This window comes from Abramis brama, assembly GCF_963993115.1.
Source record: "Abramis brama genome assembly, chromosome: 9".
Lineage (NCBI taxonomy): Eukaryota > Metazoa > Chordata > Actinopteri > Cypriniformes > Leuciscidae > Abramis > Abramis brama.
In genome coordinates this window covers 22,298,623-22,435,287 of record NC_139971.1, presented here as the reverse complement: position 1 = coordinate 22,435,287, position 136,665 = coordinate 22,298,623, and the positions used below count along the sequence as shown (strand labels likewise).

The following is a 136,665-nucleotide window of genomic DNA, read 5'->3' as shown; positions in this document are numbered from 1 at the left end:
CATTCAAACTGCAAAGTGTTAACTTATATTTGTGTACAGTCACAATAAAACACAACATTGTGCTTTTGTAAAATAATTTCAAGCAATCCACCCCCCGAAAGGCGCTAATTTTAAAATTAAACTAAAATGCTCATGGCTGCACGGGCATTCATAATGGTGCGCATCCACGACGAGGAACGAGCAGAACAGAGTGAACGTTTTTCAGTTAATTCCTACTTCCATAGGAATTCATTTGAAACGCCCGCTCAATCACTATCAATGTCAGTGCGGACGAACATATTTTACTTTCGTTTTTAAGTTGGCGATTCAAAAGCCCCCAGCGGTGTCACACGTCGATTAACCGGTGGTAAAATATTCTCACTGTCGCATACCTAGTATATTTTTATGTAGATACAATAGGCCTACCTGATTTTGAACACAAGAGGGCAGTATAGCCCTATGTATGACTTGACTTTTATGGGACTAAATAGTACAATTACTATTTTTAAACTTATAAATAATTATTAAATTGAAAAAAAAAAGAATAAAATGGGTTTGGTTGTGATATTTGAATACTTTTATATAGAAATAAATGGTGTATAATTACATTTTTAGAAGATGAGGCTTTTAGTGTTTAATTTTTGTACATTACTTTAGTCCCTCACTATAGCAAAACGGTTTGAGATGTTTAATATCCGTTCACAATTTAGCATCTTTAATGTATTTTCATCATTTTTAAAAAGTTTGGTGTGAATAAAATAAGCCAGTTTGGAAGAGTAGCTAAAAACTCAGAGTCTGAAATATCCAAAAAAAATCCACATTCAAACCAAAAAATCTGACTTCATGATGGTCAGAGCTAATGACTTTAAATTAGAAAGTTGTCCGGGTCGATGAGATCAATATATGAACTGAGTTTTTTTACTGTAGTTAAAACTAACCCCCCCACTTTTGTCAAAAGCATGTTGAAAGTGACACACTTCCTGCTGACAGTTGGTGGCGCTATAAACTCTGACTCACAATAGTTACATCCATCTGATCGGCCTCTTACCACGAACACACTGATGAAGTTTCATCAAGATCAGTTAATGTATGCAGAAGTTATTCCACTTCGTGTTTCTCTTTTCTCGCCATAAATTCGATTCCTCGCCACGGCCAAACCGTTTGAGATAACAAAAATCCGTCCGCAATTTAGCATCCTCAAAGTCTTGACTTCATGCTGACCGAGTTTGGAGGCGAGTTGATGAATTCTCTAGGAGGAGTACATCAAATTCCACAGCATGCGTTTTTCAAACAACCCATAATAGCAGACTTCCTGTTGGGCGGAGCTAATAACTTAGAGTGCGGAAGTTGTTCGGCCCGATGAGATCTATATGTGTACCGAGTTTCATATTAATTCATGCAAGAGTTTTTGATATATGGACCAAGTTTTCAGACCGTGTTCAAGGGGGTGCTGTTGAGCCCCCCTGCCACGCCCGGGTACCAGCTTCAGCCCGGCCCTGATGACCGTGGGCTCTGACCTGTGTGCAAAGTTTCAAGAGTTTTTGAGCATGTTAAGGGCCCCAAAAGCCCCTGAAACCTTGAAAAACAAAGATTAAATGGAATAGACAAATCCCCCCCACCCCCTCCACACACACACACACAGAGACAGAGAGAGAGAGAGAAAATTCTCCAGAAAATCCACATTCAAACCAAAATATCTGACTTTCTGATGGTCTGAGCTAATAACTGTAAATTAGAAAGTTGTCCGGTTTGATGAGAACAATATACATACCAAGTTTTGTAATTCTATGAAAAACTAAGCCCCCATTTTTGACTAAAGGTGGCACTACTGAGCCATTCCACCACACCCGTTTCTGAAACTTTGCACGTCTACTAGATAATAAATGTGATGTGTCTGTCGAGTTTCATGCATTTTCAAGCATGTGAAGAGTCTCAAAAGCATCTGAAAATAATATTAAAGTTTGATGCGTTGCCACGACAACAGTATCTAAGATATCAATATTCCTTTCACAGGTCTACATCTGCCGTGTGTTTACATTATACACATAAAGTTTTAAGCAAATCGGGTAAAAATAAGAGGGTGATTTCAAAGCATTTTGAAAGTGATTAGCCCTTTCAGGGCTTGGGCCCTAATAATAATAATAATAATAATAATAATAATAATAATAATCCTACCGAAAACAATAGGGCCTTCGCCCTTTCAGGGCTTGGGCCCTAATAAATAATCCTACCGAAAACAATAGGGCCTTCGCCCTTTCAGGGCTTGGGCCCTAATAATAATAATCCTACCGAAAACAATAGGGCCTTCGCCCTTTCAGGGCTTGGGCCCTAATAATCCTAACGAAAACAATAGGGCCTTCGCCCTTTCAGGGCTTGGGCCCTAATAATCCTAACGAAAACAATAGGGCCTTCGCCCTTTCAGGGCTTGGGCCCTAATAATCCTACCGAAAACAATAGGGCCTTCGCCCTTTCAGGGCTTGGGCCCTAATAATAATAAATAATCCTACCGAAAACAATAGGGCCTTCGCCCTTTCAGGGCTTGGGCCCTAATAATAATAGAAAAAAATAATCCTACCGAAAACAATAGGGCCTTCGCCCTTTCAGGGCTTGGGCCCTAATAAATAATCCTACTGAAAACAATAGGGCCTTCGCCCTTTCAGGGCTTGGGCCCTAATAATCTACTATACTATTTCAGTAAAAAAAACAATTTCAATCCTCCTGATGTTCTCTTAGCCTATAACGTTACTTTCTTTATGTGCGCTTTTAGGTCGCTAGCACCTTTATTTGACACTGACACGTACGTGCCAGCTTTGCAGTTCATGCATTCTGCTTTACACGGATCCCGACCGAAACGAAAACACGGGAATTTTCTCTGTAAATCATCTGTGAATTTACATTTGGGCTTTTTTTTATTTTTTTTAATGCTGTTAGCTACTTACATCTTACCTCGCACTTGACCGTAAACTGAAAGCGTAAAGCGTCACGTTGCTAAAATTCTGTGAACGTAAAGTCCGCCTACTTTGATTTGATTGGTCATTTCAAATATTCTGACATGGACAAGCAGTGACAGACCAATGACAATGAGGCTGCAATGAACAGACACACACACACACACAGAGAGGCCTGTATTCTGACGTGCTCTCTGCTTGCTGCTGCAGATTGAAGAACGCGCTGATTATAACAAGACGGGGCGAAGCTGGTTTCATTTGTTTTGTGTGCAAAGGCAAGCGTGTATTTAAAGAACACTCTTAATGGCCCAATGAAAAATAATGAAAACCAGGACATTTTCATCACTTTTTAAAAAACAGACAGGACGGCCAGGACAGGACGTGAAAACAGGACATGTCCTGGGAAAACAGGACGTTTGGTCACCCTAGTGTAACCGTATCTGCGTTCTACCAGGCAGAACTTTGCTCAGTCGCGATGAAGAGTGAAAATAGCTTAAGTGGTCAGGTAAAAACAAGCTGGTCGGAACTTAAATATCTCGTAAAAGGAAGACGATCAGTGTACACACAGTGAAGGGAACGAAAATGCAGAGAAAAACGAAGCTGAAGGTGAAACCTCGGAGTCACTTCAGATAACGTTAACGTTAACACAGACTCACTAGCCTCCCTCATGGAAACCAACGCTCACCATATTTCATATTAACCAAGCTAACGTAATTCAGTTTCTAATTATTCAGCATCAGCATACAGTATGGTAATTAGAAGAATTAGGGGAGGAATAATAATGGAAGAAGGCACAATTTGTTACGAAACTTTAAAAGGAACTTACAAATGATATGGAATTTAAGATATTATTTATGTACAGTAGGCTAGCACTTTGCATTGTTTCAAAGCTTGACTTGACAAATACGTAAAAATAAAGGCTCCAATAAAAAGGCTGTCATAGTAAATGTTACACCAAGAAGGACTTGTTATTCTCTAGTTTTTCAGAAAACCATCTATGATCTGATCATTTAAAGGGATAGTTCACCCAAAAAGGAAAACTTTGTCATAATTTACTCACCCTCATGTTGTTCCAAACCTGTATGAGTTTTTTTTTTTCTGTTGGAACAGAAAATAATATATTTTAAAGAATGTTGGTAACCAGACAGTTGGCAGCACCTATTGACTTCCATAGTATTTTTTATTTTTCCATAGTACTACTTCCATAGTATACGGAAGTCAATGGGTGCCATCAACTGTCTGGTTACCAACATTCTACAAAATATCATCTTTTGTGTTCTAAAAAATAAAATAGCAACTCAAGAACCCCAAACAGTCTAAAATAGTATTTAATAATAAGATTTAAAAATAATAATAATTTAAAAATAAGATGAAATGATTTGTTATATAATTTTTGTAGTATTTTCTCACATTTTTCCTCCTCTGTCATAACACGATAAACCAGCAAACAACAGGAAATGTTTGTTGTATTTTGTACACCCGTACTGTTTTATTGATACTTTATGTTTTATTATCTATCATTTTAGGTGTCTGATGTACAGCTTGAAGAAGTCAAGAAGTTACTCAGGGTTGTCTTAGTTCCCTTTCAGTCGCTCACATTCAACGTAACGTCGATGTGACGACGTAATTGGGATTGCCTTGAGAGACCAATCTACTTCGAGAGTATTAAAATGACCCAATGCACATTGGCATGCGATAATTGCATCAGCTGCTCTGCTTGCAGCGCGAGCATATATCAAGCAGCAAGTTCGTCGCATATTGTCTTTCACTTCGGAGCCGAGTGGTTCTTCTATTCCTGCTCTACAATCTTCTGACAGTGTTAAACTTCAAAAGAAGAAAACGAGTCTGCTTCTTCAGGAGAACGCCTCTTCAAGCTGGTGTTGGTGTTACAGCGCAGACAGCGCTGGCCATGATCTCAGAGAGCAAAACAGCTGTTTTCACAGCTCAGAATGTTGCACCTTCAATGAGAATGTGAGTGCTCACATCAGGCTTGCACTATCGTCCTGTTTGTGTAGCCGCAGTCATCCCTTGGTGCTTCAGCACCAAAGAGAGCAGTTTTTCCTGAAAGAGCATACACGGTTTGACACTGTGTCTTTTTCAAGACGTCATTCAAACCGTGTGTTTCTGGATGCGGTCGTTTCCTATCCTCATGTGACGGCCACGATCACTGTTTCACATGCCTGGACTTAAGTGTGCTGAAACTGTGCTTGTGGGTGGCTTATGTTCTCTCTTAGAGCATGACCACGTCAGCACGTTGTTCGTCTTGCCTTTCTCATTAAGGTTTAAGTGATCAGCGTACCGTGTGCCGTCGAGCTTCCAGCTGACAGTGCGGGTTGTCACGGCAACCCAGCACGAGTCGTTCGGCGCTCTAGATGCGCGGTTGAGACTCAAGTGCCTCAATGAGGTTGTAACATAAACGACTCTGGGTAAATGCGAATTAGCTCAAGGGAATTTTGGAAATATTAATAATCATAACTCATGGTCATAATAATTCAGAAATCGCATGTACATTTACTTTATCAACTAGATGTACCGCATGGCGGTACAAAATATGACCGCCGCTCAGGCCTGCACTGGCTTTCCACAAAAATAAATGACGTGGAGCAATTTGGCTGTATTGCGTGTTTATGTATATACCTAAAAAAAAGTAGTAGTATGTGCATGTCTGTCTGTGTGTGTGTGTGTGTGTGTGTGTGTTTGTGTATGTGTGTGTCTGTGCGTGTATGTATGCGTGCGTACATGTGTGTGCGCGTGTGTTTGTGTGTGTGTGTCTGTGCATGTGGATTTGTATGTGTGTGTGTCTGTGCGTGTGGATGTCAGTGTGTGTGCATGCTTGCGTTTGTTTGTTTGTATTCCTGCATGTGTGTGTGTGACAGTTAGGGTTGCCAACTTCAGAAAAGGAAAATGCGGGACAATCGTGGTTATTTATAGGAAAATGAGGGACACTCAAAATATTTGTAGGCTACTGTATCACACAGTGTACGTCATTTCAGTGTCTGCAGTTAAGTTTGTGTTTAAAAGGTTATCAGACATAAACACATTTGTATTGCTTAACCTATTTATGTATTTAATTCTAAAAATAATTTTAATGTCATACATGAAAAAAGTCACATTACAAACAAACCATAGTTCAAAATAACAGCATTTATCTAAAATAGAAAGCTTTTTTAACATTATACACTATAGGCTTACAGTTCAAAAGTTTGGGGTTAGTAAGATTATTTTTTGGGGAAAAAAATAAAGAAAGTAATTGCCTACTTTTATTCAGCAAGGATGCATTACATTAATCAAAAGTGACAGTTAAGATGTTACAAAAGCTTTCTATGTACTTTCTAAAAGCTTTAAAACATTAATAATAATCAGAAATGTTTTTTGAGCATATTATTCCCTCAGGTAGATTACATGTTTTCTTGCGTGGCTGGATGTTAGACTCATGAACAATAATCACGTTGTTTGCATTCGCCAAAATTGATTAGCCGAAATCAAAACGTGGTCAGTGAAAGGAAATTACTGTTAGCGCGAGACGAGTCCGGCTTGAAGCGGAAGCGACCAGACGGCAGAGGATGTTCGCAAATCAAACAATGATTTGTCTCAAAACAGTGATTAAAAAAAGCTGTGATTGGATGATGACAGGTGTCGGTGATCATTCTCAAGTGTCGTGGTCAGCACTGCTGCTGTTGCTGTTGTATCAGTCAGTGGTTTATCAGCTTGTCAAAAAACGGGACACGGGAGGTCACGCAAGGGACAAATAAATTAGGCCCAAAATGCGGGACGTCCCGCCTAATTCGGGACAGTTGGCAACCTTAGTGACAGTATCATCCTAAACCAGCAACCCTTCGCTCAACACCACCATCTACAGGCCGATGAGTGTACAGTCACTAAATGTGCACATAAATGAATTTATTTTATACCCCCCCATGGATGAAATTCTACGAAACTTAGCATACCCCCAGAGGATGTCAAGTTAATCATACACATGAAATATGGTGCAGTTCTGAACATCTCAACTGAAGATAGGGGCGATTAAAGCAGAATAATATTGCATTTTCATTTTTTATGGGAGGGGCGCAAATCACAAATGAGTGATTATGGGCTAGGTTGATGTGGGCCCTTAAGAGCAACATACCATAAAAATTTCTTCATCCTCGGTGCCACGGTTCAGGTAGTTATTTATGAAAAACTACATTTTTTGGGTTTGGGGGGGCCCAGCGCAGGGGGGGGAGTGGCCCCCGGGGACCAAACAAAATGTTTCCGTAAAAGTCTAGTGGGGCTACATGCCCACCAAATTTCATGTTCCCCCTGTGTTTCGGTGTCCCTGGTATCGTTGACGAAAAAATTCAGTAGATGACGGAAAAAAAAAAAAAAAAAACTTTGACAATCGATTATGGGCTAGGTTGATGTGGGCCCTTAAGACCAACATACCATAAAAATGTCTTCATCCTCGGTGCCACGGTTCAGGTAGTTATTTAGGAAAAACTGCATTTTTTGGGTTTGGGGGGGCCCAGCGCGGGGGGGCCCAGCGCGGGGGGGGGGGGAGTGGCCCCCGGGGACCAAACGAAATTTTTCCGTAAAAGTCTAGTGGGGCTACATGCCCACCAAATTTCATGTTCCCCGGTGTTTCGGTGTCCCTGGTATCGTTGACGAAAAATTCAGTAGATGACGAAAAAAAAAAAAAAAAAACTTTGACAATCCCTATATGACCGCTTTCGCTAGCTATGCTAGCGGCGGTCATAATTATCGAGATTACCTTGTTCCGTAACTGGTCTGGTCATCAGTCATTCGTCCAGCGAATAAATGTAAGATTATCACAGTTAGGAAGGGGTATTTACAAACTCCAAGAAAGTTTATCTTCTGGCCACGAACATCAAACTTTCTGAGTTTATTAATTAAAACTACTCAATGTAGTCTATAATATCGAGCTTGTAGCTTAATTAGATCTTTTAATTTCATTGACTTTATAAGGTGGGTTTTCAAACACAGAGACAGTGAAGAGTATAAATGGATTTTAATAAATGCAAAACTAGAGAGATTATATGAGCTACAAATATAAACGTACGTAAAAATGCAAACAATAAAACAAACAAACATTTAACCAAACAAGAACATACGTGATCAGAATGAATGAAAGAAAGAAAGGAAGAAGGATATAGAGAGAAGGGAAAAGCTAGTAATTATTACATACAGAACCTAATTTCACGAGACACCTGGAATCAGCTTTTAGACAGATATAAATATACTTGCAAGTTTGTTCTCTGTTCGGGTGAGGCTGAGAGGCAGGAAAGTGCGGACGGTGTCCTGTTTCTGCTGCGTCTTCCGGTGTCGCGGGAAGCTTAAAAGGCTCACTGAATGTAACGTTTACCGGAAAATAAGATTCATCTCCCGTGAAGGAAGAGGCAAATATATATAACTTAGTTGCAAAGAACGGCAGCTTCTACATGACGCGAGGGTATGCGTCCCAGAGGAGAAGCCAAGGCAAGGCCTGGTCCAGCTGGTTCCGTTGGGAGGAGAAACGCTGCGCGTGGAGAAGAGGAGGAAGGGTCAGAGAGCGGGGTGAGAGAGCGAGAAGTGGAGGTCTCTTCTTTTTAAAAGACATCTGTTTACGCCCTCTTTTTGGGACAACAGCAAATCAGATCTTCTGATCTGAAGCGGGAAAAAGTTTCTTTGTTTGTGAAGAAACGCCTACCTTGACCATATGTCTTATGAGCGATAGAATTCATATTTCCTCTTAAGATTGTACACACAGAACAATACATTTTACTGTAATCTCCTATGTGTGACTGGTTGAATTAAAACAGGACGGTCAGACAGATACCAAGGATGACAAGTAAAGATAGGAGAAACATAACGTTACATTCATATGCATAATTTCACACAAATAAAGTTTGATTAAACACACAATAAAATTGTCAGTGTTTCCGTTATGGCAAGTGACGACACTTGAGAAACAAAGGAATACATATCAAACATTTTAGGGGTACTTTTCTCTGAAAAGTTCCATGAATGGTGTGTGTGTGTGTGTGTGTGGAGTATCTGGAATGTCTTTGAGGCTTGTCACGTGATTCACAGGCGTGCGTTTTTTTTACAGAGAGGGGGGATTTTAACAACAGGGTTCCCTTTGTTTACGGCAATGTATGACTCAAATGTCTCTCTGGGGAGCCACAAAGATGCAATTTTGACCGTTCAAGCAGACTTAGAGGCACCATGAACAGACTCGTTGTCTTCTTAGACAACGAAGAATGTGTTTGCGAGATCAGGATGCACTAATTTGAACAGCAGCTAACCGGATGTCATTGTCATTGTCGCTACAAGGTGGAGTCCCCTCGCCTATGCCCCGATCTAGTTCTTTTTCTGGTGCTCCAGAAAAGGGCTACTTCTGCGTATAGCCAGGGTAACCGGAGGATTATAGTGTGGGCTTCCCCTCCCAGTAAACAATCCGTCTGGGCCCCTCACTCCTCTATCGCATCGCAAACATGTTGAGACTCTGTTTGTGGGTGGTTATATTCTCTTATGAGAACATGACCACGTCAGCACGTTGTTCGTCTTGCCTTTCTCTTTAAGGTTGGGCGATCAGCATGCTGTGTGCTGTTGAAGTGACGGCCACATTCACTGTCTCGCATGCCTGGCAGCTTCTGGATGGGATGCTGGTCGTTCTCATGATGGACCTAGCATTTAATTCGGGGCTCCAGGGGAGGATTAAACGTTGATCGCTGCATTAGAGAGAGGGCTGTTACGCATCATTAAGATGATGCTGAGCTCACGCTATAATGGTGTGCATGCTCATGCTGAATCAGATTCAGACTTGACAGCCATGCTTTCCCGGGTTACACTGGGGGCGCAGTGCGACACATAATTGCCTTGTCCCGCCCCCGTGCCTTCCCGGATGTGTGTGAAAAACTTTTTGCAGCATTTTGGTGCCAATATGGCAAGCCAAATGTACCAAAAGCTGCAGAAAGTTTTTCCTCTCTCACTACCCTCAATGGTGGGGCGGCAGTGCTACTGCAGTCCGCCTCTTCCCTGCATGTGACAGCCACCCTGCAAAAAAAAAAAAAAAAAAAAAATTGTGAAAGGCCAACAATCATAATGCATGAGGGTAGTTCTGAGTCGGGGTTGAGCTGCTCCTGGTGACTGACCGTGTTAAAGTTACAGCGCTGGCCCTCGGCCAGATGATGTCCACCCTAGTGGTCCAGAAGTGCCCCCTGGCTAAACCTTGCAGAGGTGTGAGACATCGCCAAAGTTCGCTTTCTCGATGCTCCCATCTCACGAGGTGGCCTTTTGGCGACACTGTTGTAGACTGTGCCCAGCGGTTCTCCGCAGTTCAAAAGCAGGCTGAGGTAACCAAAAGCTTGCCACAATGTTCTCCCTGAGTCACTGATGGGCTGACCCTCAGTCTGTTTGTCGGCAAGGGTGTCAGTCCCCTGCGAAAAAATTAAATAAAAATACTGTGACGTTGAGCTTTCGCAGGAAGACGGCACCACCTGTCTCAGCAGCCTGAGACAGGCGACCCAGAGTCAGCTGCTCTTCCCCGGAGGAGGGCTGGGCGGAGAACTTTTGTTGAAATCATACTGTTCCGCCACTGGCGGAAAATCAGTCAAATCATATGCGTATTCTTCCATGACCAGCTCCCTGCGGTGAGCCCGTGTCTTTCCCTTGGCAAAGTCTGCTCTGCCGTCACTGTCCGGTGCTGCCTCCCCCTTCTCAGGCTGGAGCCACCCCTGTGACATTCCATATGTTGCACTGCCCCTTCGGCCAGTCCATATGTGTATTCTCCACATGGTACCTCCCTTCGGGCAGGATGTGGTACCGCAACGTCCCTCTCCCCTGGAAAGACACGCTTTCCCAGCGTTATCCAAGAGTTCCACTGTGTGGGGTATAACGGAACAGCAGTTTGAACTCCTCTATGCATGCCTTCCGCCCCATCAAGTTGGGGGTCTGAGAGTCTTGCGTAGGGCGCTGGATGTGGCAGCAACCATGGGATCACAATTATGTCGTCACGTCAACGTTACGTCGAACGTGAACAACTGAAAGGGAACGTCTCAGTTACTAATGTAACCCTCGTTCCCTGAAGGAGGGAACGGGAGACGTAACGTCCCGTCGCCACGGTTGCTGACCATCGCTGTACAGCGGAACACGCCTCGGCTCCTCAGCATAAAACAATATGCGACGCACCTGCTGCTCGTTATATGCTCGCGCTGCAAGCAGAGCAGCTGATGCAATTATCGCATGCCAATGTGCATTGGCTTGTTTTAATACTCTCGAAGTAGATTGGTCTCTCAAGGCGATCCCAATAACGTCGTCACATCGACGTTACGTCTCCCTTTCCCTCCTTCAGGGAACGAGGGTTACATTAGTAACCGAGACGTTTTCCTGATGATGGTCCTCATTTGGCACTGGAACACTTATGTTCAGTACTTCGTATCTGTAATGGAAGAGTTTCCCCAAGAGTGCTGGGTTGTAAAAGAGAAAATTGAGGTATGTCTCATTTTGTATTGCTTATGCAGGCATTTGTTTGACATGATGTGTTCAACATGTCTTCCTTTTTTTCTGTTACAATTTGCAGAATACCTCGATCGGGGAAAAATACTTCTATGCTTCCTTCAGAGCTTTCTCTCAAATGGTCTGGAGATCAATTGACTCACCAACATGTACGCATTTCTCAAATAATTTTTTGAGAAATGATAATCAATCTGATAATCAGTCTTTGGTGCAGAAAAATGTCTCCAGAAATCACTTTAATCGGTGGCGTTTGCTAAGGACAGCATCACTTTTACGATCAGAATTTGTTTTGTTTTTTTTAAACCTGTGATATGATGTGCTGTTACTTTTAAGTGATCAGACATATGATTTCCATCTGCCAGATGAAAACAAAAAAGGCAATGGCTTAGCCATGCCATGGCACCCTAGCATTGTGGCATAAGGTTTTGCATGAGCAAACACCACTGAAGAACTGTAAAAAAAAAAAAAAAAAGAATTAAAAAAAAGTAGTTGACATTGAACTAAAGTGATTCCCTTTTGTTTGTTTTTTTAGGTGTGGATGAATGGTGGATAGCTATTGTAAGTATGGTGATTGGATATATAATGTGTCTTGCATTTATTTCTTGCATGATCACAGCATTTGGGAGCATATCTGCGACTGGCAATGCATACAAGGTAAAGGTGAATTTTAAGAGTTAAAATTAAAGCTGTTTGTTTATTGTTTGTATTTGTTAAGTTTGTTTATTCAACAAATAAATACTGATGATATTATGCCATGATATATAAATATTTCAGATAAACCAGCTACAATCCTCCACAATGTTCCAAAAGCTGCCCAGAGTGTTGTGCTAACGTACCACTGCCCAGTACAAGTGGCACTGGGATAAGGAGAACATCCTTGACATCGTGTCAAAACAGCTCAGAAAGGTTTCTAATTGATTCATAAATATAAACTTCAGATAACACACAATAAGTTTTTCTGCTGTTCAAACAATCATTTGACTCAAATAGTATTTTTTTATAGAAATAATTTTTAATAGTGCTATGTTTTCTGTTTCAAAGGATATTATGGCAGAAATATGCTCCAACCTGTTAAACAAAGGCATGTTTTTGTCGCTTAAAGAATTCACCGAAGCCATTTTGATATAGCGATTTTTAGATATATTAACATATATATGTTAATATATCTATATTTTATATATATGTTAAAAAATATGCTATTTTTAAGAACAAGAACATTTGGACATCAAAACATGCACACTTAGAGCGGGTGTTTAAACTTTTGCTTTAAATCTGTGCTGTGAAACTCCAATGTGTTTTAAAAAAACAGCCTCATACTCACCATTTTAAGGCCTACTCCACACGGACACGGATATTTTTATATCCGAGTTTTTCCTCCTGCGTTTAAAAAAAAAATCCCGTCTACACATGCTCGGTTTAAAAGAAATCTCTGCCTACATGAAAACGCAAAAACATGCTATCAAGCGCTGTCAAGAGCATGCCACACCAGCAGGCGGCGATATAACCCTAATCGTAAAGCCACGTTGGCCAATCAGAAGCCTGAATCAGAAGCAAAAACCCTGGTTTTACTGTCTACACGACAACACTGCAACCGGCGTTTCTGAAAATCCTCACCCTGGCAGGGGTTTTCAAAAATGTTTGGTTTCAGTGACCTGATACTGCGTTTCCGTGTGGATGAACGGCCGAACCGCGTAAAAAAAGTCACGGTTATAAAAATACCCGTGTCCGTGTGGACAAGGCCTAAGAAGTTTTGTGTTTCTGCAGAGATCAGCTTCCTGTTTGGTGGAAGGCAGTTGGCCACAGTTTCTGCGCTGACCACCTGCAGTCTTTTCATCCTGTCAGTTTCAGGAGATTGAGGAAGAGTTCCCACATGTTGTGAACGAATTGAGGGGAGCAGTTCAACAGTATAAAAATGATCTAGAAAGTAATTCATTATGAGTTGCTTTGTACGGTCATCGGGAGGAGGGGACATGTTCGGTTTACTTAGTTTTGTCGTGGCCATGACACATTAACTTGTGGGAACGTGATAAGTTGTGGCCACGAGATCATTTTGTTGAGGTAACGCATCCTTATTTCATGTAGTAGTGGGAAGTTCGGATCATTTTACTAACTCGGATCTTTGAATCTCGTTCATCAAAATGAACGAATCTTTTTTCGAGTCATTTTGTTCATTTCAGCAGAATGTATTTAAAATGTTACATGTTAGCCAAATTCCCCAAACACATCAAATGTTTATCGCATTTAGAATAAGAAAAAAATTGTCTTCAAGCTATGCAGTCTGTTAGTTTACCTCACCTCCCGAAGCTGTTCGTTCATCCCGTGACATCCTCATAAACTGAGCTTTGCAGTCTGTAGAATTACAGAATTGATTAGTTCATGTTTAGAGTCTATTGACTTCGGGTTTGAGTCATTCATTCATCACGTGACAAAAGACTGACTGAATCAGACTCGAAGACTCGAGAGGTGAACTAATCATTTCTCTTTCCGGTACCGACAGCATAGCCTCTATGGGACTGACACGAAGAACAAAAGACTCGGACCCAAATCCGAAGACTCGAGAGATTAATTAATAATTTCTGTTTCCAGTACAGAACCTATTGGATGTTGCGCATGCGCGGTCAACACAAAATGAGCAAATCACTCTCAGAGACAACTCGGTAGTCCTACACGCGATGCGCGATAAAATGTATCTTTTCCATGTTAACCAAAGTTTTTGTCCTAACCAGCCGCGACGGCTAATCAATTAATTGTCCTAATCGCAGCTGGAACAACAAACGCAAAGTGTGGAAATGATAATCTTAGGTACTGTTTATGTGCTTTATTTAATGCTAAAAGCATGCAATGTGACTTTGAATACCATTTAGTGCTACCAGCTTTGTAGCTGTAAAAGCAACAATGGGTAATTCACCTCGGATCTTGAAATTAAACAAATGGAAACAAGAATGTTCAAACTGTGAACAAACAAGTATATTCTTTGACAAAGATTGTTTTAGTAACTCAGTAGCCTATGTATTTTTAATAATGTTTTAAATAGTGTAATATTTGTGAATTTGATTATGTAGCTACTTATCCATTTTCTTGCGAGTGCCGTCACGATTACTCTGGTGCTGTGCACTTGCCGAGAGCCCGCCCACATGCTATTTTGATTGGCTGTGGGTTTTGATTGATTTTGAGCATCTCGCAGTCGCGTCGCGTCTAGTGTGGACAGACAAATTATTTGTCGCTGGAATTTTATCGCATCGTGTCTGGTTAGGACACGGTGTTAAAGATTCCTTCAAAATGAACGAATCGTTCATGACCAACCCATCACTAATGCCGTGGCCACATAATGTAAAGTCGTGGCCTCGAGATCCTATGTTGAGGGAACGATATATTTTTCTAGTTGCCACAAGTTAAATGCGCAAACAACCTGTGTGACCATAGCAACCTGGAATTATCAGAAATGGATAGGCCTACAATTATTTTTAATTAAGGATGACAAAATAAGGGCGGAATTAAGAAATTATTACATTAACCTATATTATATTATATTGCACTTGATGTTGCCTTTAGACAGCATTCGAATGAAGTTTGTTATTATCAAGAAATGATCAAATAATTTGAACATAAAATAATATAGGCCTAAAAGAAAACATTTTTATCTATCTCATCTCACAGCCTCTTAAATCCATTCACTGATCATGTCTTTATTTATTTATTTATTATTATGGTTGCACAGCTTGTTTATGCATTTAACTCGTGGTCATGAGAAAAATGTTGTTCTCTCAACATAGGATCTCAAGGCCACAACATAAAGATGCCGTTACCTCGACAAATTGATTTTGTGGCCACGACTTACCATGTTCCCATGAGTTAATATGAAGTTCCCACAAATTAATATCTCGCGGCCATGACAAAACTAATGGCGCTTTTCCATTGCATGGTACGGCTTGGTACGGGTTCGCTTAAATAGTACCAAGTCGGTTGAGGATCCAAGTGAGCCGTACCGAAACTAAAATGTGATGTGTAAAACACTGATTGGTCAGAGAGAATCGTCACTACCAGCGTCATTGGATTTGCGACACGAGACACCAAACCCTCTAGAAACAACTTCGTCTTGCAGTGAAAAACATACACATGCCGAGAATCGATATGCTCCATTGCTTCTGTGTTGTGGGTTTATTTGTGTCGAGTTTGCAATGATGTCACGCAACTATAATAATCAGTCTATAATCCCACCCACTTTTGAAGCGGTACTAAACTGCAGACTGGAAAAAGCAAACCGTGCCAAAGTAAAGCTAGACGAGTCGTACTACGCAGTGGAAAAGCACCATATGTGAACCGAACATGTCCCCTCCCGGTCACCGTAGCTTTGATATACACGATAGAATCTTGACTTCTGTAATGTTACATATTTCCTAGTGAAATTACGAAGACTAATAATAATTACTAATAAGAATTATGAAACCTGACAGGTTTTGTTTATAACAATTTGGTGTGGCAAGCTGAATTACTTTTTGGCCATGAACCATTTCACAGACAGGAAAGGGAATGTGAAGTGACCATGTTATGTGCAATTTAGGGATGGTTTTACCTTAAAGAGATAGAGCCACAATATTAGAACAGTAAGAATAAAGTAATAAAATGAAAACCCTTTGGTTGTCAGCTGACCATGGTGTTTGCAATCACAGCATTCTGATTGGTTGTGTTGTTGGAAGCAGCTTGGGATTGGCTGTGTTCTCTAGGGTCGGTGCACTTTCTGATTGGACTTTTTGGATTGCGCTTTTCTTCAGGACTGCGGCTCATATAGATAAAACCGCTTTAGAACCTAATTCTATTCTCAGGATATTTTTATACCCTACAATTTATAATCGTTTAAATATTGATTGCAAAGGATGTAAATCGACCCAAACAATCTATAAAATAGTTTAAATGTGCCTTATCCATCACATTCCGTGGCTGTTATTGGTTCATCATTTACCATCATCAGTAACAAGATTCATATTCTTTATTTATACGTATCAGTTCAGAAGATGCTATATACATTATTATTATTATTATTAATCAAGTAAACAGAATAGATGTTGTTTTAAGCAAAAAGGGGAAAAACAAATTCTGTTCATTTATTCTACTTCTTTCAAAGTACTTCCAGTTTTCTTTGATGGAGGCAGCAGTTGGATAAAGATTGTAAGCGCATTGGCAAACTAAAAACAGAAACTCTTTGTGAGGCAACCAATGTCTTAAGTAAAAGTGCAAAACAAAACCATGGGTAATTTGTGGGTCTGTGCTGCAATTTCAGATTTCATCAGTCAGGCATGTAGATTATCGCTATTTCAACATGAGTCAGCTCACAAGTAATGCATTTCAAAAGGGTGCATATGACAACATCATAATAATAAATAAAATATATTTATTTTCTCAAATAGTTTCAGTATTTGGCACAAAAGACAATGTTTGGCAATGATACAGTGTTACAGGCACTACAGTAAAATAAAGCACTTTGGAAATGATTCTGTAAACTAAACCAAAATGTTCACAGAAGATTAAAAACAAATTCACTTAGAATTATTTTGTTTTGCTTTTGTGAAATTGAGGGACTGAAGAGATGAGATTAGCAGAATCTACTAGCACTTTGCAACCCCTTTTTGAGAAATAAAGTATGAACTTTAACCATAATTTACAGTATAGATGTGGATATTTGATCTAAACAACATTCCAAATCAAATCCCATGATTAAATTAAGTGGCAGTAAAGCTACACGAACCAGTCTAGAAATAATAATAATTAAAAAAAACAACCAACACCTGGTGAATGTCTAAACAAATATACAACATAAATCAACCACTAATCTAAATATGAATAAGATAACATCTAAATACTTATTCTATTTGTCTGACACATCTACAAGACTAGAGATAACATATTAACACATTTAAAAGTGTTCTACAAATTTGAAGGACGTGCAATTCATCATCCGTCCACTAGAGGGGGACAACCAGCACAAGTTATTAAAGGAACAGTTCACCAATAAATGACAATTCTGTCACAATTAATTCACCCTCATTGTTTCAAGTTCATATCATGTTTTTCTTATTTCTCTTGTTGTTGTTTTTTTTTGTTTTTTTTAAGTCAAATGGGTTTCAAATGACGGGCTGAGATAATAATGACAATAATTGTTTAAAGTATATTTTTTAAATGTATTTATATAATTTTGTGAGGTGAGGTTTTCATTTAGAAATCAACACAAACCTCATTTTCTAACAACTGTTTTTACAGTAAATGTGCACTAACAGTGAAACACACACAGTGAGAGAAATCAAGCCCTTGATACACATCTAGTCTGATGTATTAAGGGTTCTGAATTAAGGATTTGGTGTAAAGTGCTCTCAAAACGTGGAGACTGGTAACCAGCCGAAAGCTTGATGACAATGTAGGTGGCTTTAGTCCATTCTGAGAAAAACTAAGTGAGGATGTGGTGACCCCTGGTTTAACACAGCGCAGGGACTCTGATCTTCTACATCCACTGAATTAAACTGAAATGTATACTACTAATGATGAAAAAGATCAGAGAGCCTTCCCTGCATCTGGAAGCAGAGGCCCACAGGGAGGATCATTACATTAGCAGGCACACTTGCTCTGGTCTGTGTTCCGCGGTTCTGCCAGGTCGCTGGTGCTGTGACCGTTGGTGCGAACCGTTCCGTCGGGTATCCAGGATTTGTCCACACATCTCTCCATGCGCTTCATGATCAAATCCAGCAGAACCTCCACAGCATGGCTCACATTTTCACCATTTGCAGCGCTTGTCTCAAAGTACGGGACACTGCAAGTAGAAGAAAAATGAAACCGATTCAAACGGAGTTTGGAACTAGGATGTTGCTAAGCTACTGATGTAGTTCTCAAAGCATACAAATAGATATTGGATAAAACAGTGATTTTTTCATTGATATAGTACATTCAATACACATATCACAATCTAAATGCCGTTCACACCAAGAACGATAACTATAAAAATAACTAACTATGACTATATTAGCATCCACATAATAACTTAGTTTAGTATAAGTACACACTGTAGTTTTGTAGTTTGCCACTTTAAATGCTCAAGTTTTTAAGGCAGAGTGGATTCTGATTGGCTGTCAATGTTTTTATCATTCATAAAGTGGAAAAAATGGTTCTGAAAGTGATTTCAACAATATTGTTTCTATGTGCCATCATCCACTCTGAGCTACTAGTTAAAAATAATATTAATAAAAATAATTATGATGTACTACATTATATATATTTTTTAATATTATAATATAGTAGGCTATAACATAAGATTGTTTTTAAATGTTTTCGAAAGAAGTCTCTTATGCTTACCCGGCTGCATTTATTTGATCAAAAATACAATGAAAACAGTAATATTGTGAAATGTTCTTATAATTTAAATATTTTCTCATATTTTCTGTATGAATACGTTTTAAAATGAATTTAGCTTAATAGTCCCAGCTTAATGTGAACTGGAGGCTTAAAAGATATAATGTCTTTAAACGATAGGGTATATCGCAGCCACCGCACTTGGCAGGAGTTACGTCCTGCTCCTTATGTGGGTGGCTTGCATAGAAGTCGCTACCCTCAGACGTCTTCAACTGAGGGCAGAGCTGCATGGTTCAGACCTGTTGACTTCACTGGGTTTTCAAGTGGGCAACCTACTTCACCGGTGTTTCATCAACTAGCCCACTACACCTCAATGGGGCTTGACAGCAGAACCAGCATCCTGGAACTGCTCCCTCGGTCATTCAGGACTTCACCACTCAGCTCTGACCCCCGCCGTCTCTGCCAGCCTGGTTTAGCCACCGCTCGCTCCTCTTCAACCACAGCCATCTGGATGCTGTCTCTGCCTGCTTTGATATATTGTTCACCAGGTTCTTGCGGGTTGCCCCTCTAACCCCAGGAGTCCCCAATGCTCTGCAAAGTGACCATCCCTTTCCGGTCCTTTGCCCTTGCCTCCTTCCAGCTTGCTCGGGTGATGACTCCCAGGCCCAGCCTCCCCTGGGTCACCATGCCCATGATGTCTGCATGTTGTAAGCGCTCCTCCGCTTCCCTCAGAGCTCCGCTGGCCTTCCACTTCCGTCCCGTCTTCATTACGATGTTGGCCTGTCGCACAACCTGATCATCACTGTCGCACAACATCATGGCCAACCGAACTTTGGCTGTCTTAAATTCCTCCACGACTGATGTAATTGGCAATTGCAGTTTGCTCCCTGAGCTGTATAGCCCTATAGACCAAAAACTTTTGGGGACAGACAGCCACCTCCTGAGAAAGCTGTTAAGTCTCCTTTCCGAAGCCTCCACTGTTGTCAAGGGGACCTCATACACAAGCAGTGGCCACAGTAGCCTTGGAAGGATGCCGTGTTGGTAGCCCCATACCTTGTACTTGCCGGGCAGGCCACTCCTCTCCAGGGCTTTCAGCCATTCTTCTGCTTGGTTGAGCATCTCCTTCACGCTTGCTTTGTCAGTCAGGTCGGCTCTATACCACCTCCCTAAGCTCTTTACTGGTCTCTCTGTGACTGTTGGGATGGTATCTTCAACAATCTTAAACCGGAAGCGGTCCTGCACATGGCCCCGCTTCAGGACCAAGCTTCTCGATTTTGAGGGTTTGAACTCCATCCTAGCTGCTGTGGTGAGCTCTACCAAATCTTCCAAGATCCATCTGCCCTCTGGGACTGACCTCGCTGTTATTGTCAAGTCGTCCATAAAGGCCCTGACCCTGGCCCTGGGACCTGTTGGACTCCACTTGACAGCACAGCTCCCCGTCTAGGCTTCTCCACTGACTTGACGAGGAGGTTCATCGCCGCTGTGAACAGAATCACAGAGATGGTACATCCGGTCACGATTTCAACCTCCAATCTCTGCCAGTTGGTAGTGAAGTCACCAGAGGTGAAGTGCATCTTGAAGTGCCCGAAGTAGTTCCAGAGGAGCAGCTGTACCTTCTGGGGGACGTGATAGGCTCTGAGTGTGTGATCGACCAACTTGTGCGGCACTGTGCCATAAGCATTTGTTAAGCCAAGCCACAGGACTGCTAGATCTCCCTGGTTCCTCTTAGCGTCCTCGATGATCTTGGAGATGTGTTCAGTGCAACCAGGGACTCCTGGTACTCCGCCTTTCTGTACAGAGGTGTCAATATACTTCTTGTTAATCAAAAACAGGGTCAGCCTCTTCACCAAGATTCCGAAGAACACCTTCCCCTCCACATTCAACAGCGAGATTGTGCAGAAGTCTTTCAAACTGGAAGAGTCCTCCTGCTTGGGGATGAAGCAGCCCTCGGCAATAAGAAAACTGTCTGGCAGATGGTTCTTCCTCCACACTACCTTAAGTAGCCTCCAAAGACATCTCCTCAGCCTCTCACAGTTCTTGTAAAGTCTGTACAGAATTCCATTCGGGCCCGGTGCAGATCTTCCCCTTGCCTTTTGGATGAAGTCGTTGACTTCCTGCTATCTGGGCTCTCCGTCATCAAAGGAGATGGTCAGCTCCTCTAGGCTGCACAGCTTTCCTTCCAGGTCGAGCTCTTCCTCTCACCTTGGGTCACTGTGCACTTTACGGAGGTGCTCTTCTACCTCCTCCTTCAGGGTCTTTAGCACTCCTGATCGTTTAACGCCAAGGAGCCCTGACAGGTACTTGAAGGGTTTTTTGTGAACTTGACCCTCTCCTTTTCCCGCCTCCTATCCCTTCGCTGGCACTCTGCTCGGCGCAAGGTTTGTATGCGCTCCCTTAGGTTCTCTCGCATCTCTTTAAGGGCAGGTTTTTCGTCTTCAGGAGCCTGCCGAAAAACCTTCTTCAGTCTTCTCAAATGGCCTCTTGAGTTCTGCAATTTCCCTTGAGTGCCTGTTCTCTCCAGCATGCTGTGGGCCTTTGGTCTGTCTCTGCTCCGTTTCAAAGCGCTATACTCCCATGTTCCAGATGATGGTGGACATTGCCTTTATCTTCCTGCCAATGTCACCCGCGAGGACAGACTCAAGGACTTGGTCTATTTCCCTGTCGAAAGACTCCAGTCTTTCCTGGCTGCTGCTGTTGGCCACAGCACTAGCTTTTTCCTCTTTTCCTCTCCCTCAATGGCCCGAACTTGCTGACCTGTTTCCTGGCTGGCTTGCCTCTCTTGATGTTGCTGGTCGTCTGATACACTGTAGGTATTTGAGGGAATGCTGACTCCTCCGTTGTGTGCATGGAGATTCTGGGTGCATGGAGATTCGTTGCACACAACTGTGTCATAAACAGCCCATCCTACTCTGGTGTATCTTCAGACCCCTATCGCCTTTGCAGACCTTTCCACACCTACAGACTCTAGTTATTCCGTTGTTCTGAAATGATGTCCTTTGATCGTCATCCGTGGTCATATCAGTTGTCTGTCCTGTAGGTCGCTCATCCTCCCCCGCTCTCGCACGACCTTGGTGGTATCTTACAATAAACTTTTCCATAGCATCTTGAGTTGGGTTCCTCCTCACGGAGGAAGTGCTTTGGCTTGCCAAGCCTTGGCACCCCGTTTCTGGTCTTCACCAGATGCCAGCATTCTCTCCACGCTGTCACCACTCTTCCGTGGTTGCCAACTAGTCTTTCCTAGTGGTCACTGGGTCACCAGATGTGGAATGTCTTTAAACGATAGGGTATATTGCAGCCATCGCACTTGGCAGTTGGAAAGGATATAAAGTTCACTAGCTGAAGACATTACTGTAGCCATACCCATTAATAGACACAGTACTTCCTTGAAAATAAATTCCAGCACAGCGCTACAACAACCATAACGAAATGACCCTGACAATAGATAATGCTTTAAAATGAACTCTGTTAGAGAGCTACATATGGCAATTTATCTGTTCAGTAAAATACCTTACTCGCCCGTACAACATTTCAGATCCCTCAGTTCTCGCCATACCTGAAAAGGCAAGGCAATGTTGATTTTTGTTTTATTACGAGCTTTGTCACGTTCTCTTTTTGCCAGCAGACTCTCTCCTCTGTTCTGTTTTTTTTTTATTTTTTTTTATTTTTTTATTATTCCCAGGATGTTCAAGCTTTAGCATACTCCATGTCAACCTTTCTCACCTGTTGGGACAACTAACCTATGTCACTCCCACAACATGCACACAAAGTAGCCGGAGCAACTTTTCTCTATTTATGGATATGACGGGACACGCACCGATATGACGCTAGTAAGCACTTTCCTGTGAAAACCATCCCGTCTGGTCTAAAATATAAATACTTATAATAGGCTTACCACAGTGAATCAGGGTAAGACATAACATGTTTTGGAACAAGAATTAATGATGTATTGACAATTTCTTTTCAAAGGGACACTCTGTTACTTTTTTTGTTCCTAAAAATATAAGTCAAAAGCCCTATTTGGACGGTAATTGTTTCTCATGTAAGGTATTTTCAACATTTACAGGGGTTAGTCAGTGATTTTATTGCCATCCGAATCCAGAATATAAATCTCCCACCACCTGCGTAAAAATCCCCGGCCAAATTACCTTCTGTTTTTTGACAAACACCAAGGTTGTGTGGGGTTTACAAGTACGATGTACACTTCTATTACTGAAATGCTGGAAAATATTTACAAGAACAATACTTCATCACAGCTCCACCTCAGCGAACACAAAGGAGAAAGAGAAAAAGCGTGAAACATTTGAAATGTGTTTCAAATGTGCCAAATGTTATTGTGGCAGCAATATATGATACACTTTTAAAATATGTAGGCTATTATACACAACATTAAAAATACAAATCAAGCAGCTTTATTTTTTACCTTTATTTAGCTTTATTTGGGCGGCAGTGGCTCAGTGGTTCATGTAGGTTGTCTACAAACTGGAAGGTTGGTGGTTGTGCAAGTGTCGAGGTGTCCATGAGCAAGACACCTAACCCCAGCTGCTCCCGACGAGCTGGATGGCGCCTTGCATGGCTGACACCGCCGTCGGTGTATGAATAAGTGAATGAATGGGTGAATGTGAGGCAATATGTAAAGCACTTTGGTGGCCATGGGTCTGTTGAAAGCGCTATATAAATGCAGTCCATTTACCATTTTACCTCAAGTAAATAAGAGGCTGCATTAACTTGTTTCCGCTAATTTCCATATTTTTAAAATTACATCCTTTTGAGATAAAATGCAAGGATATAAGAACCATTTCGAATTTAGGGTACGCGCGTCTAGCTTCCCTTTTTTTAAATAAATAGAACATTATTTTCCTATTATTAAATTAAATATCAATTTATTTGTATTATTCCAAGCATATGACATTTTATTTACAGCAGATAATCATATGACTGACAACATGAGCAGCGTGTTTGCGGGTTAGTGGGATTACAAAACTCATCCACTGTCAATAAATCGCCATCCGAATGCATGAGTTTTATCACTGAGGTGTTTTGCAAATATTTTTTTTTACAGACGTCCACATCAGAAGCAATTACCATCCGAATAGGGCCATAGAGCAAAAAAGATTGAGAACCCCTGCAGTCTTAGATTCAAATGTCTCTATTGAGACCACAACATTCTTTTAAATAGACTCGAAAATTATGTTGGCATTAGTGGAATTGCATTAGCATGGTTTAAATCATACTTATCTGACCGTTATCAGTTTGTAGCAGTAAATGAAGAGATGTCTTATCGATCAAAAGTTCAGTATGGCGTACCACAAGGCTCAGTACTAGGACCGTTGCTGTTCACTCTGTACATGCTACCCTTAGGAGATATCATTAGGAAGCATGGCATTAGTTTTCACTGTTATGCTGATGATACGCAGCTCTATATTCCTTCACGCCCTGACGAAACTTACCAATTCACGAAATTAACAGAATGTATAGCTGATATAAAAAAAAACTGGATGACTAATAATTTCCAACTACTTAATTCTGAAAAAAACAGATTCTAATTTTTGGACAAAAAACGTCCACACGTAATAACCTAGAATACTGTCTAACACTTGATGGCTGCTCTGTCAAGTCTTCGTCGTCGGTTAGGAACCTGGGTGTGCTCTTTGATACCAATCTTTCATTTGAAAGCCACGTTTCTAGTATCTGTAACACCGCATTTTTCTATCTTAAAAATATATCTAAATTATTTAATATGCTCTCATTGACAAATGCGGAACAATTAGTTCATGCGTTCATGACATCAAGGCTAGATTATTGTAATGCTATTATGGGTGGTTGCCCTGCATGCTTAATAAATAAACTACAGCTGGTCCAAAATGCAGAAGCTAGAGTTTTTACCAGAACCAAGAATTATCCCAGTTCTGTCAACACTGCATTGGCTCCCTATTAAACATTATACACATTTTAAAATATTGCTGATTACTTACAAAGCACTAAATGGTTTAGCTCCCCAGTACTTGAGCGAGCTCTTAACAACCCTATTCATTATAGTCCTTCACGTCTATTGCGATCTCAAAATTCTGGCCAGTTGATAATACCTAGAATATCAATATCAACTGCTGGCAGTAGTTCCTTTTCCTATTTAGCACCAAAACTTTGGAACAGTCTTCCTAACATTGTCCGGGAAGCAGACACACTCTGTCAGTTTAAATCTAGATTAAAAACACATCTCTTAAACCTGGCATACACATAGAACAAATGCACAGGAACACTTCCTATAACACCTGATGTACTCACTATATCATAAAAAGAACGGCATCTACGCTAATTTTAGTCTTTCTGTTTATTCCGAGGTTAACTGTAATCAGCCGGACCTGGGCCGTATCCAGATCAGATGGTGGACCTGCGCATAGGCACGACCACAACACATGATGTAGTCAACCGGATCTGGGCCGTATCCAGATCAGATGGAGGACCTGCACCTAGACACGACCACAGCGCATCCCTGAAGTGTCAGCAGAGGTGGTCAACTAGACTCCCCCTGTGAAGGCCTCATCGACATGACAGCCATCAGCACTGATCCTCAACAAACTCATCTCCATAGGCGCATGATGACTTCAACCAGATGGAACTGGATAATATAATGTTCCAATCCAATCTGACTTCTGACCTGTAATGCTGCCTGAATCATAATCATACACTGTTCGTTCGTATGTTGGCCAGAGGAGAACTGAACCCCCGACTGAGCCTGGTTTCTCCCAAGGTTTTTTTCTCCATTCTGCCACCTGATGGAGTTTTGGTTTCTTGCCACTGTCGCCTCTTTCGCCTCTTTCGCCTTTCTTCGCCTTTGTCGCCATTGGCTTTTGGCTTGCTTAGTTGGGGACATTTAATTTTATATTCAACAATATTATTACAACATTATTTTCCTGTTATCTTTCTAAAGCTGCTTTGAAACAATCTGTATTGTAAAAAGCGCTGTATAAATAAAGCTGACTTGACTTGACTATTGTTTGTACAAAGACAAGCCTGGGAGGAGTTTAGATGTGAGGATCAGTCAACACAATCGATGTACACTATGATAACATTTAACAGATGAGTCACTGCAAACTCACTGCACACTGCTGAGAACTAGGGATAAACACATTGTCAACTAGTGCTGCACGATTAATCGTATCGCAATCGCGATGTCAAGCTTACGCGATTATATGACGCAAAATTCTGCGATTTTATATTAAATAAACAAATTAATGTAATTAACGCATCATCTGTTATTTTTTGGCATCCTTTGGCTAGTGTTACATGATCCCGCTCTTATTCATGCAAATGCTTTTAAACCATTCATGCGCGATAAGACAAGAACGCGCTGTCAGTGAATGTCCTCCAGACACAAACACACGTACGTACACACACACACGGCCCACCGATAGACGCGCGCCAGTATCAAGTTCTCTTTCGCGGTAGAACGAACAACACACATGTATGCCAAAATGAACGCGCTGTCAGTGAATGTCCTGACTGTGAAACACAGAAAGACTCGCGCTAATATCGTGCGTGCGCACAAAACAGCATGCCAGAATACAGTTCTCTTTCGAGCTTGAACGAACAATAACACACACAATTATGCCAAAATGTATTTTCGTCGAGTATCTTCATAACATATGAGCAGTCTTATGGACGTGAAGAGTTGTGACTCGTGAGAGAATGAGGCGTGTGTGAGATCCACGTCTCTGTCAACAGCGGCTGGTCTTAAAGGGACAGTACACAGTAGCCACTAATTATATCTGTCGCTAAAGTTAATCAAAGAACAAAGGGAACAGAGAAAAACACTCACTGCTCTTGACTAAAGAACTTTTTTTCTTTAGGCAGATTATCACTAATCTGTGTGTGCATTTATTTTCCTTGTCCAAGCAAGTTGACTCATGAGACCATTTGTTTATTATATCGCAATCGCAATATTGACCTCAATTATCGCAATATGATTTTTTCCCCAAATCGTGCAGCCCTATTGTCAACATTATTGACAACAACAAATTTACACTCTTGAATAGTTGCTTGATCTCACGAGATCTAACATGATGTAACCACTATAGCCTGTCGCAATTAACACTGTGAGACATTATAACTAAAAGCAAGTGCTTTTCTAAACTGAAGACTCCTCACATTAACACAGTAAATATTAGCTTTTCGGTATACCGCCATCTTAAAGTGTCACATTTAACGAGAGATGCCCTCATCTTAGGCAAACACGGTACAGACACGGCCCTTAAAACAAACATCCTTGGAGTTGCCCGCACCCTGTGAACACGTATGAAGACCTACATTGAGATACGACTTGCACACACCAGCATATCATTTCCCATGTCACGTTACTGCATGACTCAGACACACCCGTACAACTTCCCTAGTATTTCATGTAATTTTATCACCACAATCAAATTAGTATGTGATGACCTCATAACTAACTAGCCAGCAGTCCCCTGCTTCATAACTTGATCCAGCACCACTGCATCCGAATACTACGAAACCTAAATACTTTCAATCAACAGATCATTCCACAGGCAAAGTAGTGAAGCATTTCTGTCCTAAAGTCTACAATAAAAAACTATTGCTTTTCGAAGCAGACAAGGTCATGTGTGACAGATACAGGGCAAGTTTCTTCAGGTTTGATGGATCAGGTGAATGGAGCGTCTCACCCATATTTTTCCGCCAGTTCTCGTGCATTGTCCGCTTTCACTGCACGCTGGTCCCCCAGGTCGGATTTGTTTCCACACAAGACAATGTCGGGATTCTCGCAGTACGCATGTGTTTGCAGCTGACCTGCACAAGACAACACAGAAGTTCATTAGTAATTATTATTTGAAAAATGATTTATAATCATAATGATAATAACTAGCAGCTTAGAGTGGTTACTCATCTAATAATAATTATTATTATTAGATGGCTAATCACTAATATATTTTATATATCACATTATATATATATATATATATATATATGTATATATATATATATATATATATATATATATATATATATATATATATATATATACAGTGCTATGCATAAGTTTAGACACCCATGCTAAAGTTGACTAAAAACAGGAATAAAAAATCATCTTTTGGAAATTGAACTTAATGCCTTAATTAAAAAAAATAGGAAAAATCCAACCTTTAAGGACACCAATTTTCTTTGTGAATGAATAATGTATTGTAAATACATAAATGTTCTTCCTTAATCACGTAGCCTTCACCATACCTAGAGATTGGCATGGAGTACTTTCCATAAGATCATCTCTCAATGCAAATCAAACCAGCTATTAGGCTAACTGAAATAAAACCATGCCAATCTCTAGGTATGGTGAAGGCTATGTGATGATGTGGGGCTATTTTAATTCCAAAGGCCAAGGGAACTTTATCAGGATGCATGGTATCCTGGATCCATTAAGTAACTGGCCTTTAAAAATAAAAATCTGCCTGCCTCTATGGGAATTTAACATAGGGGTGTCCAGACTTATGCACCCTGTATTTTAAGGAAGAACATTTATGTATTTACAATACATTATTCATTCACAAAGAAAATTGGTGTCCTTAAAGGTTGGATTTTTCCTAATTTTTTTAATTAAGGCATTAAGTTCAATTTCCAAAAGATGATTTTTTATTCCTCTTTTTAGTCAACTTTAGCATGGGTGTCTAAACTTATGCATAGCACTGTATATATATATTATTGTGTTATTATTTTTTTGTTATTTTATTATAAGAAAATGTGCAACCACTCTAAGCTGATAGTTAATACAGTTCATCAAATTATATTAAATTATTTTTTTTAAATACCTTTTATTATTCTTACAATTAGATGGGCAACCATTCTAAGCTGCTAGATAAAAATAAAAATAATTTTTGGGAAGATAATTTGTAAATTTGTTACAAATAATTTGTTGCAAAAATAAACCATTTATGAAGAAAATGTATGTAGCTACTCTTTAAATGTGGTAAAAGAAAGTAAATGTATTAAAACAAAATAAGGTCTGCCGTGTGTATATGCATGTGTCTCGTGTTTGTTTCAGTGAGTCTGGACTCAGTAAGGTATGAAGGACTTACTCATCCAGTTCCGCACATTAAGGAAGCTCTGCTCGCTCGTGAGGTCAAAGAGCAACAGGAAGCCCATAGCATCCCTGAAGAACGCTGTGGTCAAACTCCGAAATCTGCATGAGCGTTTAGAGGAGAAGACACGAGTCACACAACAGTGAAAAAACAGTCAGAACATTAAATAAAACCTCATAGACAATTTCTTTCTTGAGTGCATGTTAGGAAGTAAAGCACAAGTACTGATCTGCACCTCACCTCTCCTGTCCAGCTGTATCCCACAGCTGAATGTGGATCCTCTGACCTCTCCCGGCTGTGCCATCAGGACCGTTGGATTTGTACACCTTATTAAGAGACTATATTAGTGCTTAATAGTGCTTGAATATCCTTGTCACATAGTTAGGGCTGGGTATCGTTCAAAAAATGTCGATACCAATACCGATACCTTGATTTCGATACCGGTTCCAGAACGATACTTTTTCCGATACCAATTTTATGAAATCCATTTTAACAAGATTACATAACACATTACCTCAGAAACTCTTTGGTTTTATTTTTTCAGTTTGACTCATGCTCCTTAGTCAGTGCACAAAGGAACAAAAAAAGCACAAAGGAACAAAATATTCCTTATACATATACATAAGGTACAAAATGTTTTTTTATAAAGAGCTCATGCTCACCAAAGCTGAATTTGTTTGATCAAAATACAGTAAAACTTGTAATGATGTGGAATAGTATTACAATTTAAAATCTTATTTGAATATATTTCAAAATGTAATTTATTCCTGTGTTGTCAAAGCTGAATTTTCAAAATCATTACTTCAGTGTCACATGATCCTTCAGAAATATGAAAACAGTTTTTGGAAACTATGATACATTTTTTCATGATTCTTTGATGAATAAAAAATTCAAAAGAACAGCATTTATTTGAAACAGAAATCTTTTGTAACATTACACATGTTTTAAGGTCATTTTTGATCACTTTAATGCATCCTTAGGCCTACTGAAATTTTTTTTTTTTGAACGGCAGTGTACATTCAGTAGGTCATTATTGCAATATAAACACTGTCAGAGTAATCAACAAGGTATCTCTTCATTTACCAGTCAAAGACGGAGCAACTTTCTGCTCTCATGTTTACTCCGTGCACTGTCAAGGGCTTCATCATATCTGTCGTGGTACCGTCTTTGCAGCAATTATTTTACCGCAAATACTGCATCGCGCGCGGTTGGCATCGAGCCTGGAGAAATGTAGCCACACTTTTGATCGACTTTTCCACATCTTTAGGGTATTGCGAGTGTGTGTGCTCGCGTCTCATTGAGTATGTGCGCGAGTTTGTGTGTGTGTGCTCGCGTCTCACATGAGAATGTGCGTGGACAGTTTGTGTGCGCGCGCGCGTCTCATATGAGTATGTGCACAGTATGGGGTGAGATTTCGGGCACAATTCTGCGCGCGCAAGATCACATTTTGAGCGTGCAAAAGGGCATTTCGCACGCGCGTGAACTGAGTTTTGCGGAGAAATATTCGTCTCGCAGATAAGAAAATATTGCGAGCGAACGAAAATAAATTTTGCATTTAAAATAAGTATTTGGATGTGCGCGGACGTTCTCTTTCGCGTGTGCAAAGTTTCACTTTCTTGCTCCTTTCATACCAGCCGTGAGCGCTCTCTAAGCGCAGACGGCTCGCTTGCTCAACACAACCCAGCGTTACAATATGCCAGAGCCATAGAGAGAAGTAGTATACTTGTAGTATAACCATCAGGACATCAGTGATGTGTGAACTGAATTTGCCAACAATACAGCGAATTACAGTGCAGTTATTGAATATTTTTCATAAATAATAATCATAAAAAATACGCAACACGATATTTATACAAAATAAGTCTTGTAGTATAACCATCAGGACAGCAGTGATGTGTGAACTGAATTTGCCAACAATACAGTGAATTACAGTGAAGTTTTTGAATATTTTTCATAAATAATAATCATAAAAAATACGCAAAACGATATTTATACAAAATAAGTCTTGTAGTATAACCATCAGGACAGCAGTGATGTGTGAACTGAATTTGATGACACTATAGTGTGTGACAGTGAAGTTATTGACTGTTTTCGTAGTAACGCTTTTCGGGTTTTGCACTTTTCAGACGGTCCCTTCGGATCTGTCTCGCTGCCGCCTGCGCATAGAGATCAATGTATTTTGTCCACTGCGAGGGAAAGCTCGTTTGGAGGAAAATTAGGTTGTAGCTGCTTGTCTACATTACTACGATTAAAAAGAGGTGTTATTTGTGCAGTAACAACGTTTAGCTCACGAGTTATTGACCCGGGAAGTTCGACAACTTTACTCAACTGCACTAGTTCTCTTCCGCAGTCGGTGATGCAGGGAGTCTTGTGATTAGTTTTCAAGCCAGCCAATCAGAATTTAGCAGTCTCATCTCTGATTGGCTTGAATTATGGCATATTGCAGAGCCATAGAGAGAAAGAGTTGCGACACTCTTTGATGTCGCCGCTATGGCTGTCACGTGGTTCATGTAAGCCGCAATAGTTCCAAAACACACGCTGGCTGTCATGTTCTTCTATGGGACAGACAGCAGCGATTGCATTATTGAACGGTAAATATAAAAGTCTCATCTCTGATTGGCTGGAATTATGGCATATTGTAACGCTGGGTTGTGTTGAGCAAGCGAGCCGTCTGCGCTTAGAGAGCGCTCACAGCTGGTATGAAAGGAGCAAGAAAGTGAAACTTTGCACACGCGAAAGAGAACGTCCGCGCACATCCAAATACTTATTTTAAATGCAAAATTTATTTTCGTTCGCTCGCAATATTTTCTTATCTGCGAGACGAACATTTCTCCACAAAACTCAGTTCACGCGCGTGCGAAATGCCCTTTTGCACGCTCAAAATGTGATCTTGCGCGCGCAGAATTGTGACCGAAATCTCACCCCATATACAGAGAGTTCCGCGCGTCTCGTGTGTGTAGAGTTTGCGTGTATGTGCGTGAGCGACTTTAGGCGTGTCGTTGTGCATTCCATATGTATTTGTTTGAGCACTGACGTTGACGAGTTAACCCCTTAGGTATCGAAATCTGGTACCGAAAAACAAGTCATTTTTCGATACTCGATAGTATCGAGGCAATTCGGTCGGTACCTAAAAAGTATCGAACTCGGTACCCAACCCTACAGTTACGACAAAGTAACTATATTCTCTGCAGAAAATGTGAGGTTTGCCTGATGCAAGATGTGCTACCACATTGCTACAGTTGTTGTGGTGGTTACCAGGGTGTTACTATGTGTTTTTTTAGTACATTGGTATGCAGTTCCAGGAAACTTGAATTTACTTTTGACTTAGTTAAACACAACCACGAAATGCACACTTGATGATTCAGTGCTGGAAGTGTCTCATTAGTAGTATGACTCTTGATCGTGTGGCCCTGAATGATCAGCATTTGTTTGATGTCTTAAGTGCTGAAGTGTTTGTTCTTAAGGAGGGATCCCTGCTCTATTATGCCATATGAAAGTGGGAGGATCCCTTTATCATTCTCCTAAAACACACACACAATCTGCTCTACTGAATTCACATTTCCGTATCTATACCAGCCATCCCGATTCAGTTTTCTCAAAGCAAATGTTCAGTCAGTTCTTTTTACCATTGCATGGTTTTGAGTGCAACAGTCTGGATGTAAAAATCCCATTATTTTTTTCAAAGGGAATTGGAAAGGGGGATTTTTCACAATAACTTATAAACCATTAAAGACAGACCTACTGTAAGCTACGAAGTTGTTAAAGGGATAGTTCACCCACAGTTTAAAACTTTGTCATCATGTTGTTCCAAACCTGTATGAGTTTCTTTCTTCTGTTTAGAACAAAAGAAAATATTTTGAAGAATGTTGGTAACCAGACAGTTGACGGTAGCCATTGACTTTCATAGCATTTTTTTCCTACTATGGAAGTCAATGGCTACCATCAACTGTCTGGCTACCAACATTCTTCAAAATATCTTTTGTGTTCAACAGAAGAAAAAAAGCTCATACAGGTTTGGAAAAACTTGAGGGTGAGTAAGTAATGACAAAATGTTCCTTTTTTTGGTGAATTATCCCATTAATCATTGGTATATGCTTTTGTGGAAGTTTTTCAAAATAGTATGTTGAATTAAAAACAAATATCTATTTTGTATAAATATATATTACCATTGTCTGTCTGAATACTCGATTCTGATTGGCTGATTGGCTTAAACTACCGTTTAATGCACAGGTAGTTCCAAGTCAGTTCAATCACAGTTGAACATACACACGTCATTCGCAGACAAAGCGGACATCGCGCTACGCACAGAAACATTCAGGAGCACAGAAACTCATCAACGCTGCCCTGCGACTTTTATTAATAAAATAGTTTAGCTACTGAATCGCTACATTATCTCAGCAACAAGGGATTACAACGCTATACTTAAGTAATTCAACTCACAGCATCAGCATCGTTGTTAATAGAAAGAGAGGCGCTGAACAGACGCAAGTACGAATCTCTCATCTCATTCTCTCTCTCTCTCTCTCGATAATTAATTAAAATAAATGCTATAATTTATTCATTCAAATAAATGTAATCTTAAGCACAACTTTAAAATAATATTTTAAATATTATATAGATTTAAAATAATATTTTGAAAAATACAATTATTTATTCAATCATGTTTAACAGTGCATTCCTGGTGAAAGACATGACGTGATAGTCACACGCTTAAACTACAAAATATACAGTGGGGAGAACAAGTATTTGATACACTGCCGATTTTGCAGGTTTTCCTACTTACAAAGAATGTAGAGGTCTGTAATTTTTATCATAGTTACACTTCAACTGTGAGAGACGGAATCTAAAACAAAAATCCAGAAAATCACATTGTATGATTGTTAAATAATTAATTTGCATTTTATTGCATGACATAAGTATTTGATCACCTACCAACCAGTAAGAATTCTGGCTCTCACAGACCTGTTAGTTTTTCTTTAAGAAGCCCTCCTGTTCTCCACTCATTACCTGTATTAACTGCACCTGTTTGAACTAGTTACCTGTATAAAAGACACCTGTTAACACACTCAATCAAACAGACTCCAACCTCTCCACAATGGCTAAGACCAGAGAGCTGTGTAAGGACATCAGGGATAAAATTGTAGACCTGCACAAGGCTGGGATGGGTTACAGGACAATAGGCAAGCAGCTTGGTGAGAAGGCAACAACTGTTGGCGCAATTATTAGAAAATGGAAGAAGTTAAAGATGACGGTCAATCTCCCACGGTCTGGGGCACCATGCAAGATCTCACCTCGTGGGGCATCAATGATCATGAGGAAGATGAGGGATCAGCCCAGAACTACACGGCAGGACCTGGTCAATGACCTGAAGATAGCTGGGACCACAGTCTCAAAGAAAACCATTAGTAACACACTACGCCGTCATGGATTAAAATCCTGCAGTGCATGCAAGGTCCCCCTGCTCAAGCCAGCACATGTCCAGGCCCGTCTGAAGTTTGCCAATGACCATCTGGATGATCCAGAGGAGGAATGGGAGAAGGTCATGTGGTCTGATGAGACAAAAATAGAGCTTTTTGGTCTAAACTCCACTCGCCGTGTTTGGAGGAAGAAGAAGGATGAGTACAACCCCAAGAACACCATCCCAACCGTGAAGCATGGAGGTGGAAACATCATTCTTTGGGGATGCTTTTCTCAAAGGGGACAGGACGACTGCACCGTATTGAGGGGAGGATGGATGGGGCCATGTATCGTGAGATCTTGGCCAACAACCTCCTTCCCTCAGTAAGAGCATTGAAGATGGGTCTTCCAGCATGACAACGTCCCGAAACACACAGCCAGGGCAACTAAGGAGCATCTCAAGGTCCTGGAGTGGCCTAGCCAGTCTCCAGACCTGAACCCAATAGAAAATCTTTGGAGGGAGCTGAAAGTCCGTATTGCCCAGCGACAGCCCCGAAACCTGAAGGATCTGGAGAAGGTCTGTATGGAGGAGTGGGCCAAAATCCCTGCCGCAGTGTGTGCAAACCTGGTCAAGAACTACAGGAAACGTATGATCTCTGTAATTGCAAACAAAGGTTTCTGTACCAAATATTAAGTTCTGCTTTTCTGATGTATCAAATACTTATGTCATGCAATAAAATGCAAATTAATTAAAAATCATACAATGTGATTTTCTGGATTTTTGTTTTAGATGCCGTCACTCACAGTTGAAGAGTACCTATGATAAAAATGACAGACTTCTACATGCTTCGTAAGTGGGAAAACCTGCAAAATCGGCAGTGTATCAAATACTTGTTCTCCCTGCTGTAACTATAAAGGTAAATATTTGTATGAACAAAAAAAGATACAACAACTGAGACATAAACTGAACAAATTTAACAGACATCTGACAGATTTAAAATAAAAATGAGTCCCTGATCAAAGTGGGGTCAATATCAAAAGTAGCATCAGTCAGTATGCGTTTTCCTGTGTCCCTGTAGCACTGTCTCACATTACAAACATTGCAGTTTATAGCTCTGGCCACATCTGCAGTCCTCAAACCTCCTGCAGCAGGACTATCATGTTCACACAACACTCAGAGACCCTGGGCACCTTTCTCCTGGTGTTTTTCAGAGTCAGTAGAAAGGGCTCTTTAAAGCTAGTTAAGGCAATTTTGTAGAGGCAAGCAATACAAGCTAGCTTTGAAAGCATAACCCAGTTAACAAAGAACGTTCCCCTAACATTAGTTTTTGGTTCCCGTTAGGTTATTTTTTTGGGAACCAAATACTAACATCAGGGGAACATTCTTTTTAGGTTTTATTTTTATGTAACCATAAAATAACATTCCCAGAACATTGCAGGGTGGTTACTTTTAAATAACCTAAAAATAACTTATAAAGAACGTTCCCTAATGGTTATTTTTAAGTTATTTTTTGCAACCATTAAACAACATTCCCAGAACGTTGCTGGAAGGTTATTTTTTGAATAACCTAAAAACAACTTAAAAATAACCATTAGGGAACGTTCTCTATAAGTAATTTTTTTAGCCATCATAAAATAATGTTCCCAGAACGTTGCAGGGTGGTTACTTTTAAATAACCTAAAAAATGAAAATACAATAATAAATTCATGTTTGTATTCTTTGAATGTACGCTCTCCAGCACACACTCTTCTCCAGCAGCACGCACTTCTCCTCACCTCACAAAATGTTTGTTACCCTCATGTCCAGAATTGACTGGAATCAATTGTAAGACTGTAGTACCACATACTGCCCTGTCACTGAACGGCACATCAGGGACCAAACGCTGCATATTAGGCTATATATCTGTATCATGTCTTATAAGGGTACAGAGAGTTATAAAATACTATGAAAATCCGGACAAAATAATACAAATAAAGAAACTGTCATTAAGAGTGGAACTGGAACACCATGTACTCAGTTCACTGAGGAAAAAAATGTTAGGCAATCAGGCACAGTTTTTCAAGGTTTACCATTACATACATACATATTGTTGGGCCATAATCTTTTGGTCAAGAAAAAAACAAAACACTACAATTACACAACAGTGTTGAACAGTTTTATTAAAATAGGAACAAATAGAACAAACCAAAGTTTTCAGGATATTTTATCTGATTATCAAATAATACCTTATGTAAATGTTGCGCAACTTCTACGTGTTTTAATGGGCATGTGCACTGAACATTCGAGTTGCATTTGAACGTGGAGTCTGGAGCGGAGGGCGTTACCATGGAAACGGGGCGGCAGCTCAACTAACACAGAAAGCAACTCCGTCTCTCACTGTTGTTTTCACTACTTTCAGGTAAGTTTAGTCCCCAAAATTACACAAATAATACATACAAATGTTTCTGACACATTCTTTCATGTAAATGACACGTTTCCGTTGAATATTTACTTTATAGAAATGATTTAGTGTCTTCGGGAAAAGTCCGTTAGCATCTCAACCGTAACTAACTAGAGGTAGCTATGGCTCTGCGTTAAACTATAGACTTCAGCTGTAAGTTATTTTAATCACATCTTATGTTAGATGAGAGATTTTGATAGTTTTGTAAAGGTTTTGCTGGCAATTTTTCAATGTGTGAATGGAAGTAAACTAATTTATTTTAATATAAATATATTTCACTGGACGGTTAATTCATAGTTTTCACGTGACGTCACACACCATTATAGGAATGCCCACCTGGAGGGCAAATGAAAGGTGTGTTATAATGCCTTATGCCTAGTATTAACATGAATGTCACACAACCGCTTAATGCACAGGTAGTTCCAAGCCAGTTGAATCACCGTTTTATATTAATGTGCTCTTTTAATTTAAGCGCACAGCTGCGCACACACACACGTTACACACAGAGGCCTAACGTTACTTCAAAAAAATTATTTATTCCTGGACAAGTAACTTTTTTTTGACAAGTGAATGACCGATTTGAAGGACAAGTATAAGACCAGGGTAAATGCCAAGCCCTGGTTTATACATTTTTATTAGGGATGTACCAATATGAAAATTTTGGCCGATAACAGTTACCGATAACCGGTAATTCTTTACATTTGAAAGCCGATAACCGATATATTGGCCGATAAATCTAAATTCAAATTTTGATATACTTTGATAGCCTGAATACAAAAAAAAAGGCTCGCCATTAAAATCCATGTCCCAAACACTTCCAACATAAATCAAACATATACAATACAGTAGCCTAGTTTGAACCAGTGTAAGATTCCTTAACTTTTAAAATTCATTTTATACTCCAACTCTCTTTATTAAAAAATGGTAACACTTTATAATAAGGTTTAATTTTGTTAGCATTAGTTAACATGAACCAACAATTACTGAACAATTACTTCTACAGCATTTATTAATCTTAATGTCTCAACATTTCTAAGACATTTTAAGATCCAAAGTTGCATCTGTTAACATTAGTTAATGCACTGTGAACTAACATGAACACATATTTTATTAACTAACTTTATCAAAGGCTATTGCTCTCTGTTAGTTCATGTTAGTTAATGCATTAACAAATGAGACCTTATTGTAAAGTGTTACCAAAAAATCTACTACCTAACAAAAAAATTAAATAAAATACCTAAATAGTGCAAACAAGTCATTGGATAACATTGGGCTGCATATAAAGAAACAAAATGCATGTGCCATGGATGAATAAAATGGAATCGCCTCCGCACGGACAATAAGGAAACTATTTTAATCAAACCATATTGTTGATGAAAATAATATGAGAACAAAAATGTGCTAGTTATTAATAAAAATAACATTTTTAATATAACAGTAATAGTACAAATCTTAAAATTAGGCATACTGTTTCAAATTACATCAATGCTGTTTGAGCTGCGCGATCTGAACATAATAATAATAATAATAATAATTTGTGTACAGTACAATTGAAGACTTCAGATGCAAAAAAAAACCCCTAAGTCGGTCTGACATTTCTTTTAAAATTAGCATTTTTATCAGGCTCCTATTTAGGTTCAGTCATTTCACTTTAATGGCAATGACTGATTGCTATTTAAGTGACATTACAGAACCTAAACATATATGTTCCTATAGGAGCCTGATAAAAATGTTTTTTTTATTGCTTTTCTCATTTCCTTTTTTGCTTTTCAAGGCCGATAAACAAGAATATAAATTTTTACTTTTCTTTGTTATACTATTACTTTTCTTTGTTACAGATGACTGGTGAAGATGGAAGAGGCTTTCAAGTGCAGAATCTACAATTAGAATCTACATTAGCCTACTCATAAAAGTGTTTAAAAGTAGAGAGTTAAAATAAATTTAAAAGTAGCTATTTTTATTTTATTTTGTTAATTTGTAATATTACACTTTTTTGTGAATGTATTGAATGTGCAAAATCTACAACTAATAGTTAGTGTTAAAAAAATTGTGTTAAATGAAATTAGGTTTGAAGTAGTTAGTTTGTTTATTAATAAAACAATTGTTATAATGTTATTGCACCTTTTGCACATGTTTTGAATGTGATGCATACCTCATGATTGTGTTTTTTTTTTTTTAAATCAACAATTAAACAATGAATCAACAAAAACATGGACTGTAGGCTGATTATTTATATAGATTTACTGTTGTATTTGGTAAGTAAGTAAAAAAAGATGAATTGAGGTTAGTTGAACATAAGAATAACGTTCTGGGAACGTTAAGAAAACTTTACTGGCTAACTAAAAACGAACCATAAAAAAAAAATAACGTTCTGGGAACCAAAAACGTCTCCGGTTACTTTCGTAACCTCGGTTCCCTGAAAGGCAGGAACGAGACATTACGGATGTCGTATATGGGAACTCCTCCCTACTTCACTTCTTCTGAAATCTTATGGCTAACGCCAGCAACAGCTGGCCAATGACGCAAATATGCAAATACTGACGAACTCACTGGCAGTATAAATGCATGTGTCGCGTCATTTCCCGTCAGAATCAACGAAACGCTCGAATCAAGCAACACGGCGGCGAGCGTAATGTCTCGTTCCTGCCTTTCAGGGAACCGAGGTTACGAAAGTAACCGGAGACGTTCCCTATCAAGGCGGAACTTCGACATTACGGATGTCGTATATGGGAACTGTATAGAATCCCGCCGTGGAAGCAAGAACATACCACAGACTGACAGAACCCACGACCAACTCCGCCCCCCCGGAATACACGCGCCTGATAGGTCAAAGCTGGCCAATGGCAAGCTTCTTAATCCTGATAGGTCGAGCTGCACCAATCACCGCTTTACCACACTCTGCGAGATATTTGCATATTCCAAGCAATATAACCGGGGGAAGTTGCACTGACAACATTCAGGGCAACAACAGTTGAGAGAACACTGAGAAATCAGGGCAACAACAGTTGAGAGAACAAGCCAACGCATAGCGGTGGCAGTGCACTAAGCATACACATTACTTACAACAGAACCACTCATGAGCAAAGCGCAGAGTAAATAACTGTTAAGTGATAAGTAAAACTTAACTCACCGAGAGAACTTGAGAAGCTACAGAGGGTATATCCAACTTATAAAACCTGGCGAACATGTTCTGAGAAGACCAGCCAGCCGCAAGGCATAAATCCTGAATAGACATACCCTTGGTCCAGGCCCACGACGAGGCAACCGCCCTGGTCGAATGGGCCTTGATGTTAAGGGGGCATTCCTGCCCCAGGCTATCATAAGCCAAAACAATAGCGTCCACAATCCAGTGAGCGAGCCTCTGCTTCGAGACCCCCCGTCCCTTGTTACATCCGCCAAAGCACACAAACAGCTGGTCCGATTGTCTGAAAGCGGCCGAGCGATTAATGTACGCCCGCAGCGCTCTGACTGGGCAAACGGAACTCTGAGCGTCAGAATCCCGCGAGGCTGACGGCTCAGCAGACAAGGCAGGCAAAGTAACAATCTGCGCCCTAAACGGAGTATTGAGCGACTTAGGGACATAACCCGGCCTCGGTCTGAGAGTAACATTACAGTCTCCCGGTCCAAAACAAATGCAGTCATCGCTTACCGAGAAAGCCTGCAGATCCCCGACTCGCTTCGCCGATGCGAGAGCGAGAAGTAGAGCTGTTTTTATGGAAAGCTCTTTGATGGCGATCAAAGCCAGGGGCTCAAATGGCAGAAGAGACAAAGCCTTCAAAACCCGGGCCAGATCCCACGGCGGAACCGAAGGCGGCCGCACCGGGCATAATCTCCTAGCTCGCCTGAGGAAACCGATTACCGACGCGTGTCTACCAATAGACTGTCCATCAACCGGGGGATGAAACGCGGCAATAGCGGCCACGTAAACCTTCAGAGTGGACGGTAAACTCCCATTGTCCATCCTGTACTGAAGGAAGCGCAGAATATCCGACACGGGACAGCTCCCCGGGTCGATGTCGATATCCTGGCACCATTTAGAGAAAACTCCCCATTTTAAGGCATACAAACGTCTGGTAGACGGGGCTCGCGCCTCTGCAATGGTGTTTAGAGCTCGCGAATGCAGAGCGTCCTGCCCGCTCAGCGACCCTGCAGCGGCCACACATGGAGGTTCCACAACCCGGGGTTGGGATGCCAGATCGTGCCACTTGCCTGAGACAACAGGTCCTTCCTGAGGGGAATCTCCCAAGGCTGTCCCACCAGCAGCTCCCTCATGTCCGCTAAACCAAGGCTGGTTCGGCCAGTTGGGAGCTACAAGGATCACTGACGCTCTCTGCTCCCTGATTTTGCACAAAACTGTGGGCAGAATTTTCACCGGAGGAAAGGCATAAAGGGGGACTCCTGAGCTGAATAACTCCGGGTTTCTCCATGGTGCCAGAGCACGAATGCAGCTGTGGGTAACCATGATACGCTTGTGGCCGGAGGACCACGCTCTCGGGGGGACACGAGCTTTCAGCCAGTGTTGAAGCGGTCTCATATGCAGCAAACCAGGTGACACACCGAGGAAGCCGCCGCCATCCGACCCAATAGTCTCTGAAAATCCTTCAGCGGAACTGGCTTGCCTGGTCTGAAGAGACCCAGAGATGATCTTAGAGCCTCTACTCGCTCCGAGGAGAGACGGGCTCGCATCCTTACTGAGTCCAAACACACCCCCAGGAATGTAGTTGACTGACTCGGTGTGAACACACTCTTCTGGTCGTTTACTCGCATACCAAGCGTCCTCAAGTGGCAAAGCAGAGCTTCCACATGGCCGGTTAGTGTCTCTTTCGAGTGGGCGAAAATCAACCAGTCGTCCAGGTAGTTTAGGATGCGCATTCCGCTCGATCTGAGGGGAGAAAACGCCGCGTCTACACATTTCGAGAACGTGCGGGGGGCTAAGGCCAGACCAAACGGGAGTACCGAGTATTGGTACGCCGCATCCTTGAACGCGAACCTCAGAAACCGTCTGTGACGCTTCACTATCTGAATATGAAAGTACGCGTCCTTTAAGTCCACTGAAGCGAACCAGTCCCCGGGACGAATTTGTGCCAGGATCTGTTTCAGTGTTGTCATCTTGAAAGCGCGCTTGTGAAGCACCCTGTTGACGGGTCTCAGGTCCAGGATTGGGCGGAGACCTCCTCCTTTCTTCGGTACTACAGTAGCGGCTGTAGGAGCCGTTTTCCCGTTCGCTCGGGGGAACCGGTTCTATAGCTCCCTTTTCTAGCAAACTGTACACTTCCTGCCTCAGAATGTGAGCATTTTGGGGCAAAGTTAATGACGGGATCACGCCGCGGAAGCAGGGTGGTCTGCGTTTGAACTGAAGTGTATAACCGTGGTGAATTATGTTTAACCCCCACGGCGAAATGCCCGGAATAGCTTCCCATGCTGCTAGAAAGTGATTCAGTGGGCACGTTTCTAAAGTTGCGGTCATCGCCGCTGAGGTCGCCGGCGCTGCCGGGGGGTTGTGAGAGAGGGGGAATACCTCGCGCCCACGAGGTGAGTTTATAGTTATGAACCGTGATTCTGCGCTGCTTGAGGGCAGGGCGAGTGACACAGTGTGGGGTGCAAGAGGGAGAAAAGGCTCTTTTTGTGAAGAGATAGTTTGCTTTATTGAACAATTTTGAACACAAACAACAACCTTCAAACATTTTGAACACGCGTCGCTCAGGGCAGAACTCTGAGGGACCAAGTGCGTTAGAGCACGACGCTTGGGAGTGGGACCTCCCTGGTGCTCTTTCTCCCTCTTGCCCGGACCATCAGGAGGACTGCTTTGAAGCCGCGGGGTTCGTCGCGGGCTTCCGTTCTCTGCGCGGGCTATTCCTCTGGCCCATCCTCCTCTTCCCGGCGCCTTGCCACTGGCCGGTTCGACCGCCGCGGCCATCCGGTTCAGCGCGGTGGGTTGATGGCTGCCTGGCTGGCGCTTGAGGGCGGCGCATGGCCGACGAAGAGCGGGATCGCTGCTGAGGAGGTGGTGCCCGGCGAGGGATGACGTGACTCATCGCCTTCGCTTTTTTCTGCGTCTCAGAGTAGCGCTCGGTGACTTTATCCACCGCATCTCCGAATAGGCCAGTCGAGGTGATCGGTGCGTTAAGCAGCGTCTTTCTATCGGCGTCCTTCACGTCTGACAGAGTGAGCCAGAGGTGCCTGTGACCTGGACCACCTGGTACCCCATCAAGCGGCCGATAGCCTGAGCCGAGCGCTTGGTGGCCATGAGCGCGAGGTCCGTCGCTGAGCGCAGGTCTCGGATGACGCCAGCATCTACCGAAGCGGCGCCATCCAAAGACTTAAGCAGTTCGCTTGCAGGACTTGGAGGATTGCCATAGCGTGGAGTGCGGACACGGCCTCCCCCGCTGCCCCGTAGGCCTTGTTCGCCTGGTGGGCCGTGAACCTACAGGGTTTGGACGGCAGACTGCGGTCCGAGCCCAGGGCAGGTGTCGAGGTCGGGCAGAGATGGGCGGCGACGGTTTCCTCGACGGAGGGCATGTGTAGGTATCCATGGGCCTCTGCGTCGTCCACGGGGGCAAACATAGCCTGAGTAGAAGCGAGGGTGCGCGCCAACTGGGGTGCAGCCCAAGACTTCACTACCTGATCATGTACGTCAGGAAAAAACGGGGTTCCTCTTTTCGACGCGGCCTGACGGCGGCTCGACTGGAGGAACCACGTGTCGAGCTTACTCTTGGAAGGCTCGTCCGGAGTGTTCCATGAGAGATCTAGCTCGGCAACCGCCATGGTTAGGATTCTAAGGAGCTCTTCCTGGAGGTCCGCCGGGCTCTCCTGTTCCGACTGGGTGTGCTCGGATACCCAGTCTTTCTCCGACGCTGACAGGGACATAGGATCGCCCTCCTCATCTGCCCCGAAGGACAGAAAGTCAGCGACTTCAGGAGGGGGGCGAAAAGTGGCGTCGGGGAAGCTGACTGCTTCCCGTTCCTTGCCACCTCGGCTGGGGGGGAGCTCACCAGCGGCTCTCTGGCGGCGGTGAGCTCAATCCCCGCTGCTGCACGAGCCTCGTTCCGTCTGGCCTTGAGGACTCGCATTGGCAGCTATCGCACGAAATGCCATCCGATAGGGCTGCCTCGGCGTGAGCCAGACCCATACACGCGACGCAGAACAGGTGCGTGTCCGGAGGCACGATGGGGCCTGAGCACAAGTTGCACGTAGTCGCCATCGGATGCTGAAGACAGTAATCCTTCGTATCTTCCTTGCACCTTCGACGACGGCGAGAGTTCTGTAGGATGTAGAATGTAGGTAATATCTCAGAGCACACGATTTGAGCGTGAAGAGAAAGATTCTGACGGGAAATGATGCGACACATGCATTTATACTGCCATTGAGTTTGTCAGTATTTGCATATTTGCGTCATTGGCCAGCTGTTGCTGGCGTTAGCCATAAGATTTCAGCAGAAGTGAAGTAGGGAGGAGTTCCCATATACGACATCCGTAATGTCGAAGTTCCGCCTTGATAGGGAACTAACATTCTGGGAACCAAAATTTGTTAGCTGGGAAGATCCCACCTTCCCTTCAGAGCATCTCCAAAGCCACACTTCCTTCAAAACACAGTCTGCAAAGTGTCACGACACACGAGACGTTCGTTAAATTACCTCAGGTCTCAAAGCACATAACATTACAAATATTATAAACGAAAAATAGTACAAGCGCTGACTTGTACCACCTGACAGCTGCAGATTCATTTTGGCATTTACTGTGTGCCATAGAAACGCATAATTCCAAGGATGTGAACAGCTCCGAGTAGAACGTTACAGTATGCCAACTGTGTGATACTTTTTTTTGCTGATTTTATGTCTTTAAACCAGTAGTTTTATATTTCTACATTGTTTTGAATTTGGTTATATCATTCACAATGGCTTGGAATTGTAGTTCTTTCCCTCACTAAAGCTGTAATACACACTGTCTTGTACCTTTGTTTTTTTGTGCGTAAAATTTTTTTTTGTTGAGCTCCTAAATCAAGGTCTAACTCATGGCTTATAACTTTAAAAATCCCTATGGGAAAAATTAATAGGAAAAATCCAAGGTCATTAAAAATATTGGGCGGCCACTAATGCTTTACAGCTTCTAGATTCAAGTCTTACATATCACGCCACACTCTTTCTTCCCATCTTTTTATCCAATAAAAAAGCTTCTACTTAAATCAATATTTATGCCAATGTATTTGATTTGATAAGTCATGTAATAGGTGGGATGTAGTTTAGTCATCATCATAAAATAAAGCCCTTTAAGAGAATAAACCACTTGTAGTGGAGTTAATTTTACTACAACAATTAGTTGATTAGACATATTATATTACATAATAAATATTATTAATGTGCATATTATTGTATCCTGTATATACTGTGTATCTATCCATACATCCACCCATCCATCCATCCATCTATCTATCTATCTGACATATTTTAAGGTGTTTAGCATGTGAATTATGTGGACTGACTCTTGTCGTAGCGTGTTCCGAACAAATTAAGCAGCCTTAGGCATCGTATTGCATTCAGGAAAAGCATAATTACTCAGAGAACGTCTGTTTGCGTTCGCAGGCGTGCAGTGTTTTGCATGTGTTTTTTCTGCATCTAGTATTCATGACCATGTTCAGACGAACCTGTATATATCTCCCTGCACCTGAGGCTGCGATTTACACATGAATTGCTGTTTGTAACCTCTGGGCAAGATTCCATGTGCAAAGCTGAACAGGACGATGGGATTTCACAGTTCAGTTAACCCCGGGACTCCAAAACACTAAACCTCCATTACAAATCGAGAAGGAAACACCTAAACCAATGAGACCTGATAATGGCATCTTATTTGCATAGAACTATAAATAGGCTATATCACATAGCCGAATACTCAAGCTAAATAAGTTAAAATACTCACCACACGTTTTTCTCTGAAGTCTATTCCCACTGTGGTGATGAATTTGGAGTTGAATTTGCTGTCTGTGTACTGATATAGGAAGCTGGTCTTTCCCACCCCAGAGTCCCCCAGTGCGAGGAACTTGATGAGGTAATCATAGTCCCCATCGGACATACTTAGAGCTGAGTGAGGACCTGCGATGGACAAACACAGAGCAGTGTTATTGTAGTATCATTGATAGACAATGCCATTCAAAGGTTTGGGGTCAGTAAGATTTGTTTTGAAAGAAATTAATACTTTTATTCAGCAAGGAGTATTAAATTGATTAAAAGTGACAGCAAGACATTTATAATGTTACAAAAGTTTATATTTAAAAAAAATGCTGTTCTTTTGAACTTCCCATTCATCAAAGAATCTTGAAAAAATGCATCACAGTTTCCCCAAAAATATGAAGCAACAACTCTTTTCAACATTGATAATAATCAGAAATGTTTCTTGAGCAGCAAATCAGCATATTAGAATGATTCCCGAAAGATCATGTGACACTAAAGACTGGAGTAATGATGCTGAAAATTCAGCTTTGCATCACAGGAATAAGTTACATTTCAAAATATATTACAGTAGACAACGGTTATTTTAAATTGCAAATAATATTTCACAACATTACTGTTTTTACTGTATTTTTGATCAGATAAATGCAGCCTTGATTATGGTTAGGGGTCATTCCATGTCAAATCAACCAAATTTCGTAAACTTCCCCAGCTCAAATTTTTGATTTTGTAAATATTTTTTCTGTACAAAGATAAACAGAAATCGTGATAAAAGCCAAAATATTAAATGTCACAGATGTATTTAATGAGTAATCCACTATTTTGTAGAGGGGGGACAAAATTAAAATTTTCACCTGAGATTTGGAGCCAAATTAGAGGAGTGTACAAATGACTTTAGAAAGAATTTTATTTTATTTTTTTACACAGAGATTGGTAGGTCTATTAGTAAAATCTGTTGACTTTAGTAATCTTTGTTGCATTATATGCCAACAGTGACAGTTCAAGAATGACAAAAAGCACTTGTGTTTTTTTGCCTCAAGTTTGCATGCCTGTAACTCAAAAAAATTAAAGATATCTTAATATCCTTTTAGATTCTGGTTCTTTTCCTTTTGGTATCTTCATTTTAAAGGCCCTCGATGGTTCAATCCCAGAGATTTGGTCATCTCAATGTGGCTCCACAAGTAAATGGGTAAATTGTACACATTTTCAGTGGTCGAAAACCAAATATTCAAGATATCTTAATATCCTTCTAGACTGTCATTCTTAACAAACTTTCCTTTTGAAATCTTCATTTTAAAGGCCATAGATAGTTCAGTCCCATAGATATGGGGATCTCAATGGAGCTCCATGTCCAAATATTTGAATTTTACCCATTTTCTGTGATGGGTTATGTGGGATGGCAAATGTGAGTTACTTTGCACACAGCTGATACTTATTGCATTACTGCCAAATTATTGTCATCAACATTCATGCTGACTTTAGCGAACCCCAAATGAAACCATTAATCAACAAAGTACATCAAGGGACCATTCTTTTTCAAGCATTTCGTTAAGAGGCGAGCGTTTTCATTGATGCAACAGTGCTGATTTAGTAACAGGAAACTAAAAAAAAGAATTTGAGTGCTGCATATCTGTTTAAGAACAGTAAATATGCTTCTTAAACCCATTTTATTTGTTATTGGTCATGAGAGTCCATAAATGCTGAAATCCTGGAGATTAAATTAGGAAACATACTTTGAAAAAGCACCTTCACACCCTTGAATGCATCTACACAACAGCTTTTATTTCCACTCACATTTGTCAACTCAAGTTTCTTTTCACTGTTAATCGAGTGCCTTAGGACTACAATACAGAGACATGATTTTGTTAAAAGTTGTGTTTCATAAACTATGGTGGTATTTATTTAACACTAGAGACAATCATTATCCGTCACTTTAGTCTTTAAAATTGTCATGCTCTATTTTCAAAAAAATATAAAAACAGCACATCAATATATTTTCTCACAAAGTATCAATGAACATTCTTCCTTTGTGAGATGATGTCATGTGTGAGCTTAAATAAAAAGAATGAAGCGGTCTCTCATTTTGAAGACTGCATCCTCAGGAGGCTGCTTCATTTCAGTGAACTAACCACTACATTCCAAAAAAATTACAACAATTTATGCTTCACTAGGAATAATGGCCAATTTTATAAGCTACTGCTCTGTTCTTTATGATGTATGCGGCCGACAAATGAGGAGGACGCAGCCTTCAAAATGAGACACATCTTGAGTGCGTAAAACCTGTTCCTGTTTCAACAGCCCAATGATTTCATAATGTCTTGATGCACATCTTGTCTTGTCATGTCCGCAAACACAACTGAGGAAAGAAAAGCATCCGGAGAATGGCTCAGCTGTAGCTGTGAGAATGTTCAGTGGGGGTTCTTCAGACTGCATTAAAGCGGATCATATGACTCCAGAAAGAACATAAAAACTCGAACAAATGACCACATTATTTCACGAGGCAGGGCTAAAGACCATCCTGACCATAAGCTGCTTAACGTCTGGGGCTGACCCAAGCAATCCGATCCATCCAGCGAGACCACAGAAGACTTTTCTTGGGTTCATCTTTCTGGCTGATCAGAAAACTGCGCAGGTGTTTCTTTGACTTGCTAACTTTTTGGACCATTCATGCAGTCAAACGTGACACTCAACAAACCTAGCCAGGGGTGCGTTTCTCATACAACGATGTAACTTGCTACTTTACTACCATAATACGATGCATTGTTGAATAAATCAACTAGCTAGTCACGACTGTTTCCCGAAACCATATTGTTGCAAATTGGTTGTTCAACCACGATGGTTAATGATGTCACGCAAGTGGTGGAGTAATAACTACTTTTAATTAATCTGTTTGAGATCGAATTAAATGGCAGATGTTTTGCTATATCAGCGTCTCCTCCACTCGCACACATCACACCGGGCCTGCTGTGCTGTATTGTGTAGCTTAAGTGCAACATGGAGCTTGAAGATGTAAAGAAAAAAAAAGAAGAAAAACAGGTGAATTTACTTTGAGCAAGTTTAGGAAAGTCGGAGGTATGGAACCATTTTAAACAAGTCGTGGGCAGTGACAACATATGTGTTGGCTTTGTCGAGTGTTCACGTTTTGTTTTTTTATGTTTCTTCATTCGGATCCATTTGCGATCCATTCCATTCTGAATAAACAAACAATGCAGTTTACATGCTTCATCCTTGTTGCATTATTCATTGAGATAATTCTAAACAGATTTCTGTAGTTCAAACTCGGAATTGTAGTTGAGAACGTCAGTTTTAACGGCCCACGTATTAAAAAATGGTTGGGTTTAAATCGGGCTCGGGCTCATGATTGCAGTTAATGTGTCGGGCCGGGCCGGGCTCGGACACAACGTGCACGTGCAGGGTCGGGCTTGATTTTTTGGGCTCTAACACGCACATGCGCACTCTTCAAAAAAGGTGCTTTAAATCTCTTGACAAACTAAAATACGTAAATTACATTTGTATGTATTCTAAATGTCAGCTTGCTTATTTGGCTAAAGATAAGGATTAACTGAGACCACATGTCATGCAAACAAGAAACTACTGTATGCTTCTAAGTTACCACAAGTTGAGATCTGTCGTTCCAACCACAACTTTGCGATGCTGTTTGCGAATGTTCGTTAGAATTATGATTTTGGGAAACACAGACTCGCTGAACTATGCTGATAACAACGGAACTTTATTTGGCTAACGATGCTTTTGGGAAATGCACCCCTGTTCAGGTATTTCATGTGTTCTAGCTCAAGCACACCTGGAGCAACTAATGAAGCCCTTGATTAGTTGCATCAGGTGTGCTTGAGATCACACCTGTTTTGCAGATTTGTGCTGTTGGGAGGGATTCTATTCGGGGGATTGAATAATTTTGAGACTGCAGAAGTCATTAAAACTTCCATTTTCAGTTGAATTTGGAGAAATCACTTGAAACATTTGTTGTGTTGAGCTATTTCACTTACTTTTGTTTGATTTGTTCATTGCAAACAGCTTAAAGTCTGTAAATTTTGCCAATAAACCTGATTTGGAATGGAGGTTGAATAATTTCGATTACAACTGTATATTAGAGGTGTAAAGGTACACAAACATGACAGTTCGGTATGTACCTCGGTTTTGAAGTCACATTTCACTACAGCAGGGGGGAGAAAACTAAACATAAAATTGCTTTTTTATTAAACTAGATTTTTTTGAACAAATGTGTCTCTGTGTTTAAATACATTCAATTATAATTACAAATTTCTTAAGGGTAAAAAATATATATATCTTAGCTAGTGCTGTAAACTATATAGGGAGCCCATTCTTGCACATTACTATAATATTAAAGGTTACAAATAACAATAGAGCCAGAATTATTACATTTAGTTGCTATTTACTTTTAGATATAATAATCAAAAAATACATGTAAATTGCACATAAGGCAGGTTTTTCATTAACTTCTAAATCTAGGCTAATTATAAAGTTAATTTCCTACTCCAATTAATTTTTTAAATATAATCATTTACAAAGTGGCTGTCATAACTTGTTTTCATGACAAATTTATTTAATCAAGACATTACTAACAGGTTAAGTATAATGAATAGGCTAATATAGTGCATACGAAATGCTTCTCTCTAAAGTTCATTTCTCTAGCGAACTAACCAGCTGTCAACACTAAATGCCTGAGATAAATGTAATGTTATGTGAGATATTATTCTCAAGCTTTTTTGGCTTTTTTACTGGCTGAGAGATGTAAACATCAATCGATCGTCTCGTCTGGTTCTTCTGCGCTTTTTACCGGTAGCAAAATAAGCAAACAGCGTTGCATTACCGCACATGCACCCTTCTGGATTGGAGTTCCATCTGGATTGCCTGTGACTCACTGTATTCATAGTGTGACTGCATGCACCGAACCGTGACATCCGTACCATACAGTTCTGAAAGAATACATGTACATTACAGCCCCAATCATTGCCTGAATTTAATTTCGATAAATGCTGGGGAATTCCCCCTTACATGATTTAACAAATAAATTACAACTTTAAATTACAAAAAAAACAACTTTAGTGACGATGCAACACTGGCCCCACAGGGCAAGTGACAATTCGGTCAACTGTCCTGAAAAAAAAAGTTTTATTTTGCAGCGTGCAATGTGGTATACCCTACTGCTGAATCACTCACACCGTTTGAGAAATTATGCATATATATATATATATATATATATATATATATATATATATATATATATAAACATTAATAATAATAAATGTTTCAATTTAATCATTCATGAAATCATTCAGGAATCATGAAATAATTATAATATGCTGATTTAGCATTGTGTGACACTAAAGAAGACTGGAGTAATGATGCTGAAAATTCAGCTTTGCATCACAGGAATAAATTACATTTTAGAATATATTATTATTGAAAAGAGTTACTTTAATATTTCATCATTCCCTGGGAGTTCATCAGAGTTCGAGTTGAAACCGCTTCCTAAAGCACCTCCGTTTAACCTATATGGGCTTATGAGTTTAAGATTACTAAGGCAAACGATCTTGCAAAAAAAACGGTGTTATCAAAATGCAGTGAAATCATTTTGCCTAAAAGAACAAAGCGTTCAGATGTTTTATGCACCATTTACGCATGGCAAGGAGAAGGTGTAAAAAATGTTTGTACCAACCAACTTTTAAAAAATAAAATAAAAATAATTTAAGACCGGCTTTACAAATTATTTACACAAAAATGAGAACATGTTTCAATGAGACCAAATGTATTAGTTTATCATTACTGTTAACATTGGAAGCTGATGGATAAAAACACAGTCACTTGATTCTACATGATCTTCTTAGCTCCACAGAATCACTATTATGAGGACAAATCTGTTCAGCTTTAAGACTCTTACTTAGAAGGATCATACTAAAATCTGCAACTGTTTTTTACATACTGTAGGTTACAGAAAAACAGACAAATTAGATGGTTAGAGAAAGTTTTCACTGTCTGGAAAGTGCACCGATTTGCAAAAACAACCTTATCTTTATGTGCTATAAGCATGAACACACAAACCCTGTAGAATCTAGACACAAATGGTGAGTGTTTGGCTGCATCTTTTGGCTGACACGTTTGTGATGTTCACTTGACACTACCGTAACTTCTGGAGACCGACAGACGCTTTAATTTCAGTTAGACATAGACACATCTACACAACACAAGTGCTTAAACAATCACTGGCCTTGTGCAACAGCTCAGCTAAATGCCTGAGTTTGAGTTGTGCTTCCCGTCCAACCAAAACAGCCCTGATGAAAGCCTGGATAAAGAACAGGAGAAACAGAGACGGAGGCTTTTATCAAACATTTCCAGCAGAGTACCACCCTGGGCGGCACGCCAGCGCTAGCGGAGAGAGCCGCCAATCCAGGAACAGAAAACTCTTCTGCATTTCACACCAGAGTTTCTTCACTGACAGTCAAGCTCTGACAAGTTGCCTTTTTTTTTATTGTCCACTTCCCTCTTTTCAAGCTGTAGCCTACGTGTGAAAGACAAAATAACTATGCAGATCTGCAGAAGCTCATAATGTTTGACCTGACGCAAGAAATATAACAAGGCGGCATTTTTTTTTTGGCCTGGTAGCCATTCCAAAACAACTACAATCACATTTTAACTATAACCTTTCAGATTTAGAAGATGAATCTTGTGAACTAGCCTACTTGAAGCTAAATCTATAGGATGTTCTAGATGGTTTCTTTCTGTCTGGCAAGAAAAAGGTATTTGTGACCTTCTGGTCTGCGTTGAAGTCATGTCAGAAATATCGTATTTACAAGTCTAAAGCACATGAACAACACCACAAAGTCGGAATTACGAGGAAACTCTGGATTTTCTGAAGTTTCCAAGTTGAAGGCATGTCAGTAAGAGTGCAGCGTCTATTAACAGTTAATTTGATGATTATTATTTATTTTTATTTTTTTTAATTTACAATAAAATTAGTAGCATGTACAAAATATGGGTAAGACTTTACAATAAGGGTCAATTTGTTAACATTAGTTAACATGAACTAACAATGAAAAGTACTTCTAAAGCATTTATTAATCTTTAAATATTAATTTAAGCATTTGATTTATTAAATACAATATTAAAATCAAAAGGCGTATCTGTTCATATTATTTAATGGGCCTTGTATGGTTGACTTACTAATAATGAGTATTTATTATCTTTAACGTTAATGTTAGTTAATGCATTAACTAATGTTAACTAATGGAACCTTGGAGTAAAGCGTTATCAAAATACGATAGTATTGTACAATTACGGTAGAATATAACTTTTCATAAATTGAATAAAAACATAAAAAGCAAAGTTAAAAAGAGAAGAGAGTTCAAAGCTTTTTTTGTAGAAAATGTACACCGCCACCAACTTGCTCCGACCACAGTTATTTGAACACTCATGTCATAATTACTATACTTCCCAATTTGTAAACAACCTTCCCAGGAGGACTTAAATGCGCCATATGGCTCGGGTCCTTCCTTCAATGTGTGTCTGTGGGATTTTTTTCACCTGTTTTATGGTCCAGCAGGTGAAAATGGTGAATTGGATCACTTAGTGAAGTAAAAGCAGTACACTCTCCTCAACAACACGCATGATTTGAGAAATCATTCATGTCTGAAACACAAGTGCTACAGGACAACACACAAGCTCAACTCTAATACTTAGACAAGCAATAGTGATGCAAATTGTACTAATACAATAGAGCTATCTGAAATTACATTACAGGCTTAAATATGTGTCCAATTTGCTGAAAACATCTTCATTAACCAAATAAAGAAATATATCAATTTTGCTATTGGATAGAAGTGTCCCGAGTGATTTTTGCCATGCCTTATATAAAGGCTCTGTTGGGTGTTTTGTGATCTGTAAGTTTTAACATTAGGCTTATCTAATAACCATCAGCTGGTGCTCATGTGCTCTTGGCATCCTGTCATGTGACCCTCGATTCCCAGCCCTGCCAAGACCCCACTTAAAAACACACACGCATACACACAAGCCAATGTTCATTTCATTTGCTTTCTCTAGAAAAGTGAAAAGGAGGGAAAAAACAGAGGGAAAAACAATAAGACAGTTTAAATGATTTGAGCTTTGTGGGAAGTTATTCTGAGGATAGATTACTCTTTTGAGATGCTTAAAGGAATAATTCAACCAAAAATCTCACTTTCATGTTCCACATTACAAATGTTTTTCCATGCTACACAAAACAAAATGTTTAGCAGAATATTCTGACAACATGCAATAAAACTGAACATGCTGTCAAGCTCTAAAAATACAGTAGTCCATACGACTTGTGTTCTATATTCCAAGTCTTCGTAAGTTATATGAGAGATTTGTGTTTGGAACTGACTGATATTTAAGTCTATATTAAATATTTATTGAAAAGTGTCCCTTCTGCTGTAGTTCTCAAATTTGCGAACATTCAAATATGGTGCATTAAGATGTCTCAAGTCTGATGTAAGTGACATCAATGTAATTGGTTCTTGAATATCTCTGGTGGTGACTAAACATTATTGAGGAAAAAAAAAAGGAAGAAAGAAAATAGCAGATTTGGAATGACATCAGGGTGAGAAATGTTAATTTTGGAGGGTGAAATATTCCTTGAAGTCTCAAACTTCAACTTTTACTCTGTGTTACAAATAAAGGGTGTCAAATTCAGAATACCACTGTGATCATGGTAAATCAATCCACACATAATAGATCAATTCTGAGTCACAAACATAATGTCTTACAGTTACTTAAAGTATTTCCAAAGTTAAACAAGGAAGAAAGGAAAATCAATCATTCAGAACAAAAAGTATCCCTAAACCAAACATTTCTGACAGGTAACCTGATATGGGAGTGAAGCAGTGTATTTCCTCAAGTGAGGCAGGTAAATTCCCAGGACAATTCTTCCTCTCTGACCAGATCATAATTTTAGGTCATGTGTGTTTGAGATGACTACATCTGATCCGGGATAGAGCCACATGTGTGTACAGATAACTCAAACCCATGAACGGCAGCTGTTTATCACTAAACACTCATCATTATTATGACTAAAGTAACTAGTCCTAGGACACAACATATGTAAGATGTTTATAAGGTATAAACCTCATCATTAGATATTGCGTGTTTGTTGAGTCTATAAAAAAAAAAAAAAAATTATCAAAAGACCAAATTGTAAGACTTTAAAATAAACGTGTTGACAAGACATTATCAAACTGTTATTATCACCCTTTGAAGAGTTAAAAACGAATATATGTACTTACCAGGACAGTGACCCGAACGTCTGTTGATCTCGTTGGATTTTAAAAGCTCTTTCGAAAATATTAAACCAACGGAGAACAAGTACAAAATGTGTGATACTTTTGCAGCGATGGACACTTTGTTTCCTAAAGTTGCTCCCACACCTACATGAAGCACCAGTGCGTGTGTACGCGGCCGTTCAGTGACGCAATACTTCCCGTGCAGCAGCGCCAATGCGTTTAGCTCATAATTATTAATTAGGTAAGGGCTGACGTTGCTTAGAGACCTTCCTAGAGCGTTGAGCGACCACCCCATCAAATAAAGACATTAATATTATGAGCCCAGCCTCTACCATAAAATCAGCCAATCATGAAGTACTGTCGGACGAACGTTGCGTTCTAAATATTCATAAGCCAATTGCCTTCGCCATAGTAGGATGCGTTCGTTTGCGCCACTTCTTATGTTAAGAACACGAAAAAAAAAAAAAAAAGAAAAAAAAACCCTTTCTAAGCCTTAAATCGATTTAACTAGTGCCAGGCTTTGGTTTTTGCATTTAGAATAATGTTTTAAATACGCACAAATAGTGCAACAGGAGAGTACTCTTTCAGAGCCGTAAGTCTGTGTGTAGCGACATCTGGTGGTATGACGTCAAATGTACCTTCTATCAGTGAATGTTTACACATTTTGTAATAGATGATTCCTCTTTATTTGTTTATTTTATTATCATTATTTTATATATATAAAAAAAATCTTTATTTTTTAAATGAACATTTAGAAAATTCTGCCAGGATGCAAGCTTATGCTCTCAACTGTACAGCAGATGGAAACTTGAGTCTGAGACTCACACTGAAGTTGCATTTAAAGGGATAGTTCACCCCAAAAATTAAAATTATCATCATTTACTACACCTCAGGTTGTTCCATAAATGTATGAATTTCTTTCTTCTGCTGAGCACAAAGGAAGACATTTTGAAGAATGTCGGCAACCAAACAGTTGTTACTCCCATAGTATGAAAAAGAAAAAAACCCTATGCAAGTCAGTGGTCACAACATTCTTCAAAATCTCTTTGACGTTCCACATAACAAAGAAATTCATACATGTTTGGAACAAATTGTGGGTGAGTAAATTTGTCTTACCTCTTATGTAGCACAATATATGTTCAGACAAAAATTTCTGTATTTTAGCATGATTTCCATGTGGAATCATGCACTTGTATTTTTATTTATTTTTTTGATAATGTGAATGTTTTTTTCTTCTTTTTTTCTTGTGTGTGTATTAATATAAGATGCTTTGTTTTTAGGGTGACTTTTTTAACATTTTGTCAAGGGTCTACAGATGAAAAATAGCCTTTTTGGCTAATTTGGGCACATTTACATCTACGTATGTTTATTAATGTGCACTGCCCCTGTAAACAAATTAAAAAGTAAATGATGACAGAATTTTAATTTTGGGTAAACTATCCCTTTAAGCCTAATTATATATTATATTCTAGCTTAACTATTGCATATAAAATACTATTGTATACATGCAACTTATTTGTATTGCAAATGGAAAAAAGCCATTTATCTAAACAAATTTACTGTCAATACAGTATACAGACAGTGCATCCATAAATGAACAGAATGGTGTAGAATTGTTTTTGCTTATTTGCAGTGACAATAAGGCATTTTATTTAGAACCTTTTAGTGGTCATTTACAAAGTATATGAAAATAACAAGCATTTAACATTAAAACTCTCACACAAACTCTTGTTCAACATCAGTCTTTTGTTGCAGATGCATTTGCTTGTACTTCTTGTTGGGTGGCTTCCGCTCTCTGCTCCTCTGAGTCTGGTTTGAGGTCATGATCTGGTGCAGTTGTTGGAGGTTTTCTCGGTGCCTCAAATATAGGCCTGTATATATACACACCTCCCACCACTCCAACCAGAGTAGCAACTGCTATCTGATTAAAGGGAATCCGTCTTCCAAACATGATCTTATGTTATGAAGGCACACAGCCCATTAAAGACACAAAACATCCTACTCCTGAAAAGAAAAAAAGGAAATTCAGTAGTTACTACATATTGTTTATCAGATCTTCTGTTAATAGTATTTTGCATATGCATTAATGATGTATAATTGCACAATCTGTACATTACAGTGCATCAGCGTGTATTGTAGATGACAATATTCACTTAAACATTGAAGCTTACGCAGGAACGCTACGATAACATTATACCACGTCTAAATTTCTAACGTCTAATAATTACTGTTTTGCTTAGGCCTACTCACCCTGATGTTTTCAATATTTTCCAAAATTTAACTGAGTTTTGACAGACGTGAACAGTCAAAACCATAGACTAAAAAAAAAAAAAAGTTAAAACACATGTAAGACAAGGACGAACGAACGACTACGGCAACTCAAGCAGGCCAAATTCAACGTGTACATTTCCGCCTTTTTCCCCCAAAATACATTCATAATAATGTTTCAGAGCCTATTTAATGAGCCACGAAACATATGTAAATTAACCTAAAACTATTATAAACATTACATATTAAGCGTTACAAAACCTGCATTTATGTTCTTACATAATTCATGAGGTACTGTGGGACGGTCGCCATCATAGATATCTATACGTAGATACCACATTACACCGCTTCAGACACGTAGGTGCGCCCGCCATCTTGCAACGGTCAGCGTGCCGTCACTCAGTAAGAATCAATGATGCCACATTATAGCACAGCTTCTGGTTGTGAAACCGTCGAGATTTAAATTCCCGAAGAAATGGGATAACCTTTCACATGTGAGAATGTCTTGGTTTGTGTTTTTATAAGTATTAAAACAATAGTACAATAGTTTTTTGCTGAGGTAACGTTACTTTTAATGTTTCTACTTTAACTATGGTTACTTTTTAATGTCGTGTCAGCTGATGTCTTCGTCTTCTTGTATTTGTGTTAGTTCAGCAAAATCATCTGCTGGAGTCTATTTCATGTATAGATATTAATACATGCGTCTAAGTTAACTACGGTTGCAGACGCTCAGTCGATTGTTCATGGACCGCTCCAATATGGCTTACGAGTATTGATGAAACGGCCGCTAATGAGGCATCTATGTATATATATATATATATATATATATACAGGACACCATGACCCAAACACGGAAATGAATCCAGGTTCCACATTTAGGGCAGAAAACACTCAGTAAAAGCGCCAGAAAATGAACATTTACAGTCGGAGTTAAAATGCTGAACATTGAACCCCATTTGAGGTTAATGTGAAGATCATGGAAAAGATTCGAGAGCGCTTCAAACAGAACAAATCCTCATGTGAATCAGTGAGACTGAGGAAGAGGAGCTCAATTCTGTACAGCACAGATGACAGGAGACCTCAAACACTTGGTGAGAGTCCTGAACCTGGGGTTTAGACTCACTTTACAGCCAAAAGTGTTTTAATGGGAAGAAAATCATATAATAGATAATAACCATTTCATTAAATTAACATAAATTGGCTGGATTCTGGGAACTGTAACATGGATATTGCTTTCTATAAATAGACAGTTTTGCGCACATATCGTTCATTTAATATATATATATATATATATGTGTGTGTGTGTGTGTGTGTGTGTGTGTGTATGTATGTATGTATTACTGCCCGCAATAAATAATAATATTATTAATAATAATAAATATGTAGGCTATTTAAATTGTATTTATCATATATTTATTTAATTGCATTTAAATGGTAAAGTATTTATAATGATAGTATTTCTTGCACTGAATTTATAATGCTATTTTTTAAAAAACTGTAATGAATGTCCAATGAATCTCGCATTAAGAATGAATTAGAAATTGAAGACTACAATTTCATTTTTTTTAATATAATTTCATTATTAAATATATCTGTATATCAATATTTATGTATCAATATTATGTATTCTTTATTAGTATTCATAATCACTTGTATTATCTTATGAAGTTTAAAATGTATGAGTTAGACTATAGATTGCATGGACACATGTGTTTAAGGTTCATATTTTAGACACAGGGAGGGGAGCTGGGAGAGTTATATATTTTGCCTAGGTATGTGTGCAATGCAACGTTCACTGAGCAGAGATATGATACATCAAATGTGTACAGTTGGTCTGTTCTTTACAAGGAAAGGAATATTTTTAAACTGATGCAAATGTACCACGAATGTATACACCGAGGAATAGTTTCTTAATGTGGAAAGTGGATTGTACCATGTGTAAGCATGAGGTATACGTTCCATTTTTAAACATAAGCAACATGTTTTTCTACCTTACAAGGAAGTTGAAAGTCGCTCAGTGGTGTATATAAGCTCAATCCTTACTGTACTGACTCAGAGAAACATAAAGGCATGAGGGGGTGAGAGGGAGGAGAAACACAGAGAAACCATTTACAGCTGGCATGATGGCGTGAGGGATAGAGAAATGGGGAACAGAGAAATCTGGAATGAAGACCACCTCCCATGTAGCCTTATTCTTCTATGCTTGTTTCTCTCCTATGTCTGATACATGTATAAAATAATAAATAGAGATCTCTTGGCAAAATATCTGGTGTAGCTTCCGTGATTCAACAATAATAGGGAAAAGCATGATTTTCAAATCTACAGAATTAGTGCTACAACTAAAGTAAAGTAAAGTAAAACATCCATTATATTAATCAGCATTATATTGGCCATCAGTGACCCTGCTTCTACTATCTGCACCTGCTAACTGTCATTTCTGCAGAATTCTTTGGCATCAGTGTCTCAGTTTTCACTGTCATATTCCGCCTGCTCAACTGCCTCCTTGTTCAGACCAGCTTCGTCCCAGATGAGTACTGGCAGTCCCTTGAGATTTCCCATCGAATTGTCTTCAGATATCCTTGCTTATGGCCTGAACTGCAAAAAAGTAGTTTAGTTTTAATATAATACTTTAGAAACATTCACTGTAAATGAAATCCTTAACCTGTTTCTCACTTATGGCTACGAGACCTGGGAATGGAAGGAAGGCATCCGAGGATACTCTTATCCTCTCCTGTTCGCTCTGATGTATAAACTCCTGGATCTGATGAATTATGACACAGCATATCTATTGGTAAGACTTCAGTGTTTAATATTGACAGCAAGTGTAATGTTTTCTTAACATGTTTACCTGTTTTTGCAGGTGTTTTTGCCACGTGTTTTCCAGGCACTGCTGGCTGCTTATGCCGACGTGAAGCTGTACCACCTCGTCCTGCAGTGGGAAACCCCAGATATAGCCAAATGGACAGTAAGATGATGTTCCCTTGATAATCATTAAGCAGATACACAAACAATGCATTAAGCTTGAATGCTCTGTGTTCGTTCCACTCAGTTCTGCTGTGTTTTCTTAGTGTTTCTGTCAGCTGTGTTCATGGTTCACCTGGTACTGCTGCAGTCGGACTCTGACCAACACCATGGAAACGGTTCTGACCACCCTAGCACTTTGCTTTTACCCGTTACCCGGCTCCAAAATGCACAACAGGTGCATAATTTTGTGTCCTTTCACACACTAGAGCTGCACGATTCTGGATAAATTTAGAATCATGATTTATTTGTTTTATATAGAAATCACGATTCTCCCAAAACAAAATAATAATGTAATTTTCTAGAGGTTTCGATAAAATGTTAATTGCTGCAGTCTATTTTAAAAAAATATTTATTTAATTTGAATGATAAAAAAATATATATATATCTTTTTGAATGAATTATTCAATGAGTCACTCATAGAGACTAGATGAATCAGCGTTTTTGAACGAATCTCTTGAATGGATGATTTAATGACAAATACATTGTTAAGTCACTTGCCGTCACCTACTGGTGTAACGGTGTAATGGATACAATCTTTATTTGAAGCTCTATTTTGATTGCTATCGTAGACATCAGTGTTTATATCTGAACTATAAACCTATATCCCAGTACTTCTGTGATCATTTGAATGTTTGTAACACAGAAATGTTGATACTGTGTGGTTGAAAAGACTATTTGTGAGGCTGTTTCATACCTATATATGACAACTGCTCTCCCTGTCTCAGCAGCAGCCTGTCAAAGATTTAAACGTAGGGTAGGCAATTTTGGAAAGGCTAGCAAGCTAGCTTTGAAAGTCTAAGATCCCACCATCCCTTCAGAGCATCTCCAAAGCCTCGCCTCCTCCAAAACACATGAACACGCACAGCACAAAGCGCTACGAGAAACAGTGTTAAATCAACTCATGTCCCAAAGAACGTAAACAACTTGAAGAGTGCTTACTTGTACCACCTGACTGCTGCAGATTCATTTCAGCGTTTATAGAAATGCATAAATCCGAGTCTGAGAATGGGAAGAGCTCCGGCTAGAACGTCACGGGATGCCATCTCCTAATTACAGTAGTTTTGGCATGAACTTCTTGTTTTGGTTCAGGACGAACTGTAAAAGGCGGCTGCTGTTTGTTTGCAGCGCTCAGTGACTGTCCACAACTCTGCATAGCCTCATGGAACGCGCTGATGACATGTGTTCTCTGCGTGAGCTTTTGGAGATATGCAAATACATACGTTGACAGGCAAGTAGGACATCATATCTTTGCATTCGGACCAAATGCAATGATTGGGCGAACATTGTTTGGTCCTGAGACTTCCACATAAGATATACTGTATGTACATTTTATAATATTTAGATCACTTCTATTATTGTTTGCTATCAGAATGTGAAGAGTTTCAACCAGTAGCGTATAACAAAAAAGTGTTTATGAAAAACATTGCCTACCCTACCTTTAACAGACAGTTGAATCGTTGTCATTTAGGAATAAGATTGCGATCGTTTAACGATTAATCGTGCAGCTCTACTACACACTAGTGATTGCACAAACCTTTCAGACTCATAGATTAAACTTTTTCGTTTTCTCTCCTTTTTAGCTGGAAGTATTTGTGTCTGGTGTCCTTGGCCGTAGTCATCCGTCCCACAGCTCTGATCGTCTGGCTTCCTCTGCTGTTCTATCATTTCTGTGGGGAACAGAACAAGCTGAAGCTCATCACACAGCGATGCATTCCCATTGTGTACATGTTGCATTTGTTTTCACTTGTTATTTGGATACCAGCAATAATCTTTGTTAGGTCATGAATGTTTCCATCATTTGTGCAGGGCTCTTGCACTGGCCATCTCGACACTGATAGACTCTGTGTTCTATGGAAAGGTATTTTTTACTGCTTTTACAGACTTACTGATTGAAAAAATTATGTGTATTTCACTACTGAACAAAAAGCCCAAGACACCAAACGTATTGATTTTTATTTCGAACACTACTGGTTTTGGAGGAATAGACAGTGTTGCTCACAAAGTCCGTAAAGATCATGCTGATGTCATATTTCAAACCCAAATCAAAAGACGTATAATTTTAATATTATAATATAAATAACAAATACTATTTTAGTATTTATTAATATTTTTCATTTTCAATTTCAATTTACTTTTTGCTATTTGCTTTTGTAATTTTTTTATCACTTTCTATTTAACTTAAAAAAATTTCATTTCAGTTTTAGTAATTTTAGCACTTCAGCTAAAACTTAGTTGCATTTAAGTTTTTCATCTATTATTTTGTATTTGATCTTATTTCAGCTTCAATTTTTAATTAACAAAAATGTTTTTAAAATAGTTTAAGAATAACAATGACATGAATAAGGAACTGCATTTTGCATAAAAAATAATAAGTCTGATATTAGTATATATATAAATATAAAATAAATACCGAAACTGAAAACACGAAGTATGAATTGCATGTATCATCAGAATGACCATCATGTGTTTGTATTTCTGAAGTGGATCTTTGTCCATTGGAACTTCCTGAAGTTTAATGTGCTGCACAATGTGGCAGAATTTTATGGAGCTCATCCGTGGCACTGGTACTTCACTCAGGGTCTGCTGGTCGTGATCGGACCTCACTTACCGTTCTTCATGCACGGATGTTCACTGGCCACCAAAAAGCACAGAATCCTGCTAATAACCATCTTATGGACTACAGCCATTTACAGGTGAGAAAATCTGTAACGCTTATCTAGAGACAACATATCATATAGAGTCAGGCCAAGATGCCATAGCATTGTGTCAGCAACTTCTGCATGGACAACCATTTACGTTTGTATTTATGTATTTATCTCATGAAATATGCTTTTTGCAGTTTGCTCGCACACAAGGAGTTCCGGTTTATTTATCCAGTGTTGCCATTCTGTATGATATTTTGCGGTGAGTATTTCTTGCCAAGTATTTAGAAGTTTGTGAAGATTTGAAACGGCTCTGAAAGTCTTTGTGTGCTCTAACTGACAGGTATATCTTTAGCGAAGCTACAAGCGTGGAGGAAAACTGCTGCTGGTGCACTGCTGGTGCTCAATCTGTTTCCTGCCTTGTATACTGGTTTAATTCACCAGCGTGGAACTCTGGATGTCATGCATGACCTGCAACGACTCTGTGACATCAGCGACTCACAGAACTCAACTGAGCTGCTGTTCCTCATGCCCTGTCACTCCACACCACTGTACAGGTAAGCATCTGCATATTCAGAATACAAACATGTTAGAAACAATGTTTCAAGCTTTTATGGCTCATATAGTATGATGTACGTCTTGAAATATTACTAGCAATATAAAAGTTATTATCTTTAGTTTATGAGAATCAGTAAAGATTTCACAGCAAAAAAATAAATAAATAAATAAACAAAACAGCAGCACGTGAACCACGACCTGGAATGTATATGGTTTTGCAATTATACTAAAAGGCCTTTTACTTGCTAAAAAAGCAATCAATCACATGATAGAAGGCATGTGGTAGATTTTGTACAAAACAGTTTTTTCAGCAAAGTTTTGATCATGTTGATCATTTAGACGCCTTAGAAATTACATATCAAATACGATACAGTAGGCATTATAGGGTTAAAGCAATATGATGATGTGACATCATGGTTCCCCTTGTGTTTTCTAGTCACCTGCATTGTCCCCTCAAACTGCGTTTCCTGGAGTGTTCACCTGATCTTACAGGAAATGAGGAGTATGTGGATGAAGCAGCCGTGTTCTTCTCCAACCCTCTTCACTGGCTCAAAACATCCTTTCCATCTCAGTCGACGTTACCATCACATATAGTGCTGTTTGACTTCCTGGAGAAGGTAAAAGATTGAAAGCAGTTAAATGTAGTCAAATTAAATCACTTGATGTTTACACTTACTGAAGAAACCTGAGGTGGTACTTCTCTGCAAGTCATAAATCCAATTGCTCATGTGATTTGAGGAATCATTTTTGTTTGGACTGCAAATGCTGCAGGACCTACAGTTTAATACTTAATTTTAGAGGTTTGATTAAATACTTCACTTATTTTCTTGAGACTAATTTTGTTTCTTTCTCATTTAGGAGATTGCAGCATTCCTGGAGGAAAACAGATTTACCAAACAAGCTGAACTATTCCACACTCACTTTCCTGAAGGCCGAGTGGGAAAAAACATACTAATATACACCAGAGGATCTGGACTGAAGATTGATTCATTTTTATAGTTTGAAGATGTACAACCGATTGCAAACTTATATAAAGATTTGCTTTTGTTTTGTTACATTGTCTCTAATTTCACACCAGAATCACAAACACTTTTCCAGTGTAAAATCCAGATCTGTTTTTAGCTTAATATGTCAAAGCAGGAAAACAATTACCAATGAAGCATAGAAAGACTTTTATTCTACAGTTTAAGTGCAACATTAAGCAGTTAAGTGCATTTGTGTTCAATTACATTAGAGCAGATGACTAGTGCATCTTACAGCTGTTTCAAAACAAGGAATGTTACTTAGCCGATAACCACACACAAAAAAAGAGGGGGGAAATAGTGAACTAACAACTGATTAGCATGCTCAAATAAAACAGCCAAGTGACAACCAGTCAAACCAGACCACTTCAAAGTTACCTTTATAATGATGTGTAATCTTTTAATTATTATTTTAAATCTGAACATCTGAGCTTTTTTTCAATATCATTTATTTTGATTGTTTATTTGGTCCTAAGCAAACTGGAACATAAGTTTTTTTTTTTTTTTTTTAGAAAACCATAGTAATTAATTATTTAAAATGACACAATACAAAGTACTTTTTGGTTACTAGCCCGAATCAAAATAATTTACCCACTTGTTATGCTTTCAAAACGATTTTCCATCACTGTAGTGCAGAAAGAGAAACACACTAGAATCATTTAACCAGCATTAGAACAGTATTTTACATGTGCAAAAATCCAAAGCATTCTTTAATCTCCTCCAAGATAAAACAAATGCAAAAAAAATGAGCAATACTACAAAGAACTAAAATGTTTCTTTTAATATTTGGGATCGAAGGGCATGGGACCCAGCTCTATTTTGACATCTGTGAACTGCCGATTGGGGTCGCGTTCTGATTGGCTCCATTTCTTCGTTCTCTGAGGCCGAGGTCGTGGCTGCTGGTGCTTCCTCTGTTGCCGTTGACAATGACCCCATGCTTTACCCTTCGACCCTGGCGCTTTGAAGGGACGACTGTAAATTTACAAACAGGAAATTGTTTAGGGTTTACCACAAAGCCTCATGCGTGTCAACATGCAGACTCTACTGTTTCTCAGACCTACAGACAGAGAAGCAACAGAGATGAACATGGTTATGAACATGCTAAATGTAGTACAACATGCTAGTATGTACTAAAAATGATCACAGACAAGAAATCACCCATCACTGGCTCTATTCTGGGTTCAAATGTTCACTTTTTACAATCCAACCCCAACCGACCCTTTGCTAAACACCTCCTCATAAACATTACTGGCCAGTGGCCCATTCTCCCTTAACAACTGTTGCTATCCACCATGTTATCAGACAGGCTTTTGCATTTCTCTAATACAAGTCTATATGGACAATCTGTGTGTTTTGATAGTTTAAAACAGAATTTTACAGATATTTTTATAGTAGTGACACAATGTATCCAGAGAGGACAGTGTTTTTTTTTTTTTTTTTTTTATTAAAATGAAAATATAAAATAAAAGCTAACTCAAAATATTAATAAATACAATTTTATATACGAAGTACATAAAAAGATCTTAAAAATAAATTACACTGGCCTGTGGATTTAACTCTGTTGCCTTCATTCCCAAATAAACAATTATAACATCAGTATAAGAACACCTACATTTGCCAAACTATAGTACTTTTACTACCTTTACATAATTTTATGTACTTATCAGTTTAGATCATTTTTAAGTGCTGATATTTACTAAAAGGTTACCGTAGTTAATGCATTGTAAAAACATTAGAAACAGAGCATAATGAAGAATCCATTCCTGATGGATAAAATGTAGGCTAATGTGCAAAGTAATATGCAAATTATGGAAGTAAAGCAGGCTCATGTTAATAACTCCACTAGCTATATCTCCAAAGTTTAGTAACAAAGAAGATTATTTCAACACCACAAAATGGCTTACCTTGGCCCAAAGTATTTTAAGTACGTATCTCCAAATATGTGCCGGTATATGTAGTCGTCCAGATCCTCAAACACATCATCGCTGAGACTGTGATATTCATCCATTTCCTCAAGGTAATCCTCAACGCCACTAACAAAGTCCGTAAACAGCATCTGGTCGTGGATGAAGAAGCCGTTATGGAAGAAATTATTGATGAAGCTCTCCAGCTCTCTCCAGTGGTGGAAATGGCTGACTTCTTTATGCAAATAACTGCGCAGAAGTTCGTTAAACTCATCCGCACGAATGGGGTCCATGGCCTTATTGAACAGACTCATCGACTCCTGATACGCACAGTCAAAAACACCCGAACAGCCTTTGAGTGGCATTTTCTGACCCATAGTGGTGTAGGCTTTCTGATTACCAGGTTTGCGTGTGTTGCGATCGGTGGGAAAGAAAGAGTCAATGGTTGATTTGCGAGGATGTCGGTGTAAAGGTTTCTGAGGCTGCCAATCTTCGGCACGTTTGTTTCCTTGCTCTTGCTGAAACGTTTGATGCTCGGGTTTCCTGGCTTGAAACCTCTTTTCATGGTTGAACACGTTCGAGGCAGAGTCTTTAAAATGCCTGAACGTGGATTTAACGGAGTCGGAAAATTTCTGGAGATTTTCCTTAACCGCCTCTTTGGCCTTCTTGATCTGCTCCTTTTGATGGTGCACAAACTCTTTGGTGGAATTCTTCACAGCATCAAATGTTTCTTTCACCTTTCCTAGCATCCCATCCTTGGGAATCTTGGTCTTTACATCCCTGTCACCCTTGGCTCTCTCCTCCTTCGACTCCACGTACAGTCTCTCCCAAAGATCAGAGCGCTGCTGCTCAAACTTCAACTTGTTTTCGAGCTCCTGAAGTTGAGCCTGCAGTTCTTCGGTCTCGGGATCCATCTTGCCCTCAACATCCTCCTCTTTCTGACTCATTTCCTCCAGTTCTTCCTTCAGCTTGTCCGTTGCCTTCCGCTCTTTATCGAGCTCTTTCCGCAACACCTGAGCCTCGGCCATGAGTGCTTCCCTTTGGTTCATGAAGTTGCGTAATTTCTGTTTCTCCTCCTGCAAGTAGCCCTTCAGTCGCTGGTTCTCAGACAGGATTGAGTCGGTCCCGGCTCCTCTCTCCTCCAGCTCTTGGATCTGTCCCCGCAGGTACCTCAGTTCCTCCTGCAGGGCCGAGAGAGATGCCTCTTCTCGCTGCAGAGTGATTTTAAGGTCCTGGTTCTCCATGGTCAGATCTTTTTGCCGAGACTCCATCTCACTCTTGGTTTGCGTCAGTTGCTCATATAAATCTTGTCTTTGGGCCTGTGTTTTCAAAAAGGAAGCCAAACTGTTAATGTGTCAAGTCCATTATACAACCAAGTTAACTAAAACTTAAACCATAAGTAACATTTTTGTTACTTTAAATTAAATGAAATATACAAAATATATTTTTTTCAGCTAGTTGTCAAAGCAACATTTCTCATTTGAATTAAGTTTACATTGACGTACTAAAATAACTAAAACTAAAACTGAAATAAAGTTAATAAAAACTATAGACATTTAAAAAAACAATAATTATAGTATCTCAATCATACTAAAATAATACTAACAACAACCAATACAAATTGGTGAAGTTTGTTGCAGCTATACTTTGTTTTTAGTTAAAGCAATATGGAGCTTAAAATATGACAATATGATTTGAATTTGAATTGTGTAAATTTGAATTATTTACAAGTGAAATCTAACAAAATTGAATTTTAGGTGGTAGTTTAAATAGTTCTGAATTAGATTTTTTCTAAACGAATATTGAACATTTGAAATTTAACAAATTGAAATGTTTTTATGGCTGAATTTTATAGACACGTATTTTCAAACAGCTAGTTTTTTTGTTCTGAATTCTTATACTGAAGATATTCAGTTTAAAAAAATACAGATTCAAGTTTTCAAGATGAAGAAATTCGGAATTTTCTAAAATTCAATCTCAAAAATTCAAACTCAAAAATTCAGATCTTACAGAAAGTAGGTCACAGGTCATCCACAGGGAAGAGTAAAGGATCTCAGAAAAGTCGAACAGAGCATTTTGGCTGCACTGCAGTAGTTTTCTGCCGCAAACGCGGTGGTGGTTCAAGAGAATCCGTGTTTCTTTCGCTCAGTCGTTTTTTTAATTTAATATTAAGAGTAGAAAAATGAGAAAACAGCTTGAGTATTAGATTTCTAATATTCTAGTAATAATAGTCCTCCGCTCCTGCAGTTGCACGGAGCTTACAAAACTTAACGCGTTTATTGCAACTAGGCTACATTTAATTTTCTTATCAAACAACTAGACTAACGAATGGCTCGACACAACATAAGAGCCTAGAAAGGGCTTTTTCTCTGTGTAGACCAGCAGTTGGTCTGAATTTGCTATAACCTATACTGTAGACTATTTTTCGGACTGTAAGTCACATTTTATCATGAAACACGCTGTGATTTATTCCAAAGTGACTCAGGCATATATAATGCATTTAACGTTAAATAATCTAAATGTTGACTTTCAAAAGTAGGCGCGCCAAGAAGGCTATTCGCTTTATTTTAGTTAATTTTTGGTGAGCGCCAGAAAGATCTTGAAGGAGACCGAGACGCGCCAAAGCAGCGCATCATGTTGTTTTATTTATTTTTCAATGGCATGATATTTTGTAGTCATTTTGAATGTACACAAATAAAAATATACATTTTACTGTTTTGAATTAAGTCATATTATCTGTATGACTATAAATAACAGAGTATTAAGTTATTTCCCAGCAGTGGAACAAATCCAAGTGATGGCGCTCGCACATCGCGCTCTCACACAACATAGTATCAGTTCTGGCGTTGCTTCATATCGCAAACTGCTCATTATCAAAATAAAACACAGTCAACCAAACATATAAAAAGTTATTCTGCCTAATTTAATTGGTCTGTTGTACAATATAAAGGGCAAGCTGTGCCGCACACAGTCCTACTTGTTATTCCAAACATTTCCCTTGCTGTGAAGACGCTGATTTAGCCTATACGTGTATTTTGGGACTCGACTGAAGTATGAAGCTGCAAAAATTAACTAAAATAAAGCGAATAGCCTTCTTGGCGCACCTACTTTTGAAAGTCAACATTTAGATTATTTAACGTTAAATGCATTATATATGCCTGAGTCACTTTGGAATAAATCACAGCGTGTTTCATGATAAAATGTGACTTACAGTCCGAAAAATTGTCTACAGTATAGGTTATAGCAAATTCAGACCAACTGCTGGTCTACACAGAGAAAAAGCCCTTTCTAGGCTCTTATGTTGTGTCGAGCCATTCGTTAGTCTAGTTGTTTGATAAGAAAATGAAATGTAGCCTAGTTGCAATACACGCGTTAAGTTTTGTAAGCTCCGTGCAACTGCAGGAGCGGAGGACTATTATTACTAGAATATTAGAAATCTAATACTCAAGCTGTTCTCTCATTTTTCTACTCTTAATATTAAATTTTAAAAAAACGACTGATCGAAAGATACACGGATTCTCTTGAACCACCACCGCGTTTGCGGCAGAAAACTACTGCAGTGCAGCCAAAATGCTCTGTTCGACTTTTCTGAGATCCTTTACTCTTCCCTGTGGATGACCTGTGACCTACTTTCTGTAAGATCTGAATTTTTGAGTTTGAATTTTTGAGATTGAATTTTAGAAAACTGAATTTGAAGTTCCGAATTTCTTCATCTTGAAAACTTGAATCTGTATTTTTTAAAACTGAATATTTGCAGTATAAGAATTCAGAACAAAAAAAACTAGCTGTTTGAAAATACGTGTCTATAAAATTCAGCCATAAAAACATTTCAATTTGTTAAATTTCAAATGTTCAATATTCGTTTAGAAAAAATCAAATTCAGAACTATTTAAACTACCACCTAAAATTCAATTTTGTTAGATTTCACTTGTAAATAATTCAAATTTACACAATTCAAATTCAAATCATATTGTCATATTTTAAGCTCCATAAAGCAACCGTTAATGGAGACATGTTACCTGTAGCTCTTCCTGTTTGACTCTGAGATGCTGGTTTTCTTTAGTTATCTTATCCATGATGCTTGTGAGGGACAGCACCATGTCTTGCTTTTCTTCTAGATTTTCTCTTAGATTTTCAACCACTTCCTAAATGCATAGAGACAAGGCCGTGAGAATGGACATCTATTAAATTCTACTCTTCTGTTCAAAACTTTGGGGTCGGTAAGACTGAACATGTTTTAAGGTCTCTTATTCACACCAAGGCTGCATTTATTTGATCAAAAATACAGTTAAAAACAGGAATATTGTAAAATATTATTGACATTTAAAATAACATGTTTTCAATTGTAATATATTTTCAAATGTAATTTATTACTGTGATGCAAAGTTTTCAGCATCATTACTGCAGTCTTCAGTGTCACAAAATCCTTCAGAAATCATTCTAATATGCTAATTTCTGCTCAAGAAATATTAATTATTATTATCAATGTTAAAAACAGCTGTGCTGCTTCATATTATTTTTGTGGAAACTGATATATTTTGTTTTTCAGGATTATTTGATGAATAGAAAGTTAAATATAACAGCATTTATTTGAAATATAAATCTTTGTAACTTTACACGTCTTTACTTTCATCCTTGCTGATTAAGTTAATATCTTATATACTGCTTGTCAAGAGACAAAAAACTAGGTCTGATTTAGAAAAGATCCTTGATAATTAGGAAAAAAATTAAATACATTAAAAAACAGAGCCAGGGAATTTAAAGAAAATATTAAAGACCAATAACAACAATACAGCCAAAGTGGTATAAATGTAGAAGCGGAAGAATAAAGTAGTACAAAATTAAGATAAAGGACACTAAATCTCAGCATACAAAGCTGAATCTGAGAAGAAATTATCAGCAGAAAAGCTACAGGATGATGAAAGCTGAAACAAAGTTCACCAATGAGACAAATAGGAGAAAACAGAAAACATAGAGAGGTGTAATCGATCAGAAAATTGAATCCAAACTAGTAAATAAATTTTGCTCATCACTATGCATAAGCCATGAATGTCAGCTTAAGTCGGCGATGTGTGATGTTATTTTCTTACTTTTACTCTCTGATGGAAGTAAAATAACAACAAACTGCTTGCCTGTGTATAGTATGCTTCATCAATAAGGTGTACACTGACTGAGTTTGGTCTTTTTATATCACTGGTAGTCCAGTAAGCCAGTGTTTAAACATTAAGTTTTTAAAATGTCCTGCAACGGGGGGAATCCTGGAGTGTATGATATGAGGGCAACCCCAGTACTGCAGCACAACGCCACACAAGCATGTTATAACTTAAGGAAACAATGCAAAGGAGAGCAATATATGTCTTTTTCAGATGTAATGTATGTTCTGCGCATCGGGGGGAATAACATTATATCTCCTTTGTGGTGTAGATTGCAGCTTAAATGTACACAGGGAAAAGAGTAAACATGAAGACTTTGAGTTAAGCATACATGCAGCTTTCGTGTCTTAATCAGCTTTTCTGCATATATACTGGCCCTGATAATCATAACTTACCACTTGCTCCATTTCTATGGAGCTAGAATTGTGTCTTTATTACATGCGATAAAATAAATGATCTGAGAGAAAAAAAAAAAGTTTGAGAGAAAAAGTTATCACACTGATAGCAAAAAAGCATTTCATGAGAGAAAAAAGAATATTTGAGAGAAAAAGTTTTCATACCAATAGCAAAAAATAATAATATTTGAGACTAAAAAAAGTTTTGAGAGAAAGTATTTTCTCATAGAACATAAAAAATATAAATTTGAAATTTTTAAAATTATTTCTGAGAAAAAAAATCTCTCTCAAAATACTTTGAAAAAAACTCTCAAATATATATTTTTTGCTATCAGTGTGAAAACATTTTCTCTAAAAAAAAAAACTGTTTCTCTCAAAACGCTTTTCTTTGCTCTCGATGCAATTTCTTGCTCTCGTGTCAGGATTTTGCTTTTGCTGTGAAAATTGTGTCATGGGCGGGGCCACGTTCCTATTGGCCAGTCGGGTGAGCATCGTCTTGTCTTGGGAGTCGAACTGAATCATTACACCATTGTTCGGTTCACCGGCATAGATGCCGCCTCTGCCTTAGTTGAGCATAAATGTTTGGGTAAGATCAGGGGCGTAGGAGCAATTTTGAACCTGGGGGGGACAGTAAATGCTAGGGGGCGTCGGGGGAATATATATATAGCCTATATAAAGCACTTAAATGCTCAAAATATGTTATCAGTATTTATTTCAGTATTTTAACTTCCACGTTTCCTTTCCTACGATACGTCAGTGGCGGATACAGAACGTCATTAATAGGTGGGCCTGGTAAATATACGGAGGGGCAATATCAATATCAGATAGGCTATATGTACAATAGCATTACGATGTCCAGCAATCGATTTAAATAGTAGGCTACATGGGGTTTAAGTTGTCTTTAATGAGATGTAGCCTAATATATGTTGTCAGTGCCAAGAATTTTCGTGTGACTATCTGACGTATACCTTAATGGTCCAGTGGTAGAACTTTCGCCAAGCGTGTCAGAGGTTTTGGGTTCTAATCCGTACTTGTATATTTTTTTTTTTTCTCGTATAGTTTTTTTCTCTCATCAAAACCGATTATGTTCATCAGTGGTTGTATTTCAAGTGGTTGTTCATCCGCAACGGATTGAAGCGCGCGTCCGAGTGAAGACAGTGTGAAAACACTGTATCGCGCCACTGATCGCAGCGGCAGCGAGCACTTTAATCACTTGATTAAGACACATTAACACAAAAAACACATTTCAGCCCTAGATCGTCTCTTATTTAAAAAATAAAAAACCTTACGGCGAAATGACAATATCCTCCACACACTCGTTTGTAAGACAGCCTCCTGTATTTTTGCTAGTCGATTTTATTTCATCCAGTGACATGATGGGTTTTAACTTCATTCAGGAGATTTTGGGTAACTGCACAACTGACAGATGACTTTGAGCGCACCGCCAACGGTGTGTGTGTGTAACCACAGCGACAAAACGACCAACTTTCGGACCCTGCACTTAAGCCTATAATTTCGTTTTTAAAAATTGAATTATGTATTTAAAAGTTGCAGAATGGATTCATTTGGAGACTCCGAAATCGGCAGAGATAGGCAGGCAATGCAAAACAAAATCTTACATTGGGAAATTTGGGGGGGGGGGCAAAACTTTTGATTTTGAAGCTCCTACGCGTATGGGTGAGATGTAAGATGATGACACACACAACTGGATGGGTAGCTGGCTGAGCAAGTTCAGCATCACTCAAAATAGCACTCATATTCATGAATGAATGTTATTATATTGTGTATTATATGCTCAACTAAGGCAGAGGCGGCATCTATGCCGGTGAACCGAACAATGGTGTAATGATTCAGTTCGACTCCCAAGACAAGACGATGCTCACCCGACTGGCCAATAGGAACGTGGCCCCGCCCATGACACAATTTTCACAGCAAAAGCAAAATCCTGACACGAGAGCAAGAAATTGCATCGAGAGCAAAGAAAAGCGTTTTGAGAGAAACACTTTTTTTTTTTTGAGAAAATGTTTTCACACTGATAGCAAAAAATATATATTTGAGGGTTTTTTTCAAAGTATTTTGAGAGAGATTTTTTTTCTCAGAAATAATTTTAAAAATTTCAAATTTATATTTTTTATGTTCTATGAGAAAATACTTTTTTTTAGTCGCAAATATTATTATTTTTTGCTATTGGTATGAAAACTTTTTCTCTCAAATATTCTTTTTTCTCTCATGAAATGCTTTTTTGCTATCAGTGTGATAACTTTTTCTCTCAAACTTTTTTTTTCTCTCAGATCATTTATTTTATCGCATGTAATAAAGACACAATTCTATCTCCATACATTTCTAAATGAGTTTTTGTGAATGAATGAATGAATGGCTCAACCTGTTGCTTTGGTTCTCGTCATCACCCGCTTGCACCACCTGCTGGTTAGGTGACTAAAGGCAGATGGAGATTAAGCATCGGTACTCTACTGCTATTCCTGCAGTTCCCAAATGTGCAAAGTGGAATATTCAGCCTGAATATATATTCATATTCAGAGTGTTGTTTTTAAACAGACTGAATATTTTGGAAATGAAGCTGATGAAACCATGTTGAATTTCAGCCCCCAAAAATGCAAGCCCTGAAAATACATTGCATTGAATTGCAAGCACTGTTAAAGCAATGCATTTTTTTTAATTAGTGCAATTCAACATGTTTTCTTTCAAAGACATTTGTCATTATTTTACTTCCATAATCTCTAGGATAAAACAAGTCTTTGAATCTAAGTAACAGCTTTTAAATCTGCAGTCTTTCTCAGGTTCAGTGAGCGGACTGTGACAGACAGGACTTACTTACAATGGCCAGTTCTCTCTTGGACGGCACTTCCAGCTCATTCACGCGGCTCTTTTCCACAAACCTCTGCCTCTCCTGAACCTGCATCGTGCCTGGAACACACACACACATTCTGATATTAATACTGTCTATAGTGAACGTATATCAGCAACATTTAACTGGTCACAACCTTTTTCCCCACAACCAGGGTTCAGGTTCAGTAGGAAAAATTACAATCTGGACATGCTGTTTTGTATGATATAATCTGTATAATACAAATCTCTTGCAAACTTCATTGCTATATGTTGATTTATAGAACACTGTTAGGACTAACACCAGTTCATCTTCAAAATATTTATCTAAACCAACCTTGTAATGTTTCACACTAGAAACCTTAAAAGTATTATTCGCAATGTTCCTAGAAGAAAAAGCTATTATGGTTGTTCTGATTTTAATTTTGCTGCCCCTACAGACTGGAATAATTTACAAAAATTACTGAAAATCAATACATATTCTGTTTCAACTGTTACGAAATTGGTAATAATGAGTGCTTTGAACAACTTTAACGGTTTGATATCTATATTTACATTTTTATGTATGTATTTTGTGTATCTGTTAATGTAATGTATATACATAAAGGGCCCTATTTTAATGATCTAAGCGCATGGTCTAAAGCTCACGGCGCAAGCACACTTTTGCTAATTTAATGACGGGAAAAATGGCGTGCCTGGCGCATGGTCTAAAATGGTTGTCCCTATTCTCTTAATGAGTAATGGCAGTCTCATCTCACATTCCCTTTAAAAGCCAGTTGTGCTCGCGCCATAGCGAATTCGCTTTTTACATGGCGGAATTTGCAAGCGGAAAAACTGAACGCTTCTCTAGCAAGGAAACGGATCCACGGGACCCACCTATAGGCGCGTATTACTACTGCGCTCTTTAAATAACAAAAAAATAAATTAATTGCGTGGTCTATTTCAGTTGCCTCAAAATAGCAATGTGCCTGAACACACCTCGTTTTCAGACCAGCACGCCCATTGGCGTACAAATGGGTGCAAATGCATTTGCTATTTAAACAACATGGCGTAGGATGTGAAAATGATAACTGCGTCGGGCTGAAAGTAGCAAAAAAAAACTTTGCATTGCGCAGGGTGTATGATAGGGCACCATCACAGGATACTCAATGACGACGGAGTAGAACTGTTTCAGCAGCTCCTATGGCAGGTTGAATTTCCTCAGCTGGCAAAGGAAGTACAACCTCTGCTGGGCCTTTTTCTCTTTTCTTTTATCATTTATTAATAAAAACAAACTTCTTTCGAATGCTGTCTATAGGCAACATCATATGATAATATGATAAGCTATAATATAGGTTACTATAATAATTTCTTAATTTAGCCCTTATTTTGTCATTCTTAATTAAAAATAAATATTATTATAGGCATATCCAGAGCAGTTGATCACGCAGGATTGTTTACGCATTTCACTCGTGGCCATTAGAAATAGGCCAAGATGTCATTACCTCAACAAAATTATCTTGTGGCCATAACTTATTATCACTTTCCCACGAGCTGATATGTAGTCCTCATGACTAAACTAAGGCCTAGTACTAGCCACACGGACACAGGTATTTTTATAACCGGAGTTTTTCCTCCTGCGTTTAAAAAAAAAATCCCGTCCACACATGCTCGGTTTAAAAGAAATCTCCGCCTACATGAAAACGCAAAAACACGCTATCAAGCGCTGTCAAGAGCATGTCACACCAGCAGGCGGCGATATAACCCTAATCGTAAAGCCACGTTGGCCAATCAGAAGCCTGAATCAGAAGCAAAAACCCCAGTTTTACTGTCTACACGACAACACTGCAACCGGCGTTTCTGAAAATCCTCACCCTGGCAGGGGTTTTCAAAAATGTTCGGTTTCAGTGACCTGATACTGCGTTTCCGTGTGGACGAATGGCCGAACCGCGTAAAAAAAGTCACGGTTATAAAAATACCCGTGTCCGTGTGGACAAGGCCTAAGTAAACCAAACATGTCCCGGTCACCGTACTAGATACTTCATTATCCGAATTGTTTCGAATTTTATAATGCTGTTTTATAAGAGAAGTCATGGATAATTGCGCGACAGGTAGGATTTAGTTTACAGCACTACTATTCTCACTTCATTCATTTCTATGGTATCCGCAAATGGTGATTGACTGTTGCACAACTCTGAACGAAATTCAATGACGTCAAGGCTGTAATGTGATTGGTTATCAAGGTACAAGTGATCCAAGTTGGCCATTATGCTTTCTCAAATGGTAGAGCCACGGACCCTTGTATCTCCCAATAACAAAACCATCTCTGCTTCTAATAATCCTGGAGACATTGATTAGCTGGCTCAGGTGTGTGTTTGCCCATCCCTGCTGTAAAAACTCACTGCATTCCACCATGTTTTCACACAAAGCAAAACCTACGATGCATGCTGCACATGTGCGAGACTGCTGCTAACTTTACTTAAGCTGGACAGTATTTACCACCAACAGTCTTTCAATTCAAATAAGGTATTAATGATAATCAAAATATAAAATGGTAATACCATCCCGTCTAGAATTTTATCATGGTTTATCAATAAATTGGTAGCCGTTTCATACAAGGTATTACCATCTGATATCTTCACCGTACTGCCAAACTTTCAACAATTATGAACATATACAGCATGTCTCTTTGTTAAACCTTTTTAAATGGTTCTATATAAAGGAAGCTTTACTTACTTACACAGTAAGTTTTGTAAGGATCCTCATCCTAAAAGTTCCACTTTAAATCATTTAATAAGAAGACTATGTTAATAAGACAGACATCAGGTCCCTGCTCACCATAGAAGTGCCCGAAGCCCATGCTGATGGCGATGAGCAACGCTAACAGGATGCATTTGTTCAGAGTGCTGCTGACATGACCTTGATTTGGCGGAGCAGCGCGGGCATCCGGATGGGCTTGTATGTCCTCAACAACCTGATGTAGAATCAAACATGCATAATTTTAGAACATGGCATGCACAATGTTTTGTTGTTGTTGAGATAGCTGGCTAACATAAATACGGTTTTGTGAAAAATGCAACAACGATTAAAGGAAGTAAAGGTTTCATCAGTTAGAATTATGGGTGTAACGGTTCTCGGTACAAAAATCCAACAGTGCAATTCTCCCACGGTTCGGCACGCATTTGCAATGCAGTTAGTCTTAATCTGTCAACACATCTATTATATGGTTTGGTGAAAAAACAACAACGCATAAAACAGAGTTCAGCTAATGTATGGTTCCCATGGATATGGTCCGCATGTGTTTCATGTGAGAGTATCTGTCCAATCAATTGTTAGTATGTAAATCTGCTGCTGACATCACAGTTCCTCACAAAGAGACAAGCTACTAGATCCATCGCCTGCTATATAAATCTGCTATCTAATACGTTACAGCAGCGATGGTCAAAAAAACGTGGACAAAACAGTCACTGTTTATAAACTTTGTTCAATGCAAGTGCTGTATGCTCAAGGCAATATATCTAATATGACCAGTAATTTCTGCTATCATCACCCGGGTGTTGATAGCGCGCGAGCGTAGGTGAGACCGAAACAGCACACATTTCCTTTGGTGTTTAAACAGGCATTCAGTGCTAATAATAACAAAACAACAACGAAAGCACTGGGGGGTTTTGTTTCCAAAGACATGCAGCCCTTTGTTATTGACGATGTGGGATTTCAGCATATGATTAAGACGCTTGAGCTGCGTTACGAAATCCCTTTGCATGCCCACTTCAGCAGCAAGTTTATTCCTGAACTGTATGATGAAACACAGGGCAAAATTGAGAAAGAATTGGCAAACACTCAATACGTAGCTCTGACAACTGATAGTTGGACCTCCAGGGCAACTGAATGCTACTTGACAGTGATAGTACATTACATTTTGGATTGGAAAATGGAAAGCTCTGTGTTACAAACATGCCCCCTTTTTGAAAGCCACTCAAGTTGTCATTTGGTTGATGCACTGATGAGTGCAGTGACAGAGTGGAAGTTGGAGACCTAACATCACCATTTCAGTCACCACAGATAATGCACAGGACATGGCGAATGCCATCAAAGAAGCAGCTGGACTAGGGACAAAAATTGTATGTTTTTGATACATTCTTAACCTTGCAGCCAAGAAGGCAGTAGCACTTAAACAGATAAGCCATCTGCTGAGTAAGATTAGAAAAGTTGTAACATTTTTCCATAGAAGCATGACAGCAGCTCATGCCCTGAAAGTCAAGCAGGAGGTGCTAGATAATACCTGTTCACAAACTAATACATGAAACCCCAATTTCTGGAGCATCTACTCTGCCCTGATGGACAAAAAATGTTAAGAAGAATGTATATAATATAATATAATATAATATAATATAATATAATATAATATAATATAATATAATATAATATAATATACACTCACCTAAAGGATTATTAGGGACACCTGTTCAATTTCTCATTAATGCAATTATCTAATCAACCAATCACATGGCAGTTGCTTCAATGCATTTAGGGGTGTGGTCCTGGTTAAGACAATCTCCTGAACTCCAAACTGAATGTCAGAATGGGAAAGAAAGGTGATTTAAGCAATTTTGAGCGTGGCATGGTTGTTGGTGCCAGACAGGCCGGTCTGAGTATTTCACAATCTGCTCAGTTACTGGGATTTTCACGCACAACCATTTCTAGGGTTTACAAAGAATGGTGTGAAAAGGGAAAAACATCCAGTATGCGGCAGTCCTGTGGGCGAAAATGCCTTGTTGATGCTAGAGGTCAGAGGAGAATGGGCCGACTGATTCAAGCTGATAGAAGAGCAACTTTGACTGAAATAACCACTCGTTACAACCGAGGTATGCAGCAAAGCTTTTGTGAAGCCACAACACGCACAACCTTGAGGCGGATGGGCTACAACAGCAGAAGACCCCACCGGGTACCACTCATCTCCACTACAAATAGGAAAAAGAGGCTACAATTTGCACGAGCTCACCAAAATTGGACAGTTGAAGACTGGAAAAATGTTGCCTGGTCTGATGAGTCTCGATTTCTGTTGAGACATTCAGATGGTAGAGTCAGAATTTGGCGTAAACAGAATGAGAACATGGATCCATCATGCCTTGTTAGCTGAGATGCACAGTTAGATCAGGATGGCTAGCTGCACTGAAGGAAACAGGGCAGCATTACAGCCTAACACATCCGTGCACGTACATATATCCAGAAACTGTGAATATGCACGGTTAGATTAAGATAGCTATACCACTGTGCAGGCTGGTGGTGGTGGTGTAATGGTGTGGGGGATGTTTTCTTGGCACACTTTAGGCCCCTTAGTGCCAATTGGGCATCGTTTAAATGCCACGGCCTACCTGAGCATTGTTTCTGACCATGTCCATCCCTTTATGACCACCATGTACCCATCCTCTGATGGCTACTTCCAGCAGGATAATGCACCATGTCACAAAGCTCGAATCATTTCAAATTGGTTTCTTGAACATGACAATGAGTTCACTGTACTAAAATGGCCCCCACAGTCACCAGATCTCAACCCAATAGAGCATCTTTGGGATGTGGTGGAACGGGAGCTTCGTGCCCTGGATGTGCATCCCACAAATCTCCATCAACTGCAACATGCTATCCTATCAATATGGGCCAACATTTCTAAAGAATGCTTTCAGCACGTTGTTGAATCAATGCCACGTAGAATTAAGGCAGTTCTGTAGGCGAAAGGGGGTCAAACACAGTATTAGTATGGTGTTCCTAATAATCCTTTAGGTGAGTGTAATATAATATAATATAATATAATATAATATAATATAATATAATATAATATAATATAATATAATATAATATTATAAAATATCTCCTGGAAAAAAAAAGTAGTAGTTAAGTTGTTGAGTATAAGTTATAAGTTGTTAAGAATAACAATTAAACATTTTTTATTTTGTGTAAAATGCATTCTATTGGCAAGTGATGTAACCGGGGTAACACCAACTATCGCAACAGCCAGGCCTAGTACACACTGTGCGATTTTGTCCGTCTGAGACAAATTTTGCAAATCCTAAAAGATTCCTCTGATCCTAGGCTAAAATCGGAAGTTTTTAAACGTTAGTTTGACATGTTCACCAACAGCCGATTAATGACCGCTGCGATAAAATTTTACCTTTGACGTTAGAGATTTCTTTGTAGCCACCCATTCAATCCCTTGTGTAATGCAGCTCACTGTCACTGAATGTGTCATTGATTGATGATCTAAAACTCCAGGTGAGTTTTCTGTCATACAGTTTGACAGTATTGACAACTGAGATCTTACAGTGTGACATGGCTTAAAGCGAGAATCATGTTTGTAGGGTCTGACAAGCTACAATCGTAAAGGACTATTATAAATCGTATAGTGTGCACCCGGCTTAAGCCTCTTCTCATCGACTAACATTTAGTCGACAATTAGGGGGCAGCTCAACATACAAGGCATAAGATTGCATCGAAACAGATGCAGATCCACATGCATGAGAACAAGTATCATCATGTTGCTAAACTTGCAAAACAATACCTGTGTGCCTCTGTGTGACATCAGTGATAAGTGGAGTGGAGACATTGTTACTGCCAGCAGATCTTGACTTGCAACAGAAAATGTAAAAAAAAACCACACTGATCTTCTTGCACAGAAACATGAAGATAGTGGCCTAGAATATAAAAGAGTGACCCAGTGTTCTGAGCTTCCAAATATTATGTTGATTTTGAAATGCACTGTATGTTGATACATTTAGCATAATAATGCAAGTACTCTTAAGTTAAAATTAGATTTTTTTGAAGGGGTGAAAAACTGCTTGTGTTTTAATTTGTTTAAGGATGCCTGTTGTGACCAAAGTGTTAGGTGTTTGTTACCAATAAATAAGAATTTTCTCTTTGAATTTGTACTTTTTTCCCTTAAACATAGCACATACCACACCATAACACAACCATGAGCCTAAAACCATGATACAAACCGAACCATGAGTAATTTGAAACGTTACACCCATAGTTAGAATAGGTTGGTTTCAAACACATCAATAGTGTTCTCTTTCGAATGTGAACTCGCACTGCATCCTAGAATTATGCATTTTCTGGCATCACGTAAATGCAGTATAATTTAACTAGCGATCATGTGCAGTGATGATGCTTCTTAAGTCCGTTTTGGAGCACCATAGGGCAAATATTTCAATCGACAGCTCAAGCATTTTCACACATAAGTTTTAAATATTCTTACCTATTCTACCGCTAACCCGGACGTCAAGGTCACCTCCGTGATTTGGGAAAAGCCCGTAAAAGTTCTGTCAGAAAGCGATGCATTTTTTATTATTTTTTCCGAAGTGTTGACAACTTAGTGTTAACTAATAATTGTTGCAAACTGGTACTACCAACAAAATATTAGTGCATTCCTGGAACTGGGCATCGTTACACTACATCCTTATGCATCGCTTTCTGCCAGGACGTTTACGGGCTTTTCTCAAATCACGGAAGTGACCTCGACATCTGGGTTAGCGGTAGCATAAGCCATCAGGCAAGTGTTATTTAAATAAACTTCTGATGTACTTACAAACTTTCCAATGCCTCGTTTTATGAGTACAGAACCTATTTGTACTACTGTAGAAGTTTTATACCATTCCGGGCATTACCTTGGATCCATTAGCGCCTGCACTAAACCATTCGGCTGATATCTTTAACTTTAATAATGTTCGACCAAGGGAAAAAAAGCTTCTGAGGGGGTGTTTGGCTCGAGGTCATGGTGCAAAGGACCCTAGGTTGAAATTACTCCAAAACATCCCTTTAATTATTTAATGCATGATGCTTTAAATTCCCCCTGTAGTCAATAATTGTATCCCTTGAAACTCATCTTTGATCACCAAAATGACATTAAAAAGTTTTTTTTTTTCTGTGAAAAAAAATGTCTTCATGCCTTAAAATAGCTTAAATGAAACTCTACACTCTTGCTTTATTCACCATCTTAGAGTCAGACAGCTGCCTTCTAACAATCATCAGAAACGCTTTGAACAACTCAGAACGTCAGTGGACAAAGGCATATGGTTCAGCATAACATCTTAATATACATCATACAGACGCTATTTTGCTCAATCTACCCGATTTTTCATATCAACAGAAAACTATACCGGGATAACCTGGCTTCTCTCGCAACTCCAAACAGTTAAAATGACAAATAAATGCATACTCAGAGAACGCTCCACAAGAAATGTTTGATTATATCATCTGGAAGCTCAAAATTTATCATGCTTACAATGCACGTTTTAAATAGCTTATTGTACACGTAAGTTAAACGCCCTTCTGCGCTGCTGCATTGTAAGGCACACACATACAGACAGGAGTTCTCTCATCACGTGCAGATTGCGCGCACACAGAATCATTCAATAGCGCAGAAATGCATACATTCTGGTCATATAGGGGGTTTCGGTACCCAACCCTAGTCGCCGACCAATACAACTGTCGCATTTAGACACCGGTCATGCTGAGGCATTCCCCATTAGCTTCCTAGGACGCAGAGACTCGTTCCCATTCTCAGAGAACCAAGGTTACACTTGTTACCAGAGACGTTTTGCTTTATCGTTTTCCAGCAGAAGCATGTTTATAAATGTATATCCGTCATGTAGTTTATGGTTTCAGCTCACGAAGAAATGTTTCTGACCATATTTCAAAAATGATAAATATAGATGTATAATTTCCAACTACATTTCCAGCTAACTAAAAAATATTTGTTGTATATAAAATATAAAAAGTAAAACTAGTATAATTTATAGTATAAAGTATTATACAGTATTATGGAGTAACAAGCTGTTGTTGTTGTTGTGATCAGTACCTCCTCCTGTCTCCTGTGGGGCTCCTGCAAATCTCCAGGCTCTGAGCCGGTGGTGCTCCTCCTCACTCTGCGTCTCCTCACCACAGGGCTGGCCTTCATCTCATCCTCCTCATCCTCACTGCTGCTGGTACCGCCGTCTTGCTGCACAGGCTGATCCACTGGGAAAACTGTGCACAGATAAAAACACACACAACCCAGAGGAATTAATATCTATTGTTCTTAAATGAAGCCAATTATAATTACCATTGAGTGGTGTGGCATAATGGAATGAATAAAAAAAATAAATGATTACGTCTAATGTACTGTTGATTAAAATGCTAAATTAGGTATGGACTTGGTATTTTTGTGGACTTAAATAGACTTGAACTTGGTCCTGGTCCCCAGTGGGGAGTGAGTCCTGGTCCCCAAAAATATTTATGATTCTGAAGCTAAAAATCCAGAATGATGTTAGACACATGCTTGCACTCTCTGTCACTAATTAGTAATTACATATAAATAATGCCCTTTTTTACTGGTAAAATCAGATATTTGGCATTATCAGGGCCAACCAATATTCCCCCATTGCATTATTATACATTGGGCCCTATTTTAACGATCTAAGCGCGTGTCCGAATCCACTTTTGCTAGTTTAACGACGGGAAAAATGGTTGGCGCGCCAGGCACATGGTCTAAAGGGGCTGTCCTTATTCTAAGTAATGGGTGTGTTTTGGGATTTACATGCGTTAAACCAATCAGAGTCTCATCTCCCATTCCCTTTAAATGCCAGTTGCGCTCGCGCCATGGCAGATTCGCTATTTACATGACGGAATTTGATAGTGGAAAGACCGAAGCGCAAACGGATCTCCAGAGATCTCCAGAGCGCAAACGGAACTGCTCGTGTGCAAGGTAACACACGTGCGCAAGCAGACCATCTACGGGACAAGCCGGATTCCACTATATCTTTATGTACACAATAATAATCTTTTACATTGTAATCCTTTTAATTTTAATATTTGGCATGTTTGTGTGCTGATGTGCATCCCAGTGTGTGTAATAAGCAGAGTGTACGCATGTTGTGGACCCGCCTATAGGCGCACATTACTAATGCGCTCATTAAATAACAAAAAAAATTAAATATTGCGCCATTGACTTTAGACCAGGTTTCAGTTGGTCAATGGCGCAGTCTATTTCTGTTGCCTCAAAATAGCAACGCGCCAACAATGCGCCAGAACACACCTCATTTTCAGACCAGCACGCCCATGGGCACACAAATGCGCGCAAATGCATTTGCTATTTAAACAACATGGCGCAGGACGTGAAAATGATAACTGCATCGGGCTGAAACTAGCAAAAAACACTTGCATTGCGCCAGGTGTCAGATAGGGCCCATTATATTCAACGTTATATATACTGGTTTAATGTAGTACTGCCACTGAAACTCCGTAAACTTAATTTATTTTTCTCATGCAGTTCTCTCGCGCTTTCAATGCAGGCATTCACACAATAATTGCACTAAAATTATAAGAATAAACCATCTAAAACACTTTGAATACCATACAGTTCCGAATTCAAGATGGTGTTTTTTTTCTCTTGGAAATACATCTGAAAAAATGGTGTCGTCTTATATTCAGGGTATAGATTTTTACGTCAATAATACACTCGCAACAATAGGGAGCGCCAAATAAAATGAGTATGTCCCCCAGGACTGATAAACAACAGGGGATACATCAAACAACTCTCATTAAGCAGCCAAGAAATATGTTATAAAATGTATAGTTAGAAGATGGCGAGCCCAAAAAGACAGTCATAAAAATGCTAACAGCTAAAGAAAAGCTTACTGCGGTCCTAAAAACTCGCTTCAAAGAAATTGACAGGCAAGTGTGTCAGTACATAGCCTAAAAAAGAAATGAGGGGCTGCCCATAACCAGAGCTGTCATCCAACTGAAGGCACAGGCTGAACATACCCACCAGCGAGGCCCCTCATTTCTTATTTCGGCTGCATACTGACACACTTGCCTGTCAATTTCTTTGAAGACGCCGCTTTGATGCGGCGTAAGAAGGATGCGGTGTAATGGATTAGCATTACGAGTCTTGCCCAGCGCTTGCCCTCCAACTTCAGGGAGAAACTGATGTCTTTTCAGTGCTATGTGATCAGCCCAAGGAAAAAAACATTCATATCCCCTGGATCAGATAGGTAATTCGGATCAAACACCTTTGTTTCCGACATGCCAACATATGTCACTGTACATAAAAAAGGTGAGAAATCAGTCATTGTGAAATCTACTAGAAATGAGAACTACAGGTTATTTTTATGGTATGTTTCTTTTTAAAAGTGATATAATTGGTATATTTAACCAGGATTTACCATACTTTCAATATAAAAATTAAAATATGAAAAATAAAATCATTTTCTATATAAAAGACAAGATCTGGTCCCCAAAAAGCCTTTTTCTTGGGGTCGTCTTATATTCTGAACAATATGGTAATAATACTACTAAAACTAAATGTGATATGGTGATTTAAATTATGTTTGTGCTTTCACTTTACCCCTAACTAACAGCTAGTTGGTCATACAAGTTCTTAAGACACCGTCTTAACATAATGGCTATGTTTATGCAACTGGCCCCAGGGCGTATGCGCTTCAGATGATCAGTGCAATCAATCACAGTTCTAATCGCAAAGCGTGTCAAAATGACTATTCTCAAACTTTAAAGGGTTAGTTCATCGAAAAATTTTAATACCGTTCTCCATTTACTCACTCTCATGTTGTTCTCACGTGTCGCGCACGCATTTGAATGTCTGCGTTTACTACAGTATGCACGTTGTAAATCTGCTCATCATATAAAGCCATTGTATCCTTCAGAAGACTTTGATTTGGATTAGGCCGCTCGATAGATGCCTTACTGACCCTTTTAGATCTTTCAAGATTAAGGGGAATGGACTTTAAATAGTGCAACATTTCTTTTTTATTTTATTTTATCGACTAAACCAGCACATGACTTATGCTCCAAAAATACAGCTGCTGGCCTAAAGCTGTTGTGAATGTCTCCATTTGTATTTGTCGTTATGCTTAAACAGCTATTGCATCAATATTTAGAGAAATAATTCATACAGAAGAAAGAAATGATTTAAGCATACTGGAAACACACCTAAAGGAACCAAGATTATATAAATACTAATGAATATTAACAACATCTCTCCACAACAACACAATTTGAGGACTCATTCAGGTCTGGAGCACAAATAACCTAGAATACTCTCTAACACTTGATGGCTGCTCTGTCAAGTCTTCGTCTTCAGTTGCTCTTTGATACCAATCTTTCATTTGAAAGCCACATTTCTAGCATCTGTAAAACTGCATTTTTTACCATCTTAAAAATATATCTAAATTATGACACATGCTCCCAATGACACATGCAGAAAAGTTAGTTCATGTATTCATGACCTCAAGGCTAGATTATTGTAATGCTATTATGGGTGGTTGCCCTGCACTTAATAAACATACAGCAGCTAGAGTTCTTACCAGAACCAGGAAGTATGACCATATTAGGCCAGTTCTTTCAACACTGCATTGGCTCCCTATTACACATTGCATAGATTTAAAAATTTTGTTAATTACTCACAAAGCACTAAACAGTTTAGCTCCTCAGTACTTGAGTGAGCTCTTAATGCATTATAGTCCTTCACGTCTATTGCGATCTCAAAATTCTGGCCAGTTGATAAACACTTCCTATAACACCCGGTGTACTTGTTACATCGTAAGAGGAATGGTATCGACGCTAAAATCAGTCTGTCTGTCTTATCCTTATCCCGAGGTCCATATGTAAATCAGATGGTGGACCTGCACCTAGACACGACCAACACACAGCCCAAAACACATTCTTTGCAAAATCTATTTATTAATTGATGATCTTTACAACGTAACTGAATCAACGCTGAAGTGATTCAGCTGAACAACAGCCGAAATGCATATTCCTGTCATCACTGTAAAGCTGCTTTGAAACAATCTGTATTGTATAAAGCGTTATATAAATAAAGATGACTTGAGTTGACAAATTCTGACAAATAATTAGCTCACAGTTTAGTCAACTCAAGACATGGAATTGGGACATATGACAGCAGACAGCAATGTGGGTCAAACAAACACATTACTGTGGCTTTTTCCACACACTTTACACGTGTTATCTCTTCTCGCAGCTATTGGCTGGGCGTTTCATCAGCCAAGTTAATGTGGCTGAACCTATTTTTGCCACATCACTTAACTCACTCACAAACACACTCGCTGTCCTCAGAGCTTTATCAGCATGCTGATCACAACATGCTCACACTCCCATGGCAGAGCACCTGAGAGAGAGAGAGAGCTGTGAAGCTGGCTGCCATATTCCCACAGTGTCCTGGAAAATCCCCATCCACTCCAATGCCAGTCTGCTGCCACTCAGGAGAGAGAGGAACATTTCAACAAGGGCGAATGACATGAAAACAGTTTAAAAAAAAGTGTGGGTCATATTTAACCAGAAAATATTTATATATAGTATATACAGTATATAAAAAGAGCCTGTTTTAGGATCATTACGAAATGTTGCATTATGACGTTATTTTCATTAAAATTAGGAATTATTAAGAATTATATTATTAATAATTAAGAAATTAAGTATTACATTACTTTTATTATTAAGAATTATATGTAGAAATGTATTTATGCAAAAATTGTAACATTTACATTTATGCATTTCAAAATGTAATTTCTGATTTTACCCTTTTTGGTAACACTTTACAATGTTTCATTTGTTAACATTAGTTAACATATTAACTAACATTAACTAACAATGTGCAATACATTAATTACTGTATTTGTTAACCTTAGTTAATAAAAATGCAGTTGTTCATTGTTTGTTCATGTTAGTTCACAGTGCATTAACTAATGTTAACAAATACAACTTTTGATTTTAATAATGTATTAGTAAATGTTGAAATTTACAAACAAAGCTGTAATTAATCCCAACAAAGATTAATAAATGTTGTAGAAGTGCAGTTCATTACTAGTTTATGTTAACTAGTTTAGTTAACCAACCAGTGTTCCCGACTTTTTTATTAGCCTATTTATTTCACAGGAAAGCTATATTTGTTAAGCTCTAAGCTGTTCCTAATCATCTCTAAGAGAAGGAATGAAATATGTTGCACATGTTGCTTGCCAATAAATAAAGAGTAGTCAATTCATGATATACTCTCATCTCTTAAAGGTGCTGTACGTAATTTTTTTGACTGAACTAAAGCATAAATCTACCATAATATGTTAGTAGATATTTAGGAAAAAATGCTGTTCACCTACTTGTTTCTAAGAAAAACAATGCTACAGCCAGTTATTCTACTTTGAAATGTGCGTTCCGTGTTGGAATGTCTGTTTTTGTAGGCTATGTGTTTGTGATTTGTTAGGTCTGTGTTATCCTACCCACTGCCAATTTACTAGTATTTCAACACCCCGGATTGCACAGAGTATCATAGCCATGGAAGTCAGCAAACGAACTGGGTCAGAGATCGCAGATTATACCTAGATTAAGCCTAGATTAAGCCTTGTCATCCACATAAAAAGCTCAATGACCATAGGCATATTAAAACGGGAAAAAATCTACTCAAACTTACAGTTAGAGCTGCACAATTAATCTTTAAAAGATTGCGATCTCGATTCAAACACATTGAAATGCAATGTAAGTCGCTTTGGATAAAAGCGTCTGCCAAATGCATAAATGTAAACACCCATGTGATTTCATTCCTAAATGACAACGATTTGCCTGTCTATTAAACTTTTGACAAAAATTTGAACAAAACCTGTTTCAAATAAGTATTATCACAAAAGTACTGAGATAAAAGTTTATAGTTCATATATAAACACTGATGTCTATAGTAGCGATCAAAATAGAGCAAATCCCCTTTTGAAAGTATCTTGCCACTTCAAATAACAATTTTATCGATTACATTGTTACGCCACTAGGTGGTTAAAAAATGTATTTGCCATTGAATCATTTAAGGAATGGTTCGGTGTAATTTCAACCTAGGGTCGTTTGCACCATGATCTCGAGCCAAACACCCCTGGAAAGTTTGTGAGTACATCAGGAGTTTATTTAAATAACACTTGCCTGATGGCTTATGCTACCGCTAACCCGGACGTCGAGGTCACTTCCGATGCATAAGGATGTAGTGAAACGACTTTTTGACAACTTAGTGTTAACTAATAACTGTTGCAAACTGGTACTACCAACAAAATATTAGTGCATTCCTGGAACAGGGCGTCGTTACACTACATTAGGGCTGTGACCGTGGCAGTTTTTTACAACCGCGGTGGTAATGGATCAACTACCGGCGGTGGCTACTCAGCAACCGCGGTGGTGCGGTTGTCAAGTTTACCGGCACATCCCTACACTACATCCTTATTAGCTTCTGGGGGGGGTGTTTGGCTCGAGGTCATGGTGCAAAGGACCCTAGGTTGAAATTTCTCCGAACCATCTCTTTAATTCGTAAAGTCAGTTATAAAGATAATTCCACTGCTAATTACGGCATTGCAGTGGCATTGATATGCATGTAAACAAGTATTCCAACATGAATTGAAGGCAACATTTTCCACTCACTTGTCTCTGACTCTCTAAAAGTATACTGGCTGCTCGATGAGCTTCCGAGATAGAACTCATCACTTCCTGCTTCCTTTGCCTCCTTGGCAACAGGCTCCTTCCATGCATCAATCTCCGCCTCACAAGAGTCTGGCAGGGTTAGGATGTCAGAGTTCTCACTGGAGGAGCAAAGAATCACATGTTCTTCCCCACCCACATCATCTCCGGCCTGCAAGAAAACATAAATGCCCCTTCTTTAAGCTGGCTTACTTTGTCCAGAACAATAACACATGCCAAGAGGTAATTTTTGGATTTAATCTCACCTTTTGGGCAGGTGCCGCCTCCGTTGTCGTCTCCTCTCTCAGTGTGAGGTCTAAAGAAGTCTCTCCCAAACTCTCCTCACCCCGCTCGTCTGAAAACCTAACATCTACAGAGACAGGCATGATCTTCACTTGCAGTAATAGCAACAGAACATGTCTTACAAAAATTGGGCTCTACAGGCGCTGTAACTCAACAAATGTCTAGAGATCCCAAGGCGCAGATTCCATTGTCTATCGAGACAGAAAGATGCCAATGGAGTAGTGATGTCACAAGCTGATCATAAGATTTGCTTTTAACTGATCAGTATAGGCTATCTCAAGCCCGATCTTTTATTTTACTTCCGCTGTCATGCAGGTGTCTTGCAGTAGGTGGTGGTATGCACTTCAAGTGGGTTTGCCAATCCCCATTAACCCCTTAAGCACTGAGGGCATTTTTAGAGTTGTTTTGTCTGAGTGACATACACAAAACTAAAGACTCATAACTCCAAAACTGTAGCAAGGAGAGTCAAAAGGTAGGTATTGTTTGATAGAAAACTTTTCAATTTTTTTGAAAATAGAAATTACATTACATTTGGACATTGTCCTGCCGAGAAACTGCTGATAAAAGTAATGTGTCTTCTATGTGCGCATTTGGGGGTTAGTGTGTTACAACTCCACAAAGAATATCTTTAGATCTGAGTCATGGATTTCGCTGAGTTTGGGCTCTTTTTAATTGTGCGAGTCCGCTGAAAATAATGATGTACATTTTTCTACGATCTGTGCATGCTTCGTGAAGTTATAAGTGAAAACCAAACGCGAGTGCTTCATGAGTATATACTAGGATAGGCGCATCTGAGGTATTTTTTGTGTTAGAAAGCCATGAGGAAATATCTTTAGATCTTATTGATGGAATATATTGAGTTTGGGCTCTTTTTAATCGTGAGCTCCTGCTGTAAATAACGACATGTCATTTTGCATGATCGATGTATGTTTCATGAAGATACGAGTAAAAAGGCCAAGTCTAAGCTACAATTATGACAATTATGCTTGTTGTATTCTACTCATTGAGACCTTTCAAATGACATATGACACAGGACTATCTGAGCTGTATGATGCATTTGACATATTGCAGTATGTAGTACAAAAAAAGTAGTTTATAAATTATGAAAATATATTTTTTTCTATTTATCAGCAAATAACTCAGCACTACATAGGAGTTTATCAAATTGGCTACATTCATTGTAAATTTCAGACTCTAAGCTTTCAAATGACATCTATTTTAAGTTGATCCAGGTAATATTTTTGAAAAATATTATGATTATTAATTTTGCAGCTAGGTGGCGCCTATGGGGGGGTACACTCGGTTTTAGAGGAATAACTCAGCACTCGTTAGGAGTTAAAAAGCTGAGATTCTAAGCTTTACAATGATACCTATTTTGTGTTGTTCCATTCAGTGGTTGCTTAGTAATTTGATTATGAATTTTTTTCGCGGGGGGGGTGTCCCACCGGTGGGACACTTCGGGTTTAAGGGGTTAAGAGGAAAAGAAAAAGCTCAAATGTGCGTGCCTGATGTGCAAGTGCCATCTGTTCTAGAGCTTCACACACACACATTCAAGCTTCCGTGTTTAGCATATTTGAAGCGCATGTTTGTAACGAATCACTCGAAAGTCAGTTATTTACTGTATATTTTTATCTGCCGTCTGACTGTCTGAGACGTTGTTGCCATAAAGCGTTGCTGTGGGTTGCGTCTCTCTTTGGATTTGCATTCTGACACCACAAACGTCATGCTTTCTAACTTTAAAATCCACTTTTTTTATTTTGTTGCAATTATTCTGCTTATTGTACATATAAAATACAAGAAGTTTATATTAGTAGTCCCATATTCATAATTGTGACCACACACAATCTTATTATAATTTACATACATAGGCCTATAAATATAATTACTGATAGATAAGCATTTTTTACATTTGAGCCCCTGCCCCTAAGAAACTCTCTGCATGGCCCTGTATACATTGGATTATTTTTAATAACTAAAAATTGCACCAAGGCAAGCACCAGGAAACTGCAAGTATCAGATAGGGACTCTGTATTGGTAGATACTCAATATTCAATGACTCGAATCTAAGGCACCAAAATTTGATTGGGCCATTCCTAATAAATAGTTTTGTGTTTATTCATTTTGAATGACACAAAGGGTGACAAACTCACCGTCAGGCATGTCTGGAGCACGGCTAACTGCTCCATCCTCACACTCTCCAGCGTTATCCGGCCCCAGCGTCTCAATGTCCGAACCCTGTAACACACACACACACGCACGCACGCACACACACACCAAGGTTATCACTATGGCTTAACGTTAAAAGCGTCAAACTTTTAAAAATAGAGTTGTTGCTTAGTAAACAAAATAAAAAAGCAGCTGTACTAGCTTCTAAAAGAGGGGAAAAAAGACAGAAGCAGCGATATAAGTGATATAAGTGAAAAACACAATGTTTGTATTATTTTGTATATAATTTGTAATTTAAATTAATTAATTACACATAAAATGTAATTTGTATGTACATAATTTGCATTTACAAAATGTATGTGTGTGTATATATATATATATATATATATATATATATATATATATATATTAACTTGTAAACTGAATAGCCTAATGCATACTGAAAAATGAAGAAATGTCAAAAATGAATACTGTTAAGTTATATGAAGTTATATATGCCAATTATATAGCCTATGTATCAACCAAAAACCAAAAGAGCATCTAATGAGTATCATCAATAAGAAAATGTGGAAATTAAAATAATGCCACAATAATGATAATGGTCCTAAAAATAGGCTATTTTTTCCTTATGCAAAAAATAATTTAATATTTCTATCTTTATATTTTAGAGCAAAATATGGCCTGTATGTGTTCTTGACAGGCTTTGTTTAATTTACCTAGTAAAAGGTCATACAAGGAGATCTCCCCAAAAGCATTTATACTCAGATTAGAGGTAAACCTGATGGGTAGCGAATAGCGATCCAAGCAATAAAACATTAATCACCTCATTACTAATGACTGTCCATCCACAGGACGACTCCGTGTCACTGGAGCTTTCAGACATCTCTCAACCAGCTAGAAAACAAATGTAAACACAACTTATGTTGTTGTCCTCTGTAATGATGTCTACCTGAATGCTCATTTACGGGATAGAAATGTCAGTTTGACCCTGCCACTGGTAAATGATTATTCTGCATTTGCAGAAGCCATGCGAAACAAGAAGAATTGCAGATACAAATAAAGAAGCTTTTTTTTTTTCATTAAATAGGCTATCTGACAGTAAACTGAAATCTGATGCATTCTGGTTTAACTTCATGCAAAATGTTTTTGAACCCTTAAAGGAACACTCCACCCATTTGCATTAGGCTAAGCTTTGCAATGTTAGAAACCCAATCATACTATTGAATGGTCGTGCAACATTTTCTCATTTTCCCCTGAGACGAGATAAATCTGTATTTACCTCTTTACACTTCCTCCTACAATGACGCAAAAATCGTCATTTTGCGTCATTGTAGGAGGAAGTGTAAAGAGGTAAAGACACTTTGAGCGTGGAAGGGTGCCTGCCCTTGTCCAACAGCTCTTGAAGGAAGGAAAGCACCCACGAAACCCCACACGTGCGTGGGTCCAGGCTCTTTTTAGCGCACCATTTGGAGAACACTGACCATTTAGACGCGTAGAGTCTTCTCGTAGAAGGAGCTCTAGACTGTGTGATCGTGTTCACGACCCCTTCTGGCAAGGCAACGGGTATCCGTTGATTATCCACGCATGCAGAGACCAACGCTCTGGATGGGGATGCCAAACCGATCCACCGGCTTGAGAGAGAAGATCTTTCCTCACCGGGATGGGCCACGGGGCTATGTGCGACAGCCTCACCAGCTCTGGGAACCAGGTTTGGTTCTCCCATCGCGGGGCTATGAGGAGTGCTGAGTGGCGTGTTTCCCTGATCCTCTTGATTACCTGTGGTAACAGCGAGATCGGAGGGAAAGCGTACAGCGGGCAGCTGGGCCAGGTTTGGGCCAGCGCGTCCTCGCTCTTCGAGAGGAACCTCGGGCAATGAGCATTGTCTTTTGACGCAAAAGGTCGACTTCCCGCTTCGCCGAAAAGGCGCCACAGTGACTGGACTGTCTGAGAGTGCAGGGACCATTCTCCCGGGGGGATGTTGTCCCTGGACAGTCTGTCTGGGCCGACATTCTTGTGGCCCGGCACATGCGCGGCTCTCAGCGAGCGCAATGAGTGATGAGCCCACACGAGAAGGCGTTCTGTCAGTTTGCAGAGATTCCTGGATCTGACACCGCCCTGGTGGTTCACGTAGGACACCACGGACATGTTGTCCGTGCGGACTAGAACAAGGTGGCCCCGTATGTGTGGGAGGAAACGCTTCAGCGCATTCTCGACCGCTTTCATCTCCAGACAGTTTATATGAAGGCATTTCTCCTGGTCTGACCACAGGCCAAAAATCGGTCTGCCCTCGAAAAGAGCACCCCAACCTAAGTTGGAGGCATCTGTCGAAATAACTTTTCGGTACGAGACAGCTCCCATTGTCACTCCCCACTGGTACCAGTCGGCCGCTGACCAGGGTTTCAGTGCTGAAACGCAGCTCTGAGTCACTCTGATTCGCATGCCGCCGGATGCACAGGCTCGGTGAGGCACTCAAGCGTTCAACCAGCGTTGCAGCGGGCGCATACGCAGTAGACCCAGCTGAAGCACTGCTGCAGCTGATGCCATACAACCCAGCATCCTGTGAAATGTTTTTAGAGGGGTGACGCTGCCTTTCTAGAAAGACGCGTCCAGGCGTTGAACACGGCGCGTGCGCTATGTCGACAGCCGGGCCGTCATTGCCACAGAGTCCAGTTCTATACCCAGAAAAGAGACTGACTGACTGGGCAGTAATGAGCTCTTGATCCAGTTGACCGTGAGACCCAGGCTTTCCAGGTGGCTGAGAAGCACTGTTCTGTGAGAAATAAGTTCTTTTTCTGACTGTGCTAGAATCAGCCAATCGTCCAAATAGTTCAAAATCCGCATGCCTTGACTTCTCAGGGGAGCGAGAGCCGTGTCCATGCACTTTGTGAATGTACGGGGTGCCAAAGACAGGCCGAATGGCAGGATGGTGTATTGATATACCTGACCGTCGAAGGCGAATCTCAAGAATGGCCTGTGACGGGGTATTATCTGAATCTGAAAGTAAGCGTCTTTCAGATCGAGGGAAATAAACCAGTCCCCAGGGCGAATTTGCGCGAGGATCTGTCTGGTTGTGAGCATTTTGAACGGTCTTCTCATGAGAGCTTTGTACAAATATCTCAGATCTAAGATAGGTCTTAGAGCTCCGCCCTTTTGGGTACGAGGAAGTAACGGCTGTAAAAGCCTGACTCGCTCAGAGAAGGAAGTACCGGTTCTATGGCCCTTTTGCACAGCAGTTTCGTTATTTCTGCGCGAAGTAGGTGTGCTACCTCCGTATTCACTGTCGTCTCGGTCCGTGCTTGAAGCGCGGGGGACGCGAGCGAACTGCAGCGAATAGCCCTGTTTTACTGTGCTCAGTACCCATTCTGACACACCTGGAATAGCTTCCCATGCTTCTGCGTACAGCTAAGGGCAGAATGGCCTCCGGGTTTCGATTGCCGCACTTTGTGGGCTCGAGAACCTGAATCAGAGGAATGAGCGCGGAGCGCGCGTTCTCGGTGCTTGGATACGGCGGCTCGCTGACAGCGATGGCTGGTCGTTTTACACACGATGTCCCGGTTGCTTTGGACGGGGAACATTTTGTGGGAAAACCGGGATGTGCGAGCAGCGCCGGGGGTAAAGTGTTTGTCAGTAAGTGTGAGCGCTCATGAGCGGGCACAGGACTTACATTCATAACATGACCGGTAAGAGGTAACTTGGCCATGTAACAGAGCGGGCAGTGAGTAGGTGTGGGCACAGGTTCGTGGGCACATTTCCTACATTTAACACTTGAGCGGCATTTGCCAGCTTTATGAGAGTGGGCTCCGTGAGGGTGAGAGACACGGGGGTTATCGTGCTTGTGTGTAGGGGTGAACACTGAGACGTGGGCACATTTTCTACACTTAAAACGCCAACTGCGTGAGCCGGATAACCAGGCATTACACTCTTTTTGAGATTTCTCTGGGTCGCCGTGGAAACGGCGGTTGCGTGCAGGCGAGCGGGTAGTATTACCGGCTCGTTGGCTGCAAAATACACTTCTGCAGTAGCCTTGAAGGCTCATATGTTTAGATGCTCATAAATACTCGAGCACCATCATGTGAGCGGGAGGGTGCGAGAGGCGGGTTCACTTTCTGTATAAGAAAGCTGGCCGCGAGCTCGGGGAAGCGAACAGCATAATTTTTATCTGCCGCCAGAGCCAGGATTCGAACACGGGTCTCTGGCGCGAAAGCCTACGATTTCACCACTGAGCCACAGGGGGAAAACACATAAGCTTTCAGTTAGCGCGAGCATATAGGAGACCGTCATCATGTTTTGTGTCGGCGTTTGTTTGCAGGCGTGCATGTATTATAACAGGCTCGTTTACTGCAATATTAATATTTCCAGCCGCCTGAACTTAAGAGGGGACTGAGAAATGAGTGAGAATTGGAGGTTGGTCCGTCCTCGGCGGGACTAAAAACACTCTCTCACCTCCTTTCGCCAGTGAGTGAGGCATGCGGTGTGCTGAACCTTGCTCGTGACCATCCGCTCTGACATTCGTTGTGAACGGCGCAGTTTGCGCGGCTCAAACAAAGGGGAAGAGGGGTCGTAATAGGCGAATAGCCAGAGAGCGTCATCATGTCTTGTGACAGCGTTCGTTTGCAGGCGTGCATGTATTAACCCTCTGGGGACCAAAAACGCGCCCGCGCGTTTTGCTCGTTTTTTTTTTTAGCAATGTAAAATAAACACTAAATGCTCTGTTAATTTTGATCTTCCATTTTCGTGTAATACATCAATCGATCCTGTTCAGTTTCAATTTTTTTTCTGTATACTCACAATAAAAATAAAGTGTTTTGCTTTTTGCCAAATAAAGAAAAATTAACATGATGCGATTTCTGCACTCTCTCTGTCAGTAAACTCCAATTTGAAACGCATTCGAAAATGATCTATAACTCCGCGAAAATTCAGTCAAACAAACCCACGGGCATAAAGCTTGAGATCGCATCTTTTAAATGAAGTAATTTATGTAAAAAACAAATATTCTCAGCTTGTGAAATCTGTATTAAAAGAGAACGATTCCAGTCGAGCTCATTACGAGCTCATTCAAAAGTAATGTGACCACTCCCCGGAGAGCGCGTGCTATTCAAACGCAAATTCTGAGAACCATTTCAGACCTGTGAAACGCCCACATCAGCTGTAAACAAAGCGCCGCGAGTGAGGCATAATATAGCCTACCTTATGGAGAAAAGTTTCCTCAGAACAGTGCTGATATGAGGAGCAATAGATCCCGCTGAGGAGTGAGGTAGGCTGTTATCTTTTCTCAAGTGTTAATGTGGAATAACGTTATGGAATAATGTTAGTGTAGGCCTATGTAAACCACAAAAAGATGAATCGCGTTTCTATAATATTTCTGTGAGATGAATGAAGGGTACATATTTGTAAAGACTGTTTAGCCTAAATATGAATCGCGCGTCTGTGTGTGAAAGAATAAAGTGCTTTGCTATAGCCTACTGAGATGAGTAAAAATCGACTGAAATATGTTGAAATAAAATGTATTTGTATAAGCAACGTATTAAACTGCAAATTAACATTTATATGCCCTAATATTTCATAAAAACAACGTTACAGTCAGGCGAAGTATGAAAGACAACATTTTGTTGACTAGATTTGGGTACAGTTTTTACTGATTTAGATGTTCCAATGTTGGCTATATTCAAACTAATGAATACATATGATAAAATGTAGGCCTATAATCTTTTTTTTTTTTACAAAGAAAGAGTACACTTGAAATGTTGAAATTGTAATTATTGTTGTAATTGTAACCTTTTTAATAAAATAGCAAAACATATTTACAAGATAGATGTAAGCAAAATCTTAAATGGTCAATATAAGTCTTCTTCTAAATATATCTTTTGTCCTTGCATTGTGGCTCAGTCAGTGTCACACCTGAATGAATGGCTCATTACACATAATGGGTGGGACATTGTATTCTCAGGTGTAAACTACTCCTCCTCCACGCCCCCCTCGCATATTGGCTTTCCAAGCAAAACCTGTTTTACACCATTTAAATCAATGTATTTTTTTTTGTGAACGATAAAGCAAGACTATTTTCACATAATTTTGAAGCCAGAACTCGTAGCAACAACATCCATTAGTCAAAAGTCTTGTGGACACATATTTAATATGTGTTTTGTGGTCTAATTTCAGCAACTTTCATTTTTATTTTTTCCAATAACCACGCATAAACATTCTCTTAAAAATACAAACATCTACATAGTTGTTGTTTGCATATTATGGTAGCCCTGTTTGTGCTATATAGAGTGAATTTACACCTTTGCCATTAACATGTTTATAAATAACTGAAAAAAGCACAAATGTCAAGGCATGTCAGAACATCTCAAGGGCCCCAAAAACACCTTGGTCCCCAGAGGGTTAACAGGCTCGTTTACTGCAATATTGACATTTCCAGTCGCCTGAACTTAAGAGGGGACTGAGAAATGTGTGAGAAATGGAGGTTGGTCCGGCCTTGGCGGGACTAAAACACTCTCTTTTCTCCTTTCGCCGGTGAGTGACGCGCGCGAACGGGGCGCGAGGGCGGGGTAGCTTTCTTGTAGCGTAAAGAAAAGCTAGCCCCGTGACAGTACGCTTCTGACATCCCTTGTGAACGGCGCAGTATGCGCGGCACAAGCAAAGGGAGAGAGAGTGGGAAGAGGGGCGAGTAGCCAGAGCACGTCATCATGTTTTGTGTCGGCGTTTGTTTGCAAGCGTGCATGTATTGTAACAGGCTCGTTTACTGCAATATTGATATTTCCAGTTGCCTGAATTTAAAAGGGGACTGAGAAATGTGTGAGAAATGGAGGTTGGTCTGGCCTCGGCGGGACTAAAAAACTCTCTTTTCTCCTTTCGCCGGTGAGTGACGCGCGCGAACGGGGCGCGAGGGCGGGGTAACATAAGAAAACTAGCCCCAGACCGTCCACTTCTGACATCCCTTGTGAACGGCGCAGTTTGTGTTGCTCGAACAGAGGGAGAGAGAGCGGGAGTGAGTGGTGCGAGGCATTTGGAACAACGCCTCGTTGGAAATTTCTCTTTTAGAAGAAGAGAGTGTGTGTCGCAGCAGCGAACACACACAGCAGAAAAGGATATGACGCCGGATAGCGTAGCAGGCATGGATGGCTGAAGGCGGCGAAGACGGCCGGCTTCCTCAGTCGCTTTCCTAGGCTTGCTGGTCGCTTGTTTCGACGGCCGCGGCTTCTCAAGATCCAGCGATGCGTAGAGCTTCGCTGAAGAAATGAAAATCAGAGTTCAGCCTGTTGAGCCCTTCCTTATACGCTGAGCCACACCCATTCTGGCGGGCTGTGACGCGTGGAGGGCGCGACGTCACGCAGGGCTCATATTTTCTGATAATATTTACAAATATTTAGAATATTCATTTTTTAGTATTAATTAATTTAAAGTATTAATGGGGTCTTTAAGAAAATATAGAAATTATATAGAGAAATATTATATATGCAAGAAAATATAGCCTATAGCTGCCTTTTAAGTTTTAGGATGGAGTTCCCTCATACTTGGGGTCCGTGACATCTAAAAGATTGAGTTTAAAACCCCCTTCCTCTGTTATAGATTGATAAGAAGTAACTTAAATGGGCGGTGCATGATGCAGAAAACTGTTGTTTGATTCTGTGAAATATGACAATATGATTAAACCCGTACAAAATAGATAAACATGACATCAGTGAGAGGATTATTTCAGAGTGCATCTTATTTCAGAACAATTCAGGTAAATTAAATAAAATCGAGGCAGGAGACTGATATAATCTAAAGTTAGCCTTGCAATATATTTGCATCTAAAAAAGACCAAAACGACCGATTTGTCTCACTAACTTACGTGAATTGAACTGCTGTTACTTAGTTTAGATGAGCAGATAAAATGACAAACACTGGCTCAAATATACAACATATGAATGAGTCTCTTTAATCTGTCAGTCCTGCTATAGCTTTATGGTGACTTTAAACTGCATTAGGTGTCTTATTAGCTGTCCTTACCGGTTTTAAAGGTAAATTGCCGCGGGAGAAGGGAAGAAGGCAAATGTCCTCTGTGCAAATCTAGCATTAAACGTCACGCCTCTCCAACCGAGCCAAAGCATCAACATCAGACCATACGAACAACAACACTGTGGCGGCTGCCAAGAGGAAGATGGATGGGAGTTGTAGTTTTACATAACCATCCCCTCACTGGTGTCTTAACATTCTAGAACTCTAAAAACAACATTTCCCATGACTCCCTCTAGAGGCGGCAGCACAGGGCTAACGTGTCATGTGAGTGCATTTTTTGAAGCGTTTCTGTTTGCGTGGTTGCTGATTAGCTTAATCCGATTTACATTGATTCCAGAGTTTAAATTTAATTTCAGGACAAATCTAGTTAATCGTGGGATGAAATGTTAGTTTTTACGCCTTTTTATTTATGCGCACGCGCCGTTGACGTAACCGGTCATTGCCATGGAGACGAATCTACAACACAGTCTTCCACTCTCGCTTAAAATATGAAGGGTTTTTTTCGAGCAAAACAACTGAGCACCTGTACAATGGAATTTGTGGTTGTAGAGAATAGCCACACATGTGTATCAATAAATTTGAACTCACAGAGAAAACTCTTTTAGGTGTTGCAAACTTGTAGATTGTTTTCTCTCTCCAACAAACACACCACAAAAGTTACACCTTAAATTCTTCACTACATGTGCACACATTCTATTCTACGAATCACAAATTAGTTTTGCTAGTTGCTACAGTGAATATGGGAAGTAAACAAAAAAAAGCCAAATGTTTTTGAAACAAAAAATCTTGTTGAATGCTTGCATTTTAATGCATTGTACTTTTAGGGTTTGCATTTTTATGGGCTGCAATTCAGTACGGTTGAATATTTAAGCTGTGAATATTTCAATTAAAAACAGCTAATTGTCCATTTTGTCCATTTTCGCTTTACAAATTCAGTGGTTCAAATTCGACATAAAATTCAACATTTCACATCCGGCAGCTAAATTACATCAATAGATTGCCGATTAATAATCTCCATCTGCTGTTAGTCGATCTCACCAGCAGATGGTGCAAAGCGGGTGTTGACGAAGACTAGAGCAACTAGTGAGAGAGTAATTCATTCATAAAAACTGATTTACAGAAATGGAACAAACAGTAAGTATTTGTGATGTTTATCAGGGCCAGTAGCTATATATGGAAATGCTGATAAAGACACAAAAGCTGTGTTTACATTAATTCTTCACAGTTACCTTTGTACATGTAAGCAGCTTTCTCTACCGTAAACGAGATTATAATGTTAGGTAGCCTATAATGCAGAGTCCATGTTAAAGGAACACTCCACCGTTTTTTGAAATAGGGCTTATTCACATTCTTTAATACATTTAGATAGGTGGGTAAATGCATTTTTGTCTCAGTGCATGCATTGTTTTAGTTTGACAGGGTCGGCGCTAGCTTAGCTTAGCACAATGAATGGAATCTTTTGTTGCCAGCTAGCATGTCCTGAGTAAAAGTGATAAAAAAAATAAATAAAAACACGTAATTACTTCTTGTGGCCTGCGTATTCACAACAAGTACAAATAGCGATGCAGATTAACACTATGTGATTTCTTAGGCAGATATTGACTTGGGACTATATTATGGGGAAGCACAGGCGAAGCACGGCTACTTAGGCGAAGCACAGCTACTTGGGCGAAGACATATCACGCAACACATGAAATCCCACGACTTCCGTCAACATACCGGTGTGAATAGTAGCTGCCTGGCTATTTTCCCTACAGTACATGAATGGCGATGAACATGGCTGATTTTGTGTGAGCCAGAACCATACCTATATACAAGAGTTTACAGAAAATGAGTGGAAATAGAACGACAGGCGGAGGTTACGATCGCTCAACAGCCCGAGGACGTGAGGATGAGAGCCAACACGAACTGGTGGTGTGAATGTGGGGGAATATGCCGACTGAAATAGAGTGTCTGTGCTGTGGCGAGTGGGACAAGTTACTGCCATCGATAACCAGGCTCAACGTGTCAGATGAGCGTGCCCGCAGTTGTGTCACAGCTACCGAGGATTTCACGGTGCTGATCCATCCGGCAGTACTTGATTTTTTTTTCCGGTGTGATAAAGTGAACTGGAAAAAATGCCCCACGCCGAATGGACCAAATGGACAGCTGTCCACAGAGTAAGTGATTATTTTAAACATAACACATGTATAGTAAACTGCTTGTAGCCTTCTCCTCATAGTAGTTATACTAAAACTCCTGAGCCTAACTCGCTGAGAGAAATATAGCTAACTTAGCCCTCAGTCATTTCATTTTACAGGTAACGATAACAGCGATTTTTATTTTAGTTTGGTTGTTCATGCTAAACAGGTTGAATTCAACATGAGGTTATACTAGAGGAGGCTAACGTTATTTGAACCGTAGTCTATACAGCTTCTCAGCATCTATCTTACAACCGAATAAAGACACAGATTAACATAAGGAAGAGTAATAAAAGACAACTTACATGTGCACTTTGTTCTGCCTGTGCTTTGAAAATAGATGGGATGGGGACAGCCGTATGTTTCAGACGTAGTACCATCTTTCTGGGCCCATATTCCATTTTTTCAAAGTAACTTAGTCCTCCGGTGCAAAATGCTCTTTGCAAACACGATACTGTTTGATTTTGTAAAGAGGCGTTGAAGTATAGATCTCCAGAGTAGCTAGCCATTTATTTCTCAGTTCCACATTCGATGGAATTCTGTGAAACATTACATTCGTGTATGTCCTTTGCTTGTTCTCACAACCTTTTGCTACGCAGATAATTACCATGTTTGCTGTAACTGTAGCTGTAACTTCTCAAAAAAAACAATCCAAAAGCGAAGACACTCGGTGCAGATCACGCGTGTTGTTCTTCTGTGTTTTGACTCCTTGCACACCGGTATGTTGACAGAAGTCGTGGGATTTCATGTGTTGCGTGATATGTCTGCGCCCAAGTAGCAGTGCTTCGCCTAAGTAGCCGTGCTTCGCCTGTGCTTCCCCATAATATAGTCCCAAGTCAATATCTGCCTAAGAAATCACATAGTGTTAATCTGCATCGCTATTTGTACTCGTTGTGAATACGCAGGCCACAAGAAGTAATTACGTGGGTTTTTTTTTTTTTTTTGATCACTTTTACTCAGGACATGCTAGCTGGCAACAAAGGATTCCATTCATTGTGCTAAGCTAAGCTAGCGCCGACCCTGTCAAACTAAAACAATGCATGCACTGAGACAAAAATGCATTTACCCACCTATCTAAATGTATGAAAGAATATGAATAAGCCCTATTTCAAAAAATTGAAATAGCCCTATTTCCTATTTCACAGTTCCTTTAAAGCTCCAATATGTAACAATTTTGTAATAAAATTTCCGAAAATAACTTGCACAGTGTGATATATTTCCTCCAGTTGTGTACTTACAATATCTCAAAAGTCTCCAAAGATTTTTTATTTTAGAGAAATTCCGATTTTAAATAACTGTCCGTCCCGGAAAAGAAATGTCGCCTCTCAGTGACGCAATGTCCGCACTCTCCTTTTTTTCCGGTGTGGACCATGTGATATTCCACCACACCGGAATATCACTGTCATGAAACTGCTCAGAGACACGAAGTAGGAGATCCAAATGCAGCTTTATTTGGCTGGGGCAATCCAGAGGCGTAACCCAATGTACAGGCTAGGGTCATACACAGGCAGGCAGTCAAAACAAAGAAACAAACAAAACAAACAAACAGGCAGGCAGGGACCAGAGGCAAGAGAGTAATCCAGGGAACAGGGCAAGATATCAAAAACCAAGAAACAAGAAAACCAGGGAAACGCTCAGAAATGCAGTGTGACACAAACAAGACTTCGCCGTGAGTGAATGAATGAACATGGTATAAATAGACAGACTAACAGGATGAGACAGGTGAATGCAATCAGTGAATGAGGTACAGGTGAATGTGATCAGTGATAAGTGATGAGTCCGGGCAGTGAGTATTGGGAAATGTAGTTTGTGAGTGATAATAGTCTTATGTGGAGTGCCCTCTGGTGGCTCTCAAGGGCACTCCAGCTGGTGACCGTTACATAGCCCCCCCTTTAAGGAGCGGATTCCAGACGCTCCTAAAACTGTCCAGGAGGGAGGTGGAGCGGAGGCGGACCCGGGGGCGGGATGGAGGGCCAGGCCCGTGCAGCGGAAGAGGACCTGAAGACTCCAGCAGGGCGGAAGGCCAGGGCGGAGCAGGCTGTGCAGGCGGCCAGGGCGGAGCAGGCTGTGCAGGCGGCCAGGGCGGAGCAGGCTGTGCAGGCGGCCAGGGCGGAGCAGGCTGTGCAGGCGGCCAGGGCGGAGCAGGCTGTGCAGGCGGCCAGGGCGGAGACGACCGTGCAGGCGGCCAGGGAGGAGACGACCCTTCAGGCGGCCAGGGATGAGACGACCCTTCAGGCGGCCAGGGCGGAGACGACCCTTCAGGCGGCCAGGGCGGAGACGACCCTTCAGGCGGCCAGGGCGGAGACGACCCTTCAGGCGGCCAGGGCACAGGAACCGGCTCAGGAACAGGAACAGACACAGGGACAGGAACAGACACAGGGACCGGCTCAAGGACAGGAACAGACAGCGTGACAGCGTGACAGATCTCTGTTGAGGGCTCAGGTTCAGGCATGTCGGCGGCTATCTCTGCTGAGGGCTCAGTCGACGTGGCAGCGGCCATTTTGTCCAGAGACACTGGCTCGGTGGCAGCCATCTTGTCTGGAGACACTGGTTTGGCGACGGCCATCTTGTCCGGAGACACTGGCTCGGCAGACGTGACTTGAACAGACACTGGATCGGTGGAGGCCATCTTGTCCGGAGACACTGGCGTGGATTCGGCCATCTTGTCCGAAGACACAGGCGTGGAGTCGGCCATCTTGTCCGTAGACACAGGCGTGGAGTCGGCCATCTTGTCCGAAGACACAGGCGTGGAGTCGGCCATCTTGTCCGAAGACACAGGCGTGGAGTCGGCCATCTTGTCCGAAGACACAGGCGTGGAGTCGGCCCTCTTGTCCGAGGACACAGGCGCAGAAAGAGGAAGAGGAACAGATTCAGGGTCAGGATCAGTATCAGGATCAGATTCAGGCTCAGGAACAATTTCAGTCTCGGCGGGACGAGACTCTGGACGGGCAGACGTGACCTGAAACTCTGGCTCTGGCTCGGCAGGACTGACGTGAAGCTCTGGCTCTGGCTCTGGCTCGGCAGGACTGACGTGAAGCTCTGGCTCTGGCTCTGGCTCGGCAGGACTGACGTGAAGCTCTGGCTCTGGCTCGGCAGGACTGACGTGAAGCTCTGGCTCTGGATCGGAATCAGCGCGCTCTGAGCTTGACGGGACCAGCGGCGGCGAGGGCTTTGAGCTGGGCAGGACCAGCGGCGAAGAGGGCTTTGAGCTGGGCAGGACCAGCGGCAAAGAGGGCTTTGAGCTGGGCAGGACCAGCGGCAAAGAGGGCTTGGAGCTGGGCAGCGATGAGGGCTCTGGGCTGGACGGGACCAGCGGTGAAGAGGGCTTTGAACTGGGCGGGACCAGCGGCGAAGGAGACTCTGGACTGGACGGGACCAGTGGCGAAGGAGACTCTGGGCTGGCATGAAGTGCAGGCTCGGCTGGACTGGTGTGAAGCTCTGGATCGGCAGAAGTGACGTGAACAGTCTCTGGATCGGCAGAAGTGATGTGAACAGTCTCTGGATCGGCAGAAGTGACGTGAACAGTCTCTGGATCAGCAGAAGCGACGTGAACAGTCTCTGGATCAGCAGAAGCGACGTGAACAGTCTCTGGATCAGCAGAAGCGACGTGAACAGTCTCTGGATCAGCAGAAGCGACGTGAAGTGCGGGCTCAACCTCGCCCACTATGAAGGGAGACCCACAAAATAGCAAAACAAAATCTATATATTGAACCAGAGTCCATCTGGGGTCAGCCTCAGGCAAATAAAAACTCACGTCCTGATCCAGTCCCATCCAAAAGCAATCCTTGAGTTCCCCGTCATCCAGCGGGGCCAGGTGGCAACAAGCCACAAACTCACCCACATAGTCCTCTATGGGGCGACCATCCTGGAAGATGGAGCAGAGTCTAGTTACTGGGTCCATGTTGTCATTGCTGCTGGATCTGGGTATGGCGAAGTCTTCTGTCATGAAACTGCTCAGAGACACGAAGTAGGAGATCCAAATGCAGCTTTATTTGGCTGGGGCAATCCAGAGGCGTAACCCAATGTACAGGCTAGGGTCATACACAGGCAGGCAGTCAAAACAAAGAAACAAACAAAACAAACAAACAGGCAGGCAGGGACCAGAGGCAAGAGAGTAATCCAGGGAACAGGGCAAGATATCAAAAACCAAGAAACAAGAAAACCAGGGAAACGCTCAGAAATGCAGTGTGACACAAACAAGACTTCGCCGTGAGTGAATGAATGAACATGGTATAAATAGACAGACTAACAGGATGAGACAGGTGAATGCAATCAGTGAATGAGGTACAGGTGAATGTGATCAGTGATAAGTGATGAGTCCGGGCAGTGAGTATTGGGAAATGTAGTTTGTGAGTGATAATAGTCTTATGTGGAGTGCCCTCTGGTGGCTCTCAAGGGCACTCCAGCTGGTGACCGTTACAATCACATGGTCAAATGCGGAAGTGGTGGTTATAGCGTTATAGCCATAGACTGTATGGATATAGCTGTTATGGATCACGATTACTCTTGGCGAGTATTGAAGTGCCAACAAAACGAAAGCGTCCATATTCGGATACACGCAGACTGTGTGACAAATGGAGGAATAAAACCCGGATAAATATCGCCCAGGCGTTTTTGAGATGGAGAGAGCTGCGCGACAATCTTGGACTTGACAGAGACTCTGCTCTCGCGAGTGTATTGATTCTCGAGGTCGGACATCCGGGACTTGTACTCCCATAATGCACTGCGCGCGCATAGCAACGTGGCGAAGGGTAAAACAAACAAGCGCCCGCCATTAAGCAACACGAAGCGGAAGACAAACGAGCGCCGAGCTCTTTTCCTTTGGTTGCAAATCATGCCGAAAAACTGTTGTGTTGTTGGTTGCACGAACAACAGCGTAAAAAGGAGTGACCTCTCCTTTTATTTGATTCCTTGCGAGGCAACTGAGCCAGAAAGGAGAGAGAAATGGCTCCAGGCGATTGGAAGAGGTGTTAGTTCACACAGCACAAATGCATGTCAATCTTCACGCTTCAAGTATTTCACAACTTATACAATGTCTAAGAAACAATTTCTCATTACAAATGTTAAAGTCTAGCTGTTGTCGTTAGACACTACATTCAATAAAATTGAATCTGATGACTGGTTATTGCAAAAAGTGTGAATAGAGCATACCATTTTAGCTTTACATTTTAGCACATACCATTTTAGCTTTAAATCTAAATAAAATAGAAATGTAATCTCAAATGAATGGACAAATTGAGGGGCAAATCAAAGAATAACAAAATAATACCATTGCAGAGATGGTCACTCAATTTTCTGTTGCTATGTTATGACATTGCTATGCATAATGGTCGGCAGCTCTACACTGATAAGCAACAATGAAAATACACTAGTTGTGTGGGGAATAAGATAAATTTCTGCAGTTAGCCTTTTTTGGCTTTTGAAAAAACTGTGTCCCTCACTGACACTGTACAAGCTGTGCCACTGACAGACTGAGCTCATATAGCGCCTTTCACAGACATGTAGCTAACGTTAGTCACAAAGCGCTTTACATGAGTGTTTTATTACATTCACTTCTCACCACCGGCATACATTCGCATACACAGATATCATTCATAATTAATACAAAGTAGTCCGTTAGTATCCATAACTGACATAATCCACAGCAAAACTTCTGTGAATAGATACATTTTTGATTTGCCTCGGGCTTTGCCTTCGGTTTGTTTTACCCTTCAAACTTGGCGGCGGCTTGTTGCTACGCAGGTCACATGATTTGTGACGTAACGCAGACCAAGAGAATAGACAGGTAAGCAAATCATTTTTTTTTTTTTTTATTGTACAAGTAACGTAATAGTTACAGTAAAGATGATTTTAATAGATATGAATTACACCACATGCCTGTAAGAATATAGCATAACATTTCATGTTCCTTGCAGTTCATTAATTATGACATAACATAATACGATCAGACATACAGGTAATACAAAAACGAATAAATTACCTCATCCGTGATCATGATTCATTAATTCCATTTAGATACATCGCTAGATGGTGAAAACGCATTAAAAACGACATCTCCCATCGTCACCTCCTTCATAGCGTCATCAATCTTCGCCTTTGTTATTGTTGGAAACTGCGCCCTCTTGTGGTGAAAAAAATATTACATATTGGAGCTTTAACAGCAATAATAAGAAATTTCGGTAACACGTTTTATAGCCTATATGTATTGGTACACTGTTATTACAAAAGTGTATGACTAAAGTTGGTTTTATATTCGCACATTCACACTTTTTTGCTTAAAAACTGTCTCAATAACAAGCGCAATAAAGCACATTTTTGCAAAATAAAAGCAGCTACATGATCTTTAGGACAAAGATGGTGAACTACAACACTCTCCACAATGGATCAAAATGGGCAAATATTGTTTTAATGGCATACAAAGTTGCGAATGTTCACTGAATGACCAATGTGTGTGGTAAACAAGATTCATTTTTTTTTCATTGTGTGCAAACAGACAACTACATTTTTGCAAAGTACAGATGTACCAGCAAATATCTCTCACATTATGTGTTCTAATGCTATTGATTGTTGTTACGACCGCTAGGGGTCAGCCGCAACAGGAAAAGGAAGAGAGTCACACTACCAGAGAGATGAAGAGTAATATAAATTTTATTGACCATGAAGGGTTAGCGTCAGGGGCAGACAAGGCCAAAATAACAAACAAAACAATCTTCTTTTAGAACCTAAATGACCTTAAACAAAAGAGAGAAATGAAAATACAGTTTAACTTACCTAACTCCCTTACTCATAAACAAAGTGAAAAATAAATACAAATAAATTGGCGTCAAACCCCCTACATCCCTTAATATGGTAACAATTTATATACAAGAATGCTTACACACTTATTTAAAAAGTATCAGGTGGACAAGTTAGAATCGGAATCCAAAGGCGTGGTCAGTCAGGCAATAATCAGATATAGGAGAAAACCAGAAGTAGGATTACCTTTAACAAACACTCACAGTTTCACTAAACACTATCTCTCTGGCACGACACTCTTACTCAATTAAACAATGGCGAAACGAACAAAGCTGAAGAGAAGCACAATCAATGGTACGAACGCGAAGCACAAAGGCATAAAGCACAAAGTCAGCGAGGCTCAAAGGCAACCATGGTGTGTCAGGGCCGGTCCTTATATCCAGGTCAGGTGCATAGCTGGTCCAATCACACTCTTCCACAGATTAACAGAGGTAACGCCCATCTGAAACACAAGCTTGTGTACACACAGAGAGAGAGAGCGAGCAAGACACACCCACACACAAGGACAATTGATACAAACACACAAAATATCTCAGGATCCTAACAATTGTACTTTAGCAACAATAAAAAGTGCATTATAATGATTGTATTTAGGAAACCTGCCTCACTGTACCTAATGTACATAAATATTTTTAGAATAAAATTACATTAATTCACCAAAGGGATTTTTTACTATCCGAAGGTTGTAGCATGTTCCTAGTGACCAGTCTGACTTACTACAGGTGAGATTTTGACAAAAAGTCCCTTACTGTACGTGGGTAGTTGACGTGACGTGGCTTTTTCACCGTAACATAAGATAAAAAATAATTTATTTCACATTTTCATCATTTAGAATACTATAAATGGTTAAACATTTCCTTGTTTTACATGAATTTGTTGTTTAAATACCTGAGTTATTTTTTATTTTTTTACAACTTTGAGCCAAATCTCAAAATCGCCTATGTTGTGACGGTAGACAACATTATTTCATAAATATTAACTTTTATAAATAAAGAAAATAATGTTTAAACATCTTAATGAACACTCCTGGCATAATTGTGCAAGTGTCTATTTCACTAAGTGGCCATCACTTTTCCTATACATACATTTCTAAAAGTGTAGGAATTTAATAAAGTTTGTCACAGAAAAAAATGTCCTTTGGTGTTATGCAATAACCTGATATTAAGTTAGGCAATATCATGGACAACTAAATTTAGTTGAAAGACCCCATTCAAGGTCATGTGACTGAAGACCCCTATGAAGCCCATGAGCAGTGCACATGGCAAGTATTTCTCTCAGAATTGTTCAAATATTTAACTATGTTTTCAGACCACTGAAATTGTTAAGTTTTTTTGTCCTTTAGTGTGACACTCCTAAATTTAATTTTTTAAATAAAATTTGTATTTTTAACAGCAGGACTATGTAATATTATGCAAATGTATCATGCCAATTGCTAATAACTGTTCAGCTAGTATTAGCATGGTTATTAACTGCCACAAAAGCTCAAATGTCCTTTGGTGTGACAGAAAATGTCACAGGAAATGTCCTTTGGTGTGACACTTTGGCCTGTCACACCATAGGACACAGATGTCACACCATAGGACAAGACCTCCTTAAGAAGCTTTTAAAACGAATATATAAAGTTTCAACAAAAAAAACAAAAAAACAAATGTCCTCCTTTATTATTGTTACAATAAACACTATATATTCTGACTCTTTTTATGCAATGACTATCTTTGTCCTTTAGTGTGACATTTTGTCCTATGGTGTGACAAACATAAAACAACAGAAAAATATACTTATTTTAAAATATCTTTAAAAAAAGAGTCAAGTTTGGCATTAGGGGAGTTACAATAATATCTCCTCTTAAATAGGTACAATTTCAAACAGTTTTGTAAGGTTGGCGAAAAAGTTTTATTGACATTCGTAGGGAAAAGTTTATCAGGTTCATCTATCCATGGTGAAAATGATTCTAATTAGTACTTTCATGTAAAATAAATATCACTTTAAGAAAATAATGTTTTAATAATGTGAACAATTCTGTCTCAAGTATTTTTTTATGTTATTTAATATAATTTCTTTTTTTTAAATAATTTTTCTTTTTAAATGTCACACCATAGGACACATTTACAGTACTGTTGAGTGAAAACGTGAAAAAAATATGTGAAGTCATTGACAAAATGAGTGACCACTACTATTTTCTGAAACTGCAGTTTTCATACTCCATAAATATATGTATTTTTTCTTAAAAAGTTATGTTTTCCAAAAAAAGTACTTTTTCTTGGCCATTTGTACCCACGTACAGTTGACAAATATGTTTTTAAAAAAATTACTGTAATTCACCCTAAGTATTTTTTCGTGTTCCAAAGGCTGTAGTGCTTTCCTAGTGACCAGACTGACTTACTACAGGTGAAATTTTGACAATACCTCCTATGAGTGCGCATCGCAGGATTTTCCGTCAACTCGCTCCGTGTCCAATAATAACAATCCACATACACCGTTTTCTTCATGTAAATCTTCCTTTAATCCACACTCGTTAGAAAATCAAACAAATAAAAGAAAATAAACAAAATATAATTTTAAATCCTAAATATCACGGATGCGGTAAAGAAAACTGTGCGACTCCACTCTATTTCCTAAAGGACGAACAACCGCATCTCTTACAGTCGCAATTCTTAAAGGGCCAGTGCAAAATTTTAACATATAACATATTTCAATGTAAATATAGAGAATTATGTATCTAAATAGTACACACAAATAAAGAAACTTTACAATCAAACACAAATATTCAAATACTGAAATGCAACACCTAATATTCAATAATTGTCACTGAACATAAGCAAATTAGGCTCCTACATTACTGGCCTCTAATTGTTCTCAAACTTTTTGAAACAATTACTTAAATTTAAACAGAAGGAGCCGTACTACTTTAATATCCTTAGTAAATCCTTAGTCCAAAGTAACACAAATTTGGGTTCTTAAAGATGTAATGCCTTTACTATATTCATTCTGCCTCCTGCAATAAGCAAAGTTTCGTTATGGGTCTTTCCAAAATGTTAGTTTTTGTCTTAATGCGGACTTGTCGGACGAGACCCTTCTTGTCAGGAATGGTTTCAATGACCCTTGCTAATACCCATGAATTCCTGGGGGCGGAGTCATCAATTACCAGAACAATATCTCCAACAGAGAAGTTTCTTGTCGTGTTATTCCACTTTTGTCTCTGTTGCAACTGCGGCAAGTATTCCCGACACCAGCGTTTCCAGAACAGATCAGAAATGTACTGAACCTGTTTCCATCTGCGTCGAGAATACATATCATCTTTGTCAAACAGTCCTGGAGGCAATGATGGCTTTGACTTGAGTAACAACAAATGGTTCGGAGTCAAAGCTTCCAAATCATTTAAATCACTTGATGCTGCTGTGATTGGACGACTATTGATTATAGCCTCTGCTTCACAGAAAACTGTTTGAAGGCATTCCTCGTCAAGAACTTGTTCTCTGATTGTAGCATTAAGGATCTTTCTTATTGAGCGTATCAATCTCTCCCATGCCCCGCCATGGTGAGATCCAGTGGGAGGATTGAAAACCCACTTAATTCCTTGTTGACTGAGATGGTCCTGAATCTTTTGGTTGTTCCATTTTCCAATGGATTGCCTTAACTCACGCTCAGCAGCTACAAAATTGGTCCCATTGTCTGACCTGAGAATTTTCACTTGTCCTCTTCTGGCTACAAACCGGCGTATAGCATTTAGACAGGAATCGGTGTCTAGTGAAGAAGCAACTTCAATGTGCACTGCACGAATTGCTAAACAAGTGAATATAACGCCATATTTCTTGACATGGGTTCTTCCACGTTTAACCATGAATGGTCCAAAGTAATCTACACCTACTCTGGTAAAAGGTGGATCATCTGGCAACAGCCTGTCTGATGGTAAGTCTGCCATTATTTGTTTTCCTGTTGAGGAATGTAAACGACGACAGATAACACATCTTGCCAGCATTTTTCTGATTGCAGATTTGGCACCAGGTATCCAGTATTTCTGTTGCAGTGTTGAAATCATGTGATTTCTACCACCGTGTCCTGTTTTCTCATGAACATTCTGGAGGATTAAGTTAGTGACATGAAGATCCTTTGGTATAAGCATAGGTCGCTTACTTTCTTCTGGCATAGCAGCATTGCTAAGTCTTCCACCAACATGTAAAACTCCATTATGCAACTGGGGGTTTAATCTGTAGATCGAACTGCCTCTCTTTGTGGCATGTCCACTTTGCAGTGCTGAAATCTCCTCAGTGAACTTCTCTCTTTGACAGTATTTCACAATTTCAAGCTCAGCCTCTTTCAAATCATCAGCAGAAATGTTGCTTCCTTTCCATTTGGCTTTAAACTCTACCATCCTTTTGTCCACAAGTTGCTTGCTTTTGCTTGAGTTGGTTAAAGTCTCTGCAGCAGTAAGAGTCTTTCTCTTTTGCGCAAGTTCCAACAGCATGGTTTTCAATTTTAGCATCCACGCTACAATGCGCTGAAGCTTTATCCAAGATGAGAAATGATTCATCAGTTGTCTAACTGAACTGTTATTTTGTTGGGCTTGTATTGAATTGACCAACACTGACCTCTTGACTTCTGGATCATCTGGAGATATCATCATTTGGTCCATGTTCTTTGGCCACTCATCTGTGAATTCGTAAAGAAATTCTGGGCCTGAGATCCATTCTTCATTTTGCAAGAAAGTGTTAACCTTCTGCCCTCTCGAGGCACAATCTGCTGGATTTGAGGCAGTATCGACATAGTTCCATTGTTCAATCTTTGAGACCTTTAGAATATTTGTGACTCTGTTTGCCACAAATGTTCTGAACCTTGTGCTCTCATTTCTGAGATATTTAAGCACAACTGTGCTGTCTGTCCAGTAAACTGAAGGTTTAAGTTTCAGTTGTAGTTCTCTTTGTAACATCAGATCCATTTTTGTGGCCACTGTTGCAGCTGTCAGTTCCATTCATGGAATTGTAGGTCTTTTTAGAGGGGCAACCCTAGCCTTCCCCATCATCAATGCACAGTGCACTTGATCCTGATGATTACGTAGAAGAAGATAACTTGCTGTACCATACGCATCCTCACTCGCATCTGCGAAGTGATGTAGCTGTGCCTCAACAGCTTCTCCAAACCCTGCTGGTCTAATGCATATATTCACCTTGAACTCTTCAAGGTGATGTATCCCATTGAGCCAGTCCGTCCAACTTTGTTTTACTTGCTCTGGAAGATTATCATCCCATCCTATTTTCAGTCTGCATAAGTCCTGCAGGATCCTCTTTGCTGGTAAAACTACAGGTGCAAGTAACCCCAATGGGTCATAGATAGAACTGACAATCGAGAGCAATCCTCTTCGAGTGAGTGGACGATCTTTAATGACTATTTTGAATTGATACGTGTCTGACTCAACATTCCAATGGATGCCCAATGCTCTTTCGATTGGCAGTGTTTCTTGGTCAAGGTCCAAGTTTTTCACTCCATCAGCTCGTTCATTCTCAGGGATAGCTGTTAAAACAGCACGACTGTTGCTTGTCCACTTAACCAAGCGGAAACCTCCTTTGGAACATATTGCTCGTAGACCATGATACAGCTCTATGGCTTGTGTCTCAGTAGCTGTGGACTTTAAACAGTCATCTACATAAAAATTTCGTAAAACAGCATCAACAACGTCAGCTTTGAATAATGTGCTATGATCTTCAGCACACTTCCTCAAAGCAAAGCAGGCGCAGCTGGGCGAAGAAGTAGCGCCAAACAAGTGGACAACCATTTTGTGTTCCACCAAGTCTCCATTATAATCTCCGTGAGGCCACCACAGGAACCTTAAAAGATTTGAATCCTCTTCATGGACGCGAACTTGGTGGAACATAGCTTCCACATCTGCCATAATAGCGATACTTTCCTGTCTGAATCTTGTAATGACACCGACAAGATTACTTGTGAGGTTAGGGCCTTGTAAAAGTTGTTGGTTCAACGACATCCCTTGAAAAGATGCCCCACAATCGAAAACAACTCTCAGTTTTTGTTTGGCGGGATGGTACACCCCATGATGAGGTATGTACCATATGTTGTCATCTGTTTGCTTGTGATTGTCTTCTGTCAGCTTAACAGCATAGTCATTTTTGATGAGACTGTTCATGAAAGACGTATACTCTTTGTGGAACTCAGGATTTTTGATGAATTTTCTTTTCAAATTCAGAGCCCGTTGTTCAGCCACCACTCGATTATTCGGCATCTGAATAGCCTTGTTCTTCAAAGGCAGGCACAAGCTGTAATGACCATCTTTAAGTTTAGCTGACTCAGACATCATTTTCATAAATCGGTGGTCTTCCTTGGACATTTCCAGCTGATCATCCTTTTCTGCTTCAGGAAAATCCTGTTTGAATTGCTGTTGCCACAAGTCTTCTAATCTGGCTACTGATATGCGGTTTACAAATACTTGAACATTCCTTCCTTTTCTTGTGACATGATTACTGTTCCTGAGGGGTCCATTAACTGTCCAGCCCAACTTAGTTCTTACTGCAAAAGGTCCATTGTCTTTACTACTAATAACTTGCCAAGGCTCCATGACTTCAGGCACATTAGCTCCTATTAGCAATCCGATTTCTGCTTTGATGCTAGGTAGACAAACCTCTTTAAGATATGGCCATCTCTCCAAGTCCTTTTGCTGTGGAATGTTACCCTTGTGAACTGGAATTGTTCTCTGTGTGAAAACATCTGGAAGTTGAATGAATTTATCATCATCTAGCCTACTAATCTCCAACCCAGACACTATATGAGTTTTGACTTGTTTTTCATCCCCCATTGTTCTCAGAAGTATATCAGTCTTTCTTCCATTCACATTCAGTTCAGACATCAAAGCTTCTGTACAAAAAGTATCTGAACTACCTTGGTCGAGAAAGGCATACGTTTTGACCAGATGCGTACCTTTCGTTGTCTTGACCTGTACAGGAACAATTGACAATGTACAGTCATTCTCACAAAAATCTATGCCTTCACTGGTGTCCTTTTCTGCACAGATTAATGCACTTGTGACAGACTGTCTATCACAGTTATCCATTTTGTCTTTCTGAGGATGTGCAGTTTCCTTTGGTTTCATATGCAGTATGGTTGGATGAGGCAAAGAACATTCACTGCAGCTAAGTCTTTCTTTGCATTGTTTACTCATGTGACCATGCTTTAAACAGCCAAAACACAAGCCCTTGCTTCGCAAAAAGTCAATTTTCTCCTGATGTGTCTTGCTTCTCAAACTTCTACAAGATTCCAGGTTGTGTTGCAGTCCTTTACAAAGAAGACATGATTTATTCTGGCTGCTTGGATGTTTATTTTGTGATCCTTGAACTGAAAGTCTCTCGTCATCTTCAACCTTTTTGTCAATTGGTACAGCACTAGTCGTGAAGACCCTTTTTGTTACAGCCTTTTTATAAGCACTTGCTTCTGCATGTAACTTATCTTGTCCTTTAGTTGTTGAACTATCCTTTATGTCTCCAAAAACTGGATGAAGAGAAATCTTAGCTTGCTTGCTAATAAAATCAACTAAATCTTTGAACTTCACTCAAGCATTTTGCTTCTCTTGAATTTCACATGCCACAGATCGCCATTTATCTCGTAATTTATATGGAAGCTTTAACACAATGGCTCTCAGATTTGCTGCGTTATCCATTTCTTCCATGTAAGTGTTATCTTACATTGCATTGCAGCATCCTGACAGAAACAATGAAAAGGAGTGAAGTGCTTCTCCGTCTTCAGGTTTGATAGAGGGCCAATGTAGAGCTTTGTTCATGCTACTGCAATCTGATACTCATTTCCAAAATTCTCTCTCAGAAGCTGCTTTGCCTTAAGATAGCCTTCAGCTGGGTTCATATGTAGACAACTACGAATCAACTCCTTTGGCTTTCCAGTTGTGTACTGTTCCATGAAGTACAAACGGTCCTTATCATAATCCGTACGATCTTCAACACCATGTTCGAAGGCCCGAATAAACAGCTTATATTCAAGAGGATCACCTTTGAAAATGGGTATGTCAATTGAAGGAAGCATAGACATTTTTTGATGCTTCACTAAGCACTCAGTGATATTGGCTTGTCGTTCCATGGCATTACACAACGTATCAACTACATCTCCCTCTCTACTTGAAGAAAGCTCTCTTGGTATGGTGTTGTTAGTTGACTGTGGCCATAAAGGTTGAAACACATTATCAAGCAGACTTTCCTGTTTCAGTTCATCTTCATGAGATGTTATTCTACCTGACTCCAAATCTATTTCTTTGTTACATACAGATGATGACCGACTGCTTTCATATTGCTTAATAACTTTCATTTTTGCATCTGAAGCTGCAAGTTCTACTTCTAGCTCAAATTCCTCTCTTTTAGCCTTTAGTTCTGCTTCTTCTCGTTCAATAGCTTGTTTCTTCTTCAATGCAGCATGTTTTACGAGTAGTGCAGCTCTTTCTACTTCAACGGCTATACGTGCAGAAGAAGTTGTAGAAGCTGTAGATCTGCCATCTACTGATCCATGTTTCTTATGCTTCTTACTTGAAGTTACTGACACAGAAGAAATGCTATCTTCAGGATTCACTTCTAGATCACACTGTATCGCTTGTTTAGCATTTTCTGCAATCTGTTTCATCCACTTGTTGACTGCATTAATGAATCTTTCACATGAGAAGGCTCTTGGTTCAAACCATGTATGCTGGTCCTTTGCATAGTCTTCATCAGACATAAATTCCTCAATTTCATGATTCAACTGACAGAAATCTTTATGCAAATCTTTGTATTCCGTTTCCAGGGTTGCCAACTCTCACGCATCTGGCGTGACAGTCACGCATTCAGCCTCAATCTCACGCTCTCACGCTTAACAAAGAAATCTCACGCTAAATTAGACATTCTTCTGTGCTGTATTTTTTTTCACTCATGTGCACTAAATTTCAGAATTACTATAAACAATTCAGGCTCTTAACTACTGGATGGACCACTATTTATGGCGCAAATTAGTTAAAATCTCCCGGAATCTAGAGCGAGCACGCATGCAACAGAGACTGTGCTCCAAACCGCGTAGCGCACGCACGGCAGAGAGGGAAAGCAAGCAAGAGACCGGTGTGCAAGGGCGTTGCTAGGGCTGGGCTAAGGGGGCTTAAGCCCCGAATGTTTTTAGTTAAGCCCCGAATATTTTTTTAGCTTGTCTTTCTCATAGAGCAAAACAATTAATTTAAAAAAAAAAATGAATAAGATTACAGCAGCCGCGATTACCATGAAAAGTGCATATTACAGTTTTATTTATATTTTTCCCTTTGCATTAAAGATACTTACGACTTGAGTTTGCAGCGTTGAGCATTGTAGCCAATCACTGACATGTCTGTTGAACGCATCGGCCAATCAGAGGCGTTCAAATGAGTCGCTGTGCTGAAGATGTGTTTTGCGCGAGCTCACCGAGTTCTACACTTTCGCAAACCTGTCATTATTATTGCCTATAAACTTAAGATGCAAATAAAAGATTCACTGCAATGTATTTGATATTCTTGATGCTGTTCTGATGCGCTCCATTACGCACCGCTCTGTTTGGTGTTAGGATGACTAAAAGTTCAGCGGTCTAGCTCTTCAATGTCAGAATGATTAAAGAAGTGAACGAATGCCTGGCAAAATGTAAGTGGAAAACATTTAATATTTGACTGTTTTACAATAGAAATGTTCAACTACCGACAGTATCCGGTGACGCGAATTACTCAACTTTTTTATTTCTTTATTAAATTTAGCCTTTTTGAATTGAAAATATGCTACAATTTCCTTGATTCATTTAGAGAGAATGCATGCATAATTAAAAATAAAATATTATTTGCAAATAGTTACAATTATTTCACTAATACAATAAGCTTTTTTTTCCTTTATTCCCTTAAATCGCTTTTATAATTAATTAATTAATTATAATTAATTAATTATTAATTATAATAATTATAATGTAAAGTAAAGACTTTAACTAAGAAATGGTCTCTCAACTATAGGTTTCAATGACTCCTGAGACCATTGCTATCAGGGTAGCCTAGAAAAGCAGATGGATGTAGTGACACCTGTTAAAGAAGTCCATATTTCATCTCTGGAAGCCGGGCTAAATGAGCAAGCACTGTTACTGCATTCCTGGCATGGGCCAGACCCTTCAGTTACACCTCAGATATCAAATACAGACATTTAAAGGATACATGAAATAACATTTTCGATAATCACACTGGTAATTTCTATAACAAAGTAAAATCTCATAAGCCTAGAAAAGTCATTCAACTCATTTGATATTTAGAAGGAAAACTATTGAGTAATACCTTGATTATAATCACTCATTAGATATACATTGAAGCAGCAGTGTATTCCAGAATCCACTTCTTCAGGACTTCATAACAAAAACTTAACTTGAATCATTACAATAAGGTTATTGCTTATTTATAACGTTGAAAATATGATGAACCTAAAATATCTGATTTTTTTTAATCAATGAAAGAAATGTGTTGTACAAGGAAAAGCAGTTCTAATACCTACTTTTACCTAATACATTTATCAAAGTTAATTGAGTAGAGTGATCACTAGGAACATACTATAACCTCTGGAACATGAAAAAAGGTGAAATTACAATAATTTCTTCATAATAATATGTTTGTACTATACTTACAGTAAGGGAGGTATTGTCAAAATTTCACCTGTAGCAAGTCAGTCTGGTCACTAGGAAAGCACTACAGCCTTTGGAACTTGAAAAAAATACTGTAGGACCTACAGTGTAGGTGAATTACAGTATTTTTTTCAAATTAATATTTGTGTACTGAACGTACAGTAAGGGATGTATTGGCAAAATCTCACCTGTACTTAGTCAGTCTGGTCACTATAAACATACTAAAACATTTGGAAGAAGGAAAACCCCTTTTGGTAAATTCTTTCAATTTTTCATAAAAAATATTTGTATACTGTAAATACAGTAAAGGTGATGATACACAGGGCAACTTTTTGAGCAATGTTGACGTCAATGGGCAACCAGATGAGACACAGGGCCCACAACCCATCTAAATTATCCAGATATAAATGTATTGCCCATTTTCAATGTGAAAGTGCCCAAGGAACAATCGCTCGGCAAGATTGCCCATCAACATTGCTCAAAAAGTTGCCCTGTGTATCATCACCTTAAGGGAGGTATTGTCAAAATCTCACCTGTAGTAAGTCAGTCAGGTCACTAGGAACATTCTACAACCTTTGGAATATCCCTTCTGGAATTATTGTAAGTTTTACATAAAAAATAGGTGTGTACTGTACACACTGTACAGTACTGTACTGTACTAAAGCAGCCTCGGTGAATATTCAGCAAATATCAAACCTAAAATTAATTTTACCCCGCTTGGCAACTTTACTTTTTAGGAAAACTCTTTTTTACTTTTCCTAAAAAAAGACTGTTCATGTGACATGGCGCTGTCCATGTATGTGGGACTGAAGGTCCTACATGATCCTACCTGCACCTTACAGTTTCAATAACTTTTCAGTGCAGTGGTTACCCAAGTTAAACACTTGAATGTTTTTAAGCACTCTCCAAAGAACACACTACACCATGGGGATTGGCATATTTATTGCATTTAGTTGACTGTGAAATGCAGCAATATATAAACCTCAAAAATCTTATATGATGGAACAAACAGCTCCAAAACTTGTTAAAAGTGCACTGTTGCTGCAGTACATTAAGTGTGCTAGTAGAGTAAAGTTGGCAATAAATTCACAGATTCGAACTTCACGAATCAATAACTCGTGAACTAAGCATTGTTACTACACAAATAACATTTTTTTAATAATGTTCTAATAATTTCCCTCAAAACGATCTTTCCTTCGCAGTGGACAAAATACATTGATCACTATATGTGCAGGCGGCTGAGAGACAGATCCGAAGGGACCAGTCAGTAACAGTCAAAAACACACACTATAGTGTCACTGAATTCAGTTCACACATCACTACTGTCCTGATGGTTATACTACAACATTTATTTTGGGTAAAAAAAAATTGCATTATTTTTATGATTTGTTATCATGAAAAATATTCAACAACTTCACTGTAATTATCTGTATTGTTGCCAAATTCAGATCACACATTGTAATGCAATTATACAATTGTATTGCATTTATCCAAAACAAAGTCTTGTTATATAACCAGCAGGACAGCAGTGATGTGTCATGTGTGATCTGAATTTGGCAACAATATAGAGAATTACAGTGAAGTTTTTGAATATTTTGTTATGGGGCACGGTTTGTAAAGCGGCTCACTCAAAAAAGTGCTCATGGACATTCATTGGATGAACATAAATCACTCTTTTTAGATCAATTAAAATAATATACATTTATAAGCAGATGTATTTTAGTTTTTTTTGAAGAAATGTAAATTGCCTAGGTTGTACATGTAATGAGTGTGAATTTACTTGGATTAATGACTGAAATTTAAGTTTGTGGCCTGACCCCGCCTACTGCGCATGCATGTCACTGAGAGCTGTGGACTGCATGCAAGGAACTTTTTCTGCTGCCGTTGAAGAACTTTCCACAGATAGCCTACTGCTAAAGTTGGGTGAGACATTTCTAACAATAACGATGTAATTTCTTACCAAGTCAGAGTTAAAATAATAATTTTCCCCTTCTTATGTGCACTTTGTTAGGCGAAGCTGTATTTTATGGTAAAAAAAAAAACATTTCTGTTGACAGTGAAATCATTAATTACCATTAGCTTTTAGTTTGTGAGATGTTACAATTGTCTTTAATTCTGAGGTGTTTTGTTGTGTGTATTGTTCAAACTATAAGAACCTAATTTTCTGGTGATACAGTAAGGAAGAGATCGCATTACTGACAGTTCTCCGCACTTTTCAACGGTCGTGATAGGGGAGAGTGGGGTAAAGTGAGACATTTTTTACATTTGTTCCCCTCTAAGCGAGCTAAAATGATATATCAGTCAAATTTACACATTTCCCATTAATTAAGGATGGTTCCTAGCAATGGAAATTATTAGAATGTATTCAGGACGAAGGGCAGTGAAAATATGATTGTTTTTAAAAAAGTGGTCTTGTGTCTCACTTTACCCCAGCTTAGGGGTAAACTGAGACAGACCAGAGAAATCAAGGGGGTAAAGTGAACCAGCTGGGGGTAAACTGATCCACTTACTTTTTCCACTCTGAAACTTCCATAACAACATGTTGTAACAGTAAGAATCTTGACAGCTAGCTTGACAACCACACATTCCAGAACTAATGTCGGACTAGTAACAGAATCATGGGGATTGGTCAATTAAGCACATTTTTTTGATGACCCACCGGTGCGCATCCAAGTGAAGGTGCAACGCCCTTGGCATGCTAAGGGTGAATGGCACACTGGAGGAAATTCCTCCTAAAAAAAAAATTAACTATGTCCAAATTATTGTGATACATTTGGGTAACTCAATGCAGTCAGACCTCCCCTGGCCAGCCCAGGGAGGGTGGCCCGTCCTGAGCCAGATTCGGATTTGTCCGCCACCGCTGGAGCTCCGTCTGGAGCAAAGTCGGTCCTAAAACGGACCTTTGGGTCTTTGTGGAGGAGGGACAATGCTCCGCTCAGACAAGGAACATGGACCAGAGAACCGTGGTGGTCAGACCGGGTGGGGAAACAGCCTGACCCAGCCCAGAGAAAGTGCACTTTGTGCGGGCGAGACTTCCAGTAAATAGGGTCTGGTTTGGACACCCAGTCCCTCGGTGCCAGGGCGTGCACACCGGTGAACGTGCACCGTCCTGGGTGAGCTAGGGGTGAAAGACACACTGGAGGATATTCCTCCTTGTAAAAATGTCCAAAAATATCTTGTATTTGAAGAAGAGCTCCATGCTCGCAGACCTCCCGGACCTCTCGGGAGACTCAGATGGCCCGTCTGAAACGGATGTCCGCAAAGGTGGCCGCGGGCGCGTCGGGAGGCTTGGATTAGTTGGGGCCCCCCTGGCACATCTTAAGAGCCGAACTTTGCCCTGCGCCTCCCCCCGCTTTGAAAGCACCCTTCCCGGTTACGGCCTCGATCCAGATGCCTCCCGCCCCTGCCCCCGGCGGATGGTTCCTCACGCAGCCTATGAGTGGCCGTGTCGTCTCGAGCCTAGGCCCGAGTGGAGCAAGACCCGTGTGTAGGGAGCCTGCGCATCGCGGTTCACTGTCCGGGGCTTCTCGGTTGATCCCAAAGGTAAACCGTATGCTTGTCGAACAGTCGGTCTGGGTAGACGGCGAAGCGACTCCAGGGGCTTGAGACACCCCTGGAGAAAAAGCGGTGGAGGAAGGTCCTCCTCCGAAAACAAAATGGACAGTGTCCGTGAGGTTGCAGATGGACGAGATTCCCATGCTGACTTCACTCCCTAGCAGGCTCCCAGGGAGAGTGCGGAGCTCCTGTCGGAGCGACCTCGGTCCTAAAACGGACCTTGGGGGTTTTGTCGAGGAGGGGACAAACGCTCCATTCGGACAAGGTGAGAGGGAGAAGGTGCTCCACCTCTTTGCCTCAGCTACTGCACCCCGGGCTACTGATTTTACTTCCCCCTTCTTTTTTTTTCTTTATGAATCTTAGGAGGCTTGACTTGTCAATATTTCTCTCCCTTGCAGCTGCTCTTATAGACTTCTTTCCTTCCTTGACCTCAGCGGCTGCACTCTCCATCTCCTCGAGGGGTGTTTTGGCCCAGGTTTTCTTCCTGGTGTATTGCCTTGGCATGATGGCTTTTCTACTATGTTTATGACATTAAAAATAAAACATATGTCATGTAATATTACATTAAAATATGTTTAAGACTAAACTTAACTTGTGCCTCATGTCTCACTTTACCCCACAGCATTTGTCTCACTTTACCCCACCGCCACATTTTAGAAAAAAACGATCTCTCTTAGCAATTTAGGCTTATCTTCAGCTAGCATCATCACATGGTTTTATATGTTGGTAGTTCATCAACATGTATGATATAAGTTTTTCTGCTTGAATCAATTTGCTTTGGCACAACAGTTGATTAAGTTGACAGCAAACAAATTTACTTTTACGTGCAAAAAAAATATTTTTGTGAAAAAAACATGCTTACTACAGCACCATGAGGTCCTCTCCTTCATGGCCAAGGGGAAATGGAAGGGGCTTGAAAACATAATGGTCATATGACCACAATTGTGTTCCGTTGCCTAGATATAGGGGGTGTCTCACATTACCCGATGTCTCACATTACCCCGTTCTCCCCTATGACGTCACATTCTGTGGCATCTTTTTTAAAAGCATAAATTCAGTAATATTTATGTAATAAAAGAGACAGCTGACCATTAGGTGAAACGGATCGCAGTTTTTCCGTGATCCGTACGGACCAGGTTCGACACGCATGTGATTCACTGATTAACTGCTACATTTACCCATCATCATAGAGTGAAAGTTTATCATTTGGACGTGTTTTGTCTTGCCAATTTACACATTCAAACCATTTTAAACGCGGAAGAAGAGCCGAAAATCGGGCCTCGCGAGTTATCTGTGACCACAGCCGCGCGCACGCAGAGATATTACAGACAGTGCATTCCTCTTTCACATTTCCTTGCCCTTTAACAGACACATAAACACAAAATTATGTCTAAATGGCCATCTTAACAAGTATCCTCTTGTTAATGTCTTGTGAACAGTTGAGAAAGAAACGAATGTTTGTCAGTTTTTTAAAAAAAAAGACAGTTATAGGAAAGCTTTAAATCTGTTAATAGTCAACTAATACTAATAGCTGCACGTTAATTAAATATAGACCAATTACGAGCCGACGTCACAGTTACGTCACGACGTGGAGGCAAAAAACAAAGGGGGGAAAAAAACTGAAGGGGGCCAATACAAACCAGCACAGATTCGGCTACATAATAAGGAGCTTAAATTATTATTATTATTATTATTATTATTATTATTATTATTAAATGTCATGTTGTTGTGTTGTTGGGTGCAAAAATCGATGAAAAATGAATATGCTGTATCTGGAATTTTTATTTCTAGAAAATATTCACATCATTAAAATTGCACCGTAATGTCACTCTTTACATCGTCGTCTTCTGGCCTTGGCGCTGGCTAAGCAGAACTTCAGATTGCACCATACAAGTCATGTACAACCATTCAGCACATAGTTATAGGCATCTAAAGATTTACTGTATATGCCCTCAGTTTCTCTTTACGCTCAGTTTCTCTATCGGGTAGGTGTAGAAGTCAGGCCACTCAACTGGAGTTACCGTTAACGTTAATCCTGTCAGATCGTCCATCCATTGACTGAGCGTGCCGTGTACGGGTCAGCCAATCTGGTTCCGTCTATTAAAATTAACTTTTGCTAATATCAATCGCGGTCCTGGACAGCGAGTGACCTTGCACATAAAGATAAAATCTGATTTTATCCAGTAATTGTAAAACAAGCTAACAAAACTGGCTAACTAGCGTTAGTGAAGCGGCCAGAGGGATCGTTCTGCCTCCACCTAAGCTCCGCCCCCCAAAAAATGTCACCATGTTTACTAACTGAAAAGGATTCTATAGGCCTACAATATACTTGCACAATATACTTGAATGCACATTCAGCAGTCTGAAAATAATTGCAAAAAATGTTCACATTATTTTTTGGCTAGAACTGAAATTCTTTATTTTCTTAAATAGAAATCTTGGACCAGTGCATATGGACCAGTTCTATCAGTCTACAAAAAAAAAAAAAAAAAACCTGGCAATCTCCTAGTGGCTGTAAGTACTGAATTTTGACCTTAATTATTCGCAGACTACACATAGTCATCACTTCATTAGCTAGGCTCATAGACCTTATGTAGCCCCGTCCCTTTTCAGCGCTGCCCTTGTGTCTTTTGACTTCCGGTCTGTATTTTCACAGCAATCTTGCTTATTTATGAATGAATGGCTCGTTTTAAAATCTTCCCGGTCTACTGACATTTGTTAAGACATCTGCTTTAAACATTACAATCCTTATGATAACTCTCGTTAACTTTACATTAAAGGGTTAGTTCACCCAAAAATGAAAATTATGTCATTAATGACTCACCCTCATGTCGTTCCAAGCCCGTAAGACCTCCGTTCATCTTCGGAACACAGTTTAAGATATTTTAGATTTAGTCAGAGAGCTTTCTGTCCCTCCATTGAAAATGTATGTACGGTATACTGTCCATGTCCAGAAAGGTAATACAGACATCATCAAAGTAGTCCATGTGACTACAGTGGCTCAATCTTAAGTTTATAAAGCGACGAGAATACTTTTTGTGCGCAAAAACAAAACAAAAATAACGACTTTATTCCACTATTCATTTCCTTCTCTCTGAGCCTTGAGTGAGTTCACGTAGTATAACTGCGTAGCGCTTCTGGGTTGTACGTCAGACGCATCACACACATGACCAGCGTCGGCCAATAGTGAGCCTACGTGTGACGTACAACACAGAAGCGCTGTGCTGTTTTACTACGTGAAAAAACTCGAGGCCCAGAGAGAAGGAAATGAATAGTGGAATAAAGTCGTTATTTTTGTTGTTTTTTGCGCACAAAAAGTATTCTCGTCGCTTTATAAACTTAAGATTGAGCCACTGTAGTCACATGGACTACTTTGATGATGTCTATATTACCTTTCTGGACATGGACAGTATACCGTACGTACATACATTTTCAATGGAGGGACAGAAAGCTGTCAGACTAAATCTAAAATATCTTAAACTGTGTTCTGAAGATGAACAGAGGTCTTACGGGCTTGGAACGACATGAGGGTGAGTCATTAATGACATAATTTTCATTTTTGGGTGAACTAACCCTTTAAGTAAATCCACTTCAAAAGCTAATTACTCCTGGACAGCAATGCCATAGAAATATACAGAGTGACCGCAAAAACCGAAGTTCAAAGACAATATTCTAAAGATGGCGGCCCCCTCGTTTCTCTGGCGCATAAGGTCTATACCTGACAATTTAATGCTATTCAGTACAACAGCTCTGCTGTTGGCCTACAATATACTTGCACAATATACTTGAATGTACTTACATTCAACAGTCTGAAAATAATGGCAAAAAATGTTCACATTATTTTTTGACTGGTGCTGAAATTCTTTATTTTCTTAAATAGAAATCTTGGACCAGTGCATATGGACCAGTTCTATCAGTCTACAAATAAAAAAAAACGTGGCAATCTCCTAGTGGCTGTAAGTACTGAATTTTGACCTTAATTATTCGCAGACTACACATAGTCATCACTTCATTAGCTAGGCTTATACCTGACAATTTAATGCTATTCAATACTACAGCTCTGCCATAAGACTCTTAATGAGTCTTAGTGTTCAGGTTTTGACACTCATTGATTCCTAGAATATTAATTATTTTTGATATTTCCTTTATTTGTATAACATTTTTGAAACTTGTTTTTTTCTTTGTTTTGCAGATGTGAATGTGGACCTGCACAGGACCTTGCGATATATCAGTGGGAAGTAGGTACGAGTTACTAGAACATTTGAGATTAATTCATGGTCATTATGGGCGCAAAAATAGATATCCTTGTACATACACAGACTGCCCATGTACGTTCACATCATGGAAGAGTCTTATGAACCATACTTATAAAGCCCATGCAAAAAAAGCTACTCCAAAGTCATCTGATTTATCTAATTTCCAATGTCAGCTTTGTAAATGTAAGGAATTATCAACAGAAAGAGAGTATTTCCTTCATATCCGTGCTCATCTGAAGCGACATGAGACTGTGCCTTGTGCATTTTTAGGGTGTACATTTCAAACTAATGTGTACGGTACTTATAACTCACACAGAAACAGGAAACATAGCAGTTATACCTTAAAGGACTTTAAAACTGAAGTTATTACGTTTACTGATAACTTGCCTGGGCCCTCAGAAAGTTGTGCTACTGATGAGGTTGCTGTTTTTACAGAAGAGTTCGAAAATTTAGGCTACGAGACACTTTCAGATACAGCAAATTATAGAGAAATTGTTGAGGACCTGCCCAAATTAATAGAGCAGAGAGTTGCTTCCATCTTATTAAGACTTGAAAATATTTCACATGTTCCATCTGTGGCTGTTGATGAAGTTTTAGATGAAATTAACTACTTGCTGAGCTCTGCATCTGTACCTGTGACCAAAGGTATTATTACTGGTGTATTCTCTAAACACAATTTGCAGATTAATGATGTGATTTTTAGTGAGCTTGCTGCTGTTGTGTGTGAATTAAATCCATTAGGTAAAGCTATAGGAAAGAAAGGTCCTCTGGCTACAGCCTTTAAGCGAAAGCAATATTACTGTTATGGTAAGAATGATGGAAGACCAGGGCGGGATGCAGTTTACAGTCTTTAATAAAAAAAGGAAATAGTCCTCAATGAATAATTAGAACACAAATCACAGGCATAAATCAGAGCCAGAACAGAAACTGCCAGATGACTGGATCTTAGGAGAATAACATAAACTTCGATGAGGACAGAGACCAGGGACCCCGAGATGCTTTCAGCCAGTCAGGAATAGTGAGGACAGCAGAGAGGGTGAACAGCCGTGAGCAGGCGCTGAACAGGTACTCTGCAAACAGGCACAGCTGGATAATACACAGTCTGATGGCAGTATAACTCACAGTAGAATAAATGGTATCACTTTTCACAGACGGATACAGACAGGACAGGACTGGACTGGACTGGACTGGACTGGACTGGACTGGACTGGGACACGAGCGCAGACGTTTCTCACATGAGGTCATTGAATAATCCGACAACAAGACAGGGCTAGGAAGAGGGAATAAGAAGATGAGACAATCAAGAGAAAAAGGGAACAGGTGAGGAGATAGGAACGTAAGGGGAAACAGCTGTAAGAGATAATGAGCGGAGGAGAAGATGTGTGTGCGTAATTGTGTGAGTGAGTGTGCGAGTGAGTGAGTGAGTGTGTGACCACAAGAGGGAGACAGAGAAAGAGGGAAAAAACCCAGGATCATGACAATTACAAAGAACATTTCCGTGTTATGGAGCCTGTTGAGTGTATTCTGGATGCAAAAAAGAAAAGGACCTTTCAGTATGTTCCTTTACTCCAGTCCTTGCAGCAGATTTTGTCTAACACTTGCATTCTTGAAAACATTGTAAAAGGCCAAAAAACGGGCATAGAGCAAGAGGGATATCTCACAAACCATCAACAGCAGTACAAGTCTTATAGGGATGGTCAGTACTTTAAAGAGAATAGTTTTCTCTGTAGTGACGAATTGCGAATTTCAATTACACTTTATGTGGATGATTTTGAGATTTGTAACCCTCTTGGAACATCACGCAAAAAACATAAACTGTGTGGTGTCTACTGGATTCTGAGTGATTTGTGGGCAGGTTCAAACTCTGCAGTGTCTTCCATTTATCTAGCTATCTTATGCAAGACAGATGATATTAAGATATATGGATATGAAAGAGTTTTGGAGCCTCTTCTAAAAGACCTGGCTACATTGGAACACTTCGGGAGCTCTGGGAGCTCATATCCCAGCTCGGTCACTCTGTCAAAGGCACAGTCCCGTCTGTGGTAGCAGACAATCTTGGAGCCCATGGCTTAGCTGGCTTTGTTGAGAGTTTTTCTGGCCATTACATATGCAGATTTTGTACAGCACAAAAATCTGAGATTCAGTGTCAAGATGTCAAATCTGGTGCTTATCCCCTTCGAACAAGAGATATTCACAAAGAACATGTTGACTTTGCAGAGAAGAGCAATAGTAACTACTGTGGAGTAAAAAGAAAGTGTATTCTTTCTGAAAGCCTTGCCCATTTTGACGTAAGCACAGGTTATCCTCCTGATATTGCTCACGATTTATTTGAGGGTATTGTTCCGGTGGAGCTAGCAAAGTGCTTAAATCTTCTTATTTCAAAGAAGTATTTCACTCTTGACTCCCTAAATTCCTTAATCCAGAATTTCCCATACAAGCAGGGTGACAAAACCAACAGACCACATGTTATTCAACGCACATTTTCCTCCAAAAAAACTATCGGCGGAAAGGCTCATGAAAATTGGAACCTGCTGAGACTAATTCCATTTATGGTTGGTTTGTTCGTACCAGAGGATGAGCTTGCATGGCAAGTCATTTTAGAACTAAAAGACATTGTCGAGTTAGTAGTTGCTCCTGTCCACACTGAGGAGACACTTGCATTTTTAGATTTCAAAATCTCTGAGCACAGACAAAAGTACCTTGAACTGTTTCCTGGATGTGTCTTACCAAAACATCACTACCTAGAGCACTACCCTCAGATGATTTGTTGCTTTGGGCCTCTGGTTAGATTATGGACTATGCGTTTTGAGTCAAAACATAGCTTTTTTAAACAAATTGCTCGACACACAAATTGCTTTAAAGGTGCCATAGAATGTGAAATTGAATTTATCTTGGCATAGTTAAATAACAAGAGTTCAGTACATGGACATGACATACAGTGAGTCTCAAACACCATAGTTTTCTCTTTCTTATTTAAATCTCGTTTTTGAAAAACACCCCTGAAAAACGGGCGAATCTCCACATAACACCAACTGTGACGAAACCGATGGGATCATTAATATGTACGCCTCTAAAAATTTGCATATGCCAGCCCATGCTCAGTGCCAGGCGAAACTGCACAGCCGAATCATCAGAAGTTCTGCAGGTGAAGAAACAAGCAGGAGGAGGATCATAGGGAAAATGGCAGATCTATCTATAATCTATCTATCTATAATCGGATACCGCTACAGTTTAATTCGAAGTTGTTTAGTTGCTCTGCCCATTTCACCACGGACTGTTACAGCAATATCAAGCAGCCAGGCTTCTCTCGGCGTCTCAAACGGACGAAGGGGGCAATTTCAACTAACGTTATATTCCCGCAAGCGGCAAGTAGGGATTTTATTAACGATAATTTACATTGTGTTATCTAGATCCAGCGCGATATTGTTTTTTCCTCGAGAGACATCATGGCTTGCAAACGAGCGAACGAAGCATGGCAGTTGCTCAGTGTTTGGTTGTACAAATGAACACAAAAATATTTTTTTGCTCCTTCATCCGAGCCTCTGGAGAACCAGTGGGTTATGTGAATTTCTGATGTGTAATTGTTCAAATTCAGACAGATAATCTTTCTTTCAAAGTCGTTCAACACTGTTTATGCATCAGTATATCGCGTTGCAGTGATAAGATCTTCATTCACGCGATCAACAGGCTGTCGTCTGCTCAATGGTCATCACTGAAACCTTTTATGTGATGGGAATAGATCTAAATACTTAAAAAAAAACTTCTCATGATTCGTTAATCCCGATAGCTGTAATAGTAAAAACATATAAAAGCTGTAATAGTAAAAGTTTTCCAGATAGCTCTACATGTAATGCCAGATATTTCATATGCAAGCATGTCAGCCAATCACAGCAGTGGGCAACAACACTGAAGTCTCACAGCAGACACGCCCCTTCAAACAGAGTGTTCAAATCAATGGATGAAATCAGGCTAGGAAATATGCCTTTTATTTCTAAATTATAACAAATTTTGATCTAAAAAACATACTAACATTATAAGGGCACCCCAGGAAACATTATAAAATAATAAAATAATCCATTCTATGGCACCTTTAAAAACATCGCACTGTCACTTGCAACAAAACATCAACTGATGATTGCATATTACATGCATTCTTCAAGCGTCACTAAACCCATACTTGAGGTCACAAAAGTCTCTGAAATTCCTGTTGATGTCCTTAACGAGGATGTAGTTTCAGCCCTCAAGGAAAAATTCCCAAATGTCACAAAAGTGCATTTAGCTAAAAATGTGACAAGCAATGGAATGAATTATCGAAATGGAATGGTACTTGCACATGGGTCCACTGGAGGGCTTCCAGATTTTGCTGAAATCATTCTGATGTGCATTGTTCAAAACAAGCTGCATTTTATTGTGAAGGGGTGGTGTGCATGGTATAGAGAACATTTTAGAGCATTTGAATTGAAAGCATCACACACTAGAGAGATTTTCATTGTTGAACTTGGAGAGTTACCTGATGTGTATCCACTTGCAGACTACATGGTTGGGCCAGTGCGCATGGTTACCTTGAAGAGACACATCATCATCGAAGGTTGGATTTTTGATTATCAATTATCACTTTGTATTTTTCATTAGGGCTGCACAATATTGGAATAAACAAACAATGTTATATTTAGCTTTTCTGCTATATAAACAAATATATATATATAAATTGCGATATGAAAGGCAAAACCAGCAATGCAAGTTTCATAGGTGGCGCCCCGACAAATCTCGAGTGAATCACGACTTGCTTTACGGCACAACGTCACATACATCAACAACATATGAAGAGCCTCTATGGAAGACACTAGCACGCATTTCAGACGTGAATCATGGCAGAGCCGACGAAGAAAACGAAGAAAGCGCAGTCGGAAGAGTCAAGGCAAAGAAAACGAGAAACTATTTACGACAGTAACGTTAAATACAAGTACTCCAGTTTGACAAAAACGGAAACTGCATAGTATGCCTTTAACAGATTCACTCTCGCATTTAAATGCATTTAAATACAGTTAAAACAATATATCGTGCAGCCCTACTTAACGTTGCATTCTAATGTTGACTCTGTATAGATTCAGGTCAGTCTCAGTATTAAAGGGTAAGTTTGCAGATTTTCAACCAGCTTTGTATTGTTTCAGTGTCTGTAGTATATATAAATGAACAATGTTTAATCTTTTTCCTTGTTACCTGTACCGATACCTCAAATTCAGCTATGTTCACATATGACAACCAGTTTGTTGAACCAAGGCAGGTTCAACTATTATACATTTTTGAATACATTTACATTTACATTTACATTTAGTCATTTAGCAGACGCTTTTATCCAAAGCGACTTACAAAGTAGGACTAGATTAAGCGAGTCATCATGAAGAGGCAAAAACAAAAAGCAGCGCAAGAAGTGCTCAAGATACAAAGTTCAGGCATTATTCAGAGTAGCATAAGCCCGATAAGTGAGGTTAAGAGGGAAAGGGGAGTGTTTTTTTTTTTTTTTTTTTTTTTTTTTTTTTTATGTGGATAAGTGCTCACGGAAGAGATGGGTTTTGAATAGAATTTCAAATTATTTTAAATACATTTAACAAATTGTCCCCACCACCCAAAGGTTGAATAGTCTGCAGCATGCCAGTCGGTTATTGTTTCTTAAATTGTCCATAGTCAATATGATTGTCAATTACTTTGTCTCATTACAGTTACAATGAATGTTTCTTTACAAAATGATGGATGTTTATTTTATTAACTCTTTCTGTATTTTAGATACACAGAGCAGTGCAATGGGATCTCCTGTTACTCTTCGTATCCTGTTTGGAGGACCGGAAGATTCACGAAAGTTTACCCTTGACTCAGGACTTCCTGCGTCTGTCAATGAACTGCGCAACATATTGAGGACATGCTTTAATTTTACAGAGGAGTTCAGACTTCAGTGTTTTGATCCTGATTTTAATGAATTCATTAATTTGAGTTCAATGAATGAGATCAAAGACAAGAGCACTTTGAAAGTGATTATCTTGCCAAGTGAGACCTTCATCACTTTATTTCCTATTCACCTTATTTTCCACGACAACAAGGGCGACGCCATTACGCTCATTTTGTCATCTTACTTCCGGCTGAAAGGAACTACGCTAGTTTCTAGACGTAATTCTATAGTTGTGACGGTAAAATATGTTAAGTATTATATGCTCAGAACGGGGCTGTCATAACAATTGGATTAAGAGGATAGAACAATTTAACCAACGGTATTACGAACACAATGTAAGTTAGGCTAAAGCGATCAGAGTGTTGTGGTGTCGACGAGGAGGAGCACCTGAGGCAATGGTGGAAGGCGCTAAACTTGAAGTGCCCACCCAAGCGGTTATGTGTGTTCGTACCATTTTATGGACGGAGAGCAGACTGATGAATGAACACCCTTACCCCGAGTAAAGGCTCGGCTACGATGTTCTGGTAAAGAAGTCCCGCCGGGTGCTGAACAGGTTGTCAGATTCAGGTAAGCTAACTTACCGTTACCTAACTGTTGTTACCTAACCCTCCTATCTATATGCTTGTTAGCCTAACGTTAGATTTGTGAAGTCCGTTCTATGAATACATTTAAGATTAGTAACAAGCTGTAAACAAAATACAACGAATCTTGCATGATTACCATTGGCCACCTATATGTCATATTTCTTATATTTTGTTTACTTTGTGATATGGACCTAATTGGGTCTGAAATAAAGAATGAATGAATAAATGAATGAATATTCACGATAGTACAATATATTATGGTACATTACAGTCTTACAATAGCTCACATTATTCCTGTAAGGAGGCCAGCCAGCTACATCTCTCATTCAGATATTGATATTGACCTACGTAGAGTTAGAAGATTGTGTGTATACTGTCTCGTTTTAATGCATCTCTCTTTTTCACACTGTTCTTTTTCACACAGTATGAGTGCATCATAAATTAATTCTCATGATCTATTTTAAGTACTAATGTATGAATGTTTATGGTTATATTATTTCCATAGATGCATTGATGAGCGTCATGTTGCAGTGGACAACTGTGAGGATGATCACAGCCACATGCCCCAGACCTGTGATGCAGACACACAATGGGAGGATCCATCTGTCTCTGACCACAACTACGCTCCAAAATCTCAACTCAACCTGAAGCCACCTACATCTGAAATGAGAACACAATGTGTTGAGCCAGTGCCATAGTACATAACTCTGCTGAGAAACGACCACCTTTGTCAGCTCTACACAGGGTCGACATTGGATGCCTTCCATTCAGTTGCCGAGCACCTTAATAGTTCATACACCAACAGCTTTCAGCTACACACTTGGTATCAGCTCCTGATGACTCTGATGAAGCTGCGTCTTAATTTATTGCAGGATGATCTTGCTGAAAGGTTTGGTGTTTTTCAGTCCATTGTAAGCAAGGTGATTTTCGCGTTGTCTTGACATCATGGAGGAGAAGTGTTTCAGAGAGCAATTTCCAAACAACATGTAGGGCTGCACAATATATCAAAATATCGCAAATGTGTATATCAAAATATGCATAACTTTTTTAGCTTTAATAAGAATCAGTATACACTCACCTAAAGGATTATTAGGAACACCTGTTCAATTCTCATTTCTCATTAATGCAATTATCTAATCAACCAATCACATGGCAGTTGCTTCAATGCATTTAGGGGTGTGGTCCTGGTCAAGACAATCCCCTGAACTCCAAACTGAATGTCAGAATGGGAAAGAAAGGTGATTTAAGCAATTTTGAGCGTGGCATGGTTGTTGGTGCCAGACGGGCCGGTCTAAGTATTTCACAATCTGCTCAGTTACTGGGATTTTCACGCACAACCATTTCTAGGGTTTACAAAGAATGGTGTGAAAAGGGAAAAACATCCAGTATGCGGCAGTCCTGTGGGCGAAAATGCCTTGTTGATGCTAGAGGTCAGAGGAGAATGGGCCGACTGATTCAAGCTGATAGAAGAGCAACTTTGACTGAAATAACCACTCGTTACAACCAAGCTATGCAGCAAAGCATTTGTGAAGCCACAACACGCACAACCTTGAGGCGGATGGGCTACAACAGCAGAAGACCCCACCGGGTACCACTCATCTCCACTACAAATAGGAAAAAGAGGCTACAATTTGCACGAGCTCACCAAAATTGGACAGTTGAAGACTGGAAAAATGTTGCCTGGTCTGATGAGTCTCGATTTCTGTTGAGACATTCAGATGGTAGAGTCAGAATTTGGCGTAAACAGAATGAGAACATGGATCCATCATGCCTTGTTACCACTGTGCAGGCTGGTGGTGGTGGTGTAATGGTGTGGGGGATGTTTTCTTGGCACACTTTAGGCCCCTTAAATGCCACGCCCTACTTGAGCATTGTTTCTGACCATGTCCATCCCTTTATGACCACCATGTACCCATCCTCTGATGGCTACTTCCAGCAGGATAATGCACCATGTCACAAAGCTCGAATCATTTCAAATTGGTTTCTTGAACATGACAATGAGTTCACTGTACTAAAATGGCCCCCACAGTCACCA

General features: G+C 39.8%; 4 protein-coding genes across 29 annotated transcripts; 1 reads left to right on the top strand and 3 right to left on the bottom strand.

Annotated features, from left to right (window-relative positions):
• Positions 1 to 16,789: 16,789 nt before the first annotated feature.
• Positions 16,790 to 55,200, bottom strand: rab27a (RAB27A, member RAS oncogene family). Its single transcript, XM_084124054.1, has 6 exons — positions 54,916 to 55,200; positions 45,591 to 45,763; positions 29,081 to 29,166; positions 28,838 to 28,941; positions 27,434 to 27,557; positions 16,790 to 18,219 (listed from the first exon to the last, which is right to left on the bottom strand). The coding sequence occupies exons 2-6, from the start codon at positions 45,741 to 45,743 to the stop codon at positions 18,018 to 18,020; spliced, it is 669 nt and encodes a 222-aa protein (XP_083980180.1). The 5' UTR covers positions 45,744 to 45,763; positions 54,916 to 55,200; the 3' UTR covers positions 16,790 to 18,017.
• A 1,320-nt stretch (positions 55,201 to 56,520) lies between these two features.
• pigbos1 (PIGB opposite strand 1) lies at positions 56,521 to 56,863 on the bottom strand (the record flags this gene model as incomplete). The annotated part of the gene is made up of 1 exon (XM_084125224.1): positions 56,521 to 56,863. One exon carries the CDS (start codon positions 56,861 to 56,863, stop codon positions 56,651 to 56,653), a length of 213 nt encoding a protein of 70 aa, XP_083981350.1. The 3' UTR covers positions 56,521 to 56,650.
• On the bottom strand, positions 56,521 to 100,784 carry ccpg1 (cell cycle progression 1). 25 transcript variants are annotated; one of them, XR_014607831.1, is made up of 19 exons: positions 100,658 to 100,781; positions 93,486 to 93,556; positions 92,647 to 92,731; positions 90,460 to 90,563; positions 90,158 to 90,365; positions 87,879 to 87,959; positions 83,556 to 83,722; positions 77,540 to 77,675; positions 74,715 to 74,803; positions 70,350 to 70,475; positions 66,331 to 67,649; positions 65,022 to 65,398; positions 63,845 to 64,012; positions 63,349 to 63,411; positions 61,739 to 61,871; positions 60,029 to 60,109; positions 59,869 to 59,941; positions 59,602 to 59,775; positions 56,521 to 56,916 (listed from the first exon to the last, which is right to left on the bottom strand). XR_014607831.1 is itself a non-coding variant. In XM_084125207.1 (12 exons), the coding sequence occupies exons 2-12, from the start codon at positions 93,543 to 93,545 to the stop codon at positions 65,468 to 65,470; spliced, it is 2,394 nt and encodes a 797-aa protein (XP_083981333.1). In that variant the 5' UTR covers positions 93,546 to 93,556; positions 100,658 to 100,782; the 3' UTR covers positions 64,560 to 65,467. The 25 variants fall into 25 exon arrangements, 18 of the variants coding, with proteins under 18 accessions (XP_083981333.1, XP_083981334.1, XP_083981327.1 ...); XR_014607833.1 differs by lacking the exons at positions 56,521 to 56,916; positions 59,602 to 59,775; positions 59,869 to 59,941; ... (2 more) ...; positions 63,349 to 63,411; positions 100,658 to 100,781 and adding an exon at positions 97,850 to 97,925 and having other exon boundaries at positions 63,872 to 64,012; positions 87,879 to 87,962; XR_014607834.1 differs by lacking the exons at positions 56,521 to 56,916; positions 59,602 to 59,775; positions 59,869 to 59,941; ... (2 more) ...; positions 63,349 to 63,411; positions 100,658 to 100,781 and adding an exon at positions 94,144 to 94,160 and having other exon boundaries at positions 63,872 to 64,012; positions 87,879 to 87,962.
• On the top strand, positions 58,010 to 64,459 carry pigb (phosphatidylinositol glycan anchor biosynthesis, class B). Of its 2 annotated transcripts, none has more exons than XM_084125221.1 (12): positions 58,010 to 58,271; positions 59,624 to 59,753; positions 59,854 to 59,971; positions 60,041 to 60,145; positions 60,249 to 60,379; positions 61,785 to 61,925; positions 62,011 to 62,062; positions 62,782 to 62,897; positions 63,044 to 63,108; positions 63,190 to 63,403; positions 63,841 to 64,021; positions 64,263 to 64,459. In XM_084125221.1, exons 1-12 carry the CDS (start codon positions 58,157 to 58,159, stop codon positions 64,401 to 64,403), a joined length of 1,509 nt encoding a protein of 502 aa, XP_083981347.1. In that variant the 5' UTR covers positions 58,010 to 58,156; the 3' UTR covers positions 64,404 to 64,459. The 2 variants fall into 2 exon arrangements, with proteins under 2 accessions (XP_083981347.1, XP_083981346.1); XM_084125220.1 differs by having other exon boundaries at positions 62,686 to 62,897.
• Positions 100,785 to 136,665: the final 35,881 nt, after the last annotated feature.

Excerpts from the sequence above, each read along its gene's own strand:
- rab27a (XM_084124054.1), bottom strand. The coding sequence starts at position 45,743 with ATGTCCGATGGGGACTATGATTACCTCATCAAGTTCCTCGCACTGGGG. Across the intron at positions 29,167-45,590 it reads ACTTCAGAGAAAAACGTGTG|GTGTACAAATCCAACGGTCC; the intron begins GTGAGTATTTTA and ends TCTCTTAATAAG. Across the intron at positions 28,942-29,080 it reads GATACAGCTGGACAGGAGAG|ATTTCGGAGTTTGACCACAG; the intron begins GTGAGGTGCAGA and ends ACGCTCATGCAG.
- pigb (XM_084125220.1), top strand. The coding sequence starts at position 58,157 with ATGGAAAAGATTCGAGAGCGCTTCAAACAGAACAAATCCTCATGTGAA. Across the intron at positions 58,272-59,623 it reads CAGGAGACCTCAAACACTTG|AATTCTTTGGCATCAGTGTC; the intron begins GTGAGAGTCCTG and ends TCATTTCTGCAG. Across the intron at positions 59,754-59,853 it reads TCCCATCGAATTGTCTTCAG|TTATGGCTACGAGACCTGGG; the intron begins ATATCCTTGCTT and ends CCTGTTTCTCAC.
- ccpg1 (XM_084125201.1), bottom strand. The coding sequence starts at position 93,545 with ATGTCTGAAAGCTCCAGTGACACGGAGTCGTCCTGTGGATGGACAGTC. Across the intron at positions 83,723-87,878 it reads CAGCTCTCTCTCTCTCTCAG|TTTTCCCAGTGGATCAGCCT; the intron begins GTGCTCTGCCAT and ends ATCTGTGCACAG. Across the intron at positions 77,676-83,555 it reads CCCACAGGAGACAGGAGGAG|GTTGTTGAGGACATACAAGC; the intron begins GTACTGATCACA and ends ATTCTACATCAG.